The 144,179-nt window shown below is 33.9% G+C and overlaps 11 protein-coding genes, 1 non-coding gene and 2 pseudogenes across 16 annotated transcripts; 4 read left to right on the plus strand and 10 right to left on the minus strand.

Annotated features, from left to right (window-relative positions):
• Window positions 1-9,277: 9,277 nt before the first annotated feature.
• LOC124828720 (pectinesterase inhibitor 7 pseudogene) lies at window positions 9,278-10,394 on the plus strand (annotated as a pseudogene).
• A 19,780-nt stretch (window positions 10,395-30,174) lies between these two features.
• Window positions 30,175-37,611, plus strand: LOC124822591 (tRNA synthetase class II (D, K and N) family protein). 2 transcript variants are annotated; one of them, XM_088103026.1, is made up of 16 exons: window positions 30,175-30,889; window positions 31,097-31,240; window positions 31,521-31,630; window positions 32,037-32,148; window positions 32,283-32,354; window positions 33,497-33,588; window positions 33,806-33,926; window positions 35,312-35,434; window positions 35,623-35,818; window positions 35,911-36,098; window positions 36,192-36,263; window positions 36,580-36,678; window positions 36,795-36,875; window positions 36,988-37,045; window positions 37,130-37,298; window positions 37,373-37,611. In XM_088103026.1, exons 1-15 carry the CDS (start codon window positions 30,521-30,523, stop codon window positions 37,294-37,296), a joined length of 2,004 nt encoding a protein of 667 aa, XP_087959152.1. In that variant the 5' UTR covers window positions 30,175-30,520; the 3' UTR covers window positions 37,297-37,298; window positions 37,373-37,611. The 2 variants fall into 2 exon arrangements, with proteins under 2 accessions (XP_087959152.1, XP_087959153.1); XM_088103027.1 differs by having other exon boundaries at window positions 30,758-30,889; window positions 31,084-31,240.
• A 6,509-nt stretch (window positions 37,612-44,120) lies between these two features.
• Window positions 44,121-48,124, plus strand: LOC124848014 (pectinesterase-like). Its single transcript, XM_047325616.2, has 3 exons — window positions 44,121-45,062; window positions 45,767-46,240; window positions 47,375-48,124. Exons 1-3 carry the CDS (start codon window positions 44,183-44,185, stop codon window positions 47,587-47,589), a joined length of 1,569 nt encoding a protein of 522 aa, XP_047181572.1. The 5' UTR covers window positions 44,121-44,182; the 3' UTR covers window positions 47,590-48,124.
• An 8,185-nt stretch (window positions 48,125-56,309) lies between these two features.
• Window positions 56,310-57,402, minus strand: LOC148205340 (uncharacterized). The gene is made up of 2 exons (XM_088110428.1): window positions 57,026-57,402; window positions 56,310-56,616 (listed from the first exon to the last, which is right to left on the minus strand). Exons 1-2 carry the CDS (start codon window positions 57,381-57,383, stop codon window positions 56,447-56,449), a joined length of 528 nt encoding a protein of 175 aa, XP_087966554.1. The 5' UTR covers window positions 57,384-57,402; the 3' UTR covers window positions 56,310-56,446.
• Window positions 57,403-61,829: 4,427 nt separating this feature from the next.
• Window positions 61,830-68,513, minus strand: LOC124845985 (phosphoglucomutase, cytoplasmic). 2 transcript variants are annotated; one of them, XM_047323189.2, is made up of 19 exons: window positions 68,461-68,513; window positions 68,230-68,320; window positions 67,725-67,806; window positions 67,464-67,519; window positions 66,779-66,892; window positions 66,538-66,600; window positions 65,731-65,850; window positions 65,504-65,604; window positions 65,096-65,155; window positions 64,900-64,999; window positions 64,644-64,801; window positions 64,468-64,563; window positions 64,085-64,148; window positions 63,911-63,992; window positions 63,641-63,813; window positions 63,482-63,558; window positions 62,564-62,696; window positions 62,219-62,335; window positions 61,830-62,142 (listed from the first exon to the last, which is right to left on the minus strand). In XM_047323189.2, exons 2-19 carry the CDS (start codon window positions 68,308-68,310, stop codon window positions 62,071-62,073), a joined length of 1,749 nt encoding a protein of 582 aa, XP_047179145.1. In that variant the 5' UTR covers window positions 68,311-68,320; window positions 68,461-68,513; the 3' UTR covers window positions 61,830-62,070. The 2 variants fall into 2 exon arrangements, with proteins under 2 accessions (XP_047179145.1, XP_047179143.1); XM_047323187.2 differs by lacking the exon at window positions 68,461-68,513 and having other exon boundaries at window positions 68,230-68,448.
• Window positions 68,514-71,783: 3,270 nt separating this feature from the next.
• Window positions 71,784-75,713, minus strand: LOC124845984 (LEAF RUST 10 DISEASE-RESISTANCE LOCUS RECEPTOR-LIKE PROTEIN KINASE-like 2.1). Its single transcript, XM_047323183.2, has 3 exons — window positions 74,669-75,713; window positions 73,311-73,346; window positions 71,784-73,206 (listed from the first exon to the last, which is right to left on the minus strand). The coding sequence occupies exons 1-3, from the start codon at window positions 75,489-75,491 to the stop codon at window positions 72,056-72,058; spliced, it is 2,010 nt and encodes a 669-aa protein (XP_047179139.2). The 5' UTR covers window positions 75,492-75,713; the 3' UTR covers window positions 71,784-72,055.
• Window positions 75,714-78,285: 2,572 nt separating this feature from the next.
• LOC148205341 (small nucleolar RNA R71) lies at window positions 78,286-78,392 on the minus strand. Its single transcript, XR_015783971.1, has one exon. It is a non-coding gene; the product is annotated as a small nucleolar RNA R71 (small nucleolar RNA).
• Window positions 78,393-84,603: 6,211 nt separating this feature from the next.
• Window positions 84,604-86,152, minus strand: LOC148205342 (uncharacterized; annotated as a pseudogene).
• Window positions 86,153-87,233: 1,081 nt separating this feature from the next.
• LOC148205343 (protein XAP5 CIRCADIAN TIMEKEEPER-like) lies at window positions 87,234-88,018 on the minus strand. 2 transcript variants are annotated; one of them, XR_015785157.1, is made up of 4 exons: window positions 87,796-88,018; window positions 87,641-87,706; window positions 87,493-87,555; window positions 87,234-87,423 (listed from the first exon to the last, which is right to left on the minus strand). XR_015785157.1 is itself a non-coding variant. In XM_088110433.1 (3 exons), the coding sequence occupies exons 1-3, from the start codon at window positions 87,964-87,966 to the stop codon at window positions 87,550-87,552; spliced, it is 243 nt and encodes an 80-aa protein (XP_087966559.1). In that variant the 5' UTR covers window positions 87,967-88,017; the 3' UTR covers window positions 87,234-87,549. The 2 variants fall into 2 exon arrangements, 1 of the variants encoding a protein (XP_087966559.1); XM_088110433.1 differs by having other exon boundaries at window positions 87,234-87,555; window positions 87,796-88,017.
• A 6,056-nt stretch (window positions 88,019-94,074) lies between these two features.
• Window positions 94,075-102,886, plus strand: LOC148205344 (two-component response regulator ARR14-like). Its single transcript, XM_088104359.1, has 5 exons — window positions 94,075-94,259; window positions 102,114-102,253; window positions 102,340-102,495; window positions 102,561-102,746; window positions 102,783-102,886. Exons 2-5 carry the CDS (start codon window positions 102,130-102,132, stop codon window positions 102,884-102,886), a joined length of 570 nt encoding a protein of 189 aa, XP_087960485.1. The 5' UTR covers window positions 94,075-94,259; window positions 102,114-102,129.
• Window positions 102,887-118,499: 15,613 nt separating this feature from the next.
• Window positions 118,500-121,366, minus strand: LOC124826260 (LEAF RUST 10 DISEASE-RESISTANCE LOCUS RECEPTOR-LIKE PROTEIN KINASE-like 2.1). Of its 2 annotated transcripts, none has more exons than XM_088103028.1 (3): window positions 120,385-121,366; window positions 120,195-120,230; window positions 118,500-119,693 (listed from the first exon to the last, which is right to left on the minus strand). In XM_088103028.1, the coding sequence occupies exons 1-3, from the start codon at window positions 121,121-121,123 to the stop codon at window positions 118,579-118,581; spliced, it is 1,890 nt and encodes a 629-aa protein (XP_087959154.1). In that variant the 5' UTR covers window positions 121,124-121,366; the 3' UTR covers window positions 118,500-118,578. The 2 variants fall into 2 exon arrangements, with proteins under 2 accessions (XP_087959154.1, XP_047155002.2); XM_047299046.2 differs by having other exon boundaries at window positions 120,195-120,233.
• Window positions 121,367-125,191: 3,825 nt separating this feature from the next.
• On the minus strand, window positions 125,192-128,946 carry LOC124826259 (protein SAR DEFICIENT 1-like). The gene is made up of 7 exons (XM_047299045.2): window positions 128,708-128,946; window positions 128,547-128,622; window positions 127,847-128,405; window positions 126,378-126,538; window positions 126,002-126,196; window positions 125,815-125,896; window positions 125,192-125,725 (listed from the first exon to the last, which is right to left on the minus strand). The coding sequence occupies exons 1-7, from the start codon at window positions 128,794-128,796 to the stop codon at window positions 125,514-125,516; spliced, it is 1,374 nt and encodes a 457-aa protein (XP_047155001.1). The 5' UTR covers window positions 128,797-128,946; the 3' UTR covers window positions 125,192-125,513.
• Window positions 128,947-132,621: 3,675 nt separating this feature from the next.
• LOC124826257 (glycosyltransferase BC10-like) lies at window positions 132,622-135,658 on the minus strand. The gene is made up of 2 exons (XM_047299041.2): window positions 135,024-135,658; window positions 132,622-133,479 (listed from the first exon to the last, which is right to left on the minus strand). Exons 1-2 carry the CDS (start codon window positions 135,534-135,536, stop codon window positions 132,838-132,840), a joined length of 1,155 nt encoding a protein of 384 aa, XP_047154997.1. The 5' UTR covers window positions 135,537-135,658; the 3' UTR covers window positions 132,622-132,837.
• Window positions 135,659-138,992: 3,334 nt separating this feature from the next.
• Window positions 138,993-142,194, minus strand: DELTA-ADR (delta-adaptin). Its single transcript, XM_047299044.2, has one exon. The coding sequence runs from the start codon at window positions 142,136-142,138 to the stop codon at window positions 139,211-139,213; it is 2,928 nt and encodes a 975-aa protein (XP_047155000.2). The 5' UTR covers window positions 142,139-142,194; the 3' UTR covers window positions 138,993-139,210.
• Window positions 142,195-144,179: the final 1,985 nt, after the last annotated feature.

A 144,179-nucleotide genomic window follows, 5' to 3' on the forward strand; every position in this document is an offset into this window, starting at 1 on the left:
TAAACGAGAAAGCATCCTTGGATTCCAGTGCCTTGTCCAGTGCGCCTTCGCCACGTGGAGAGAGGAGAGTGGTTTATTTTCGGAGCCCGATGCAAACGGGTCTTGACTGAACGAAAACGGGCCTTGACTGGAGCAGGTCGGGTCGGGTGAGAGTTTGGAACGGGGAATAATGCGGACATGTGATGAGCACCGCGAATTGGTGGGGAACACGTGGAGTAGGGGGGGTAGGGGTTGGGGAAAGGAGAGTGTGGGACCCACCGGAAAGTGTGGGTGCATTGTAAGAGAGTACTCCATATGTGTATGATGTAGGCGCAGCTTATGATGGGAGTGGGAGAATGATTGTGAAGCGTCAGATGGTTTGACTGTGTGTGTGTGTGTCTGGGGAAGAGAGAAGACTGGGAGGACATGTGAATTAGTGAATTTATGTCGTCTGGTTGGGTTAACCTTTAATATATTCATACGAAAACAGTTTTCATAGCTCGATATTATCTGTCAGGTTGGAAGTTTTGATAGTTGTTCCTCTCGCGAGTTTAGGTTTTAGTATAAATAAATTATTAACTGTAGAAATTGCCGTCTAAGAATTATGTTATCTAATTAAATTACACAATTTTGTATGTGATTCTTGTTAAGGAACAATCAACATAGGCAAAAGTTTCGGAAACATTTGGTGTCACACTCTCGTATATTCTGTCGTGCGTGAATGACAGAGATAATGGAGAAAGAATGAAATGTGATATCGTGATGCGGATGAGGTGGAGGAATTTGTGCCTCTGTTTTTGGGTTTTGACTTGGAGGTCACACAGGAATTGGGATTTTAGAGTGAAGTAGAAGGTGGAATGTCTGGATGAAGATAAAAACTGAAGGTGAATGGAGAGGATGAATCTATTAATGGAAGATTTGTGGAGAATGGAGATGAAAAAGAAAAATAGTAAGAATCTATTATTTAAAAACGTAATTATTTTTGTTTTATTAATTTTTTATTTATCATTTATTTTTAGAAATAAAGTTTATTCTGCAGAAAGTAAAATGTAGGGTGTGCACGAAGTATATAAAATTAGTTCAATAAATAAACGAAGGAAGAGCAAGAGCATAAAATAAAACACAGCACATAGTCAGCCAACTTCTCTCTATTTATTTTTATTTTTTTGCCTGAAATTGATTAAGATAATTTACAGGGCGAAAACCTTTGAATATCTTGTAGATGTTCGTCTCAATTGACGTAATTTTAAAAAAATATCTTGTAATTGTTTTTAAACCTAAGGATTACTCAATGTTTTTTAACATTCAGACCCAAAAATCTTTTGACAAAGAAATACTTTCCGCCTTCAATTGAGCTTCGAAAATATGATTTCTCTATTTTTCTAATGGAGTCCCTCAATTTTTTTTTATTCTTTATTTTTGAAAATTCCAAAATCATTTCACTTTAATACGACTTGAGTTGTTTGGGTCTGCTCGCATAACATTTTCTTGGTGAGTTTATGGACCGGTCCATGTCCTGTATAAATTTTTAATAATTATTAATATTAAATTAAATTAGTATCAATAATAATTTTTATAAGTCTATTTCTTAAAATTAATAACATTTGTAATTTTATAATTTATAAGTAGAAAGTCTATTAAAAATATAAATGACTTTGAAGTAGACTTAAATAAAGAAAAAAAATGAAGAAATTACTTTTAAATTTACTCAACACGAATGAATGAACTATTTTTGGATTGATTTGATAACAAACGTAAATGAATAAGTTGCTTAGAAAAAACATATATGACATATTATGCTAGTGTTAATAGATTTTAGAAATTTAAATAACACGGACTACATAGACCAAATATAAACTAGTCTATTATTAATGAGCGAGTTACAAGTTATGCGAAACGAACCTAAAAGGACCAACCAATTAAAATATTCAGCTTGCTCTCTGTACTTTTTTCCATGTCTTCCCTACAACTTTGTAATTCCTTAAGTAATATGGACTATATAGATCAAATATGAACTAATCTATCATTAATACACGAGTTATAAATTATGTGAAATAAACCTAAATGGATAACCAATTAAAATATGTAGTGTGCTTTCCATACTTTTTTGCATGTCTTTCCTATTCATTATTTATAGATACGAACAAATTTTGGATTAGCTTTTTTATAATATTTGAGTGGAGGGATAAAGTTAAATTAGGTAGATTTAATATAGACTAGTCTATGTATTTATAAAGGTATAAGACAAAAGTTAAATTTTAATAACTAATGTGTTTAAATCCCGTATGAGCTAACCAAACAAACATCGCCAACAAACTTAATTAATGAGTTATTACTTTATTAGTTTTATTGGTTAAGATTTCACATAACTAGATTCTAAAATAAAATACAAAAGTTAAAAGAAAAAAAAATCGACCACTGCTAAAATGAACGATGTAAACATTATATATTAAGATTCCTACTATTTTAGATCGTTTAGTTAAGAAATTAATAACAAAACATACATTCAAAAAGAAAAAGAAAACTAAAGATAAGAATAAAAGTTTATTACTTACAACAATTTTTAGAAATAATTTGAATTGTTGTTTGATTCAAAAAGACCTGTAAAAGAGTCCTTGATTGCAATGCAACTAGTTCTGACGGCAATATTTTCCTTTATATAGATCTTGCCATCAAAAGTTGGTATATACTAAAAGCGTTGGAACTCTTATATGGTGATCATAGTTCACACGCCAAACTTGAGTATTAGAATTAAGAAAAATCAGTTTTATATACACTTTCTTAAGAGAAAAAATGGGTGAAAGCCATTCCAGACTATGTGTATAGGGTGTTGACATTATAAGTTCTATTCATCTCATAATTCGACAGATGTTTCTGTTGAATGGGACCGGAGAGAACTCCTGCTACCTCCATCTCAAAATACTCCTCCTTCACCGATCGGTCCTTCACCTCTAGCCTTCTGTGTGTTCGGTATCAGTGTAAATGGAGTGAACTGCAAGAAAACATTCTGAACGCTCAAGTCAGAATTGGTCTTTGCAAGTCTATCTATATCTAAAAACAGAGAGTTTACCTTCTCCTTCGATTGTTATTTATATGATTTCAGAGAATATTACCCATTAATTTACCTCTTAATGGCTTTCAATGCTAATCTTAAATACTCGACAACGACTGTTACCTCATTGATTACACATTCATGAGCATTCAACCGCTGTCTCCAGCAAATAGTTTTAGAGGCTTGCCCGATCAGTCATATTAGACTTTAAGAAATCCGATCGAATATATTTGAACACGCTCGATCGGTTACTCCGCATCGCCCTCGGTAGTAACAACATAAATTAATTATAGATAATGAGCAATGTAGAATGTTATGAGAAAAATATGTCAAAAGGCTTATTTAGAATACATCTTAAGCAGAGTTCAAGATAAGATTGTGGTGATGTATCAAAGCTCATTGGGGAAAAAAGCTGTGGTGAAACATGACCAATTTCAAGATTTAGTAATAACTTTCCTGAGCTAATGATGGAAGCTCATGTGAAATCATACCAAGTCTGGAAAGTACAAATCTCTGCTACAAAATCATAATCTAGCTTTTTCAGTTACACAGTATTTTTCCGCATTATTTTATCTATTTCATAATAGTTCCATAGTATTTAATGCAACTTTGAAATACGCTATAACAGGAACCATGACATAAAAAGTTTATATATAATCATTCCTCTTCACAATTCATATGTGCATATTTGCGGATATGTATTGAAAGAATGAATATTTAAAATTATTAAAATTCATTTTTTATTAAATTTAATATAACATAAAGATGTAAACTGATTATATCATTTTTAATCACTGATAGTATTAATTTTTTATTATTTTAAAAATTAAAAATAATGAATTTAACGATAGGATTAGAAGGTTTAGACTATTCCAACCTCTCATTAGATTCCCAATAAGACACAATGAGAAAATTAAATAGAAAATCTCTGAACATGAGAAAAAAGTACTGTGTTTAAGTTTAACTCTGCAGCACACAACATGCCGTAATTGTTCAAACTAGAACTCAGAATGAAAGTTAATGGTGGTGTACATGACAATGACAATCGCAAGATAATTAAAGAAAGAAATATATTAACCAATTAATCAACGCAAAGCTAAATGTTGAATACGATCGAGTTCCTGAAACTGTGTTGCAATTATTGACATAATACAACATGGATAAAAACTATAGCAAAATATTTTTTTTTTAAGATGTTATGGCTATCATATTTTTCTTTATTTGGTTAAACTAGGCTCTTATAGGAACTATTTTCATCTTTATATTTTTTTTAATACAATCAGGATGATTTAATGCTCATTTTATTTACTATTCACAACATAATATGAATGCCCTACTCTCTCACAGTGAATTGAAGCTATAATTTTTGTTTTCTATTAAGCGATCAATCATCATTTATTCTGATAAGTTTGTACCAGTTAGCCCTGTGTTTATTTTCTGACAAATAATCTGCAAAGCATTGACTCAGCATAGTTTTCCATAAATGAGCTTATGGTTTTTATATTGAGAAAAATTTGCGGGCCTAATGCAGCTATGAGCAATTCCTTGGGCATACTATGCAGTTTGTTATGAGCTTCAAGACTAACTTGCAAAAATTTAGAAAAAGAATGTTTTTTTGTATATATGATGCTTTTTAGACACAAAAGTGTAATAAACAAGTCCATTTTCTTCTTTTTGTGTTTATATATCATATCCTTTACAATAGCTCGTCACTAAACTGATGTTTTTGATTTTTGAAACTGTCACAAAGCACATCTAACAGGGCTTGTGAAACAGTTCAATTACGCAAGAGTCTTATTTAAAAGCAAAAATGAGGAGAATGAATGGATATTGACTAAGCTAATTAGTGTTTTAAACAGGTATTACTCCAATCACATATTTAATCAAACACACTGTTAATGTTGTTCTTTTGTCGCATACAAACATAAGGTTCAGACAGCCTGATCCTGTTTGCTATCAAGGATATGTACCATGTTTAACTTCTATCATTTGGAAGCGGTTTAATCCCAACGTAACTTCTGCATGAGATGTGTGAAAGTGTCTATATTATAGGATTGAAATCCTAATTTTACAAAGAAAAAGGTTAAACATACATTCCTTATTAGGTCTCGAGAGACTATAACAAAACATGTTACATGATAGCATGAATTGTTCTAAATTAATGATGATGTCTATTTAGCATATATGGTACCGTTGGTGGGATTTCCTCATTTTCCTCAAATGCATCATTAATTCAATTCTCTGTTTTCCTAGTGGTTATCATAGCAGTGTCTCATTCTAAGATATTTTTTGTAATAGGAAAGTTTTGATGCTGGTTTTTGATGTCTTTTCACGATATATATCTTATTTTCTAACGGAAAGCAAAGAAAAAAACAACAGTATTTGTCTCGTTTGTGATGTGATTTTTATAGATATCACATCTTGTACACATAAGGCTGCGCTTATCTGCTGCATATTTTTGCTACCTCAAATCTGGTTTGATTGCTGAACACATATAAGAGCACACACATATATAGTTCGAATTTACATCAGATAAATTTAATTATATATGTTCCACTTGGTTTAAGAAAATGGATGATGCTACTAAGTATAATAATGTATATATGGATGTATGGCCGTTATAGCTCCATGACAGGTTCCCATACCTGCAGATGTTTATGGTAGTTGTTTGTCTCAACAGAAGTAACTTTGTCTTCCATGTTTCTCGTTTTTGTGTTGGTCCAATGAAAATAAATAACGGAATTGAAGCTAGACCCCACAAGAATTCACAGTCACAGAACAGAGCCAAAGATAATAAAGAGTGAAACTTTGTAGTTATCCTTGATTCACGGAGTCTTATTATTGGGCATGGTTGTGGGTATGACAAGGATGTTATGTTGGTGTGCAGATGTGGATAAATCATCCGAAAGCTTTAGATATCCACACAAAAAGGTTTCTCACCTTGTCTCCCCCTTTACAGTTCCCGACCAAAGGTATTCAGTTACCATCTTATCTCAATCACCTATTACTCGATTCCTTTCTATCTACCTACAACGTTTGTGTTATGTTATGTATATCTCTTTTTCTTCGTTACGTAGCATTTGTCGACAATGACAACAAGAATTAACCCCGTAAGTCTGAAAAGTTTGTTTGTTACAAAATATATATCTTTCATTATTCCAAAGTTATTTAAGATATTTTATAATTTGTTTTCTTTATTGGATAATGTCATATTACATCCATTTGCTTTAGGTCTTGTTCACTTGAATAGATTTAAGGAAGAGTAATTGAAGGGATTTGAGAGGATTTGAAGATAAATTTTGTTGTTGTTTATTTGAGTGAATTTGGAAATAAATAAGAGTGGATTCAAAGTAATTTTTTTAATCTGTCACGTCAATCAAATCTTACACTAATTCTTACAAACTTTACTTCCAAATTCATTCTCACTTACCTCCAAATTCACTCAATAACAATAAAAAAATCATCTTCAAATCCTCTCAAATCCCCTCAATTATTCTCTTCCAAATCCATTCAAGTGAATTAGACCTTAATGATTTTCTTTTAAATAAGACAAATTTTAAACAGAACACTCTATATATAGTTCCTACACCAAATATCTTAAGTGATTATATTATACTCAAGATGAATAACATATTAGACCATTATTTCAAATTAACAATTTATCTAATAGCAGAGATGAAAAAATTAGTTCCGTATCATACAGTATAATTAGAATAAAATAATATAAAATATAAAATATTACTCGTGCAACTTTCTTTATTGGATGAAGAAATATTTTCTATCATCGAAAACTGTGACCCTAATTCTCCCAATAAGTACATCAATGGAAGAACAACTCCTTTATTCAAGTTGTTGGCATTTACTTTTATCTAATCGTAGGTCTTTACAATGAATAGTATTGTTGAAAATTCTCTTATTCTCAAGAATAAATAAGTTATCAATTATATAAAACTTAAATAACATGTTCCAATAAATGTACAACCTAGTATCTAGTGGTAAAAGTTTTCCCGCGTACTACTAGTATCTTTACTTTACTTTTACTTTGTGGATGAAAAGAAGAGTCAGTTATGCCGTTGAGCCCGTTATTTGGTAAGTTCTTTGTCAAATGGATTCTTCTAGAGACAACAGTTTCAAATCAAAATTATGAGGTTGTTTTTTCCTGGTCCTCACTGTTTATTATTTGACCCTTAGAAAGTCAGAGTTGAAAATAATGCTAAAAACGTTATGAGAGCTAAGGAACTCCACAATGTTGTTTCTTGTAGCTTTTTTAAAACGTTATCATGTTGAATTAATCTGTCCTTCAACTGTACTTAAGTTTGGAGCAAATAGTTGCTTGAATGGTGGTGGGTATAATAATTACATATAGTTTATAATTTCTCACTTTTTCTTTTTTATGTTCCTTTTCTACTCTCCCCAGACAGGCTTTTTTTTAAAAGATGAGAATGGTTAAAAATACAATTGGTTTAGGTTTAGTGCAGTCCCTTGGATTGTGGGGAAGGTTAAATCCCACAAGAACAATGATTGTCTCTGTCCTTGAATGGTGTGTGTGGAAGCGAAGGGTATGAACAAAAGTTGCACGCATGAGACATAGTGGCCACAATGTGAGGGACATTCATACCAATAGCACCCCCAATTTCCTAACTAACAACCCAAACTTTCAACCGACCTAAACAAAAAGTGCAAGCCCAAGTCTTCGCTGCTTTATTAGGTTGTAGCCAATTAACACTATTCTAGTGGATGCCATCGCACAATAATCCACGCCTGTATAATTCTTTTTTTTAATCAATTTAATTAGTTTCCAAGCGTAAAATATCCTAATTAACACAATTCTTCTTTTTTTAATCAATTTAAGACTTAAATATCCTACTTAACCTAGACTTTAGAAGAACTAAGAAAAGAAAAAACATAATAAAAATAACGATAATAAAAAAATGAATAAGATATTTGAAGAAATAACTCTCAGTTCCATAATCCAAAACAATGTGGTAGATAATAACAGCATTAAACGAAATATATTTGATTAAGAATGAATTTTTATCTTAAAAATTGAAATTGATGTTTTGAGAAATTGATAAGAAGAATGCATGTGTAGTAATATAAAATGATAAAAGCTGTAGATTTGGTCACGGACTGAAAATGACGGTTGATTTGTAAGATTCTGCTGCACTAGCCGCAAAACTTGAGTGGCCAGTGCGCATGATATGGTAGTGCCAGGGTTGAGAAACCAAATTTGGCGTCATCTTCTTCGCTCTTCTCAACTTAAAGTTTTCCATTTAGTGCATATTTTTATTAGCTAAAGTAATTTATAATCCAAGTTAAGAAGCATGGTCATTTAATATACTTATTTATTTGATTTTATTAAATGATGAATGGTTTTCGTGGCTTCCTTCCACTGAGTATCACCTAAAACATTATTTAATTAGATCATGTAAGAAGTGTCCCCACGCCAACCAATGCCCATCTTCCTCTCCTATTATTATTACTCACACATGCCTTCCATTATTTTGCCTCTTCCCTCTTCTCACTCGATCATCAAATTTAACAACAAAATTTTAGTTCCACCTTTTATCTTATCTATTTCTCTTTTTCTAATAATCCGAACCCTTTCGAAATAATTAATGTTATAGAAACATTCGGCCCTTGTCGCGTAAATTTAGATATCCTTGAAAGCCGGAAAAAACTCCCTAACAGAACTACTTTTCGACGAAATCTCTTTTCACAAGAAACAAACAGAAAACAATAATTATAAGTCAAATGATTTCAACTTTGTTTCTTAATCAATGATTTTTCGGTAATTCGTACCCAAGAAAATTCATTTGAGTAACTTGTTTTTTCCTCATACTTTCCCAAGCATCGCAACTTACAGTGACTACAAAAGTGGTAAAAATTCCTGTGACGTCCCATTCTGATTGCCATCCACATCCTGGAAAATTACATCAGTTTTATCAAAGAGATAGAAGCTATGTATTATAGGTTCTTAGTGAATAACGTAAAAGCAAACGTGCTGTAAGTCATTCCTGGCTCAAATGCTACTTTTCTTTTTCATTCAATTAACATTTCGATGCATCCAAATTAAACGGAAAAAATAAGGTAACGTAAACAATAAAGCAATTTCTTAATAAAAATAAAATAAAAATCCAAACTTTGGAGACAGAAATAGAGTGGATGGCAATATTGTTATTTGAGTTGAAAGGATGAAGCTGGAAGTAATTTCACGCTAAACTGGTGCCTACAAAAGCCCCTCTTCATTTCTCTCTCACTCACGGACACACGATACTCGCACAAAGCAACAAACAAACCCATAACAGAAACAGAACCAAACTATAACAATGAGAACCCAACACCTTCGCCTTCACCACCTCCTCCTCCTCAGTCTCTTCCTCTTCGCAGCCGCATTCTGTCCTGCGCCCACCGCCGCAGACGACGATTCGGCCCCTGCGCCTGACGACGGCGACACCGAGTTCATCCGTTCCAGCTGCAACTCCACTCTATACCCTGACGTGTGCTTCACTTCCCTCTCCCGCTACGCCAATGCGGTGCAGCAGAACCCCGGCCAGCTGGCGCGCGTGGCCATCGGCGTCAGTCTCTCCAAGGCCCACCGCGTCGCGTCCTACATCTCCAACATAACGCGTGAAGCCGACTATGGCACGAGTGGCACGCGCGCCGCGATGGCGCTGCACGACTGCTTCTCGAACCTGGGCGACGCCGTGGACGAAATCCGCGGGTCTCTGAAGCAGATGCGGCAGATTGGCGCGGCCGGCGAGGGCTCCGGATCCTTCCTCTTCGAGATGAGCAACGTGCAAACGTGGATGAGCGCCGCACTCACCGACGAGGAGACCTGTACGGACGGATTCCAGGACGTACCGGAATGTCCCGTGAAAGCGGATGTATGCAATCGCGTCACCAACGTCAAGAAGTTCACCAGCAACGCTTTGGCCCTCGTCAACTCCTACGCCAGCAAGGGTTCGCCCTGAACTATTCCCACGTGTCACATCACTCACCGTCTGATTTTAATCCTTTCCAAATTCCATAAAAAAAAAGTTAATCAAACCATAGGTTGTGTTAATTAATTTTAAGTTAAATTTTACGTTACAAAAAAAAGAAAAAGAAAAAGATAAAAGTGTTGTGTGCGTGGGACGCGTGAGTCCTCCTTGTATGTAAATTTTGGTAATCTTGTAGTATCTGCTGTCACGCAAGAAAGTGGAGAAACGCATCACTTCACGTGATAGAATGGAGAGTGTAGATATATATTTGAAAAAAATATATATATGAAGTAAATGTAGTGTGTGGAACTGTGAGTTATGACACTTTAGTTTGTCGTGGTTATGGGTTGATGCTTTAAGGAAGTATAAATTTGTAGCTTTGTGCTGTGTGCTGTGTGCATTATTTGTGTTTTTTCTTCTAGTTAAAAGAACAGTTGTAAATTTCAGGATGAGCCATTAAATTCCCTCTGCTTTCTCCTTTTTGGAAAGGAAAATAAAATAGTGGTCATTGTTTATTCTGAATTTCATTTAGATTCTTTGATTTGATTGCAATAACGGTTGGTAGTAAAAGTAGTCGAGATTGGCGGGAGGGAGTAGCAAAAGAGCATGGAATACCACAATGAAAATGGATAAAACATTGATAGTGTACAACATTTTAAAAATTGAAATTTGAACGTGAATTTAATTTATGTGTACTGTTCACTAGTTTAAAATGTGGCACAGCACATGTTTGTTTATATGCCAAAGTAATGGAGTTATTTAGTTTGGTCCGCACGAAATTTGATGGAATGATGTAATGCTTGTGCTAGTGGTAGAAACTTGTCCAATTTTGAGGGGTTAAAAATAGTTTTTGGGCCGTGTGAAAGGAAGAAGGGTTCTAATTCAATCTTTAGAGACAGCAGACATCACGGGACGATCAAATCATCACATGTATGGGTCTAATTCAAAGAAAAAACATTGTCTGCTATCTGTGTTTTCACTTTGGATAAAAAAAAATTATTTCATTGCTTTTGTTCCTTCTCATGATTAAAGGAAGAAAACAAAAATCCTTTTACATTCTTTTTTCAGAAAGCAACATTTAACAAAATCAGCAACCTCTGTATTTCTTTGAAGTAAACAATCAAATCCTCAGTTTAAAACGGATAATGATGATTTGAAAACATTTTTTTAATAACATTTTAAAATAACTTACGTTATTGATCCAAAACTATTTTACAATTAATAATAATAATCATAAATATAGACCAATCATAAAATAACACCTAAATAATAGTAAAATATTGTCAAAAGAATGTTCTCAAATATCATTATCAATTAAAATTTCTCCTCCTTTGTTTCCATTTCCTTTTCTTTTCGTTTTTTTATATTATTTAATTTGAAGGAAATAGGAAAGGACATTTCGATAAAAAAAAACACACTTTTTTTAAAAGTAAACATATTTTAAATTTTCTTTCTGAAATAATATTATGCATATAGTATGACAACGGGTCGGCATCGTGTCTATTTTTTTTTCATTGTCTGTTTCATTGTTATTTAAATATTAAAAAAATTACTATCAGATTTTTTTCATATGTACGATATTAATGGATATCTATAAATATTTTTTATAGTTTATTCTGTTTGAATTTTAAATAAAAGTACTTAAAACATAAATTTAACAAAAAAACAATTTTTAAGTACAATTTAAACCAAATAATTCAATAAAATATTAACGCAAATAATTTTTTACTTTTTAAAAAATAAATTTAAATATTTTTTAATCTCTAAACTTATATGAATATTTTGTATTTTTTAGATTTTTACAAATATCATTTTTAATCTCTTTTCTGAAAAGGCACAATGGTTTGCTACAAAATAATACATAAACAAACATACTTATTTGTTTTTCTTCCACTTTCTTTTCCAAAACAAAAGCGATCTTAAAATATTTATAAAATTTGGATGAGGTTTGCCCAAAGTTGACTGTTTGCAACCACACAAATGTTCATCTTCGTCATCATCGTGGAATATGGGAATATATACATTTTTCTTCAATCATATTATGGAATAAAACGATTCACTACGAAAAATTAAATAACCTGATCCTCAGGGTCCACACCAATCTTTATCAGTCCGTTTCCATTGCTTTTCATAGGCCACACGATTCATGTTCTTCACTATGTTCCCATGCTCCAATATTTCTCTTTTCCTCTCCTCATCATTTTTAATCTCACGCAACTTACAACTTTTTATTATATCAAACAAGAAAGTATAATCGTAGATATTCTTATAATATAAAAAAATTAAAATTAAACAAGAGTGTATAATTATGAAATTAATATATTCCAAGATAAAAGCACAGTGCATGAAGATGCATGATTATGAATGAGACCAGCCGCCATTAGTCGTACGTTCTAACTATTTGTTTGATGAGAAAGTCTTATCAATCCATATAAATAGATAACCCAATTGAATCTCACTGTACCTTCTATCACGTAAAGAGATACGTGCAAACAACAAGTTATTTTAGATAATAATTATAATTATAATTTTTCATCGACAAAGATTTGTAAACTCAAACTGGGCATTGAAGTCATTTAGATTCTTACTCTTCGTTTCTGATTCATCGTCTACCACAAAAAGAATGCAATGCTATCAATGACTCGTGTAACCTACGTAATTGCTTTCTTCTACAAAGTATTATTCTGGAAAGATCTACCAATACCAAATAGAAACTGTTCACCCTGCTTTGTTGTCGTTTCAGACCACAAGAAAATGTTGTGACATTCTTAAAATTTCCATTTACTGTCTGCATTGTTCAATCTGTGTACTGTTTAACGTTGCCACTCTAATTTGTAATGATTTTAAAACTGTTTTACACTGTTGTTTTATTGAAACAACTTCTGCTTAATTAATCTCACTTTATTTATCACAGATAAGTTTCTCTTCTATGATTTTGTACTATTTGAAAATTCAGACGTGTTTGTAGAATTATTGAGCAAGATATTTTGTTCTCCTCATGATAATAATACAATGGCATGAAACACAATTTAGAGAGTAATAATTAAAAGTTACTGCCTTTAATGATAGATATTATTATTGTATATATAGCTCAAAGTAGTTTATAGAATATATGCAAAGGGCCCCCGATTTTATTTATGGAAAAGCAATTGTCCTTTTTCTTTTTATACAAATTGGTTGATTTAATTAGCTTTTGTTAATTACATAATACAATAAAGATAAAGATAGAGATGCTGTCTGATCCTTTCTCTTTCATAGATAATTTTTTATAGTTCAGCTTTAGTTTGGGGGAGGCTGATTCTGGGGATGCATTTTTATATATGTATTGATGGGAGTGATTATTGTGTTAGGTTTAGATACAGAATTATATGCATGCGTATAACATTGATTTTTGGCTCTATGCATTGCCCTTTTGTATCTGTTATTATTACGATCGCAACTCCTAGGAAACACCTATCTCATTTCAAACAAATACATATGAAAGCGTGCACAGTGTTTATTATTATTCTCTGAATAAACATGACACAAATAATTGTGTTAGCTCCAAAGCTTTAATCAATGTTTTGTCTTTTGGTAGCTGCACTTGAATAAACGTGTGACCAGCTTTTAGAACTAACTTTTTTTTGCTAAAATCTTTAAATCTCCTCTTCAAAAACCTTACCTTACTTTAACTTAATAATAGTTAGACTGCTACTTAAACTATTAATTTTGATATCAATTATCAGATGTTTCAATATACATATATAAATATCTGTAATAACAAGATATTGTTCACTTTACGTTAAACTATACTAGCATTTTAAAACGTTATATTATTAATCGAAATATTTTATATGTAAATTTATATTCATTTCTTATTTTATTCTAAGATTTTGTATCCTAATAAATTTTTGATAAATAATATTAAATTTGAAAGTTTTAGTTGGATAATTATTTTTCAGTATACATTATTTCATAAAACTGTATTTGTTTATTGTCTAAAAACAAACTAATACTCGATAGGTTCAATAATAAGTGAGGAGTGAAACTGACCAATCTTCGCAATATAACTAGTTTTAGGCTATGCTACCATACCTGTCGGTTTTCAAGAATTCGCTTCCAATAATAATGGCACGTTGATAATAAACCTTCATTTATGGCACCTCGTCATTATTGGAGTTTAGGTTTAATAAATTTTATATGAGAAAAGGTAGTCAAACTTGACAATTTATGTAAATTCATGGAAGTATATAAACTCGAAAACAAATTTCGTAAGACTTTACTTTTTATAAAAAATAAAATAAAATATTTATAAATAATACAACAATTTGTTGTTATATAATGTTATAAATAAATTTTTATATTTTATTATTAAATATTATTATTATTATTATATTTTATGATCAAATGTAAAATGATAAATTTTTCATTTTTATCGATTAAAATATTTGTTTTAATCAATCAAACACATCACATCATTTAATATCTTTCATTTAAAATCTTTACATTTTTCCAGGATTATTCCTTAATCTAAACAACTCTACTTTTATCTCTCTTTACTCTCAAATTCACTCAAATCTAATCCATCAAATTTATCTTAAAAAACAAACACATTAAAAAAGAAAACATGAAAAAGATAAATGACAAAAACAAAACTACGTTGCAACCGTGATAGATATTCAACAAATATTTTGAGGATGTCAAAATCTATATTCAATTTTTTTTGGGTGTCAAATATAAACAATATATTAAAATTAAAAAATATAGCTTAAATTATATATATATGTACTACAGAATACCTAATCCTCCAACTGTCGACCAATAACCCGACGACAATTAAACCAATGCAGGACATTCTCATGCCCGTAATGACATCCGACCACTTAGTGTGGTCGACCACTAGACAACCGACTATAATAACATACGACCATGTGGCGTTGTCGTCCAGTTGAGGCTCGACAATCGACACGTCGTCCGCCCAGATCGACACGCATGATGATCGACATACAATATGCGACATCGTGATCTAGCGGTTACAAATAAACAGTTACGCATATTGGCTAACAAGCGCCGTGAATCATGGAAGTACTTGACTCAATATCTAGCAGTTATACCTTATAGATAGCCAACTCCAGTAACCACCCGAGATTTCAGGTAAACGGTTTATTTTACTCCTTTAAATATACACAGCATACCAGAAAAAAGGTACGTTTTTCCCCTAAGAAGATAGATATTCTCATTTTTCAGACAACACCCTTGTTGACTTGAGCGTCGGAGTACTTTTGCAGGTACCCAGCCCACCTTGTTCAAAGGAGACAGAAAAAAGGTAACACAGTGAAAGCAGCACAGAGAAACAGCGCAGAGCAAGTTTGTTAGGTTCGTATCTCGTTCTCCACATCCCTACCGAAACATTTTGGCGCCCACCGTGGGGCCGAGATTACTATCCCAACAACGACCACCGGAGCTATGGAAAATTCAGATACGCATGATTTGATTAGGCAACTGCAAGCGCAAGTTGAGGCACAGGCACAAACCATGCAGGAGATTCAGCGCAAGCATGCAGAGGAAATGGCGGCATTGAGGGCGCAGATCCCAACACCAGAGTTATCTGCTTCAAACAGGCAGGAGGATAACGAAGCGAGCCATCATGGGGGACCCTCCGAACGTGTTGCTGGAGGAAGGAGGGGGCCTACTCCTGCGCGCCTCACCAACCTGCTTCCATTCACGGAAGCCATCATGCAAGCGAATATGCCGGACAAGCCTCCCCCAACTCTGGAACGCTATAGTGGATCTGAAGATCCTGATGACCATCTACGCAATTTTATCGATACCATGGCATTCTACACAGACAGCGATCCGGTTATATGCAGAGCTTTCTCTTTATCCCTTAAGGGTGAAGCTTTGGAATGGTTCCATAAACTTCCCCGCAATTCCGTAGATTGCTTCGCAACCATAGAATCCTTATTCCGAAAACAGTACGCAGCCAATCAAAAGCCGGCAATGACTGCTACGGAGCTCGTCCATACCAGGCAGGAGAAGGATGAGACTTTGAAAGCTTTTATGCAGCGATATATAGAAACGGCCAGGCGAGTGCCGGATATTACTCCCACTTTCATCATCAGCAATCTGTCATCCTGCTTGAGGCCGGGGGAGTTCTCGGAACAGTTATATGCTGATCCCCCATCATCCATGGAAGAATTGCAATCCACTGTGGCCAAATTCATTCGCATTGAAGACCACCGTAATGCCAATGCCAGAAAGAAGCACCACCAAGATATCCCCAACCAGGAAACTAAAAAAACGAAGCGACCCCCCAACGACTACAGACCGGACCGAGCACCTCGGAAGGAGTCGGGGTGGATATCTAAATATGATCACTACACGACCCTCAACGCCCCCAGGGCGAGGGTACTGGAAGAGGCCTTACACACCGAACTTCTCACAGCGCGGCGAAAGACCACCCCAAAGAACGCCGATAGGAGCAAATCTTGTCGGTTCCACATGAACCAGGGTCACGACACGGAAGAGTGCAATACGGTAAAAGACGAGTTAGAACGGCTCGTCCGTGCGGGTTATCTCCAGAGTTACATCAAGGAGAGAGTTACCGCAAGAGCAACAACTCCTCGTCGAAGGGATCCTCCCAGGCGAAGTCCCCGGCGATCTCCCCCTAGAGACGATCGACACCGCAGGCGATCACGCAGTCCGCCTCGACGCATAGAGAGGGAACGCTCAGTCCGGGGCCGCATCGACACTATATCTGGTGGTTTCGCTGGAGGAGGCGTGTCGTCTTCAGCGAGGAAACGACATTTGAGACAGCTGAAATCGGTCCATATGGTCGAACGACAGGCTCGGTCGATCCCGGACATCACGTTCACGAATGCTGACTTCCACGCTCCAGACCCTGATCATGATGATCCTATGGTCATCACGGCTAACATAGCTCGGTATGATGTCAGCAAGGTCCTCGTTGATCAAGGAAGCTCGGTCAACATTTTATATTGGTCCACTTTTCAGAAAATGGACCTATCCGAGGATCTCATCGCCCCATTTAATGAGCAGATTGTCGGATTCTCAGGAGAGCGAGTAGACACCAGGGGATACCTTGATTTGCGAACTCGACTCGGAACCAGTCGGGAGGCACCTGAACTTCGAGTTCGATTCTTGCTGGTCGAGGCGAACGCATCATACAACGCCTTGCTAGGGCGTCCCTGTCTGAACGCATTTGGAGCAATTGTGTCTACTCCCCACCTCGCCATGAAGTTCCCAACAAATCATGGTACTATTTGTACGGTGAGGGCCGACCAACGAACGGCCCGACAGTGTTATGTGGCGGGGTTAAAGGTCACCCCTTTTATTCCAACAAAGAGAACAAAAGTAGTCGACGCAGCAGTAGTCGACCTAGACCCCCGAACCAATGTGGACGAGCGCCTTCATCCGCAAGGCGAAGTCAAGCTCCTATCCCTGACGAGTGACACGTCTAAAACCACCAGCATCGGCAAGGATCTCACCTCAAACGAGGAGCAGGCCCTAAGTCAGATACTGCGAAACAATGCAGACTTATTTGCATGGACAGCCGCCGACATGCCAGGAATTCACCCAGGAGTTATGTCCCACAAATTGTCCATCTTCAGGGAGGCGCGACCAGTAGCCCAGAAGAAGCGTAGGTTCGGAGAAGAAAAGCGTCAAGCCATTCAAGTTGAGATCGACAAGCTGATAAATGCCCGATTCATCAGAGAGTTAACATATACCACATGGTTGTCGAATGTGGTTATGGTCAAGAAGTCAAACGGTCAGTGGCGGATGTGTGTCGATTTCACTGATCTCAACAAGGCATGCCCCAAAGACTCATACCCCTTGCCCAGCATCGACCGCCTTGTAGATGGAGCTTCTGGTCATGTCATTTTCAGTTTTCTGGACGCTTACTCGGGGTACAACCAGATCCCAATGTACCACCCCGATCAAAGCAAGACAGCCTTTATCACTGAACGCGCCAATTACTGCTATGAAGTAATGCCGTTTGGATTAAAAAATGCCGGAGCCACTTATCAACGCCTCATGGATAAGGTCTTCCATCATCAGATAGGGCGTTGCATGGATGTGTATGTGGACGACATGGTAATTCGCAGCAATTCTATAGACCAGCACCTGCAAGATTTGAAGGAGGTCTTCGGGCAACTCAGACGATACAGCATGCGCCTCAACCCTTCCAAATGTACTTTCGGCGTCCCAGCCGGAAAATTCTTAGGATTCTTGCTCACACGTCGAGGCATTGAAGCCAACCCCGACAAATGCAGGGCGGTACTCGACATGACAGCTCCGAAGACCCTAAGAGAGGTACAGCGTCTTGTGGGTCGCCTAACCGCCCTGTCACGGTTTATTCCAAAGCTGGCCGAACACATCAAACCCATCCTGAAGAATTTGAAGAAGGGTTCCACTCAACATTGGGACGAGGATTGTGAGACTGCATTCAACACTGTCAAGCGCATCCTCACTAGTCCTCCAATTATGGCTCGACCAGACGAGGGATTCGACTTACAGCTATATATCTCAGCTTCCCAGCATGCTGTCAGTGCTGCCCTGATACAAGAAGCACCCTCCTTCAAGTTGATCTACTTCATCAGCCGTACACTGCAGGGGGCGGAGGAACGATATTCTCGAATCGAGAAGCTCGCCTTGGCCCTTCTCAACGCCTCTCGACGACTTCGCCCGTACCTCCAGAGCCATCAGGTGGTAGTCCGTACGGATCATCCCATAGCCAAGATCCTCCGCAAGCCAGATTTGGCAGGGAGAATGGTTGCCTGGTCCGTGGAACTATCCGAATTCGGACTCCGTTACGAGCCACGCGGATCCATCAAGGGTCAGCATCTGGCAGATTTCGCAGCTGACCTCACATCTACACCGGCCGACTCCCCTACCACATGGCTACTCAGTGTCGATGGTTCCTCCGACAAGAGGGGAGGTGGAGCCGGGATCGTTCTAGAAGGCCCCGACGGTGTGGTCGTAGAGCAAGCCATCATATTTAAATTCCCTGCCAGCAACAACCAAGCCGAATACGAAGCCTTGGTTGCAGGCTTATCTTTAGCCCGAGAATTCTCAGTCGATCATTTAGAGTGTCGGATGGACTCAAAGTTAGTAGTCAGCCACGTCAACGGCACCTATCAAGTCAAGGATAACCAACTGCTGCGATACTTCCACAAGGTTCAAACCTTACTACAGGGCTTCGTCACAGTTAATATCATCCATGTACCCAGGGAACAAAACGCAATGGCTGATCTATTGTCTAAGTTAACTCATTCTAAGGAGCGAACACAGCTATCATCTGTTATTAGAATGACCCTCGACCATCCTGGGGTGGAAACTTTAGCCACCGATGTGTCGGCGCCCGTAACCGACTGGCGACAGAAAGTCAAAGATCTTATGGAGCAGCAGGACAAAGGAGGTAGCATTACGGCAGCCGACTCCAAGAGAATCGCGCGTTTTGTATGTATAGGCGACGACCTATACCGTCGTGGTTTTAGCTATCCTCTATTGAAGTGTATATCCGCGGAAGAGGCAGACTATGTGATACGTGAACTACACACCGGGATATGTGGATTTCACTCTGGCAAGCGGACCTTGAGAGGCCGTGTTCTCCGTGCTGGATATTACTGGCCCACTCTCGACCACGACTGTGAGACATTCGTCAAGAAATGCATCTCCTGTCAAGCACATGGCCATGATATCCGTGCACCTCCCGAAGACTTGCACAATATTGTCTCTCCTTGGCCATTCGCCCAGTGGGGTCTCGACATAGTGGGACCACTGCCAGTCGCCAAAGCACAAAACAAATTTCTCCTCGTGGCGGTCGACTACTTCACAAAATGGATCGAGGCGGAGCCATTATCCATCATCAGTGCACAACGAGTGCAGAAATTCATTTGGCGCCTGATCTGTCGGTTCGGTCTCCCTAAAAAGATCATTACCGACAACGGTCGCCAATTTATTGAACGCAAGTTAGAGGATTTTCTCAGCAGTTTGGGCATTAAGCATGTCACGTCATCAGTCGAACACCCTCAAACAAACGGCCAAGCCGAGGCCGCGAATAAAGCCATCCTGACAGAATTAAAGAAGCGACTCGGCGAAGCCAAGAGTTTATGGGTAGAGGAGCTGCCAGAGGTCCTGTGGGCATACAGATGCACACCCCACGGATCTACAGGTGACACGCCATTCAACTTAACATACGGCACCGATGCCATGCTCCCGGTCGAGATAGGCGAACCCTCATTAAGACGACAAATCACTGATATGTCACTTAATGAAGAGCAATTACGGACAAACCTCGACGTACTTCCTGAACGTCGAGAGGTTGCCACCATCCGCGCAGAGGCCCAGAAACGCATACTATCTCGACGATACAACACAAAAGTCAAGCCCAGAGCCTTCAAAAGCGGCGATCTGGTATGGCGAAAGCGGGGAGAGGCTCGGAAAAATCGAGCCCATGGCAAGCTTGCAGCTAACTGGGAAGGACCCTTTCGGGTCACAGAAGACATGTCGAACGGTGCATATCGCCTCCAACAGCTTGATGGACACCCAGTTCCCAATACCTGGAACGCCACTCATCTTAAATATTATTTTAGCTAATATCCGTTTATTGTTCATTTCTTTTCACAACTCTATCAAGTTCAGTTATCAAATAAAGATTACATTCCATCATGCTTATTGTCTTAATTCATTTATCAATGTTATGATGTCGAGTCCCAAGGCTGTCGTACAGGACACTTCCACCTACAAAGGATTTAAGAGCAGACCCATTAATCGATGTTCGCCCTTGAACATCCAACACATGTGGAACACACTCCCATTAATCGATGTTCGCTCTTGAACATCCAACACATGTGGAACACACTCCCATTAATCGATGTTCGCCCTTGAACATCCAACACATGTGGAACACACTCCCATTAATCGATGTTCGCCCTTGAACATCCAACACACGTGGAATACGCTCCCATTACTCGATGTTCGCCCTTGAACATTCAACACATGTGGAATACACTCCCATTAATCGATGTTCGCCCTTGAACATCCCACACACGTGGAATACACTCCCATTAGTCGATGTTCATCCTTGAACATCCAATATCTGGTAGAGGTTCACCCTCGAACACCCAGTATTTTCTTCACTCAACCATCGTTCTCAACTGTCACACGACATGCTATCAACACACTCGACACTCACACTTAGCCATCACTACCGCAAATACATTGCAGAATCAGCTAAGTTAAAAAGCAAACCGCAAAGTCACCAAACATACAAGTCGAGCATTCATAAAATTATCAAAGTTTAAACATTCATAGTCGTCAATCAAATACTCAAGTATTTATACGCAGATCATTACTACTTCCTACTCTATTACAATTGGGGGTGCGTCGCCTTCAACAGCTTCAGCAGTCTCTTTGGCAGGCTCGTCAGCTTCCTTTGCTCCCTCAGGCTCATTGTCGGCGACCTCCTCTTCATTCTCTTCCCCCTCCAGGACAGCGTCATCCGGAATTTCCTTCAAGGGCTTCAGATGACCTTCATGCACATCCTTCCGGACGTCAAATTCAGCTCCTTTGGTTGATACCTGAAGCAAGTGCTCGACTTGTCTCAAGGCCTTCCTGAAACCTCTCTTATGTTCGTCCATGATTGCATCCTTCAACTCCTCGATCAACTCATTTTTGTCAAAGATCTCTACCTTTAGTGCGTTTCTCTCTCGGGCCACTAACAACATTGAGTTCTTTGCTTGATCCAAATCCCGGCCCATCTGATCACGTTCTTGTTGAAGGGCCACGCCAGCTTCTCGAGCCTTATTCAACAATATCTCGCCCTCCTTCAGCAGTTGTTCAGTATGCTTCTGCTTGGCCTCACAGCCTGCATGGATCTCGGCGAGCTCTTTCAGCTGGGCGCGCACCTTCTCTAACTCGGACCGCATCTGACCCCTATCCGAGGCATACGCTAGATGCCAAGCCAACGCTTGTGCTCGTGTGTTCATCTCTAGTAAGCCTTCAGCAATCTGTTGTTCGCTCATGTTTTCGATCACCTTCTTCTCTGAAACATCCAAGTTGAGGTCTACCCTATGACCAGGCATGAAGGCACGATCCCATATACCCTGCGGCAGGGGGCGTTCAGTTTCTTCAACCACCTCCTTACTTTTCTTTGCTGCCTCGCGGTTGATGTCGCCTGTCTTGGATTTCCTTTTGCGCACGAGAGGCACCTCAGCTATTGTCGTCTCCGCAGCCGCTGCCACCACGACAGGAGGTGGACCAGATGGTGGCACCGGAGGACATTGTTGCCCAGCGGATGACCCTGGACGATTGCCTTCATCCCTCTCATCGTCGATGGTCTGAAACCAACTGCGACCACTTCCTTTCCTCCCCATTATCTCTGCAAAACACCAAAACCCATCCAGCATGGTCAGCAACAACATAACAAGTTACAAAAATGATAAGCAAGGACACATACCAAACACCCTCGCCCCTGCGTCGTCGAACTCGAGGCAATTAATAAGCTGACGAGAAGAAAGGGGGCGTGGCAACGCAGTCAACACACTCAACGCCTCTAATTCTTCAACCGTCATCTTATCCTCCGACCAAGAGGTGAACCTCAGCGGGTCCTGCGTCCAGTACAGGGGAAATCTAGGGTTCCCCTCATCATCGAAAAAATACTGTCGACCGACAGCGGTAATCGACACCTTAAAAAATTTTTCTTTGAAATTCCTATAGGATTGCAAATATAGCTCTAACAGCGCGTTACCCGGCTCCGAAATCAATGACACCCATCCCTTTGTGGCTACTGGTCGACATCTAAAGAAATGCAGAAACAAACCTACAGTGGGCCTAATAGCTAGTGCCCGACACACTATGGCGAAAGCCTGCACATACGCCCAACTATTGGGGTGCAACTGACTCGGTGCAACGTTTAGGGTACGCAGCACATCCATTTGGAAGCTGGTAAAAGGCAGCCTCACATACAAGTCGTAGAATAACACAGAATAAAAATAAAAGAATTCCTCAGAAGCATTCTCCCTCCCATGGCACACTCTCTCATCATCCCGGCAAGCTATCAATTTTATACAAGTTTGATACCCTAGGGTTCGCAACACGCAGCTATTTTCAATCCAGTCTGCTAACACAACCCTACTCCTAAACTGGCTTCTAAGTTCTTTCACCTCACGCGCCGCCCAGGCGTACTCATCTCCACTAATCGGAGATATTATACGCCCCCCCGGTCCTTCACCACACACATTTCCATATGTAAAAGCCTCCTCCCCAAAAGGCAATGTGGTAATTTCGCGACATTCCGCCGTAGATGACGGCCCCGGCGTCTCGCCCCCAGTGTTCTGCCCCTTTCCTTCCATAGTCAACACTAAACAAACTAAGATGAAGGAGATTTTAGGGTTACCTGATAACGTCTCGTAACAGGGTAAGCAGTGAAGATAGAAGAGAAACAATCTCGCTCAGGATGCACACTGTCAAACTCTGTTCCTCCGCAAAAGTGAATAACCTCCTTCTGAATCGTGCTGAAGAAGCCAAACCGTTTAATCGTCAGGCGCCGTCCGATCCTTTCTAATCTAGCGGCTATTACGACGCGTCCCCTCACTTCCCTACAGGAGCGGGAAAACCCAAAATTCGTAACGCCCCGTACAGCTGTCATACACTTCACACATTACTTAAAAGTCCTTCATAACTCTGTCATCACCCATTTACTCGGACTTGGGGGGCTTGTACTACAGAATACCTAATCCTCCAACTGTCGACCAATAACCCGACGACAATTAAACCAATGCAGGACATTCTCATGCCCGTAATGACATCCGACCACTTAGTGTGGTCGACCACTAGACAACCGACTATAATAACATACGACCATGTGGCGTTGTCGTCCAGTTGAGGCTCGACAATCGACACGTCGTCCGCCCAGATCGACACGCATGATGATCGACATACAATATGCGACATCGTGATCTAGCGGTTACAAATAAACAGTTACGCATATTGGCTAACAAGCGCCGTGAATCATGGAAGTACTTGACTCAATATCTAGCAGTTATACCTTATAGATAGCCAACTCCAGTAACCACCCGAGATTTCAGGTAAACGGTTTATTTTACTCCTTTAAATATACACAGCATACCAGAAAAAAGGTACGTTTTTCCCCTAAGAAGATAGATATTCTCATTTTTCAGACAACACCCTTGTTGACTTGAGCGTCGGAGTACTTTTGCAGGTACCCAGCCCACCTTGTTCAAAGGAGACAGAAAAAAGGTAACACAGTGAAAGCAGCACAGAGAAACAGCGCAGAGCAAGTTTGTTAGGTTCGTATCTCGTTCTCCACATCCCTACCGAAACAATATATAAATAAGTAAGGGGACCAAGCGCTCTCTTTGACTCCATTATAATCTACCATTGGTTACCACTACAATTAAACGACGAGCAACAAGAGTAATAATGCATATACTAAGAACAACCATTGACCAGTGACAACGAATCAATCTGATTTTTCGTATATTCCAAGAAAACGATAATCTATGGTATTTTTGGGTTTAAAACATAGTCCTTTTGGACTCACCAACTTGATTGTTGATGGAGAACTTAACCAAATTCACACACACACACACATATATATATATATATATATATATATATATATATATATATATATATATATATATATATATATATATATATATATATAGTTCGTGGCAAGTCCATCAAATTTGTTTTCAAATCAACTTGAAAAAAGTGGCGTGTGAAAAAGCAAACTCGAAAAAAATTACAATTTGAATCTCGATATTAACAACCATAATATATATATATATATATATATATATATATATATATATATATATATATATATATATATATATATATCAGTATATATTCATACTTAATATATTAACTCACCAATTAATGGTTATTACGCTTTAATTCAAACTACTCGTGATTATTCTAGATTGATCCCAATCAAAGCAATCAACATCAAATTCATAGAGATGCAAATAACATTAACCAAATTCACATGAAAAACCCATTTAAACAAAATATAGAAATCACAAGTTGTTGGATTTTAAAAATCTTCCTTAAACAAAACAAAGGAACAACACTTAAAGCAAGGACAAGAATGATGATGTCTTACTTCGAAGGGAGGCATTGGCTATCTTAAGATTGTCATGATAGCATGAATGACATTACGTAGTCCAAGTTTGAGCAACAATATTTTCGACAAACATTACATTTCCTAAAGCATAATATTCTTAACTTATTTTTCATCTTCATTGTTTGCAGTTATTTGTGTTTTGATGGTTGCAAAAGTTGAAGTCATTTGTAATTTATAAATAAACTTTATTTTAATATATTATGAAAATTTCTTTTATAAAAATCTTGAAAACGTTATCTAGGTCTGAAGTAATTAATAATTCATATGTGGTAATTGTAGTACCTTAACTATACTAGTCCATTTTAGGTCAGAATATCGGAACTAATAAATGCCTACTTTGCTCTTATCTCTTAGTCTTAATTGTCTTGTTTTGTATGTTATAAAATCTTGTATTCACTATAAAATTGAGGTAAAATTATCACTTATGAATACCATTTTAAGATTATTAACTTACAGTCCTTTAAAAAAATACAAGAACCCTAATGTGTTTATTTTAACATTTTTTTAAAATTAATTTAAAGACATAAAACTTGTATTATCATTGTAGAATACTATCAATTAAATCACTAAATTGAATCAATTTTACTATATATATAACAAAAATTCAAAATGTAATAACGGTGTATGCTTTAATTTATTAATGAGTATTAATACATTCATTTTAGTCATAGCCATTTAACTCTGCCCTATTCGTATGAATTTTATCATCGTATGTCGCCTTGTTATTGTATAACTAATTTGGGGATTTTGTAAACAAGAACATTTTAACATCCCATGCAACTTCTTACTAATTGTTATAAGTGATAAATAGAAAATATATTTATATTTTTAAATATTATATAGATTATTTTTCACTTTACCCTTTTTTTATAAATAAATAAGAAAATAAACAAGAGCATGTTGTGTACAAATATAGCATTGCTAAGTGAATAACTTTGCTATATGATTTAGGAACGCGAATACCAAATGATTAAAGGAGATATACACTTTTAAAAATAAATGTGTGTACCAAAGTTCAATTACTATCTTCTATAATAAATTATATTTTACTATTTTTTATTATTTAATATAACAATTATTTTAATATTTTTTTCATTCTAATTTAATAATGACTTAATAAATCCTTTCGTCTAAGGATTTGTAGCAATTGCTTAATGGTTTTTCTTCAAAATTTTAGATTTAATGAGATCCCAATTATAGCATAATGATATGGACACTTTTTCTCTTAGATAAATAAAAAAGTATCACTTTGTCAAGTCATTATCTTTTAACAACATTAACGTTAATTAATCTAACGAAATGTACCACATAAACTCATTTCAATCAATATTTGGATCACATGGAGTAAATTATTTTTTAACAATTATTACATATACTTATACTAAAAAAGATCTTAAAAATAAATAAAATATTTATAATTTTAATTATTATTGGTCATAAGATTATTACAAGAGGATTAATAATTCACATATATAATAATTTACATTTAAGAATATATGTGATAATATTAATTTATTAATTCACATATATAAATAATATATGTATGAGTGGGATTATTGAATTGACTGAAATAAAATTTCGTAGTAGGTAATATTACTTAATAATGTCAATGGAAAATTTTCAAGCGGAAAATTTTCTTTGACTTGATATTATAACGTAACAAGTTAGTTGTTAATTGTATTTTAATTTCAACAGGTACTAGTTGAATGAATATTTTATCCGATTAATATAATTAAGTACTTATGAGATTAGTGGTTATTCTTGAAGTGATTCATTAGTTTTAGGTGATGGGTTAAGTTCCCTATTAATATTAAAATCCTAGTGAAAATAAATTGAATGAAGCAAAAATAATGTTTTTGTAGTCCATTCTTGATAAGTTAACTTAATGTTTGACAATTTTACCTTATTAGAGTTAATTTATAGTTGAAAAAAAATGGACAAAAATCTTTATATTGGTTTTTCTAATGGTTATTTTAAAGTAAAATAAAATTACTCTATACTATGTAGACGTTGAAAAGTACTGTTAAATATCTAACTTAATTAATATATTAATTTGATTGATATCTTACCAAATTAGTTTCAAACTCACATATACAAACGCATGTTATAATATTTGTTAAAGAATTTAATGTGGTCAAATAAATTATTGTTGTTTTCAAATGGGCTCTGTCACATTATTTACTAGCTTTATCTATATTCGTGATTTTTTATATGTTAAGAATATAAAATAACAAATATTTATATATATTTAAAAATAAATTATTCTGTGACTTTTTATTTAATTAGTAGAAAGTAAGAAATACCGTTATAAATTTAGAAATAGAGCATGATTACGAGTATTCGTTAGCCACATAAAATAACAAATGTTATTATATGTTTAGGAAAGAAATTTTATTGTGCTTTTTTAGTTTTAATTAAATTTAGTTTTCTTTAAAACATTACATAAATAACTCGAGGGTTATATTTTGAATATACACGTATATCACTCATTTTTTTCTTTCATACCGTGCTAGTATCAAAATATTTCAGTAAATCTTTACATTTGTTCTATCCACCAAAGAAGTTGATAACAAATATTATTTTTGTGTTCAAATTTTATATTATCGCATATGACTTTTGGGGTCAAAAAGACAGAGCGAAGGTAAAATCTGATAAAAAAAATTCTTAAATTTACGTACTAAGGATCTTATCTATCATTAAGAGGCTCTTTCGCTGTATAAAATAAAAGATAAGTTGAGACTTTTGGTAGTTTAAATAAAAATGTGCAATAATTGTAAAGTAAACTTCAATCAAAATTCAACTTCAGTTTATAAATGAAATCTTTACCGATTTATATATTTTAAATTCACGAACGAGGATGAGATTTTTAATATACTCCTTGTACATTAAAAAAGTGCATAAAATTAAACATTAAACGATAATATGATAATAGTTTAATAATGAATAAAATAATGTTTTTTAAATAACAAATCTTATTAAAATAAAATTTAATGGAAGCAGAAAGGAGAGTGAGAGGGTTAAGAAAATTGTTTGGCATATTTCATTTGTGGGATTTGGAATTAACGTGAGATAAAAAGACTAGAAGCAAATCTGCTGCCAAAATGGGAATGAGACAAAAAAATCACAAACATCCCACGTACCTATTTAACCACAAAAAACATACATAAAAACAAAGGTTCACGAGACCAACTCACTGTTACTATAATTTATTCAAACAATTTTTATTTATATGTCTCCATGCGCAAAGATAGTAGCCACATTCTGGTACCTGCTGCTTGCTTCACGGATGTTCACAACAGTCCTAATCACTCTCCCCAATCATCCCTTATGTTCCTTTTCTTAATCATTACACTTTGATTTCATCATTCATCACTTCAGTATTTATTGCATAAGCTTTTTTTTAATGTCAGTAAATATTGAATATATACAACCATATTGTAAATAAATTTTACAGCTAGTTGCTTTGTGGAAGAGAATATGTGTAAAAAAAAATTAAATATGTTTTTTTCTTAAAGTGAAAATTAAAATTAGTTTTTTTTTTAAATTTTTATCTAATTTAGTTTTCCAATTTTTAAAATAGTGAATTTAATTCTTTTAATCAAAATTTTTTAAAATCTATTTGACATTTTAAATACATTTTTCAATTAATATTAAAAAAAATGTGTCAATGTCAATAACTCAAATGTTATCATAAAATACATTTAAAACAATAAAAAGCTTTATAAAATTTGACTAAAAGATTAAATCATACATTTCTAAAATTGAGAAAATTAGACTAAAATTTTAATAAATTAATTTTAATTTTCACTTAAAATTATGGAAGTGAAAAGATATTTAAAAAAAATCAAAGACCTAAGTTACACCTCAAATTTCTTCTGAGTTTTGAGAATGACTATATTTCTGGTGGAAATCAGTTCAATGACGTGTGTTCAAATAATTCACACTGATAAAGAAATTTTGTTTATGATCTGCATTTAAAATTTTTCAGTTTTTAATAAACTCCTACTTATAACAAGTATTTCTATTCATTATATTTCTTACCGTTTCAAAACCTAGAAAAAAAAAAACTATTGTTTTCGAATCGTGTGAGTAAGTAATTCTATTGAATACGTGACATATTTTTCTTTTGCAATGTTTACGTTAGAAATCATATCATGTTGTATTATTTGGAAATATAAATTTTTGTATATTAAATTTGTATAGAAATTAAATATTTTATACACTATTCTGTTTTTTTATATTTCGAACGAAATAATTAATATTAATAATTTAAATTGAGAAAACGGAAGCAGTGCCACATTGTTGTATAATTATAATGTTTGTATTATTTGCGGCGCACGTTTCTCATCTGTACAAGATTTGCAGCCCTAATCCAAACACAATATGATTATTTCAAGCAACAAATGATGGAAGATGTCCGCAATATTTTATTTTAGGGTTCACAATACCTCATGATATATATTTTTTTTCGTTTTAGTAATTAGTTAGTGGTTATTATTTTGATATAATTTCATTTAATTAAATTAAATCACTATTTATCATTTGGACTATCACACGTAGCTTGCTGAGGTCATATTCCACTTACATATTCAACATATATAAAGAGGATGAAAGTAAGACCAAAATAGTAAATATGGTTTTATAATTATTTACGAAGGTAATTATAAAATTAAAACCAGACTGCAAAAAAATATTTCTCTTGCATTCTCGAAGGTAGGCTCAAACACATTCCTTATCCTAAACAACTCCAAAATACCTATTAGGCCCGTCCTATTAGGGCCCTTGTCTATATATTAAGGGAAATTGCTTCCTGCACCCCACTTGTTGTAGTTTACTTTTTTAACCAGTCTCAGAGGGTATACATCGAAAATATTGGGTATAGATAGAAACTATGGGGTGCAGAAAGAAATGGAAATATTGAACCATCACGACACGAGCCCTTTTTTTCACATGGGAGCCCAATCTATATATTGAAATTGGGTCATTTAGGTGAAAGAATCTCTCATCTGTTATCTCCCTCTCCTGGCAGTTTGCTTTGCTCTATTATGTTCTACCGTACTTAATCTTTCTTTTTCCTCATCTTCTGGTAATGGACACACGACAGTTATTCTTTTTCCTCCATTCACAGTCTCCACCCATTATGTTCTGCGGGAGTAGCTATTCCTCTTAGCTCAAATTTGAGTGTTTTTCTTTTTTTGAATTCTCAATTTTTTATTTTTGTTTTCCAATCTGTTTCCTCTAAAAGTCTGAATCTTTTGTTTGAATTCTGAACTTTCAACGGGTTCTCAAGGAAAATTCGTTACTGGGTGTCCGTTATCTAATTTTTATTTCATAATCACAAAATCAACAACCATGTCCCTGTTCCTTAAAGCTCTGCCTTTGATGACCTCCCGCACCAGACCATCTTTAGTTTTTCTATGCAGAGTTTCCAACACAGTTCTATTGCCACTTTCCAGAACCAGAACAGTGTTTTCCGTTTCTGCCTCCACAACCCCTTCAACACAGCCGCTTCCTTCTGCTTCTGAAATACTCACTTCCAATGCTAAGCCACCTTTGGCCCTCACTGAATCCCTTGAGTGGATCAACAGGACTGCATTATGTGGTGAATTGTCTTCAAATGATGTGGGAAAAAGGGTCCAGCTTTGTGGTTGGGTTGCCCTTCACAGAGTCCATGGTGGCCTCACATTTCTTAATCTCAGAGACCACAGTGGAATTGTTCAGGTACTTGCCTGTTTTCGAATAGTTGGTTTTCTTCATCTTTTTTTCCTTGGAGTTTTATTGGCACCGGCATGTTTACTCAGCCTCATTCATTTCAAAAAAGTTTTTGTATTACCTATGCTTCTTTTGTACTTTTCTGTTATGCATTTACTACTTTACTGTTGTTTGTAACTGTACTTGGTGTTTATTCTAAATAGGCTTGAATTTCAGGTAACAACCCTTCCAGATGAATTTCCAGATGCGCATTCTGCTATCAATGACCTGAGGCTTGAGTACGTGGTTGCCATTGACGGTGTTGTCAGGTCTAGGCCAAGCGAGTCAATCAACAAGAAGATGAAAACAGGTTCCATCGAGGTACATATTATTAATAAGGGTAAATTTCATTTTGGTATTGAATTGGCAACAATTTGTTTCCTAAAGATTTTATTTTATATATGAAAGCTCTTTACTTATTAACTTATTTATTTTCTCCAACACTTCTCCATGTTCCTTGCTTGTTATTCTGTGAATAAATGCTTTGTACAGAAGTGATTGGTTTCTGAACTCTGAAGATCTGTTTTTTTTCTTTTTTGTTTGGAATGTTCTATTTATTTATATCAACCACTTTTGATTTATATATATGTGTGTGTATCAGGTTGCTGCTCGTAGAGTTCAAGTGCTAAACTCTGTAAATTCAAAGTTACCATTCTTGGTTACTACGGCAGATGATGCAAAAGATTCTCTTAAAGAAGAAATCCGTTTGAGGTAACTAGCTGTCAAGTTACATGATACTCACAATTGCTTATTTGTATTTATTTATGTTGGTCGGTTTCTTATAGAGTTTGGTAATGATTAGAATCTTATTATTTTAACTCGTCAATCTGATGGAAAATAACTTTTATTCTTTAATTTTCTCGAGTCACATTGTTGGTGCATTTACTTTTATGGGGTTTAGGTCTTCAAGGAATTCTCCTGTTAGTTTTATGGTCTAAATTTGCACGCTTGAAAGTCATTTATTTAGTTATCAAATATTTGATTTATCTTTAGCTTTTGTACAACGAAATGAAAGAATTTTTTGGTGGAACCATCCAACTTTTTTTCATTATACCTATTCATCACTGTTTCTTGTATGTCTATATGGGAGATCTATTGCTTATAAATCTTTTTACAGATACCGGTGTCTTGACCTGAGGCGGCAACAAATGAATTTCAACATATTGCTGCGACATAAAGTAGTTAAACTCATTCGAAGATATTTAGAAGATGTTCATGGTTTTGTGGAGGTACTATCCTATGAGTTCATCACTTAAGTTATTTTCTCTCTTCATTTTGTAATTGTATTTCTCGCCCCTGCTGTTCTTTGTGGTTTGGTGTTTGATATCCTGTGTTGATCTTGCCTTTTTTGGTCATAAGATAGATTGAAACTCCAATACTGTCTAGATCCACTCCAGAAGGTGCCCGGGATTATTTAGTTCCATCAAGAATCCAGGTATGTATCTTTTCAACTCATGCATGATATTATTAGTTTATCTTTTTGTTGCTCGAGATTATGATCATAAAATTTTTCCATGTAATATTTTAAATCAGTTGGGTTTCTCCTGGTCAGCAATAAGGGTGTACAGTTTGGACAATCTAGTGTTAGATTTCTCTAAAAATATTGGCAGTCTAGTGTTGGGAAGTCCCAGCTCATCTGGTTCAAGTTTTGGAGTGCGGCATATATACATATTGCACAACTTCACTCAATGCCAATTGGTTTTAAGTTGAAATCTAACATGGTATTAGAGCCTATAGCTCAGAGTAAGTGCCTGGTTTGGCAGTGCTGGGCAACTTGACTTTAATGGCAATTGGTTTAAAGCTGAAATCTAACACCAGTTTGGAACTTAAGTATTGGTCCTGTCCTGTCAGTAGAGCGAGACAATCTCAATTTAGCTTCTGTCAGACCAAGTCCACCCCCCTGCGACTTCTATCCTAGTAATCTAGACAGAGCCGGTTCACCTCTCCTCTCATCCTCATGGAGCAATGCTCTGGTGGCATCACTTGACAGTGATACCATGACTGCGAGTCACTTTCCTGTTTGCCAAGACATGACGCATTATAGTAATGTGCAGATGTGCTCTTGCAGTCTTTCTGACTATGCTCTGTGTTGTTTGCTCTCTGAATGCAAACAGGAAAACACTCAGTTCAAAGCATTCCTTGCCCTTCATAGTTTCTGATGTTGTTTTATTAATTTTTTTTAAAATGTCATATATCAGTTCGAAGCATTCCTTGCCCTTCATAGTTTCTGATGTTGTTTTATTAATTTTTTTTAAAATGTCATATATCTATCGTCATGTCCTTGCAATTAAGTTTTTATGTTATGGTAATGAAAAACATGATTGAAAGTTCTCAAACAATAGCTGTGTTGGCTATTTGTCTGTATTGTGCTATTGAATAATTTTATTCTACTGGAGTAACATCTTTGAGCATTGCAAAGAGTATTTGTCTTGTGCTACTGAATAATTTTATTCTACTGGAGTAACATCTTTGAGCATTGTAAAGAGTAATTTGAAAATCAATATAAGCCTTTTTTATGTATTTTTTGTGAGCCACTTGATATAGTTTTGTTGATTCACGATCACATGAATTATGAAGCCAGGAACATTCTATGCCTTGCCACAAAGTCCTCAGCTATTTAAGCAAATGCTAATGGTAGCTGGTTTTGATAAATATTATCAGGTTGCAAGGTAATATTTTTTTCTTATGTTTGGCTTCCTTTATGAGAATATGTTATTATCCCACATGTAGTGCTTCTTCACTATAAAAATAAGCATTTCTTGAAGTGACTATATAAACTAAGAAGACACAATGTTTATTTCTGTAAGCCATACCAGATGTAAAATTGAAGCAACTATCATGCATGTGACTTTTCTGTTTGGATCAAATGAAATTTATGTTTTGCAGATGTTTTCGTGATGAAGATTTAAGAGCTGACAGACAACCTGAGTTCACACAGCTAGATATGGAAATGGCCTTTACTCCTTACGAGGATATGTTGAAACTTAATGAAGAACTCATTAGAAAGGTTAGGCTATACTATTTGTAATGAGACCTCTGTAACAACGGCTTATAAAATATTTTGAAACTTGGGACTTATCGTTATTTGAGGTGGAAATTTCGAGCAGAGTAATAAGGTATATAAATAGAAGGGAATCCGTTACTGAAGACAAATTTAAGTGGAAAAACATCACATTTTTCGTTGATCTAAAAATTTCATTAAATAGCTTGTCTAGCAAAATGATACCTTGTTCTTCAGTATATTTCTAAACTTCAACAGGAACATTATCAATGGCAACTACTTTGTCATTATCCATCTTATTAAGAGCTTCTTTTATTTCTCCAACTAAAATTCTGCTTTAGTAAGCCGATTTTTTAAAGGCAAATTCTGTCGCAGTGGTTAAGTTGTGCCTCGATGATCAGTTGGTCATGGGTTTGAATCCAAGAACAACCTCTTTGATTATGTAATGGTAAGGCTGTGTTAAATGACCCTTTCTTATACATTTGTATGGCAAGGAACCTTCTTGTCCTTGGGTACATTAGTTTTTTAAGCTAAACTTTTTGGATAAAGATATTTTATGTATGTGGTTTTACATAAAGATGGCTAAATTTTGGATTATATTACTAATTGATGAGTAATTGAGGATGGTTTCGTGGAAGAGTGTGCCAATTGGCAGATTGTTTGGGGAGAAAATGTGTTTTCTGTTTTAAAGTTATTCATCTCCAATATTAGAATATATACTTAGTACTTATGTACTATTTGATTTAGAAGAAAACAAGAAAGAAAAAGATGAGAAAACGAAAAGCTCATTTTAGCTTATTAGGTTTATCATAGAAAAGTGAAAGAAAAAGAAAATCTTAGGGTGAGTCCCGCCTCCTAAATTTTCTAATTAAACCAGCATCTTCTAGTTCACAGTGAGGTGCTGGATGGTGACCCAAATGAACTTTAAGTGGTGGAGTGTGAGTCACATAAGCTCAAGTCTTTGATTGACATTCATAATTTATTATTTTACTAACCTCATAGTAACACTTTTTGTTGGTGTACCCGATGCGATCAGAAGTCCTTTACATCCAAAATTTGGTTATATCAGTTGATATATTTATTTTTTGCTAGTTTGGAATGATGATGGATTTTTAAATTTAGCAATTGATTAATTTTTTTAACCTGCAGTAGTAAAGTTGCTGGAAAGTAGCACTGATGTCATTTGTCAAATTATAGTTTTCATCATTCCCTTATTTCTCTTTAGAACAAACAACAAAAATGACAATTCCCATTTTCTTTCTCCACTTTTTCTTGCAAGCCAAACAACCTGATGAATTTTAGTATTTTCTCTTTTCTTGATTTTCTTTGTTTCCATTTTCTCTCATTTGCTAATCAATGTGCTAAGTGTAAATAGGGCACATTTGTTGCAGGTTTTCTTTGAAATTAAGGGGGTTGAGTTACCAAATCCTTTTCCTAGGCTTACATATGCTGAAGCAATGAGTAGATATGGTTCAGACCGGCCAGATACCAGATTTGATCTTGAGTTAAAAGATGTAATGATCTATCTTTCACCTTCTCCATTGCACTTTGTAGTGTCTTGTGAGCGGTAGTTGTTTGTCGACAATCTGTATTCTCTTTGATTTGATAATTGTTATATCTTTCTGTTGTCCTGTATTGCAGTAGATACCTATATTTGCTTCTTAAGGATTCTTGGTGTAATATGATTTTTCCGGACCTGCAGGTATCTGACATTTTCTCAGGTTCCTCGTTCAAGGTTTTCTCTGATTCCTTAGAAAGTGGGGGAGTTATCAAAGTGTTTTGTGTACCTTCTGGTACAAAAAAGTACTCAAATTCAGCTCTTAAGAAGGGTGACATTTACAGTGAAGCACTCAAATCTGGTGCAAAGGGTTTACCCTTTCTTAAGGTCTTGGATGATGGTAAAAGATAATTTTGCTATTAATAATTTATTTTTGTTTTTTAGAGATATTTATTATATTTCATTTTCTGTGGTGTTAACCTTTGATTTTAGGGAACCTGGAGGGAATTTCTGCTTTAGTATCAAGTATGGACCCTACAACTAGAGAGAATTTATTAAGGCGATGCTCTGCAGGACCAAGTGACCTCATTCTATTTGCAGTGGGTCATCATGCCTCCGTAAATAAAACTTTAGACCGTCTCAGAGTTTATGTGGCCCATGACCTAGGTTTGATTGACCATGTAAGTTAGTGTTTTTTTAGAGAAAAAAAGGTGCTCTTTCTCAGCTATTTCTTTCTCTTAACATTATTTTGTTATTTTTGTTTGAGTTTCTAGGACAGGCATTCAATTTTGTGGATAACTGATTTTCCAATGTTTGAGTGGAATGATCCAGAGCAGAGACTCGAGGTCTGTTCTTTAAATAGCAACTGCCAGTGTATTCTTCAACATTATTAATGTCTATTTCTGAAATTGTGTGATTTTTCTTTCTCAATATAATCTTTGCCGATCCTCTCTCTTTGAAATTATGTCAATGTGTGAATTAGCAATTTTCTTCTCATCAACAAAGAACTGAATAATTGAATAATAATTCAACAGGAGGGCCTGTACTTTGTGCTTGATATTTTGATATTGGGGAAAATATGCTATGTCCAAGTAAAGTGTCTGGGGGTACATAACATCATGTCTGTTTTTTGTTATTATTCTTAAATATGGTTTAATGCAGGCTCTTCATCATCCTTTTACTGCACCAAATCCTGAAGACATGAATGACCTTGCATCTGCTCGTGCTTTGGCTTATGACATGGTTTACAATGGGGTGGAGGTATTTGAGATTCATTTCTGTACTTTCCTCCCTCTATAAGCTGTGACAGTGATGATTTGACCACTGAAATCTGTGTTAGTAACAGTATTATTAGTTTGTGCCTATTTTTTTGTCAGATTGGTGGGGGAAGTCTGAGAATTTATAAACGTGACATACAACAAAAGGTTTTGGAAATTGTTGGCATCTCAATGGAGCAGGTTGGATAACTATGACTTTGTTATCTTCATTTATTTTGTATATTATTTCTCTGATAATTTGGCAGCAGTATGTACACGTACCACCATATAACTGGCATGTGATTTGTTTCAGGCTGAAGCAAAGTTTGGATATCTTCTGGAAGCACTTGACATGGGAGCTCCACCACATGGTATGGTGATTCTGAAAACAGTTTATAGAATGAGTTAGTTAGTTAGTTAGTTAGTTAGTTAATTCATTAATAATTGTTGTATAGGTGGCATAGCTTATGGTTTGGACAGATTGGTTATGCTGTTGGCTGGTGCTAATTCCATCAGAGATGTCATTGCTTTTCCAAAAACAACCACTGCACAGTGTGCCCTAACCAGATCACCTTCTGAGGTCGATCCTCAGCAGCTCAAAGATCTCTCAATTAAAACATAGTGTATATATATATATATATATATATATATATATATATATATATATATATATATATATATATATATATATATATATATATATATATACATTCAACTTTTCTTTTATTTCACTGCACATCCATTTTTGTACTGCTGTAAGGAATAAATTATGTATATCATGGAAGACCAGATTTAGTTAAATTCCTTCTGTTAGCCACCAACATACTGTGGGGGATTCAGCACCACATAATCCTAAAACCCCACAAAACCTTGTATGAAAAGGGCAAATTTTGTAACAAATGCTCAATGCTTAATCTAATGATTGATGTTCCTGTCAGAGTGAGTGGCTAGTCTTTTTTTTTTTTATTATTATTGAATTTTCCATGTGATGGACTAGTTTCTTTAGTTGATTTTTCTTCCATGTTTAGTATTTTCCAAGGTCGATAATAATGCACTAAAAAAAATTGTTTGTATTAATCAATTTTACAATGTTTATTGAAGAATGTTTTCTCACTTGAATTATTGTTCCAATGTTTATCCATATACATATAGAAGTTTAAAGAATTTGATAAAAAAACATTAGGTTGAAAATTTGATAAAAAAACATTAGGTTGAATTTTTGGGTCAAGTACATATGTCACCAAAAACAAAACAAGAGCTACATGTCACCAAAAAAACACAAGTACAACACTGAATCTAATATAAAAAGTACTACATAGATTTTATTTGATATTATTAATAAAAAAATCTATTTTCTTTTTAAATAACACAATAAAACAAACTTAAGAGGCACTACATTATTTTTTTTTTTGTCGAAGCAATAGAGGGAGGTTTGTGCATTTTCACATGAATTTCAGAATAAGAGATGTTTATCTTACATTTAATTTCATTTTGGAATACATTGACATACAAACTTAATAATTTATCCAACGACAGCAATAATCATAATTAATGAATTAGTTAGCATGAATTATGATTTATTATTAGATGGATGACGAACCGTTCAATATATTTTATAATTTATTTATTACATAAAATATTGTATTTGGATGCAACTTGCGAGAAGGTACACATATTAATTTTATTTTACAAAAAAAAATGTTTTGGAAAGAAAATATATCATATTTTAAATTAATGAGTTGGATATCTATCTATAAAGAGAGGTTAATGAATGAGTTAGATGATCTTTCGTGAAAGAGTCATAGAGTCATTGGGTTATTCATTTTCTAATATATATTATTTATAAATCATAAATGGACCATTGAGTTATTTTTGGTTTATTTATTATAAATTTAGAATTGTATTAAAATGAAGGGACATGATTGGTCAATCAAGATGCTTGCTTGGGCCCTCCTATTACCAAACACAAACTCTAATCCTTTTGCATGTCATTTTACAAAACTACTTTTCTTCAAATAAAAGATTATCCATTTTGTCCGGGCTTTGAGGCCCAACAAAAATTTCATTACTTGTTATATATTCTTTTTCTGATTATTTAACTACTTATTGGATTGCACTGCTGAGTGGATTGCCATTCATTCTCTTATGGACTAAATGCAATAAATAAAAAATTAAAAAAAATACTGGTTGAATAAATACCAAATAAAAAATATAAACTATTTGTTCATTATTTAGTTAAATAAAAATGGCTTAAATAAATTATTAAAAAATATTTATATTAATTAGATTTTTTTTTTCAATTTTTATTAAATACTTTTTTTCTTAATGTAAAATTATTTAGTATTTTATATTATAAGATGTTTATTTTACAACACGACACATTTTCCTTTAAAAAGGTGTAGTCCTTCTTATTTTCATTTCAAATATTTGTGTTTATGATCTCTATTTTTATTTTTTTTTGGGGAAAAAAGTTTAAAGCTCATTAAAATTTAATGAAGGAAATTTGAAGCTTTACACTCTGTATTTCTTTAGAAAAAAAAGAACATGTAAGTGAAAAAAAATGATAAAATAGAGATTGGTGGATAAAAACAAATAAAACAGTGAAAAATATTTTTTCATATTATGTGATTTGAAAGAAAGATATATTATTTATTTTTAATTTATATAAGGTAATATTAATTTATTGAGAAACTCATTATTGGTTTTTTCCTATAATTATTTTTTTCTCAATAAATATTTATGGAGAAGTTCTACCATCTCTACAAGAATGAGGTGCCACAGAATTAATTATACATCTCATTATTTGTGCTTTTGAGTGATATTTTTTTCTTTCACAGATCCTCGTAAAATTTGGTTATATGTGTTTGAAAGAATGAAAAAGGAATGTATATAGTTGGATTTTGTATCTTCACTTATTCCAGTTCTATCATTACCATTAATTCTAAGAGGCAGACAACAACAGAAACGTGTCATTTTCATCCGAAATAAGGTCCACATAATGGCAACAATTTTCAATGTATCCATCTTCTCCACATAGTACTTAGTAATTATTAAGATCTAGTTAATGGATTTGCAACTTTCTTGCTGGTCTGGCACCACCATCATGGCAAAGACCCCAAATTTTCATTCATACCATAAAACTGCTACTAAAGCTAAAAGAGAATCATTCGCTTCATAAAAGAATACACAAGTTATGCCAAAACTATATGATATTTGATAATTTACAATATAAAGTCAATGCAGAGGCTTTGTTACCAAGCAATGATCTGCTTCACCACCAATTCATTTGGACCCTCTTTTCCTACTTTTCTTCTTAAATAATTAAACAATTGTTGTTTAGTGTAAACTTTGCTTACTTATGATATAACGGCAATTATTTGATTTGATGGGTTGCATTAGAATAAGTTTATGAAAATAATGTGACATGTATGCATAATTGAATGGCTGAGAGTGCTAAGAAATTCGTTTTCCACTTTATAAAAGTACATGCAGTGTCTGTCAGTGGAAGACTTACTTATCACTTTTAGTTCAGATAAGCTTAATCCTAAGCTGAGTCCAGCAGAATAACATGTTGAAGGATGCAGAAGAACACGACCAACGAATTCTAATACATAGATGAATTGCAAAGTGTTGCGTACGCTGTTGTTTTGGAACACATGTTAATATGGTTCAAATCTGATAGATGCCAGAATTTTTTTATTACATGTAAGAGCCTTTAATAACTTAGCTTCAAAAGTCAAAAGTCTAAGATATTTATCTGTTGCTGATAAAAAACAGAAGTGCAAGATAAATATCTGAATTAAATGCTTTCACTGTGCTTTAGTTCTTCTGGACATCTTTTCATACTTACCATCACACAAATATCCTTCAAATCACTGTAAATATATATTAGAGGAACTAAAAACCTAACAAAAAAAGCTTTATATATAACACGCTTCAATAGCTACTAAATTTCAGTACTTCAATGATTTCCACATACAAAACTATCACTAAGCAAATATAAAGCTATGAGCATGCTTGTTTAAATTATTTACAAATATACCCGATTTTTTTTCATAAATTAAAATTAATTAATGCTTAATTAGTAAATTGATTTTAAGGGAGATGTTTTTTTTTCTCATAATTTAAAAAAAAAATTAGAGTTACAAATTAATCCATCAACCGAAAGAGTTTAGGAAGTATAAACATTTAATGTTTTTTCGAATTTGAGAAGTCCACACCTTCTCCTCTAATCCCTTATAACAGTAAGCCAATATTTTTAAAGCAGAATTTGTTCATTTAATTGGTGAAGGTGACGGTTTAAGGTGGATAATCTAACTATGGTTAAACCTTGATCTCACAACTATAGTTTAGACATATATATGGTTATATTCGTGAAATAAATATGGAAATAAATGAAAAAGAATAAATAAAATGTAACTATAAAATAAAAAAAAACTAATATTTAAATTTTCTGGGGACAAAAACTATGATACTAATAATACTTTTTATTTAAAAAAAATCTTAAAATAGAGTATTTATTACTTTCTACGCAATGGATGTCTCGTGATTATTATTATTATGTGGTGGATATATATCGTTCAAAAAATTCACATGCACAGCATTACATATAACTATAACTAATTAGAGTATTACATTAAATATAACACATTAAAAGAATTAAGAAAAAGCCATATTTGTAAACGAAACATCTATTTCACCTAATCTTTAACTTTGATTTAAAGAAAATAGTTTTGATAAAATTTGTGGCCAATGTTAATCCAAAATTGGTTGACGACCATGTCTTCCTATGGATCACTACTTTTCATTTTTGCATGCCTTGGTGGTTGGAGTAGTCTTTGTCCTAATGAAAGAGATTATGAAAAGGACTATATATCATTACTTGGAGCTAATTACGTATTAAAGAACGACGTAGAAGCAAAACAAGGAGAAATTATCCAAACCGAATACGAAGAAACTGAGGCCACTAAGTTGACACGTGTACAATGCATTGTAAGTTTTTTAAAGAAAGTTTGATAAGAAGGTGTTGGGGGCCACGTGGTGCGACAAAAGTGTACAGTACGTATACACGAAAAATGTAGACGACTCACCAACAACCCTATCAATCTGCAATTTCCCTGTTGGGCTATGGGGGAGAGAGAACACTGTTTGACGGTCACCTAATTAATTACTCTGCTTTAGATAAGAATGAACAACCATAATAAACAAAACCCTAAAACCTAACCTTCACGTGTAATTTCATGTCTTAGGAAACTGCTTTCTTGTGTTCTGTTGTGTTACCATAGGACTGAAACTAATTAATGAAACCACCTTCTCTCTTCTTCCCCTCTCTGCTTCTTTGAGTGATAGATTAAATGGTTAATCTTAACTCTGGTCCGATTCATTGATCAAATTCATCAAACATGGACTTAAGTTAGATTTAAAATATATCTTTTAACATGGTATTAGAACTATGATTAAAGTTTATTCTAACAATATTTATTGTTTGTTGCACATGTTGTTTCATCTGTTATCGAGTCGTTATCGGATCATCTATTAGTGTCTAGTCTCACGTTCGAAATGATGTTTACCTCGATGTGAAGAGAGTGTGTTGAAAATCTCACATCAACTAGAGATAAAACCAATTTATAATATATGAGTGGATATAAAACTCATTTTACAAACTGTTTTCTTGAAGTTAAGTTAAACTTAATTAATTACTATATCATTAATTTCTAATTGTAAACTTTGAAATAACTTTGTAAACGATTTTTACAAACAACTAAAACATAAATTTCAAGACAACTTTCATATTCGACATACCAGAACTTACGCTATTGACCTCTACGGTAGACTCGAAAAACCCAAAACAGAAATGTAAAAGCATTTCTTTCCTGTCTTTTTCGTTAATCTTATTCGTTTGTTTATTTACGAAAATAATTCATAATGATGAAAAGTCACCTAATATTATTGGAAGATGATGTGACAAAATGGAGGGGAAGAAACACGAATATTATTAAGACTGTATTGCCTTGTGTTTTACATATACGAACGATTTTATTAAATTTTAATTTAACATGTATCCCTCTAGCTCTGGCCCCTTCTAGTTTGTGCAAAGTCTACAGAAACACCTAACATGATTTCAAGTACGCTGAATAAGTTATGATTACATTCCCACGTCTGATTGGTTGACAAACGGTAAATCATTGGTTTAAAGAAAAAAATGTTCTCCTTTACTGGTGGAGAAAAGAAAGAGTGATAAGAAACAGCATATAATATAAAAAAAATACAAGAAAAATAAAAATAAAATGAGATGGGAGATAAAGTAGATGTGTGACAATAATTGAACAGAAAGCAATTGTTGTGATGAAGATATTTGGAAACAAACTTATTCGAAAAAGTTTCACTGTAATTTTTATAAAAGTAAATTAAAGGTAATGAACAGAAGAGTTATAAATTTACTTTATAGTTTTAACCAAATAAGTTTAATTATTTCAGCCTAATTGATTTCATGATAAGGTGAACTTAAATGATAAACTCTATACAGACATCTTTCAAATAACACTTACTATTACATATAGATGGTATTATCTCAGGTATCACACGTTTACTTTGTACTTACTGTAACTTGTATATGCGAAAAATTTGATTGACAAACAAATTACAGAGCCCTGATATCATCTTATGAACCATTTCTTTTCAAAAAGATACATAACAAAAAATTATAGATTGCATGCTAACCTGTGCCTGAAATTCAAAGAAACGTGACTCAAGATTAACTTTAAGGAACTACACTGAATTTAGTGGAAATAGTGTGATACCCCTGAGTTTGGTATTCATAAAGCTTGATGAAAAAGTCATAATAACAAGATTCCAATAACTTAAATGTGAAAGAAGTTTCATCAATATGCAATAGAGGATGCGTGGATATAATTACAGAGCCAAAACGAGTGGGATCCAATGGGGAAAGTGAAAGCTAAATGCTGCTATAGCTATTGTAGTTAGGCGACTAAACTCATGCTTTGAAATAGAAAAAGCATAACAGTGCATGGACCATTATCTAATTGTTATATTGCGTCTGTCACTTCCACTTTATGAAATCTACGTGGCCAAAAAGTTTTAAAAGTCCGAAAAAGTGAATTTACGTGGCAGAAAAATTGCATCACGCGTTAAGTTGATTAAACTAGTGGCTTATCTTGGTCGCTTCAACTAATGTTATAGCACAGGTTGCTTTCCCTTAATTTAATTTGACTAATTTGTAACGTAAAAACACTATCACGTAAACATCATGCATGCCCCCCAAATTACATGTCCATGCACTTTTCAAATGGAAAACCCTAATGTGGGTTCCTCATGCGCTTTTATACCCACATATATGTATACCAGCATGGCCTACCATTGCCAAGTTCGAGGCTATATATACCACCTTTCCCTTGCACTTTTCATTCACAAACATTTCTAAGAAAATCCTCTCTTTCCTAGAAAAAGCTCACCAATTCAAAAGCCATTTTGATCATTGCATTTTCCATATGGAAAAGCTCATTTTCAACTGTTTCATTGGATGCTGTCTTCTTTATTCTCTCTTGCCTGTGCATGGCAAACCATTGTCATGCAATGAAACACCCTACCCCCATGTGTGCAAACATTACGTTGTCACTACCAACACACTATCAACCCTAGATGCTCCGTCCTCTTCCTTCCACGACGTGGCCCTTAAGGTCACCGTGGATCAAGCCATGGAGCTTTATAAACTTGTCTCAAACATGGACCTAAATAATTTCAAGGATGAACGAGCCAAATCGGCTTGGGAAGATTGTTTGGAGCTCTACGAGGACACACTTTATCAACTCAAACGCTCAGCGAACTCGAACAATCTAAATGACAGGTTGACTTGGCAAAGTGCATCCATTGCCAATCACCAAACATGCCAAAACGGTTTCACCGAACTCAACGTTCCCTCTCACCTAAACTACTTCCCCAACATGTTAAGCAATTTCTCCAAACTGCTTAGCAATTCCTTGTCCCTTAGCAAGGCAATGACTTTGACATCATTGTCATCGACTAAACAAAATGGTGGGCGAAAGCTGCTTTCAGACGGCTTCCCCTCTTGGATCTCTCATTCAGACAGAAGGCTTCTTCAGGAAACAACATCAAAAGCTGATGTTGTGGTGGCACAGGATGGCAGTGGGAACTATAAAACCATCTCAGAGGGTGTGGCTGCAGCTTCTAAGCTCAGTGGGAAAGGGCGTGTTGTGGTGCACGTCAAAGCTGGTGTTTACAAAGAGAATATTGATATCTCCAGAACTGTGAAAAACTTGATGATCATCGGAGATGGCATGGGTGCTACTATTGTTACTGGTAGTAGAAACGCGCAAGATGGTTCCACTACTTTTCGTTCTGCTACTTTTGGTAAGTTCATCCTCGACTCTTGTATTCATATAAACCATGCATTCACATATATATGTTCGTGTGTTTGTATATATATATATATTAGAAAAACCTCGTGTATTTTATGAACCATGCATGTGTCTAGTATATATATACAAACCTAAATGAAAATTTTCCATACAACCTAACTCAAAAATTAAAAAATATGGCATTTGAATGACTAAAAGGTACCTATTCAGGATCATTGTTTAGTTTTTCTCTATTTTGATCAGAGCATGTAAAATATAATAATACTGATAAAAAAATGTAAAAATAATAATTTAAATTTCTTTTCACTCTTATAAAAATTAAACCCTATTTCACCCGGGCCAGTCCAGACAGGGACATGAGTAGTACTAATTTCTGTACAACTTAGTGTTACGGACTATCATAATCAAAACTTCCTGTCATTTTACTATGAAGAAATTTAAAGAAAAAACAATCTAAACTTTTCATTTTCCAAACAGTGAAAGTAACCTACACGCCGGAATCAACCATAATAAACTCTGATATTATTATTATTTCAAAAGTGACACAAACAAAAATATTTTCACTTTACACTCGGTGAGAATATCTCTCCATGATAAAGACAAACGAAAATAAAAAGCTTTTTTATTTTATTTTGCATCTATAACTTTTATGCGTACTCACTAGTAAAAGGTTAAAACCGTTGATCATTATTGCAGCGGTTTCCGGAGACGGCTTCATTGCTCGGGACATCACCTTCGAAAACACCGCCGGACCGCAAAAGCACCAAGCGGTGGCTCTCCGTTCCGGATCCGACCACTCGGTGTTTTATCGGTGCAGCTTTAAGGGGTACCAAGACACCTTATACGTGTACGCCAACCGCCAATTCTACCGTGACTGTGACGTATACGGAACCGTAGACTTCATTTTCGGGGACGCCGTGTCGGTGCTTCAAAACTGCAACATCTACGTGAGGAGGCCGATGGGCAACCAGCAGAACACGGTTACAGCACAAGGAAGAACCGACCCTAACGAGAACACAGGCATCATCATCCATAATTGTCAAATCACTGCAGCTGGAGACCTGAAAGCGGTGCAGGGCTCTTTCAGAACCTATCTGGGTCGCCCCTGGCAAAAGTACTCAAGGACTGTGATCATGAAGAGTGCCCTTGATGGCTTGATTAACCCCGCAGGTTCGCCATTTTTCTTCATACTCTATAACTGCATCAATATTCTATAATACATAAGGGTTTTATCTCAAGTAAAAATGAAGTTACAAAACTCTATTACAATCGGTTGGAACAATTTCCTTATCTTTTTAAAGATGGTTACTCCAATCATTTAAGCTAGAGTTATTTAGATTTATTTTTACTTCAATATAAGATAGAAAAATCTAAACAATAATAGAGAGCGACATGAGATAAGGGTTACTCGTTGGGGTAAGACCCACATCCCGTGTCCTTTGTTACTTTCTTTTGCTCAAATTAGATTAGACAGTGAAGTTAGAAACTTTCATATTCTGACGATAGACCGTACGAAGAGAGAGAAAGACTAGGGTTAAAGTGGGACTCTTTATCTTTCTTCATCATGCAAGTACAATTGCTAGAAGGAAAAAAAAAACTAATGGACACTGATAATTATGTTTTGACTCCTGCTATCACTTGATAATTAGTAAGAGAGAGTCTTCTTATGGTAAAAGTGTATGACAATAAGTTTTAAGTGAAAAGGAAGTTCTATAAGTATTTTTGATTAAAAAATTGGAGTTATAAAATGATTTTAGATGTACACAGCAAGTAAGAGAACGTTTATATAAAAATAATTTAGGTATGATACAATAGAATAAAAGAGAGAAAAATAACAAGAATTAATAAAAATATATAACTATTCACACTCTTCTTAGCAAGATGGGGATGTTCGAAAGGATAATAACTCTCTACAGGAGTCTGCGTGCCCTTTGGTGGTGTATGGGGACAGAAAGAAAAAGAGAAAGAAATAATTGAAAGATAAGAAAAACTAAACTTACCCTAAAAATAATTTTTATCATATTTAAGAGGTATAATTATTATTTATTTGACAACTTACACATTTTAGACCTGTTTAATTATAAAAATCAATTTTAAGATTTTAAAATAATTTTTAATATTTAAATAAAAAATATTTTAAAATAAAAATAATAAAAATTTTAATATTTTTTTGTAATTAAAATAAAAAAAAAAGATTTCTGAAACTAATATCTAAAAATAGAGAAAAAATAACACGAGTAACTGTTAACTGGAGTATTTATTTACGTACTTACGGTTGGAGGGAAACTGGTGTTGTTTCTACAGGTTGGTCTGAGTGGAGCGGAAACTTTGCACTGAGCACTCTATATTACGGTGAACATGCGAACACAGGAGCAGGTGCCGGCACCGGAGGGAGGGTGAATTGGGGAGGGTTTCGTGTGCTCTCCAGCGCTGAGGCTGTGAAGTTCACCGTCGGAGAATTCTTGGCCGGTGGCTCGTGGATTCCTGGGAGTGGCGTGCCCTTTGACGCAGGTTTATGAAAAAGGAAAACTGAAACGATGTGTTTTGTTGTGTTGTCTTGTGTTGTGCTGTGTTGTGTGGTCAGTGTGGTGGGTGGAGTGGGGAGGACTTGGGTGGTGCTGTTTCCAAATTGGGACATAACAACTTCCTTAAAGAAAGGAAAACTAAATTGTCATGTAGGTTCTGTGTTGGGCTCTTCCTTGTACAGAGGGTACACAAAATGCTGTACTTCAGGTTGTGGGCTTCGTCTTCCCTTGCCTTAAGGACACTCTGTTCCTTTTGTCGACAGAACTTCAAGGAAGCATCGATCCATCCATGATGATACTTGATAGATAGATAGATACGAATATTCAATATTCTGTACTTCTTTTTTCTGACGTGAAGATAATCCTGTATATATATATATGTATATATTATATATGTGAATAATTGTAGTGGAATGTCACCCATGTGTGTTCATTTGCATAAGTGTATAAAAGTTTCTGATTCAAGTTTTTCTATCTTGTACTATATCTTCATAAATATTGAACATCATTCTTCTTCAGGTCCTCTATATATTTTTATGTCTTTATTTCACCCGATTATATCATTATTTTTTTGCAAAAAAAGTATATATAGGAAACATACAAAAATGATTTTTCTATCTTAAAATATCTGTTTCTCTTTTCACTAAACACCCTTTTAGTCTCTAAGTTTATTAAAATGGATTAAGAAGTCATTCTAAATGTATACTTTTCAAAACAAAAGTCATTTGTGCCAAATAACACCATTGATAATTATAATCCCTGCTATAGGACCCACAAACCAGTGGCGAGAAATTTGGGGCATGAAATTTAAAATTAGAAGAAAAAAATATCTAAACCGACATGGAGAAAAAGATAAAGACCCTGCCATTAAACCTTTCTTATCTCTGCTAATCTTAAATCGTATAGACGTACATGATAACAAGGAAAAGTAAACTATAAAAGGAAATACAGCTATACATACATACATACATGAAGCTCATAGCCGCAAATTATAATTGAATTTATATTACGTTAAACGGTTGTAATTAATGTTTCATTATCCTGACCAGCTGTGTATTCAGATAACTAAATACGTTCACTGTTCATTATCCTTGTCTTCTCTTATTTTCTGTTAAGTTATTTAATCATCTGAACTAAAAGAAAGGGTGTTTGTACGTGTGTGATAAAATGCACACTGCATGAAATTAAACAACCGTTTATAATAGTATAAGCACATCGCAAAGAAGATTAGTGATACGTAATTGTAGTATAAGTTGTCGTTTTCTAGTTAAGATGATAATTAATTGATTAAGGAAACTAAGTCACATGGAAAGTTAAACAATGTTAGGTTGTGGTCCTCTGTTGATGTTAACCTTCTAAGTATGGATTGTGATAGCTATCAAATAGAATTACAGAAAAACCAAACGGTTTTGCTCTGAAAATACAAGTCATGATATGTCTGGTCTTCTTCTTCTGTATTTTTTCCTGTTTAGCCGCCAGCAACAAGTTGTAATTAGCATATTCTTCTGTGAAAAATTAATACGATTATCGTGGAAAAGCAAAAGAAAATGAAGTATGATAAGATGTTTAAGACTTAAAAGGCTTGTGTATATAACTGGTCCACCCATCATTTCTAATAGCTGTCTTTTGGTGGCTTTATCTTTAATAAACTACGATTTAAAATTTCAAATATTATGTTGAACAAAACCAGGGAAATGATTGGAGGAAAAAAAAACAGATTAAAAACTTAACTTAAAAATAAAACTATAAGTAAGCGTCGACTTTGTTGTATTAATTTGTGTACTGTCTTTTTCATATATAGTTACCGTCAATTTTGTAACACTTGTATGCGACAAAATATATAAAATGTAAAATAAACTAAAAAAATCACAAATTAAACTATTTGTTATTCTGATTTTTCAAAACAAAAACCGAAGTGTATAAATTAATTTGAACTATTTTACGTTTCATTTACATAAATAGTTATGATAAAAATTACTTACTACTATATAATTAGTGTTTGTTTGTGCAACGTGTAAATTATTTTCAGATTTTCTTTAGGGTCCTGATCGAAAAAGCGTACATGGTGCAACATAATTAACACTGTCATTTTCTTATATTTCCATTTAACAACCATAAGTAGTATTATTTTATTTTATAATTTTATTTATATTTATTTTGTTAGTAAAGGGCAAAATCATAAACAATCCCCAGAAAAAAAATCCAGATAAATCAAGATTGAAATTTTTTAGTGTGAGACAAATTATAACTAATAGCATCTCAATTAATATTAATCTGAGTCTCATTTATTTATTGTTTACTGTATTAAAGAAAAGGTTATAAGGTTGAAGAGTAGTGGGGCTCATAGCTCACAAAGGGCCCAGGCCCAGCCCAGGACCATGCATTAAATCAAAACTATATGGATGTTTTTTACACGAATGAACGTTTTGGTAAGTCAAATCGGAACCTGTGGTGATGATCACAACATGAAAGGTAACGATGGATAATGATAACCTTGTCCATAGATAGATGATAGATAATTTATTAAAAAAATACTTTCTACAGTGCATTTTTCCATAAACTTTAGAATGTCCTGATAGAAAACTCTTGAAGAAAGCAGTGACCTTTTATATGGGTGGAGTTATAAAGTCAACATATATTAACAATTGTAATTATAAAATAGAACTTATTAATATTATTATAATCTCTTAATTTTATAATTTATTAGGATTAGACGTCCATCACTGCCTATAAGGGCCTAAGTGATTAAGAGATTTCAATCTCATTAATTCATTTAATTAAAAGATTGGTATGATTAACAAGAGTGTGAGAAGTAGATATACTAGAAATCTCTTCAAACAATAGTGTGTGAAACAAAGTTGGGTAGTAGGACCAGATTGTCTCTACCAACCGATCAGAGGTTTGAAAAACAACATTTATATGTCATTAGTCACACTGTCAACTTAATAGCATAAATTGCAATCCTTCCACTAAGCTTAACATCATAAATTCACTCGTTGCCCCAACCATACTTCATTTTTACCAATATTTTATATAATCTCAACCTAAAAGTAAAAACACATTTTTGTTTTTCAAAGACAACGTTATTTCTGGCAAAAAAGAAAAAAACAAACTATGAGAAATGGATGTTTTGTTCTGCTATTATTATTATTGATATAAACACGTTCGATAGCGAATACCAGTAAGTGAAAGGTATCAATTTTCGAAACCTGTTCCTCGAATAAAGGAATCTTGTCACTATAATTATAAATATATCTATGGAATGAAAATATTGAAAATTCAACTCCTCTTTCTAAAGCGTAATAAAAAGATGATGATGATATTGAACAAATGGATGATTCTTTCTTTCATTCCTCCATTTTTTCTTTCAGATGGATGGTTTCAAGCTTTTCATATTATAATTATTTTTACCCATTTACTTGAAAACGTTGTACTCATATATTTACAGTTTCTCTTTTTGCCAAACTTTTTTTATATTTATCTTCAGTAGTCGGCAGGAGTTAAATTAAGCGTTATTTTAGAAATTATTAAGAGAACACTGAGGAAAATTGTGTGGTCATATCTCTATTATTAGATTGTGCCTGCCTATATCTTATCTTAGAACTCAAATAATTTTAGGGAAGATAGAATATGTTTATTTGATTACACTATCATTTAACATAACATATAAAATATTTTTGTTGTTTTTTTCATAATACATCCTTTTAGAAATTATCTTTATCATATTTTGTTATAGATTCATAAATATAATTCTTGTAGACTAATAATTAATAGAATGTAAAGAAATATTTTGAAATCAATTAACCTTGTACGTATTTTTTCTTGTTATTACGTACAATTAATTGACTACATGTTACGGTACATAGTTTGATTCTTAAAATATAATATTTTTATTTTAAAATTTTTTAAAAACCAACAGAAAATTATTTTTTTAATATATTGTTTCATTGTTTTTTTAGACATATTATTTTATTCGTTAATATCAAGTCTCACACATTAAATATATCTTAAAATGAGGAAGGTAATCTTATATAATCTCACTTTATAAACTAGTCTTGTAAAATTAAAAACTAGTTTTGTAAAATTAAATCAAACTTAAAATCCTTTAACTCAAATAAATTCAATCTATATGTGTTAAATTTAGATTAGAAATGGATTAATATCCCAGTAGCCAACGCAATCTAAATCAAATATTATTCATCATCAAATCATATTTTAGTAATTTCTATCTAATCTTTGTCCCCTCACTTTTGAATGGTTAAATAAATAAAAAAATGTTATACAACAAATATATACTAATTGCAGTTTCAAACGGTAGTCGCAAAAATATTTGTTATTAACATTTAATTATCATTGTAGTATACTTGGTGGTTATATATGTATCATTCTTACCTTTACTTTTTGGTGAAATCGATGACATGCATTGTTGATTATAATGTTTTTCATCAGTTGTCATATATATCATCATAATTTGATATCGTTCTGCTTACCAATATCTTACGTACTATATACTTGTAACTTTAATGTTTCTAATATCTTTTCTCAATTCTTCAAACTCCTGTCTTTATATACACTGATGGAGAAGATAAAATCATAATAACTAGGTTGAGGATTTTCGTATACAAAATGACCAGTCAAGGATAATTTAAAATTAATGTTGTAGATATTAAGATACAACCAAAGTTTTACATAAAATTTTTCGATAAGAACTTAACTCAGAATGAACAATATCTAATATAGAGATTTATATGTGTTATCTCTCCTTAGAACAGATAGCAAATTAATCATCACTGTAATTTGTCAACTTAATAATCCGCCATAGCAATTTGAAACTGTTATGGTTTTTACGTTCGATTTGGGTGAAAATAGTGTTGCATCAAAGCTGTGAAGAGCCAGCTCTTGGTTGGCATATCCAAGTGAATCATTCTTGAATTATAACTGGTGAAAAGATATGCGTGCATATAAAGATAAAAATGTTTAAGGTTATTTAATGTAAGAAAACCTTGTTGGGAAGCATAGAAACATTACTAATGAATGTTGTTTGTCCTACATCATCAACTCATATATTAGTCTTTGTACAATACAGCTCTATCAAATAATTGTTGTAATACTGTATGATTGGAAATGAATGTAGTTATTAATCATTTCTTCTCACGATTTTCACCTAGAAAATTGAAATCCTATTACAGCTACACTTACATGACAATAAGTCAAGAACTGTTATGAGAAAAGAAAGGATAGGAATTGTATTTCTTATACCATAAGAAGAGAGTACAATTTTTCATATATATAATTGTTTGAAACAATATATAAACGGAATATAAATATAAAAATAGAATATAAATATATGAAGATAAATGCACAGATATGAACGGAAAATAAATTAAATCCAATATCCCTCCTCAAGCTGCAGCATATATATCCTTAATGCTCAGCTTGGACAACAAAGATTGAAATTGTGCTGGATGCAAAGCTTTAGTATGAATGTCTGCAAGTTGTGCTGAAGTAGGAATGGACAGGAGCTTAATTACACCAGCTTGAACTTTATCTCTTATGAGATGACAATCAATTTCAATATGCTTTGTTCTTTCATGCATGGCTGGATTTTGTGCAATTTGTATAGCAGATTGATTGTCACAAAACAGAGAAACTGGTTGTGGTAGAGGTTGTTTCAAATCATGGAGCAAATACAGAAGCCATTGAATTTCACATGTTGTGGAAGCTAAAGCTCTATATTCTGCTTCGGTTGATGATCTAGATATAGTACCTTGCTTCTTGGATTTCCAGCTAATTAATGATGCACCATAGAACACATTAAAACCAGTCATAGACCTTCTAGTGTCAGGGCAAGCAGCCCAATCAGAATCACTAAAAGCCTTGAGAGCATGTTCTGTGTTGGAGGGAAAGAATAATCCTTGTCCTGGATTGTTCTTGATATATCTCAGGATTCTTATTGCTGCTGCATAGTGATCTTCCAAAGGATTGGAAAGAAATTGACTGAGAGTACTAACAGCGAAACATAAATCTGGTCTTGTGTTGGTTAGATATAGTAACCTGCCAAGAAGTCTTCTATAGGCCTGCACATCTGAATAGGGTTTCCCTTCTGTCTTGGAAAATTTTGTGTCTGGCTGTATAGGAGTAGAAACAGGTTGACACCCCAACAATCCTGCATCTTCTAGTAACTCTAGAGCATACTTCCTTTGTGACAAATTAATGCCCTGTTGAGATCTTGCAATTTCTAAGCCCAGAAAATACTTGAGTTGGCCTAAGTCTTTAATCTTGAACTTTGCATTCAATAGAGCCTTCACAGTTTGGATTTCCTGGATGTCATCACCTGCCAAAACTATATCATCTACATAAACAGGTAAGATGGTAATATGAGCATAATCACTTTTGACAAAAAGTGAATAATCTGATTTTGATTGTGTGTAGCCTAAAGAAAGTAAAGTAGTTGTCAACTTGTAATTCCATTGTCTAGAGGCTTGTTTGAGTCCATATAAAGACTTCAACAACTTGCAAACTTGTCCTGGTTTTTCAGATTTATAACCAAGAGGAAGAGACATGTATACTTCTTCATCTAGATCCCCATGTAAAAAGGCATTAGTTACATCTAGTTTATGTAAATACCAATGTTTGGAAGCTGCTAAAGCTAGAACCAATCTTACTGTTGTGAGTTTGACAACAGGTGAAAAAGTCTCAAAGTAATCTAAACCTTGTTGTTGTGTGTAGCCTTTGGCTACAAGCCTTGCCTTGTATCGTTCAATACTCCCATCAGCATGCCTCTTTATTTTGTATACCCATTTACATCCGATAAGTTGCTTTCCATTAGGTAGATCAGTCAAAACCCAAGTTTTGGTATTTTCTAAAGCTGCAATTTCTTGATCCATGGCATTTCTCCAACAATCATGTTTGATGGCTTGGTTATAGGTTTTAGGTTCACTAACTTGGGAAAGATTAAGGACATATGATTTGTGAAGAGATGATAATGCATCATATGATAGATATGAAGAGATAGGATATAAGGTACCTGTGGATGACTGAGTGGCGGAAGAAGTAGATGACATGTTGCAATGATAGTCCTGCAGATAAGATGGTGTATGTTTTGGCCTAATTGATTTCCTTTGTGGAGTAGCAGTGACAGGTTCAACAGAAACAGGCTGAGAAGAGAAAATAACAGGGTCGGAAACAATAGAAGGAGGAGATGTAAGTGGTAAAGAGGGTTGATCAGTAACTTCTGAGAAAAGAGGTGATGAAGGTGAAATAATTTTGGTGACAAAATCCAAGGAATTTTGTGTATTAATAGATGAGTGCTTGTCACTAGTAAGAAAAGGAAATATATTTTCATAAAATACTACATTCCTTGATAGAAAAATTTCCCTAGAATTGAAATCTAACAAAAGGTAGCCTTTCACTACTGTTTTAAAACCCAGTAAAACACATTTTCTTGCACGAGGTTGAAATTTTGTTCTATGAGTTTGAAGAGTTGAAGCATAGCAAAGTGAGCCAAAAACTCGTAAGTAAGTAATGTCAGGTTTAACATTGTGTAACAGTTGAGATGGAGAAAAATATGTCAAAACTTTGGAAGGTAAAATATTAATGAGTTGCACAGCATAACGAACAGCAAAAGACCAGAAAATTATGGGCAAATGGGATTGAAACATTAAAGATCTAGCAACATTGAGAATGTGTTGATGTTTTCTCTCAACGACTCCATTTTGTTGAGGTGTTTCAACACATGATAATTGATGTTGTATCCCTTTTTGTCTATAAAAATTTGTCATTGCAAACTCATTACCATTATCTGATCTAACAGCTTTTACATCAATGCCAAATTGTGTTTTTATATAAGAAACAAAGCCAATAAGTTGTGATCTTGTATCTGATTTACTTGTCATTAATTTAATCCATGTGTATCTAGACATATCATCCACTATAGTTAAGAAATATTTGAAACCATCAACAGAAGAAGTACTATAGGGCCCCCAAATATCAACATGAATTAAATCAAAAGGAGCTTTTGAAACAGTAGTACTTAATTGAAAAGGTAATTTTCTTTGCTTAGAATAATGACAAGCATCACAATGCGTGTATTTTGTATTGGGTAAAGTGGCATACATGTTGCGTAATTTGGTATAACAAGAAAAAGAAGGATGCCCTAGTCTATAGTGCCAAATATCTATAGAGTTATGTCTTATTGTAGAACAAGCAATAGAATTCTCAGAAGTAATAGCAGCTGGTGAACCAAGGGGTGTGGGTGCAGGAACTATCATGACATACAAGCCATCTCTTTCTTCAGCTTTGCCAATCATCTGCAGGGTTGACTTGTCCTGTATTTCACAGGAAAATTCAGAAATGTTAAGTTTACAAGATAGAGATTTAGTTAACTTTGTGACCGAAATAAGATTGACAGAAAAATTAGGAATAAACAAGACATTATGTAAAGTAAGGTGTGGGCTAAGTGAAACAGTGCCAGAAAAATGAGCAAATGAAGAGTTCTTGTTGGGTAGTGATACTGTAATTGGTGAGATTCTATGATAAGAAATAAAATGAGACAAAGAATTAGATATATGATCAGTAGCACCTGTGTCTAGAATCCATTTGGAATAGATATTACCTTGAGGCTGGGAAGAAGTGGAAGCATTATGAGAGCTCACTAGATTAGTAGAATGTGGGATTGTGGGATTAGATTGAGGAAGAAGTGCCAATAAACCATGAATTTGCTCTTGAGAAAGTCCCAAAATTGCGGAATGTGACTGTGCCGGAGAATTATTATAAGAAGGAACTACTGTAGAAGAATCTGTTGTAACATTGTGGACTCTTTTGGATTTGAGATCAGGTGGTAATCCATGTATTAGAAAGCAAGTATCAATGGTGTGGTTTGTCCTGCCACAGTGAGTGCATTGTCGGGGTGCACCAAACCTTCCCCCTGAGGAACGAGCCTGAGAACCTTGATAACGAGCCTGAGAACCTTGATATGAAGATCTTCCCCGACCATAATCATTGGCAGGAGAGGGTTTACCTCTGCCATTGAAGGTAGAAAAAGAAGGTTTAGATTGAAAAACTTGTGACGCCATGACTGGAGGTTGAGAAAGAATTCCTGATTGTAATTGTCGCTCATGTTGAATTATCATCGAAAAAATTTTGGGTAAAGAAGGCAAGGGATCCATGAGAAGGATCTGAGAGCGAACAACAGAGTAATTATCATTCAAGCCTCTAAGAAAACAAAGAACACAATCATTTTCACGATATTCCTTCATTGTCTTAGAAACAACACAACAAGAAGCAGAAGATTGGCATTCAAGAATAGGGCGAAAATTGCAAAGTTCATCCCAGAGAATCTTCATTTTAGTGTAATATGCAGTAACACTTAGATCAGACTGATGCATTGAATAAAGATCTTGATGCAATTGTGAAATTCGAACAGAATCACCTTGGGAGAAACGATCTTTGATATCCTTCCATGCCGTAGCAGCAGAGTCAATCCAAATAATACTTGTAGCAATCTCATGAGAAACAGAATGATTGATCCAAGATAAAACTAGATTATTGCAACGCTTCCATGCTTGAACCATTGGATCTGTACCAGCTGGACAAGGAATGGAACCATCAACAAAGCCAAATTTATTCTTCATTTGTAGTGCCATAGACATCGAGCGAGCCCATCCATGATAATTGTGACCTTCAAGAATCGGGGAAACAAGCACCAATGAAGGATTCTCATTAGGATGAATGTAATAGTCATGTGTTGTATCTTGCAACGATGCGAGAGTAACAGAGGGAGTAGCCATAAAAGGAGAAGAAAAAGGCAGAAAAGCCAAGAACGAAAGGTAGAAAATGAAGATCTGGACAGGAAAAGAATTGGTGGCGGAAGAACGTGATAAAAAATTAATTTTCTTCTGATACCATGTTATGAGAAAAGAAAGGATAGGAATTGTATTTCTTATACCATAAGAAGAGAGTACAATTTTTCATATATATAATTGTTTGAAACAATATATAAACGGAATATAAATATAAAAATAGAATATAAATATATGAAGATAAATGCACAGATATGAACGGAAAATAAATTAAATCCAATACGAACCATTATTTAAAACACGAATAAATCACAATTTTTTTATTAGTTATATAAAATTTTATTTACTTTTAACCCAATGTGTATGAAAAAACTATGCTTTTTTATTTTAAGCAAAACAAGTTAAAAAATGTAGATAACTATAATTAAGTTATTAAAACGTGGATAACTTAAACTATGTTTTATAAAATTGTGATTAGTTTAGATAATGTATTTAAAAATATAAGATAAATATTTAAAAAATATGAGTAATTTAATTTTTAATATTTCGTATTACTATCACATGATACAATAATATTAATTTGTTATGGAGTATATTAATTATATACAATGACAGAGACAAAATAAACCAAGTCATAATTAAATTATTATACTTAATTTACTATAATTTTAAATAAAAAATGTTACATCCTAATTATCAATTATAATTCTTGACTTAGCTATAAACATTGCATCTATGAATTAATATCAAAGTTAAGTTTCCAGGTTCAATGCATATCTTGTAATGATCACTTAGAAAAACATTTTCTCAACAAATAAATTAAAGTGCTGTTTAAACAGATAAGATTGTATGTTTACTTGATGCTAATTAAATATCCCGATGTAATCAATCAACTCCACTGTCTAAAACAAGGTCATTTCCATATCAATAATGCATACCAAACTTTGAAATTTTAAGCTGAAGAATTTTACTTTTATTTTTAAAAGAGAAATCGAAAGAAGAATACAATAAGATAAGAGGTTGAGTTGCAAAACTCATTCATCTAAGAATTCAAAGAAAACCACTAAGGATTTGTCCCTTTAGCTGGCCAGGAAATTATTATGAGAATATATATATAATTAAACCATGTCGCTTAAATGTTCTTTAATTGTAAAAGAATATCTACTCATCATCAAGATTTGACGAGAAGATATTAAGAAAATGGTTAAAATTGTGTCAGTTTCATTGGCTTCATTAAACAGAGACGACAAGTAGTACTAATTTTGTACAACTTAATGTTACGGACAATAATAATCAGAAATCCTTGTCATTTTCGTATGAAGCACTGTAAGGATAAAATAATCTAATAAACTTCATACTTTCAAACAACATTAATAAAAACGAAAGCATATTTAAAAAATCACACAGAATTAGTTATAGCTGTAGACAAATTGAATGTGACGAATTCATTTAGAATACAACATTTAGATTCACTGACAAAGCTTTTTCTACAATAATTAAAAATAACTTCTAAATTAACTAATATATTTGATGAGAAGAAAAATTCTAATTCTGCAGAGAAAAATATATTAGTTCAAACTATAAGAGTCTAATTATGATAGATTAAAGAAAATTAATACTAAATCTCTTAAAATAAGAATTTCTTGAAAATTATAATAAATTTCAAAGACTTTTATGAATTTTGAACCAGTTTAATATGATGAAAAAATTAGTTATTGAGGTTTAAGTTTTTACTTCTGTTATATTGGTTTACCTATTTATGTATTTTTCTTAATTTTTTCATGATAGATATTTTTTTCTATGTATACAATATATTTTTATCATGCGTTTTCTTCATGTTTTCCTGTTGATTTTTTTTAATAAAATTTCATATAATTATATGTATCATAAACTTGTGGAAAGTTGGTATGCAAGGTTAAGTTTGGATTGAAAAGAGCAGTCTGAGCAGCTTTATGAAAATAATTGAAAGAAAGTACCCAAAAAGTCAAAACTGAAACCTATTTGTGTGTTGTGTTGGGCAGCTTCTTTGTTTCCAAAAGTCATGACGACTTTGAAATGAAGAACACAAAATAATGAAGTTTGTGTTGGATTTTTCCTTATTCATAGGCTACACTGATAAAATCTTGTACTTTGCCTGTTTCTTCTCGTGTTCCTTATCTTGCACTCTAACTAGTACTTCGAATAGGAGATCATATAAACGGTGTTTGGATTTAAATTAAAATATTCAAACTAATTATTGGACATTATGTCAAACTTTGTCTTTTAAATTCAATTAAAACTAAAGTTCATCACTTTATAGTTAATTAGCCTAAAAAGTATACCTTATAAATTCATTAATAATAAATGCGGTAACTAATAAATGTAATTAATATACCTTATAAATTACATTGTTTATACTATTATTCATAATTTTTACTTAGATAAATCTCAGACATGTAACTTAATAACTTTTTAATCTTAAATTATTATAGTTAATTTTGAATTATTATGAATATTAAATAGTTTGTATAGTGTCGTTCTAGTCGAATAGATAAAAATCAAGTACATATCAATTTACCAAACCAACGCATATTATTCGGTTAACAAGAGTAATTGTGGCTAAGAACCTTTTACATGCTTAACATATTATATTGTTAAAGACTTACCAACAGTTTCATAATGTCAGTAAGTGCTAGTCTTTTTTATCTTAATATTCTTATCTTATTTATAAAAATAAAAATTATATTTAGCTGATTATGTAACCCTATAAAGCATAATTTACAATACATATGAAAAGCTTATTCAGATTTATAGTACTGAAACACATATAAAAGAAATACATCGCCTGTTGTTTAAAAAAAAAATTATTTACATATATTTGAATTAAACTTGGAAAGTTGGCCTTATCACACACACATTGTGTGGTCATATCAACATATGGGATTTGTGTGGTCATATCAACATATGGGATTGAACCAGCATCTTGTTAATCAAATAATTTAAGTAGCTAATCTTATTAATTTCCATATATTAATTGTCGTCATACATTTCACCATTCACATTCTGCCTTCTAAATAATAAATCAAATAATTTAAATCAGTGACCCTAATTTTTTTTTTGTTTGTAAAAGTATTGTTATCATACTTGAGTTTATGTTTGAAAAGTTTTTGGAAGTTAAAACATTACATCAATACAGTGTAATTATGTACTCTGTTAAGGAGTGTAGGTTTGAAAGCAGTTCATTTATCAAAAAGCACATTAAGAATTTTCAAGAAGTTAAACAATTTATTTCCTTAAAACAAATCAAATATATATGTATTACTTTTATATCAGTAATTAACATCTCAAATAAGGAACACAAACCATTCTATGTTAATGATAAAGTAAGTTCAACCAATTTGTTATTGAGATAAGACACTAAAATGCAGATTTAACAATTAAAACTTAATCATTAAGCATCTGACCTTAGTGGCGATGAATGCTAAGAAGTTAAGTTCTATACTTAAGTTCGTCTTTCTTGGCCCAGTGAAGAATGTGAGGGGTAACACTTCTATGACAACAAATAGGTAAACCTCATCTCAAAACAAGGCTGAGCAAGTATTCAAGTGGCTTTGATGATGTTTTATTAATTACTTTGATTTCTAATCCTAATGAGTATCTCTTATTTGTATATCTTTTATAACTATTCGTACAATTTAAAGATACTAATATTTAAAATACCAGTCATTTATTTATAATAAACATGGGATAATTTTTTCTGTTTTTGAATCTTTTAAAAAACATTTTTAATGTAAAATTCAAAGATAATCGCTTTGGGAATTCAAAGTTAGGGGAAATTATAGATGTGGTAACAATGAGATTTTTGTGTGGCGAACGTGTTGCTAGCAAACCTTACTGAAAGAAATTATACTAAAAACCATGTGGAAAAGACAAGTATCATTTGTACTATTATTAACAGTAGGTTCAGAAATGACATTTTAATATTTTTTTCTAAATCAAACTTTAATAAATTATTTATAGGAAAAAAACAAAAAGTGTAAATGTGTACATATATAAAGCCAGTAAACAAGTAAAGTAAAAATCTCATACAACTTTGGAACAATTTTCTGATTAATTTTTATAATGTTAAGTATTTTTTTACGAAGAAATAAAGAAAAGAAATCTCTGGCGTTTGCCCATAAGGTTAATTGTTCAGTATGCCTACCTTTTTTTTCATTTCTTTTTTCAGTATGCCAGCTGCGATTAAGATTCATTTGGCCACCAAAAAACTCTGGCGCCATTCTTTCATTCTACGGAATTTTTTTGGCAACACTTTTTCACCAGAAATAATCTAAAACGGCCCATGAACCCGTACAAGACATTTGAAACGAAACAGCTAACCGTTGTTTGTTCTGCCAGTATCCATCTATCTTCTTCCAAAGTTTACGAGAGAAATCAAATATCACGGCAGCAACCTAAAGAAGAAGGGAGTGCCCCCTAGAGGAACAATTATATTAAAAGACTATAATTATAGCACTCAGCAGTTGCAAATTATTCAGCACATCAAAATTTAGATAAAGTAATTCAAACTCCACTCAAGTGCCCACAGCAAAGGCTGCAAACAACCAAAGGTACAGGTCGGCTATCCGTAACACCGGATAGAAACTGGACAACAAAATGACATTCTCAGATCTAACCACGCTCCACTTGTATGCGTTCATGTAATCACAGTTGGTGCAGATCGACCAGTGAATTCCTCCATTTTTGAAAGTTTCAATGCAACTTCCACCTGTAATTGGGAAATTCAAGTCAGTCAAGACTAGAGTTAAAAGCATCTTCAATATGAAACATTTTAAGCATCTTACAAGAGGAGCAAGCGCCTCATTTGAAAGTCTCCCTATTTTTGATGGATCCTTTTCATATTGCTCAATGTATAGTCGAATAGTTGCACCTTCTGATCCAGTTCCAGAGAGACGGAAAATCTAGGGTAGCGTATTGAACATAAGAAAACAAGGTAGTTTAGTAGACCCCATGAAAAATGAAGAGAAAATGGAAAATGAAATATATCTTAAGGGAAAAAAAATCCCACATCAACTTCAAGTTCCTAACAATGGAAAAAGATGAATATGGAACATGCGTTTTCAATTACGAATTTCCTCCCACTTCCATCAAGTTAGTCGCAACAAATATTTCTTAAGCAGTAAACTCACCAATCGCGATCCATCCTCAAATAAATATCGAATTCCCTGATGTGATGAGATGGAACCATCCACAGGATCTTTGTACTCAAATTCATCAGCGTGGGAAACCTTCGAAACATCTGACCTTACCCCGTTAATAATCCTAAAAAAAAGGGAATAAATTCATTAGATTTACCATGATGCGCCATATTCAACCCCTTAACCGAGTAACCTTATTCCTAGGTCAAATACCGATTAAATAAACAGGTAACTGTAACATATTCATCAGTTCAAGTCCAATTGCTTATTTCTAAATTATTCTAAACAATCAGGAAATTCTATTGTGATGAGCAACAGATCAATAATTAGCACCGGAGGTGAACTAAAGCGGATCTACGAATAGGTAACTACAACATATCTATAATCAACAGGAGAAGTGAACTGAAGCGGGAAGACAAAAGGAAGTGGACCGATGTATACTTTTTCATGACTTGGTCAATATCTTACATGATAAACGTTTGGATTGTATTACCTAGGTTTTTTGAATAATGGTAGAATTTTGTGCTTTTGCTTTAGGTCAATGACTCCTAGAGAAGTCCACCAGAATGTCGCCAGTTTTTGGTTCTTTGGAGATGCACTAGTTATTTGAGGTTTTTTGTTGATGGATTGTGTACGATACTCAGGTCAGCAAGTATAGGACAGTTCTCACCCAAAGAATATCTTTATAAGAAGTATCAAAAAGATAGGGAAGAACAGTAAAATAACTATGGGGCTGCCATTATGCAGAAGTACAACGTACAGATCAGTTTCTTGATATCAATTTAAATAATTTCATTCAATGATCAAATTGATTGCCAAAAGCTTTTACTGCATGATAAGGGGGAAATATACTGTAAGGAAACTCAACTAAAATAATCTTGGTGTAATAAATTACTAATATTAACATACTCGTTGACTTCTGAAAGTGAGGACTGCAGCTTGACCAGATAAGCCATCAATTCCTTAGCTGCACCTGCATCCACGTTCTTTAACGAAAAAAGTTGAGGTCATTAACAGATTTTCAAAACGGGTTATAACAAAATAGAACAAAATGTGATAGTATCATACTTCGTAGTCATATCGAGTATAATAATGGCGCCCATAAGTAGCCCAATGTTGGCGAACTATGTCTTCAACAGTGACAAGCTTGTCTTCAAGTTTATCTTTATTTTTATATGCAAGTATAGATAGCCAGGCCAGAACTGCCCAGATTCCATCTTTCTCACGAATATGGTCAGAACCTAACCACAAACATAAGGAATAATCACAAGATAAAATTAGGTTTTAAAAAAGTTTAAAGTTGTAGTTTGCTCCTCTTAATGCATGGCAAAAACGTACCAGTCCCAAAACTTTCTTCACCACAGACTGAACATAATCCAGCATCCATTAAATTACCAAAGAACTTCCAACCTGTGGGGACCTGGTTTTGAATAATAAATAAATTAAATAATTGTGTGCCCAAAAGCCACTGCCAAATGTTTTCATAAGTAAAGGCATCGAAGAGCAGAGTACCTCAAAAAATTTCAAATTCAGATGTTTGGCTACAACATCCAGGGCAGCAGAGGTTGGCATGCTCCTACAAAATATTTACGGTTTAAAATTGGTAGACATTAAGCTCTAGATTAACAGCAGATCAACAACTTCTGTTTAATTCGATGTAAATTCTTGCTGTTTCATATTTCAACTAGAAACAAATTCAATCACACCTTTTGCAGCAGCTAACTAGATAGTTACAAGACAGAACAATTACTAAACGTGTGCAAGTATAAGGTTGTCATAATAACTACATAAAATGGCTCAAGTGCACATTAGCACATGTGCTTCTGTATGCGCAAACACAGACTACTGACGAAATTGAGAGAGAAGAGCTTCAAACATATGAAAATGATGAAAACCTGGCAACACCCTTTAAACCAGTAGAGAAGTATGGTATAGCATCAACAGCATTTGCAGCAATAATGGCCACGGAATCTGAAGGAGTGACAAAAAACCTAACAAACAAGGGATACAAAAATATTACACTAAAAGGAAAGAAAAGATTCAAATTCATCATAAATAAGGGTAACACTACCTTTTACCAAGTATCATGTTGCGATCTGCATCACCATCAGCAGCAGCACCAAACTCTGGGGGCTCATCTTGTGGTTCTGATTTGCCCAATCCCAATCGAGCAACCAACTCTTTCGCATAAGTCAAATTGGGGTCTGGGTGTCCTCCTCCAAAGTCTTCCTATATCCAATAAGTCATCCACAAATCAAAGACAAATCACCACCAGCACTCAGAATATTGAAAGCCATACGAAGAAATAATCAACAAGAGAATAAGACCTTAGGTGTACAGTTCAGTAAAGAGCTTTCTTGTGCTCCAAGTTCATCCACAAAAATACTCTTTGCATATGCTCCAGCAACCCCATGAAGTGCATCATAACTTCAATGAAGGTAAAGAAATTTACTATAAAGTTTGGAATTAAAAAAACTAAGAAAAGTTCTATATCAAAGTTTAAACATCATCCCCAAAATATACCAGAAAGTGAACTTAGGAGAGGACAGCAGTTTCTTGATAGATTCAAAATCAAAAATTGACCTGCAAAATTTCAAGCATGGAGAAAGAAAGGATTGAATCAGCAGAAGCAAGTACAAATATAGAACACTTAATGATCTTATTAAAATAAGAAAATAAAAGAATTGCTTGTTGTAAGAACAACTGCCTCATGTGATACCAAACTGGATACTCAAAAAGGAAAAGGCAGGAAAGTCTATTAAAAGAAACTCATACAGCTTGACAAATTTAAACATTTTCTTCTTTCAATGTTCTCCAGTTTCGCAGCTCAATTGGCAGTTGTCATCACGATATGACATGACAAAAGAAATCCAACTGCATAAAAATTAGTTGTAGTCACGCAGAGTGTACAATGAAGTTGTAAAATCTTACTTCATCAATTTTATATAATCACTCGCTGAATCAAAAACCTCAACGTCAAATGGTCCTTCAGGGCCTGTAAAGTTTGTAACACCTGTTGTGGTGATATCCACCTGGGTAGACAATCAGGGAATGGGAAATATGGGTTAGATTGATACAAAAAAGTACAGTCTTGATTAAGAACAAGGTGATATAAATAAAGAAAAGGGGAAGATTTGTAGCCAGGTCTTGAGCAGTACATCTGGAAGATCTGCAGCAATCAGGTACTCCTTAATTGTTGTAGTGAATTCATATATCTTGTTAGTAATTCCCTCTGGTGCAGGTCCACCGTTTTCCATATTATATTTAATACCAAAATCCTACAACATTGAAAAAAATGACAGTTACAATCATTTAGAGTTAATTTTACAACCAATTAGATATCAGTATAATACTACCCAAGAAACTCACATCCACTCCTACAGTTATCTATGAAAATATTCACCTTGTTAACTTAATTATGTCTCGTTGATATCTAAGAAAAACAATAATTTTATAACCACAAGATTATTTTGGGGAAGGGACACTCTGGAATATGTTCATGGTCACATAAACGCAATATGTTAAGGTTCACATAGATCAAGCTTGTCACTGAAATCTTCCCTGCATTTTAAAAATAATATTGTGTAATTAAATGTTTCCCTGATATTTCTTGCTCTTTGGTTTTTGACTACTTGCTACCTTTTTATCTTCTGTAAAGAAAAAATAGGTATTATCACTTATCGTTGGGTCATACAAGATAAAAAAAAATGAATAGGGCACAATTTTTTTTCATGTCATTTGTAACTCCGTGAAACACAGATTATATTGATCTAAGCAATGTAAGTCAACCGCAAACAACTCAACTGGCCAAGCTATAGGCTAATTGTCAGAAAACCTAGTCCAGATTTCAGAAATAGAACGTGAGAGAGATCCACCCATTAAATTACTATACTGGATATAATCATACACATTAATATAGTTTAACTCGTCTAGAAATAATTAAAGTAATTCACAGCAATTCTCACCTCATCAGGACCACCGGGATTGTGACTTGCTGTCAGTATAAATGCACCTGTTGCCTTGGATCCCTGTACAGATAACAATTTTTTTAATCACTATTTTTGCTTTAATTCAGCAGAGAAATATATTACCTGATGTTCTTCCACTATAAAAATCATGCACCATATTCGAAGAAATAAAAAGCATTCTAAGCATGATAATGAGATAGCAAATAATGAGAACCAAACTGTAGAAAACATTACTCACATCAGCTCCAACTCTTTCACGTATGACAGCAGACACAGCAGGAGTTGAAAGCAATCCATTTTGACCAACCCAAACACGTCTTACACCATTTGCTGCTGACATTTTAGTTATAATCTGCAGGTTCATTAAGATCATTAACGATGTGCAGAATAATATGACACTTAAAGAAAAACAAGTTATTGAGCATGAAAAGAATATCCACTGCGTGTCCTCCCACATAAGAAAGTGTAAGTGAAGCGATATTTAACCAATGGTATACTGAGTTAAAGAAACAAAATAAGTCTTTTCCAGAGTATAAAACATTCAAGCTGGAAAATAAAATTTTGGTTTCTACTCCTTGTTATCATAAGATCCGAACCTGTACATTTTCATTTGTTAAATTAAAAAATATAGTATATTTCAAGGAAAAAATCATAAATTATATCTAAAAGAACAAAAGTGGTGAAGTCGGATTAGTCCAAATGTCTGCCTATGTTAGATGTAGAACAAATAAAATTAAACCTAAAGAAAAAGAAAAAAGCTCAATTTCAAATTCACCGCATCGGAAAAAATAGTAAGGCAACAAAGCAATGCAAATGAGAAATTTACCATTTTGCCAGCACTTATAAAGTAATTGATAAACCAAATACTTCAGACACCACGAAGACTACACTAGAAGCAACAAAAATGGGCAGTGGAAAAGTACCTGAATGGCATCCTTTGAAAAATAACGACCATCACCAGATACAACTAGTGTTGCACCTACAAGAATGGAAGACACAGTTCTCACAATCTTACAGTATAATGAAACCAGAAAAGGAAAACATTTTCTGAAAAGATATGATGAATCCCTATCTTCTTTTGTCATGAGAAAAAAGGTTATATTCATTTCTGGCGCAGTACAGCTGATTATAAAATTTCACTACCGTGAGTTTGACGCAAAGTAAGAAAATCGAAGGATTCCTACCTCGGACTTTTTCCTCGGTTAATGCATTGAACGTTGCCTGAACAAAGTTATGGAGGTAATGAGGTTGAACAAATACTTTCACCTGAAAAGATCCATCCGGCAAGAAACCAATACTATTAATAGAAGGAATAACGAGCAACGAAGAAGAAAGCACCGATGTGAAACAGATCTTACAACAGAAAAAATAATTCAAACTACATTGCAATTCCAAACAACTAAACAATTAAACTGATCCTAAACCGCGTATAACGAATTCGTTCTGATCCAATCGCGATTCATCTCAAACACAACGCATAAACATCACATGCAGCTCAATCAAAACAACATGATCCGAAGGAGATCGGAATCAGAATATCTCATTTCAAGACAAGATCCAGCACTGCAACTCTGAGAAAAACAAAACAAGAAAGAATCTACGGAGCGCGGAGAAATCAAAGGATGAAGTGATTTGGGAATGAATGAAATGGCGAGTGAGAATTGAGAAGAAGAAGAGAAGAAATGCAACCTTCTTGCGGAGACCAGAGGTTCCAGGCTTCTGGCCATCGAAGGGAGTAGTGTCTACGCGCGAAACGTTGAAGAGCACCATGGACGGTTACCTGAAGAAAGGAAAAGGAAATCCAGAAGGTTGAGACCAAAGAGAAAGTGCGTTGGTGAGAGAAAATCTGTTAGTGAGAGAAAGATGCGACGTGTATTTATAGGTGGAAGGAAGAGGGTGGAAGAGGAAGGAGAAGAGGACCTTAATGAGTGGAGTTTGCAGTAGATGAACGCTTATTTAGATGACATTTGTGCGACGAGGAATTTTATGGGAGTCTCTTCACTCTTTTTTTCATTTTCTAACCATCAATAATTACTTTAGACTTAAATAAGACTTACTGCAATATATTTTCATTTTTTTTTATTTTATAAACTTAATAAATCCTTTTTTTAAATAAATTTTAAAACCTTTTATTAAAATTATATTTATTTATATTTTTACATATCAAATTATATTTAATTTATATTTAAATATTTAAAATTCTACCATTGTTATAATATTTAATAACTTTGTTGTATGTGGCATTATTACTACACGATGATATAAAAAAGTTATACTGACGATATATTTTAGTTAAAAAATAAAAACTATTTTAAATTGTAATTAATGTTTTTTTATACTAATCAATACTTGTCATAAATATACTAAATAACCAATATTACCAGATATTATCATGTTTTCAAATTTTAACGAGTGCTTAGCTACATAGACGTTGATTTAGAAAAACACGTCATGCATGATTAAACATAATTAGTTTAATGACCTTCGATAATGAAGCTATTTATTTATTTCTTAGAAACCTCATTTTGTCTTTTTGAAAAAAGAGAATGAATTGTTTGATGATGGTATGTGATGAAAAACATAATCAAATCGTAAATTTTAATTTATTAAGATTTCAATTACCTCTTACTACCTCAAACTCTTTTATAATTTACAATTTAATAGGTTCGCTAAATTATATTAATTATATTAGAGTATATGTTTTTAACATCCTTTAAATAATACACCGTCAATACTAATTAATTATAAAATATTTATCATAGCATTTATGTACTTTTTAATTTTACTTCGTCGTTTTAAATTTTCCCATTTTATTCTTATTCTTTTCAAATAATATAATGTAACTTTTTTTATTAGATTGATTTTGACAATATTATTACATTAATATGTGTCGTGTCGTCCTATAAATTAGCACACGTAAACTGTAAATGATAAATTATTATTTGAGATATAAAATTATTATTCTTATCATGTCTAACTATCCTTGCAATGTCATTACCATTCTCAACCTAAAATATTAGATAGGCTCTTTGTGATGGTTTTGGTATTGGGACCATGGATTTAATTGCAGGTACTAACATTTATTTTGAATTGCTTTGGTAATATTCCAACTTCAAAATGGTTTATTCCGTTTTATGGTACGTGTGAACCACATGCGTGTTAATTGCTCTTCCCAGTTCACGATGCTCCCTTTTATAATTTTAATCACCAGAACGGACATAGGCAAATGAAAGTAACACAGCTATGAGTTTGGTCTACCCAATCATTTGTTGCTCTTTCTTTTAAATAAAATTTCAACACAGCAAAATAAAATAAAAATCATCAAGAACAGTGGCAAAGATGATAATAAAATTTAAATGAGAAACTTAGCGAAGAACCTTTACGCAACTTTTAGGTTCCATTAGTTATGCAATCCCCGTATATAGTTGGAAACCTGTCATTTCCTTACACGAGCGTACCAGAATGGGTGCCTTTTCCTTCTCACATCAACATCATTATACATCGAATCCGAAATTAGGTTAGATTAACAAAATCTTATATAATTTTAATATATATAAAAACCACTCTATTTTTTCTAAATTATAACAAATATTTTTTACAATAAGAAACAGCTACCTAATTCAATTTTAATCAAACGTAGTGTTCTTTTAAGAAAATAATAAAAATGTTATTTAACCGAATATTGTATAACATTTTATCCATGAATAGCAAATAAGTAACTACTATAGCGAGATAAATTCGTGTTTTTTTATTTTTTTTATTTTTATGGGACACGTTTAAATTATATTTATTTATTTATTAACACCAACATCACTCAATTTGATTTTATTTCTATAAGTTTGATTAGATTATTTATTTAAGTCTAAATCTAAATCCACGAAGACTTCTAATATATCAAACAATATCAGATCAATTCAACATTTTAATATAGTTATATCATAAAGTAAAAATATATTTACGTATTTTTCACAATCTGACACAACCAACTGTTCGCAAAATGTGATCTTTCCCTCTGAAAACAATTTAACTATATAAAAAAAATAATACTTCTATATTTCATTAAAATAAAATACCTACTTGCTTGACAATTATATTATAGAAATATAAATTAATGATTAATAAAACTATTATCTATTTATATACTTAAATTAATAGTTATTATACATTTATTTATGATAGATGAGTAACGAGACATGAATTGAACTTACAAGATTACCTTCTATCTAAAATTTGAATACAATGGACTTATGATTTTTTGTTGTTGTTGAACTTAACTTTCTTATTTCTCTTAGGCTAAGTCTTATATTTCTAATAGTTTGGAAAATGCATGCTTTTATTCCCTTTTGATGCATTTGTAAATTTAGGTTGATGAACCGAGCGAGAGTTGTGTTACTCTTAGCACTTCAAGCACTGAAAAAAAATTATATATATATATATGGAGAAAAACTTATAGAAAGTTAGTCAAATTAAACACAGACTTAATGCATTTCAACTAGATGCTTATGAAGTGCAAAATAACTAAAATCCTGGAAGATAAACATAATGACGTTTCGTTACAAATTCATATCTTAGCTTCTTTAATATTATCAATATTTGGCAAAGAGAAATATTAGATAAAATAAAAATATCTTAAAAGTAACAAATATTTTATATTTTTTAATATATAAATTAAAAGATTATAATAATTAAGATTTTTCTTAATAAAAATAATTAAACAAATTTGTGGCAGAAAAAGTTGTATAATATACAGTATATATGTCAACATATGCATATTGATGTAAATGTCATGACTAATCATCTAAAGCCTAAAGAAGAATGATAAGTTATTATTAGAAGTTAATCTAAATAGGTAAGTAATAAAGTTAAAACAAAATTGAATTGTAATTAGGTCATCTTTACCAAAAGTTTATTGGAAAAACTATAGACAAATAAAAAGTATAGTTGTTGAAATTTTTGCGACACATTAATTACGTATTTATTGTACGTATTTATTGTTTCTGCTATGTGAACCAAACTGACTTTAGTAGGAGAGAAACCTTTGACAGCATCTACGATAATGTCCAAAAACAAAAATTGGATTTGAAGATGATTAGTGGAAGACCACCCATTGAAGAAAATTTGAAATGGTGCAAAAATAGGTGCTTAAGACAATGAGTAAAAAATCACTTGTTGAAGAGAATACTCGATCCGTCTAAGAGAAGACTAGACCACTTGCATCCGAAACATATAATATTCTCCAATGATGATAGAAAAGTTTGTAAATACATAACAACCGAACTAATAAATTAATGTTTACAACACAATTCTCCAAATATGAAAGGCCACAAACTGTTTCATTTGTTGCAGTTATTTCACACATGCATGCGTGATGCCCATCACCCGTACCGCCTCCAAATAATAGAAAAAAGGACACTTAAATAACTATTGCATGAAAATGAAAGACAGATCAAACCTTAAGCTTTGATCATCAATACCGAATGTTCGGTTTGAAAAAATTCTGACAGAAGAGACGCAACTATGAGCTGCATGAGAGACTATCAAATGATTCGGATATTGCAGTGGAAAAACCTGTTGATCTTGGAGGAGAAGAGAGGAAAGGTTTTGGTGGCATTTCCAAGGAATCTGCACTACCTAACAACATGTCAATCACTCTACTTATGGTAGGTCTGTGAGAAGGAATTGTCTGAATGCACCACAAAGCCACCATAGTCATTCTCTTTGCTATCTCATTCTCCTCACCAGACAATATCCCATCAAGTCCCAAATCATTGCCCTGCTCAAGCTTCTTGTAAATAACCAAATGTGGGAAATACAGTTCGCTTGAGCGACTAGCTTCAACGTTGATGTTCTTCTGTCCTCCAACCATTTCTAGTAGCATCATTCCATAGCTGTAAACATCAGACTTGTGTGAAACACCTCCAAAACTTTTATTGAACACCTCAGGAGCCACATACCCTACTGTTCCTCTAGCATTTGACATTGATATAATGCTTTCATCTATTGTGCTCAGCTTAGCAAGTCCAAAATCTGATATCTTTGGGCGATAAGTTTCGTCCAAAAGGATGTTATGTGGCTTGATGTCAAAATGCAGAATCCGAGTGTTGCATCCTTTATGCAAATACTCAAGTCCTCGAGCTATGCCTATTGCAATCTGGTTCAATCTGTCCCAACCCAATGGTGGAGTACTGGTTTTATTTTTTTCTGCTGCTTTCTTGTGAATGTACTTCTCAAGTGAACCATTGGACATAAACTCATACACGAGGGCTTTTCTGCTTCCATCTAGGCAGAATCCAAGGAGAGAGACAATGTTAACATGAGATGTTTTGCTTATGCTTGCAACCTCATTGATAAACTCTTCGCCATTCTCCTTTGATTCGTTCAGTATCTTCACTGCCACCGAACAACCGTTGAGTAACTTTCCTTTGTACACAGATCCATAACCACCTTCCCCCAGCTTAATTTTGAAGGAGTCGGTCATTTTCTTAACATCAGAGAAACTGTATCTCTTTATACCCATAGAACCTTGGCTTTCAAGGAAGGCTTCTATAACTCGATCATTCTTTTTTATCTTGCCCAATTGTATCAATATAAATTTCCAAATTCTAGCTTTGTTGCGGCATATGATGACAGCGATTAGAGGTAGTGCAAATCCAGTACCAACGAAACCTGTTAGCAGAGTTTATGATCGATTAAGATTGTCTTATTACATGATATATGTCCAGAAAACAAATGCATATAATATGAGAAGTGTTTGTGAAAAAAAAAAGCACCTAAAACCAGCTTCAACACTCTGCTATTCCTGCTACCTGCACGAAAAAACATACGTCACTGTAATGATTGAGATCTTAATGGACAAAAGTGTCACATGTGAATTCAAACTCCAATTATAACAGTGAGTATCATGTTTAAAAATGGCAAATCCTACCAATCCTAATAAGTTAAAGTGAGTGTTACAATTTTCAAACTTAACCCCGTGATTGATTCTTGAACTCCAACAAGTATCTACCTAAACCACACCAACACGTGGCCTACCATTACTCTGGAAGGCAGTGGAAACTGAAAAGTCAACCATTGCGGAAAACGAGCTGAAAGTGTTGCGTGTCTATTAGTCATGCCACGCTGGTGTACTTTTGTGACCTGTTTTTTCATCAATATGTAGCTTATTATTGTTATTATTTTATTATACAGTAAATTAGTAATACGCAGATGCTGCACAAAGTATATTTGTTTAAACCAAAATGGGGTTCCGGTTAGCTGGAACGTCTCATCTGCAGCATCCAGGTCAAACTATGATGCTAAAACAAACAAAAAAACTTGACTCTGTTTGCTATAATTCTAAGCATTTTCACTACCAAAACTAATAATTATTGCCACGTACATTCCCTATATTTTAACCATGTTTCTGTCACATGACGCACATTCCCAATTAATATATTCCCCTCACTTTACCTATTATAGTCCACCCTAGTGGGAGAGGCTAGACCTGAAGGCTTTCGAACGTGCTTTGTCCTCATTTGTACACTTTTCGAGAAAACTTTTCAGAATGTCATTCATTTCTAAATTACTCCAGGCTAAGCACACTTAACCATTAAGTTCTTATGAGTTAGGCTACCGAAAAGTTAATGCATTTTGTGATATGAGTAGCCAAATCAATCCCTTTAAGTTATCCTTCAACTGTATAGTCTCATACCTATAAAGTCTCTAGATCTCTCTCGTTCTAGTGTATGTTCGATTCATCCATGTGTCCCTTCCACTGGAAGTCTGCGAGGAGCCGCTCCTTATCTGTGCCCCTTGCACTTCATGCCTCGACGATCACTCCCCGCCGACGATCACTCCCCGCCGTTAGTGCACGGTGTCACAATTATTAGAGGTTTTCCTTTTAAATACAATTTGTTAAGTTTTTCATTAACTACGTTTTACACTTAGATTATCACAAAGGTAGGAAGAGATGAAACGTAATCTCCATCATTATGTATCTTCTTCACCTTTATACATATAGGATGAGTTAAGCTTGTGTGTGCATGAGACCAAAATGGTAGGATGTAGGATACTAAATAATAGAAACATTTTTGGTGTATTAGAGGTATTCAATTCAGAAAACGAAGAGATAAGAGAAAAGAGAACATACTTTCGTGAGTAGAGCAAACTGAACCCCGAGTTCCACCCGAGCAATAACAAGAAAACTGATCGGAATCATTCTCATTCGTTCCACATGCTCCTCCGGAATCCCTGCACGCTGTGCACTGAGAACTCCACTCTGCATCAAACTTCACATCAAACCCTTGATCCAACGCTTTCTTCAGCGGCTCAATCCCGTTCCCAGAATCCCAAACAACACCCTCTGAAACTTGCACCAGAACGCTAACCCCGCAGTTCTGAAGGCCCGGGAACTGCCTCAGCTGAGTTCCATTGACCACATAGAAAGCGTGTTTATCAGTATCATTCTGACACGTAAAGGAGTTTCCCCCGACAGAATCCTGAGAGGGGCAATCGTAGAATACAGTGACATTCTGGACGGTGGGGAGGAAAGAAAAGGGACTGGAACTGAGAGAAGTGTTGGTGAAGTTGGAAGAGCAGCGATCATAGACAAGGTCTGTTCGCACCATTCTCATGGTGGAAGCCGTTTGGTTGATGTGTAGTACATGGAAGTTCATGGAACCAACTTGAAGCGAAGCGTTTCGGTTATCCATGCAGGTGAGGTTGAAGCCATTGCGGCCACAAAACTGGGGTCGGCTCCCTCCCCAGAAAGGATAGGATAGGTTTGTGAGAGTTCCACAGCTGAAAGATTGGCTGCAAATGGAGTAGGTGTTGTTTTGTTGAGAGTAGGATTGTGGCAAAGCTGCTAAGAAGAAAGCAAGGGCGAGTATGGATGCAAGGAAGGAGGAAGGGGTGGTCATAGTTGGATGGCTGGATGAAAAGGCCCGAGTGATCTTAATGGTGAAGCCTGGCATGCTTTCGTTGAAAACTTGGAGATAGAACAGAAAAGTGGGTAGTTTCTTTGCTCTTTACGGAAAGAAAATTAAGGGAAAAGAACAAGATTTATCAAGTGGTGTATGGTTGTGTTTTGATTGGAGTATTATATACCATTTTCTGAAACGAGGATGGATAAAATAATTTGAGTGGAAAACAGAAGTTTCATTTGACTAACTAGAATAACAGAGGAACAGAACTTCTTTCGTGGAACTTTTTGCCCTTTCACACGGGGTAGCTTTTGGTGCAGTGGCAATATACCCGAGTGCATCACATGCCTCGGAGAAGAGTCTTAAGATTTTTCCATATCAGTCTTTTTCATTCACTTTTTTTATTTGCACAGACCCTTATTATATTACCACGTACCTATAAAATGTGCAAACGCTCTGAGCAGTATGCGGATATTTATATACAAGGAAAATGACTGGCACCTTATTTGAGGTTACTGACATTTGACACTGGCTGACTTGTCAAAGATATTATCTTTTATAACGTAATGAATGTAAAAGAAAAATGATACTTCAGACGTATATTTTCTATATTTATTTCATACTCTTTTATTTTTATTTTTAAATTTATAATTTTTTAATGATTATTTTATTTTTATAACGTGCCTTAAATGAATGTAAAGGAATATTAGTAACATTTATTCTATGTAAAAAAATTGTCTTTCCCTTGTTTTTAGTTTCAAATTGGCACATGATGTATTTACTTCCCCCTTTGCTGCAAGAGTGTGCTGGAATTGATTGTCATTTAATTGATAGCATGGTTTATAATTGTGTTTGCTTCCCCTTTGGTTTATAGTTATATTTATAATTGTGTTAATTATTAGCATGGTTTATTTTAGGGAAGTAGGTCGATTTTGATGTAGGAGTGGATATATGCGAGTAAAATGGCTTAAAACATGTATACTGATAAGTGTAAAAAAGAGTTGTTTTTACACTTATAAATGATTTCAATTTTCTAATTATTCATGTTATTACTCAGTGAAATGTTGTAATAGGACCTAGATTGTTTTTGTAAATTATTGTACAGGAAAGGATGTATAATTGGGAGTTTGTCAGTCAATTCTCGCATAGCGCAAGCCAAAACTCGCACTGTCAAGAAACAGAAATTCGCATAGCGTACCATTACTTGTGCGCTGTGCGAATAACATCAGTTAAGAGGCAGTAGTTACACGAAATTCGCATAGCGCACACACACCTGTGCGCTGAGCGAATTAATGACGTTATGTGGTTTTAAAAGACGTGACAGAAAGGCACAAAGCATCTTCTGACACACGAAAATAGCCAGAAAAATACTGGAGAATTCAGGAGACGATCAGGAGACCTTTCAAGACATCAAGACTTCACTTTCTGCAAGGAATTGCTGTAAAGAGTACGTTTGAGATGTCTAGGATAGGCTAAATTTTCTGTTCATTGAAATTGGTTGTATGACGAAACATTAATGTAAATTTCTGTGCAATATATTTCTGTTCATGTTCTTTTCTTGACTTGCTTTTGATTATACGGAAGTATTATTCTTTATAAAAGTTCTTTTGTACTGGGAAGTATTTTTAGAACCAGAAACGTAAGAAAAGAAACTAAAAGTAATTACGCTAGGAATAGTTATGTGCTTCTGGTCATTCTTAACATCTGAACTTAATACAAAATTATCTGATGAATTAATTAAGGAATTAATAATTCAATAGATAATTTTAGAACTTGTTTTAAGGAATTAAATCAAGATACTCTCATGTGAATGCTTGAACAGAGAATATATGTTGTTCAGGAGCTTACTGTAATGTTAGTCAAAGACCAATTCGAGTGATCTTTTATCGCATTTTTAAATCTTATTTTTTTACGTTGTTAATTTCATGTTTAAATCCAAATTGAAATCACAATTATCATCAGTAATTGATCTTGATAAATAATTTTAATTGATTAACGTAACTCAAATTCCCTTGGGAGAACGATACATTTTTACTTATCCACTGTATTACTTGTAACGATTTGGTATACTTGCCAAAAAGTTATCAAGTTTTTGGCGCCGTTGCTGGGGAATTTGATTGTTATTGTTATTTCAGTCATTCATTGTTTATCAATTTCAATTCTGTTCCATTATCTGTAAATCCATTATTTTTAATTTTTGTATATCTGTATATATACATTGTGTTTTGTTTCTGTTGTTATTTCTTTGGGTTGATATCTTGAGATTTTTGTTCTCTGAATGAGTAGGAGAACAAAATCTGAAAATTTATTGTTTGATTATGAGATTGAGAGAACAGCCCGTAGGAATAACAGTAGACGTAGGAGAGAAAATAGAAAAAAAGAAGCTAGAGAAGCTAGCTTGTCTTCTATCTTCAACACTTTTTCTTCATTTGATCAAAAGGATAAGGATATGGAGGGAAATAATGAGGACGAACGAGTTAGGCGTACGTTGGAAGATTATGCTTCTGTGTCTGTACCTTCATCTTTCAACAGTATAGCCCGACCTGTGGTAAATGTTGCTCATATGGAAATGAAACCTGCACTGATTCACGTTGTTCAAAGTAATCAGTTTACAGGAATGTCACACGAAAATCCCTATGATCATCTGACAACTTTTACTGAGATTTGTAACACTGTAAAAATTTTACATGTGTCAGATGAAGCAATTAGATTGAGTTTATTTCCCTTTTCTTTGGCTGGAAATGCAAAGCTTTGGCTAAATTCTTTTCCTGAAGGGAGTCTGACTGCTTGGGATGACGTAGTGGCAAAATTTTTGACTAAATATTTCCCCCAATCCAAGATCAATAAAGGCAAACAGGAAATATCCTCCTTTCAACAAGAGCATGAAGAGTCGTTGAGTCAAACATGGGAGAGGTTCAAGGGGTTGCTGAGAAAAACTCCAATTCATGGATTTGACATTCCCACTCAATTAAACCTTTTCTTAGGAGGTTTAAAATCTCACACAAAGCTTATGCTAGATGCCTCTGCTGGAGGTAACATTAGGTGGAAGACACCTGATGAGGCACAAGAAATAATTGAAAATATGGCATCTAGTGATAACGATGTCCAAAGTGAGAGAGTGCAAATGCAAAAGAAAGGAATGTTTGAATTGCAATCCCAAGATGCCTTGTTAGCCCAAAATAAAATCATGACTCAACAACTTGAGTCTTTAATGAAAAAGTTGTCACAATTACCCAAGGAACTCCAAACTGTATCACAGGCACAACATCATCAAACTGTGCAAGGTTGTGAATTGTGTGGTGGAGAGCACCAAAATGGACAGTGTGCTATTCAGTCCAATGCTAAGGAAGAGGTAAATTATATGGGAAATCAAGGCCGTTCGGGCAACTATGGAAATTATAATCAAGGATGGAGACCTCATCCTAGCATGGGTCAGGCTAGTTCTAGTAGACCACCACAACAACAGTTTCAACAACAACCTAATCTTTCTGATAGGACATCCAAACTAGAAGAAACTCTTCAACAATTCATACAAATGTCCATATCAAATCAAAAGAGCACAGACGCCTCTATTAGAAATTTGGAGACACAAATGGGTCAACTTGCAAAGAAGCTTGAGGAGACATCTGAAAAGAAATTTGTGGCTAATAATGAAGTTCACCCCAGGGAGGAATGTAATGTCATAATAACCAAAAGTGTAAAAGAAGTGGGGTTTGAAGATAAGGAGAAGCCGACAAATAAAGAGATTCAAGCACACAAAGAGGATGATCAAAAGAAGGTGATTAAAGAAGAAAGTAGAAACAGGAAGGAAGATGGAAGACAAAAAGAGAAAGTATTGGTGAAGCAACTTCCTTATCCTAAAAATACTTCACAGAAGGATAAGGAAAGACAAATGGATCGGTTCAAGAAGATATTTAATCAACTTGAGATTACTTTGCTCTTGACTGAAGCACTGCAACAAATTCCTGCTTATGCAAAATATGTGAAGCAATTCCTCAGTAAAAAGAAGAAGTATTTAGATGAGGAAACAATTGAAGTGCAGGGAAATTGCAGTGCAATTATGCAGAAATCTCTACCTCCAAAAGTCAAAGATCCAGGGAGTTTCACTATCCCCTGCACCATTGGAAATCATGATATAGGGAAGGCTCTTGTTGACTTAGGGGCTAGCATCAATTTGATGCCCCTATCTATGCTCAAAAAGATTGGTGACCTTGAAGTTAAGTCAACAAGAATGATCTTGCAAATGGCAGATAGGTCCATTAAGCATCCTTACGGTGTAGTGGAAGATGTGGTGATTAAAGTTGATAAACTAAAATTTCCTGTTGATTTTGTAGTAATGGAAATGGAGGAAGGAGTAGATATACCTCTCATTCTTGGAAGACCTTTCATGAAGACATCTAAGGTTGTCATTCATGTTGATGATGAAACTGTGAAATTAAAAGACCAAGATGAGGAGGTGATATTTAATGTCTTTGAAGATGTGAAGCAAAATCAAGAGGAAAAGACTAGTTCCAAAGTAAAAGATGAAGTTTTAGCAATTACTAGTCTTCCAAGGCAAGTTGCCAAGTTGGCCAAGAAGAATCTTAATTGTTTCAATCCAAAAGTGAAGGAAAGAGATGAAGATAAGGAGAAGCAAAGAGTTCACCAACAAATTGAAGTGAAAAGTGATGAACTCAAACCTGGAAAACCTGTGAATCTTAAGAACAGGTTATGGGTCATCAAGGACATAAAGGCAAATGGAGTACTCGAAATTGAGGCTCCATATTCAAGAAGAATTAAGTTGGTGACAAGTAAGTTACTCAGAAAATGTTGGTGTCATGAAAGGAAAAAACACACTAACATCAAGAATCCAACTTAACCATGAATTGTCTGGGTCAAGCTAGTGACGTTAAAGAAGCGCTTGCTAGGAGGCACCCTAACACATGTTTGTATATATGTGTTTGTTGATTGTGTTTCTGTAATTATTGAGATTGATTGTGGAGAGGAAGTATTGATGAAGGTTGAATATTGATTTCTGACGCTCTAGTCGCACAACGCACAACTGAGGTGCGCTAAGCGACTAGATGATTTTATGAAGCAGTGATTTATTCGCACAGCGAATTTTAGGCGCTATGCGAGAGAGAAAAAGAAATTGTTTTGAGATTGTAGTTCGCATATTGCATTACATGCGCTTTGCGATTAAAAAAATTGAATTTTCTCTATGCAAAAGGATTCGCATAGCGCATTGGATAAGCAAGGCGAATAAAATCACTAGAGCAATTTAGGAGAAAGTGAGCATTAATTCGCATATCGCACACTTTGCGCTATGCTACCAAAAGTTTGAGGGAGAGCTCTGTTAAAATATTCGCAAGGCTAAATTTTGCGCAGAGCGAATTTGATGTGAGAGGGAATTTTTATTTTAATTCGCATAGCGCATAGTTGAAGTGCGCTTTGCGAATGTATGTTCAAAAAAAAAATATTTAAGTCGCACAGCTGCTGTAACACCCAAATATTTTAAAGGGTATTACTGATAGTAGAGACTAAATTAATTTGATATCTCATATAAACAATCAAACTTTATTTCAATTACTCCAAAGTACAATACCAAACTTACAAACTTTAAACAATATAGTCTTCACCATTTAAATTTCAACTTATAAGTTTTACACAACATAATCTTCCCAATACAAATTTATTCTTTTTTACAAATTTATTCTTTTTACAAAAATCCCTGAAAGTTTTTCCCTGCATCTCTCTCATCTCTAAGCTTTTTCAACCGCATCTGCAACATTATCTAATCACATATAACATGAGTTATATGATCATAGTACAAACAAATAAGGGTAAGCCAACCATATCATAAAATTGTTAAACTTGTAATAAAAATATTATAATCATGTATTTCTGCAATTGATAAAATATCATTATTCCGATGTCATTAATTCATCATTATCAAAATCATCTTTCTCATTTCCATAAATCTTACAAGTGTACCATGCTTACTCATGAAGCCTTATGGTCAGACCGCTCTCTGCCTGCTTTCTTAAGCCTCACTTATATACTATGTCTTACTTTCTGAAGCCTTATGGTCAGACCCCTCTCTGCCTGCTTCTATAAAACTTACGAATCATATGTTTATGTCAAAGCCTTATGGTCAGACCACTTTCTGCCTGCTTTCATAAACCTCAGGTGTTACTTTGCTCATACCAAACTCTCATGGTATAACTCGAACATACTACTCCCGGTAGTAAACATCATTTCATAAGTAATGATTTCTCATATCCACTCCAACATTTCATAAAACCAACAATTCATACCCTCTTATCTACCTAACTCAATCATGTTCATTCTTTAATCATGAATTCATAATAACCCGTTTTGGTATCAATAAATTAAACATATTGCCAGATATCATGCTTCATATTATAAACTCATTTTGCCCATAACGAGTATAACTCAACATATTTTCACCAAACAAAGATCATGGATCAACCAAAATATATCAACATATCTTAGGAACTACATATTAAAGTCTGGGCTCAATGTAATGATAAATAAAATATATATGAAATTTTTACCATGATAATATTATGCATCTATAATCAACTTGTTTTATTTTATTTTCATCCTAGTAGAGATTTTTCTTTACCCCAATTGGTCACCGGAGAGGACCCAGATGTCTGAACGCATCAAACTCACCTTCGACGCCAGCACATATGACTAGTCACAACTGACTGGACCAGGCCAAGGCTGCTCTATGATCAGGGATGTGCCAACTCAGGTTTTTAAGGTTCCTCTATCCTACCAACAAAGAAAGGCCCTCAATAATTAACAATTGATTTATTTAAATTATCTACCCTGTTCTCTTATGCTATAAATCTGAAATGCCTAATTTTAATATTTTCACTTCCTCTCACAGCAACCTCAAACAGTATCTGTACATCTATTTAATACCCATATACAAGCTATTACAGAACCCTTACTCCAGACCTTCCAACAAGATCAATTTCAGCCAACAAACTCATTCAAAACAGATTGAATTCATCACATCACAACATGTACAATTTCACAGTTTCAGTTATAACACCCAATATAATAAAAGTCATAAAACAGTTTCACAAGAGCACACTAGTTCAACATTCATATGCATATATTTTTATAAAATAAATTCATACAAAAATAATTAGCTCCCCTTACCATCAAAATAATATTAATATAAAATTTCAGGGGAAACAAGAAGTTGAATCTGGCAGAGCCGGTTAGACAACTTCTCATCCTTCTAGAAAGATGCAATAAGAAAATAGATAAAACAATAAAATTTCTGGGGAAACAAGAAGTTCAATCTGGCAGAGTCAGTTAGACAACTTCTCATCCTTCCAAAAATACAATATAAATAAGAAATAAAAGGTGAGGGGAAACAATAAGTTGAATCTGGCATAGCCGATTAGACAACTTCTCGTCCTTCCAAAAATACAATATAAAGATATAAGAAACAACAAAAGCTTTGGGAAAACAAGAAGTTGAATCTGGCAGAGCCGGTTAGACAACTTCTAATCCATCCAAAAATACAAAAATAAACAACTAATAATATACAAATGACATAACATAATCAACATCACATTTTACAATTATCACACTTGGATCTAAACACAAAAGCATGTTCTCATTCAAATTTCAAGATCATACAGAAACAAAATACTTCATATTCAAAATTTAAAATCAGACAAAAGCAAAATATTGCATATTCAAGACTCCAGATAATACGAAACGAAATACTCAAGGTTAGCTACCCTTACCTCTTAATCTCCTCGTTCTCTGAAATACTCTTAATATCCCCTTTGCAATTAGAAATTCTTCCAACTCTCTTCTCTCAAAAAAAATTTAAGTGTTTTTGGTGTAAATTTTCAGCCTCCCCCCTTGGCTATATATAGCAAAAAAATTTACTATTCATTTTTACTATTCATTTTAACTATTCATTTTTTTATTCATTTTACTATTACAAAAATAATTTTTTATTTACAATTTGGTGAATTCTGATCTCTTATGACTCAAGGCAACGTGGAATACTTATCCTTTCCAATATATATATATATATATATATATATATATATATATATACTATTCACAATTTACTATTCACTTTTTACTTTTTTTTTCTAGTATCTGAAATACAAATATTTTCAAGGATCTTACAACTAACCTGTTGGAGAGCAAACGCATGAACAACCACCGCCACGAACAGCCACCGCCACGAATGACGCACAACCAACGCACCAAGAAGGAAGAAGAAACGACGGAAATGGAGAATGGTGTTAGAGAGAAAGTGAAAGCGAGCTGTCGTGAGTGAAAGAGTGAAAGTGGGTGGAATTTAAAAAATAATTGGGTCGAAAAAGAAAAAACTGATAAAGAAATAAAAAAAAACATGAAACGAAAAAAAAATAAACCTATTTTCCGACCCTATTTTGAAAGTGTTCAATGTTTCTTCTATTCTAATTTGACTTAAATATTAATTTGGATTTTGTTTTTTTTAAGTGGATTTTGATTTTTGTTAATTTTGTTTAATTTAGTATTAACATGGTTCAAAATAGATGATGAAATGTGAGTAGGATGTCTATTTAAATGGTATTAGTAAAAAAGATTAAAATAAATTACATGGGTTAAATATGTTTTTAGTCCCTCAACTATCAAGCGATTTTGTTTTTCGTACCTATTTCAAACTTTGTACGTTTTGATCCCTCTCCTTAAGAAAATCATAATTTTTGGTCCTCAAAAACTAACGCCGTTAAATTTAATCTGACGTGACTAACGGTGTGCCACGTTCTGTCATGGTAAAAATTGAAAATCTATAAAAATAGTCTGAGCTGGCTAACGACCCTCCTCCCTCTCTCGACCTCCACCCCCGACACCACCACCTCTGCCTCGATCTTTCACCTCAGCCCCGCCGCTCTCCACCGCCCTTCGGCGACCTCCGCTGCCCTCCGTTTTTTCTATCAATTTTGCCAAATGAAAGTGTCTTTATTTCATGGTATTAATTGGGATGTAATAAAGAAAATTGAAGAAGAAGATAAAAACAAGGTGGTGAGAAAGAGACGTTACTGCCTCAGTTTTTAAGGTGATCTTTATCACACCTGAGGGAGAAAATCTGGAAAAAAGGGAAATTTATTGCCAGGGGGTTAAGGGAAATTTACTCCGCTCCACCTCTCTGTAGTTCATCAGCATCGGTCATGGGCATCATCGGGTGTACGGGAACCAGGTCAGAATTTGGCACGGCATGATACATGTGTTGTTTCAAACCGTCGAGAACCACTGAGGCGGAAGGATTGTAAGGTTGCAGTGGAGTCATCTGCCAACGCCTGCACCATATACTTGACCCGAACCCGGAATCAAATGATGGTAGTCGATGGGAACCTGAGATGGCACCACTGCATGGTATGGTTGTTGAACGTAGGAGTAAGGTGTCTACTGCATATTAACCGACACAGTTCCCGGTTGAACCGGACCGGGAACATAGAAAACAGGAACTGGGTTTACTGTATGACCAGAATATGCAGATTCTTGGGGGTAGTGGACTACAGGGTTACCCGGGTAGAGGTTTAGGTTGAGGTTGGGTTGCGGTTCCGTTTCAGGTTCCATTTGATTTTCCTTGGAGTCCGAATCAGCAACAGAGTTTGAAAGTTTAGTCTTTGCTGGGGGAAGGTTCAGAAGAGAAGGAACGCAGGGCGCTGATGAGGTGAAACAATACGGTGAGGAAACAACCGGGGCGGGAGAACCCGAATCCGAAACGGAAACGTTGTCTTGGAGAACGGGTCGGTCCTTGGGTCGTGGGTCGCGTTGGTGTGTGTCGTCGGAGTTGTCTAATCCGAAGAGGTAATCGGGTACTTTCGAGACCATGGAAAAGGCTTCAGAGCGGCCACGCTCGAGACCCGAAACGCCACCGTTTAGTGCGTCGAGGAACCAGTTCTCGCGTTTGGCTGAGCCGTTCAATAGCGAGCTGATGCTACTGGTTCGAGAGTCTTCCCCTTCGGGGAAGAGGAAGAGCCGAAGCCGCGCCGATCGCGGGTTCTGATTCTGTGTCACGCGGTCAATGGCGTTGTGATATGCGTGGATGGGTTTCTTCTTTGGAGCGCGATTTAGGGTTGAGTTTAGTCATGGTTGGCGACGATGGCTTGCGTGAGAGGTTGGTGGTGGCGGGCTTGCGTGAGGACGAAGTTGAAGGGGAAGGTGGTGGTGGAAGAGGAAAGAAGGAGAAGAGGGTGGTGAATAGTGGCACACCGTGAACGTGGCACAAGATTATTGTGAAAGCTGGTATCATGTGTGGCATACCGTTAGCCACGTCAGCGTCAGATTAAATTTAACGGCGTTAGTTTTTTAGGACCAAAAGTTATGATTTCCTTAAGAAGAGGGATCAAAACGTACAAAGTTTGAAATAGGGACGAAAAACAAAATCGCTTGATAGTTGAGGGACTAAAAACATATTTAGCCCAAATTAAATTAACAAGAATTAATACTTTCTAAAAAATTAACCAGATTAAAAAACTAAGACTTTATGAAAATACTTAACTAAAAAAATCAAATTAGTATATAAGACTTTCGCTTTCTGGTACAAAATTTATTTTAGGAGGATGGATAAAGCCTCTTTTAATATCTGTTCATGATTTATAATATCTTCCATTTGACATCTAAAAGAGAAGACTTTCGATATCAAAAAAATATTTTTCCCTTACTTTATACATACTCGTGAGCCGTCACCAAGATCAACTATCAATTAATTTTGATATCATTGTGAAGTTTTATTTTGCAAACAAACATATATTAAAAATCAAAACACTACTTTCAATTTAAAATATTAAAATAATGAATTTTTGAACTTATGCTTTTATATATATATATATATATATATATATATATATATATATATATATATATATATATATATATATATAAGATATTTTACTCATTTTTATATGATTTAAGATTTTAACTCACCTTAAATTCCTAATAATACAATAATGTTTTTATCCTTATTTTCATCAATGAGGAATTATTTTTATATGGACATCAATTTTCTATTTTTTGTTTTATAGAATCAAACGATCAGGTTGAATTATTCACACCTAAAGGTCAACCTTGTTTCTTAAAGTGATCTTAGTTATAATATTAAGTTTTACATATATAGTTTATGTATCAAATTACCTATCTAAGTAAGTAAGTTTTCAAACAAATATCATATTAATTTAAGTCATTCTAAAACTTAATATAACGTGTACAATTTGATTAGATATACTTTCATGCCACTAGGTAGGAAGAAGGAAATAATTACATTGAATACGATGTTAGAAAAAAAAATAAAACAAAAAATTAGATAATTATCTTATAGTGGTAAATTATCTATAACTCAGCTATTATATCACACACCTTATAAAAGTGTATCGAAGTCAATTTATTTATTAGTACGATATTTTAAAATTCAAAAACATTGATAACATTATCAATTTTTTACCGCAAACAGTTTCAATTCAAACGATAGCATATTATCTCTTGAATTTTAAATTTTTCACGACTTGAAAAAGAATTTTGGACTTAAAAAAATGTTGATTTTTTGAACGCCACGTGTTGAATTGAAATGCAAAATTGAGACGTCACCCTACCTTCATAAAAAGTAAGATTGATTCACTTATCTTGAAACATGTTGGATAAGATGCATTATAGACTAAATTTTATTATTTATATTTGTCTATTTGACCATTTAGATCTTGAAACATGTTGATAAAATTCATGTTGAAACATGTTGGATAAAATTCATGTTGAAACATGTTGGATAAAATGCATACCCTAACTATTTTATTTTGAGTAATATGTGTCTATTTGACCATTTAGATCAATACCTGATTACATTTCTTGAATAGAAATTTATGTTTCATATTCACTATTTATTTTTTTACGCTTTTTACGCTTGCCCTTGATCTTCCTCTTTTTACGCTTTTCTAATTGAAGCTCCTCCTCCCTGTTTGAAGATTGTGAATACGTAATTATAAACAAAGAAAAAAGGGGAAAAAATGGGGAGAAGACGAACTCTTGCTGCTGCTTCTGAAGTTTCTCCTTCTCTTCTTCCTCTATTTTTCTCTGAATATTAACTCTTTACAATTAACAAATAAAAGAACAAACATAACATCAGTCACACCCCAGTATGCCATGAAAAAGTAAAGAAAACGATCGCATACCTTCTCCACATACTGCTCTCTGGTGAGCAAACCCACGGTTTCTTTTTTGAAGGCGGTCTCTAGAATCTGAAATTCAAGAAAAGTTAAAATGATTGTCAGATTAAAAAAGCGCAACCCTAGACGAAGAAAGGACAGAAATTGGAAGAACATGGTACCTCGGAAGCGCTGGAACCGAATTGGAGGAGACCGAGTTGGCCCTTGGCGGAGGCAGACTTGGTTTTGAGTTCTTGGATTTTGCGACGCTCCGCTTCTCTCTGCTTCTCCAACCGTCGAATCCTCACCGCGTCTTGGGCGGTGCCCACGTCCCCGTCACCCATACCCGACATCCTCTTCTTGGCTCCTCAACTCAGACTCGTATTCAAAGACCAAGACAATAAATGTTTTTTTAATTTTTTCTTTTCCTTAATAAAGAATTTCAATTTTGATTTAAAATTTGGGTTAAATATGTTTTTGATCCCTTAACTTTTAGTGAAATTTGGAATTAGTCCCTCTTCAAAACTTTGGCCTAATTTAGTCCCCAAACTTTAAAAATGTGTGAATTTAGTCTTTTTAACTAAATTTTGTTAGGTTTATTTGATGTTTCAAGTGCGTTTCATGATAGCATTTGAGTTGTTTATACCATTTGACACATTTTTGCTTCAATGTTAACGGAGAAATGCGTTTGAAACATCAAATAAAGTTAACAAAATTTGGTTAAAAGGACTAAATTCACACATTTCTAAAGTTTGGGGACTAAATTAGTCCAAAGTTTTGAAGAGGGACTAATTCCAATTTTCACTAAAAGTTAAGGGATCAAAAACATATTTAACCCTTAAAATTTAATAATAATTTAATTTAATTTAAAATTTCATTATTATTTAAAATATATTTATATCTTAGTAATTATTAAAATATAATTTTTATTTTAATAATTATTTATCTATATCCAAATCCATATAAACAATTTTTTTTATTTTGTTTTCTATTTTATATTTAATATTTAATATTTAATATTTAATATTTATTTTATTTTATTTAATATAATTTAATATATTTAAGTATATTAAATTAATTTTATATTATTATTTTTTAAATTTGTTTTTTAATTTTTATTATTTCTATTTTGATTTTAATTATTTTTAATTTTATTTATAATATAATTATTATAATAATAAAATTTATATTTTAATAATTACTAAGATACAAACCTATATTAAATAGTATTCAAATTTTAAATTAAATTAGATTATTGTTAAATTTTAAATCTAAAAATGAATTTTAAAAACATTTATAAATTCTGTTAAAAAATATAAAATAATTTCAATAAAAAAATAATTTAAAAAAATATTTATTAAGATTAAAAATAGAATTATTCAAAAAAAATTAAAGGGGTAGGTGAGATGTTATCACCATTCTCAACGTCCTCACCACTATTATCAACATTCTCCACGTTCTCACCTTCAGCAACTAACAGAAAGAAACGAGTCTTACAACGATGGTTTGGGTTAAATTTTTCATAACAATATAGCAAAGCGCTTTTTCACGATGAACAGTGATCTCAGCTTGAGATAAGTGTTTATAGCAGGTATTGGCAGGAGCTAGCACAAAAGGAACTGGTGTGCGGGCTGTCACGGAGGTTGAAGAAGGCATTATAGAGGATGATGAGGAAGAAACTGTGGTAGGGGTTCCAATTCTGTTGTATTTAGATGAGTAATGATTATATAAGACACCTAAATATTTAAAAAAAATACAAAAATTTATCTTTTTATGATTATTTTACCTTTGTGTTCTATTTCAAATGAATGTGATGTTGAATCATATTAATTTAAGAATTGGTTCATGAAATTTAAAGTATAATTTTAATATAAAGATTCTAATGTGATAGATTATTAGAATACAAGGTATTAAAGTTATATGATTATTTTAGAGTTGTTAAAATTAATCTCTCTTTTCTCACTTCAATAAAGGGTATTTTGGTATTTTATTAAAGTTGGTTAAATATCATAAAAGAGGAAAAATGTTTTACTACCGTTGACACGTTAAGTTTGTGAAAAGTGAAAGAAAAAAGTAATGTTCTCAGAAAGAACAAGAAACTGTGACTTTGGCAGAGAAAAACATCCTCGACAATTTCTATATCATCATCAAGGAAGAATCAAAAAGGAATAAGAGAAGGGAGAACAATTGAAAGGAAGGAACTATAAAATGGATTCAGATAAGTTTTCTTATACTATGTATGTGAGAATAGTGTGAATTATGAAATTCAAGATCCTATATGTTTTTATTCAATTGAAAATTAAAGAAATTCCTTACATGTAAAAGTGTGTCATATATCATTAGTCATAATATTATAAAACTTTGAATATCTAGCCCATTGCATCTGTGCCCTCAAAACTTGGTATGTCGATCTTCATATACGGACTTTGGGGTGGATGCCTATTTACTCCTTGGACTTGCAGAAATTTACCGCAAAACGGAATAACTGAGGCAGTTGATAATATTAGCTATTGGGCTTACTGTCTTGCGGCCCAGCCCGTTGTTTTTCCCCTTTATTTTTTCTCTCTTCCGGTTTAACTGTAACACACGTTTCATTTTTACAATAATACACTTTTATGTTCTAGACATCCATCTCTTTCTTTCTCTATGCAATTTTTCTTTTCACTGTGCATAGGGTTGGATTACATGTTCTCCTCCTTAAGGTATGACTTATGTGCTTCCTTCATCAATTGCAAATATCTTAAATGATCTTTACTCTGCATATTTCTTCTATTATCTTGATATGGTATCAGAGCTCTTCTTTTGAAGAGCTCTGCTGCGTAACTTTGTTTCTTCTTTCCCCTTTCTTGTCGTTCTTTCTTTCTTTTTGGTTCTTGCTTGAGTCATGGCAGAAGAGAGTTTCCTCCACAATTATTTGTACCTTCATCCCGGTGAGAACCCAGTCACGACTCTTATTTTACCGGTTCTTGATTACACAAATTATTATTCTTGGAGTCGCTCAATGTTAACTGTCCTTAGCGCTAAAAACAAAATCGAATTCGTTCTTGGCAATGTTCGGTCCCCTGACAAAGATAAGCCAGAGCATGCTGCTTGGAATCGTGAAAATAATCATGGATCGTCCACTCTGTTTCCATGTCCATTAGACAAAGCGTCATATGGATGAACAACGCCTCAGAGATCTGGAACGATCTAAAGAACAAATTTTCTCAAAGAAGTCTTTCTCGCCACTAATGGAAAAATAGCATACTATGACAGACATATTATGATGGATGAAAATTATCCATCATAATAGATTGATCGGTGGCATAATTATAATAAAAGTTAAATATATTATGACGTATTTTTGTACTAACAGTCATAATATAAAACGTGGTGTTATGTAGTAAGATATTTTATCTTAAATATTATATTTATCACATAAAATATCTAAGATATTTATAAAGCCACTAACCACATTTTTAGGTAAGGTGGTTATTTCTTATTTTGCTTATAAATACAGTAACAGGGCCAAGGTCCAGGTACGTTCTCTTTATGTTCTAGAGGCCCTAAATAATATTTCAGAGCAGTAATCACTCTCTTGAGAGCTGAGGCTCCATAACTCACATCTGACTTGAGCGTCGGAGTATCTTTGCAGGTACCTCCCCCTCCTTTGGCGAGTACGAACAACAACAATTGGAGAAGAGCAAGCGTCCTAGACAGCCAGGAGCAACAAAGACACATCGGAAAATATGTTTATAAATATCTTAGATATTTTATGTGATAAATATAATATTTAAGATAAAATATCTTACTACATAACACGTGGTGACAAATTTTTAAATAAATTTAAAACATATTATTTAATAGTTATAAACATCTGTCATAATATTTATTAAGATTAAAAATAGAATTATTCAAAAAAAATTAAAGGGGTAGGTGAGATGTTATCACCATTCTCGACGTCCTCACCACTATTACCAACATTCTCCAGGTTCTCACCTTCAGCAACTAACAGAAAGAAACGAGTCTTACAACGATGGTTTGGGTTAAATTTTTCATAACAATATAGCAAAGCGCTTTTTCACGATGAACAGTGATCTCAGCTTGAGATAAGTGTTTATAGCAGGTATTGGCAGGAGCTAGCACAAAAGGAACTGATGTGCGGGCTGTCACGGAGGTTGAAGAAGGCATTATAGAGGATGATGAGGAAGAAACTGTGGTAGGGGTTCCAATTCTTCTGTATTTAGATGAGTAATGATTATATAAGACACCTAAATATTTAAAAAAAAATACAAAAATTTATCTTTTTATGATTAATTTTACCTGTGTTCTATTTCAAATGAATGTGATGTTGAATCATATTAATTTAAGAATTAGTTCATGAAATTTAAAGTATAATTTTAATATAAAGATTCTAATGTGATGATTATTAGAATATAAGGTATTAAAGTTATATAATTATTTTAGAGCTGTTAAAATTAATCTCTCTTTTCTCACTTCAATAAAGGGTATTTTGGTATTTTATTAAAGTTGGTTAAATATCATAAAAGAGGAAAAATGTTTTACTACCGTTGACATGTTAAGTTTGTGAAAAGTGAAAGAAAAAAGTAATGTTCTCAGAAAGAACAAGAAACTGTGACTTTGGCAGAGAAAAACATCCTCCACAATTTCTATATCATCATCAAGGAAGAATCAAAGAGGAGTAAGAGAAGGGAGAACAATTGAAAGGAAGGAACTATAAAATGGATTCAGGTAAGTTTTCTTATATTATGTATGTGAGAATAGTGAGAATTATGAAATTCAAAATCCTATATGTTTTTATTCAATTGAAAATTAAAGAAATTCCTTACATGTAAAAGTGTGTCATGATATCATTAGTCATAATATTATAAAATTTTGAATATCTAGTTACATGTAAAAGTGTGTCATGATATCATTAGTCATAATATTATAAAATTTTGAATATCTAGCCCATTGCATCTGTGCCCTCAAAACTTAGTATGTCGATCTTCATATACGGACTTTAGGGTGGATGCCTATTTACTCCTTGGACTTGCAGAAATTTACCGCAAAACGGAATAATTGAGGCAGTTGATAATATTAGCTATTGGGCTTACTGTCTTGCGGCCCAGCCCGTTGTTTTTCCCCTTTATTTCTTCTCTCTTCCTGTTTAACTGTAACACACGTTTCATTTTTACAATAATACACTTATATGTTCTAGACATCCATCTCTTTCTTTCTCTATGCAATTTTTCTTTTCACTGTGCATAGGGTTGGATTACATGTTCTCCTCCTTAAGGTATGACTTATGTGCTTCCTTCATCAATTGCAAATATCTTAAATGATCTTTACTTTGCATATCTCTTCTATTATCTTGATATGGTATCAGAGTTCTTCTTGAAGAACTCTGCTGCGTAACTTTGTTTCTTCTTTCCCCTTTCTTGTCGTTCTTTCTTTCTTTCTGGTTCTTGCTTGAGTCATGGCAGAAGAGAGTTTCCTCCACAATTATTTGTACCTTCATCCCGGTGAGAACCCAGTCACGACTCTTATTTTACCGGTTCTTGATTACACAAATTGTTATTCTTGGAGTCGCTCAATGTTAACTGCCCTTAGCGTTAAAAACAAAATCGAATTTGTTCTTGGCAATGTTCGGTCCCCCGACAAAGATAAGCCAGAGCATGCCGTCTGGAATCGTGAAAATAATATGGTCATCTCATGGATCGTCCACTCTGTTTCCATGTCCATTAGACAAAGCGTCATATGGATGAACAACGCCTCAGAGATCTGGAATGATCTAAAGAACAAATTTTCTCAAAGAAGTCTTTCTCGCCACTAGTGGAAAAATAGCATACTATGACATACATATTATGATGGATTGAAATTATCCATCATAATAGGTTGATCGGTGACACAATTGTAATAAAAGTTAGATATATTATAACGTATTTTTATACTAACAATCATAATGTAAAACGTGCTGGCAAACTTTTCAATAAATTTAAAACATATTATTTAATAGTTATAAACATATGTCATAATATAAAAAGCCAAACTTGTAAATAAGTTCAAAATTTATTATTACAAAATGATGAACACCTGTCATAAAGTTAAAATTTTCTTAATGTATTATGATGATATCTCCCTCATTTTCCATTTCCCTTAGTCCCGCTGTCTCACTATTGCCTCTAATTTTTCTTCATTCTCGCACTCTTCTTCCAGTAGAGCATTTTCTTCTTGAGAGCTCACCATCAACCGTAAGCTTTGTTTCTCTTCACAGATTCATCATCTTATTTCATATTTCTTCATTGTCTCAGCCTATTCAACGACAAATTTCCTCTTCCACCGATTATTTTCATCTTCTTCTAGGGTTTCGTCATCCTTTCACCATTTTTTTCAAGTTTCACCGATTAAATCCTCTTTTGGTCCGTTTAAAAGCTTTTCCTTCGATTGAAAACTCATTTCCACCGTTCAATCTCGTTTTCGAACCGATTAATCGGTTCATTTTGAGTTTCTCCTCGTTTTCGAACAGATTAGGTTTTGGTAGAATCTCTCTCGATCTCTAATTCCTCATTATTCTGCTGCGTTTCATTCTCGGAGAAGCTTCAAGGACCTTTAAATCAGCTCGCGTCGCGCGTTCAGTCTTCTTCCTTGGAGCCTCTTCCATAAGGTGGTATTCAAAGCTCTGGTTTTTTCACGTGCTTCAAAAGCTAAGAATCTCTCTCCTTTGTGTCGTGTTTTCATTTGATTCATTATTGTGTTGACACTGTTTTGCGTCTCTGTTTTGTTGTTTTTCTCTGATTCATGTAATGTTGAAGTTTTATTGGCTTGTTTTGTCTTAATTCTGAGTATTATATGTTAATTATGCTCATAAACTATTTGTTTAAATGTCTAAGAGAGCTAATTTGAGATTGTTCATTCTTGATAACTTATTACTCTTGTTAGGATATTTATCCTATTTTATCATCATTATAGTGTGTCAAGGGTTACCCTATTTATCATGATTATATTGTGTCTAGGATTACCCTATTTATCATGATTATAGTGTGTCTAGGGTTACCCTATTTATCATGTATTTGTGTATCAATTTATTCTTATAAATAGAAGATTGTGAGAGGGATCAATTAAGCCCTCAAGAATTATTTCTTTTCAATCTTAAGTTGGTATCAGAGCGGGTCGATCCCGCTCTGGTTTCTGTCTCGTAATATATATCTGTCCGGCGCCATAGTTCTTCGTCGCCCGCCGCTGCCCGCCGCTGCCCGCCGCCAGCCACCGTCAACCGCCGGTCACCGTCGCCGCCGCCGGCCACCGTCTGGCCACCGTCAACCGCCGGTCACCGTCGCCGCCGGCCACCGTCTGGCCACCGTCGCCGCCGGCCACCGTCGTCCGTCGCCGGCCGCCGTTCACCGCCCGCCGTTGCCGGCCACCGTCGTCCATCACTGTCACAGTTTCCTTCGTCTAAACCCTTAGGGTTTTTTTTGTTCCTCGCTAGTACTATTTGTCTTCTTCAGAGATGGCGTCTGGCAGTACTCTTTCCTTCTCTGGAAGTCCATCAATTACCTCCGAGAAGCTAAATGGAAAAAATTATCTATCATGGTCTGCTGCTGTTGAAATGTGGTTCCTTGGCCAAGGGCATTATGACCACCTTGAGCGAGATGGAAGCCATGTGCCTACTGAAAAAGCTGATCAGTGGAAACAAGCAGATTTCCAGTTGTGTACCCTGTTATGGCAATCAGTGGAACCCAAACTTCTTGTATCTTTGAGGGCTTTCAAAACTTGTCACTCCTTTTGGAAGAAAGCCCAAAGCATTTATGCCAACGATATTCAACGTCTCTATGACACTACGAACAAGCTTGCATCTCTTAAAATGGCAGACCATGATATGGTGTCCTTCATGGCTGAAGCCCAATCTGCTGTCGAAGAACTTAGGATGTTTTTGGAAGTAGATCCATTAGAGGATATCAAAAAGAAACTAGACAAATTTTACATGGTGTTGATCCTTCGTGCCCTACATCCCGATTTTGATCATCTCAGAGATCAACTTCTAACTAGTCATGAGGTTCCCTCTATGGAAACATTGACCACTCGCCTTCTGCGTGTCCCGGTATCTCAAACTCAAGAAGCGCATGAACTAGTGGAACCATCTGTCATGGTTGCCACACGAGGAAGAGGAGGACGTGGCACTAGAGGAGGAGGACGAGGAGGTCGGGGACGTACTCAATGCACATATTGTAAAAGGATGGGTCATACTCAAGAGAATTGCTACTCCTTACATGGTTTCCCTTCCAAAACCGCCAATATTTCGAAGACTGAAACTTCCACTTCGAAAACTGAAACCTCCACTTCTATGTTTTCTGAGGATGAATATCAAGAGTATTTAAGGTTAAAGTCTAACAGCTTGGCACAACCATCTCAATCTCCCAATACATCAACAGCCTGCGTTTCTCAATCTATGGAATGTCAAAATTCATGGGTAATTGACTCAGGTGCTTCTGATCACATTTCTGGTAATACCTCTTTGTTCTCATCTATTTCCTTTCGAGAAAAACCTCATTTCATAACCCTTGCAAATGGATCTAAAACTTCTTCCAAAGGAGTCGGTCATGTTTCTTTGTCTCCCTCCCTCAATCTCAACTCAGTCCTTTTTGTCCCTAATTGTCCTTTTAATTTAATTTCCTTAAGCCAGTTGACTAAAATGTTAAATTGTTCAATAACCTTTGATCATAAATCTTTTGTTATACAGGAGCGTGGTTCGGGGAGACAGATTGGAGAAGGATATGAAGCTGGCGGATTATACCATTTTGGATCTCGTCCAAGGGTGTCTTGTGTTGCTGCTCCTAATCCTAAAGTGCTACATGATCGACTTGGCCATCCTCATTTGTCCAAATTAAAAAAGATGTGTCCTGAACTTAGTGGTCTCCAAACTTTAGAATGTGAGTCATGTCAATTAGGAAAACATGTTAGATCTTCCTTTCCTAAAAGGTCTCAATCAATATGTAATTCTAGTTTTTCCATCATCCATTCTGATATATGGGGACCTAGTCGTATCTCCTCCTTTGGTTTTAGATATTTTGTTACCTTTATTGATGAATATTCAAGATGTACTTGGGTTTATCTTATGAAAAATCGTTCTGAATTGTTAGTTATCTTTACATCCTTTTTAAATGAAATCAAGAATCAATTTGGTCAAGTAATCAAAATATTAAGAACTGATAATGCAAAAGAGTATTTCTCATCCTCCTTTTCTGCCATCTTGAGTTCCCATGGTATCTTACATCAGTCTACTTGTCCTCATACACCACAACAAAATGGTATAGCAGAACGAAAAAATAGACACTTGGTTGAAACTGCTCGTACCCTTTTGCTTGGTGCCCATATTCCTGTCCATCACTGGGGGGATGCCATCTTAACTTCATGTTATCTTATTAATAGGATGCCCTCCTCCTCTCTTGATAATAAAGTCCCTTTCTCCATTTTGTTTCCTAATGATCCTCTCTTTCATACATCTCCCCGAGTGTTTGGCTGTGTATGTTTTGTTCATGACATGTCTCCAGGTCTAGACAAACTCTCCGCTCGCGCTCTCAAATGTGTCTTCTTAGGCTATTCTCGACTTCAAAAAGGATATCGGTGTTACTCTCCTGAAACTAAGAAGTATTACATGTCTGCCAATGTCACATTCTTTGAACAGACTCCTTACTTCTCTCCATCTGTTCAGGATGTTTCTATCCTCCAGCAAGTCCTTCCTATTCCAATGGCTGAGTCAAATAGCTCCACTGTCTCTGTCATTCCAAGTCTTGATCACAATCCTTCTACACCTGTTTCTCCACATACTGAGATCATCCCACACAGGGCCTCAATGGATAGTCCACCTCCCCAAGACAATGGTGAATCTCCTACTTCAGATTCTTCTCCCTCGTCACCTCCTCCCACGCCTCCTGGTGCAAATGATTCAGCATGGCCTATTGCCCTCAGAAAAGGTACTCGTTCCACTCGGAACCCTCATCCCATTTATAATTTTCTAAGCTATCATCGATTGTCGCCCTCCTATTTTTCTCTTTTATCCTCAGTGTCCTCTGTTGTTATACCCAAGAATGTGAAAGAAGCACTTGATCATCCTGGATGGCGACAAGCTATGATTGCAGAAATGCAGGCTCTTGACCACAGTAATACTTGGGAGCTGGTGCCCCTTCCCCCAGGAAAAAAGGCGGTTGGTTGTCGATGGGTGTATGCAGTTAAAGTTGGCCCTGATGGTGAAATTGATCGGCTCAAAGCTCGGCTTGTTGCCAAAGGTTACACTCAGGTTTATGGTCTTGATTATTGTGACACTTTCTCTCCTGTAGCCAAGATGACTACTATTCGTCTCTTCTTTGCCATGGCAGCCATTCGTCACTGGCCACTTCATCAATTGGATATCAAGAATGCCTTCCTACATGGTGATCTTGAGGAAGAAGTTTATATGGAGCAACCTCCTGGGTTTGTTGCTCAGGGGGAGTCTGGTATGGTATGCAAATTGCATCGATCTCTATATGGCCTTAAGCAATCCCCACGTGCTTGGTTTGGAAAGTTTAGCTCCATTGTTCAAAAATTTGGGCTAAAACGCAGTGAAGCAGACCATTCAGTTTTTTATTGTCATTCTTCTCTCGGGAAATGTGTTTACTTAATAGTATATGTTGATGATATTGTCATTACAGGAAATGATGCTGTTGGAATATCTCAACTAAAAGAGTACTTGTGTAGACATTTTCAAACCAAGGATCTTGGAAGTCTCAAATACTTTTTAGGCATTGAAGTAGCGCAATCAAAAGATGGAGTTGTAATCTCCCAAAGGAAGTATGCTCTTGATATATTACAAGAAACAGGCATGATTGATTGTAGACCGGTAGACAGTCCCATGGACCCAAACCAGAAATTAAGGACAGAAGAAGGTGAATTATTCTCCGATCCAGAGAGGTATAGGAGGCTGGTTGGCAAACTGATTTATCTCACTATTACAAGGCCAGATCTATCCTTTGCAGTTGGAGTGGTTAGTCAGTTCATGCAAGCTCCATGTGTTGACCATTGGAATGCTCTCATTCGCATTCTAAGGTATGTAAAGAAGGCTCCCGGGCAAGGATTGTTATATGAAGATAAAGGAAGCATTCATGTCTTTGGGTATTGTGATGCAGATTGGGCAGGTTCACCTATTGATAGACGGTCTACAACAGGATATTGTGTTTTTCTGGGAGGAAACATTATTTCATGGAAAAGTAAGAAACAGAATGTAGTAGCTCGATCAACCGCGGAAGCCGAGTATAGGGCAATGGCATCATTAACATGTGAACTTATATGGGTGAAACAATTCCTTCAAGAGCTTAAATTTTGTGACATCCATACTATGAAGATGTATTGCGACAATCAAGCTGCTCTCCACATTGCATCAAATCCAGTGTTTCACGAGAGGACTAAACATATAGAAATTGATTGTCATTTTGTTCGTGAAAAGTTGTTGACCAAAGAAATATGTACTGAGTTTATTGGGTCAAACGATCAACTCGCAGATGTATTGACTAAGTCATTAAGGGGTCCTCGGATTGAGTTTATTTGTTCCAAGCTTGGTACATACAATTTGTATGCTCCAGCTTGAGGGGGAGTGTTAGGATATTTATCCTATTTTATCATCATTATAGTGTGTCAAGGGTTACCCTATTTATCATGATTATATTGTGTCTAGGATTACCCTATTTATCATGATTATAGTGTGTCTAGGGTTACCCTATTTATCATGTATTTGTGTATCAATTTATTCTTATAAATAGAAGATTGTGAGAGGGATCAATTAAGCCCTCAAGAATTATTTCTTTTCAATCTTAAGTACTCTCATATTGATAATCAGTGGAATATATAGCTTTGGTTCTTTTTTTTCTCACTTGCATTGTCTAGAACATCAGTTTTTGTTCAATGTTAGGTTCTTGCATTAAAGTATTTGCATTCCCTACATGGTTGAAAACAGACTGGGGAAAGCTTGGTCTTGGTGCAAAGATGGTATTGATTGAGGAGAAATAGGTTCAGGGATTGAGAAAATGTTTAACATCATTGAGATTAGAACTAAAAGATGGGATTGGTAGTTTTCAATGTTTGGTTCTTTGGTAACCATTGGTGCAATGCTTGGTGCTATGACCAGTGGTCGGATTACAGATTTTATTGGCCGGAAAAGCGTATGTGAAATCTAAATGCCTAAAAAACAGAATCTATGTTTCGAACCATGTATTAATTATGCATGTAACATGTTATGTTGGTTAATACTTTTTTGAATGAATTATATATATATATATATATATACACTACGAAAGGACTTGTGTTTCTGCATTGCCATTCAAATATAAACTGTTATGTGTGATGATTTCTTGACTCTAATAATATTGTTTAAAATTCATATGAAAGATGAGTTCTATTCACAATATCAGGCACATAATGCATAATAAAATGTTAATGAGGATTTCAACAGGTTTTTACAATACATTAAAATTTGATGAGAAAATGAGAAAGAAACACTGGAATGGTAAAATCTACAAAATAATAATCATGGGAAGTGGTAAAAGATGGCACTGAAACTTAAATACGAAAAGAATGACACATTTTACATTGAATTGAGTCAAACATAATGAAACTACGTTTGAAACTTGTTATCTTTGTGATGTTATTGACATTGATTGAAACACCTACAGAGTCTATAAATTAGATGGTTTATTATAAAAGCTTTAAATAAACAAAGACCAACATGATTCATAACCTCTGATTGAGACTCTCACAGAATAATTGAGACAAATTCTTGATGCCTTTATTATTCTCTGTATACCAGCGGCTACATTAGGGTTTGCTAGAGCCAGAAACCCTCTTCATATTTGCTCTGATGATTGATTTACTTTTTCCTTCTTGCACAACGAATATCTCAAATTACACGTAACACTCCAATCACTTAAGAACAACAACAAAAAAAAACAATAGTGGCTTTTGAATCTTCTTTTGGTCTTTTGATTGATTTTCGTGGGGAAAGAAAGTTTGGTATGTGGGATAAAGATGTGGAGTATATATAAATGATGATGGAGTGGGTGTGTTAGAGTAATAGAGTGAGTAGTTGGTTAAACTTTGTAACTCAACCTGCTTTAGGAATTTTACCAAAATTGAAAATACTTTTAAGTTTGCCAAACTAATAATAAGTAGATTAGTAGTGAGTTCTAAAACTAACTTTTTCATTTTAAATTTAATGGGCTTAATGAGAAATTAAGGGAAAGTGTTCTGACCATGGACAAACCTTTGGTGGATCTTTCTAAGTTTCATTTGTCATCTATCTTTATAGACCCCTCTTTTTAAGCCTACTTAAAGTTTCCTTTGCTAAGCACGCAGCTGCTTCTTGTGGATCCTTAGTGTCTTATGAGATTCACAGCCTCTTTTTCGCCACCTTCAAAACATATATTGAAATTCATGATCCACTGTTTTCTAATGACCAAGTATTAGAAGTTACTTAATATTCTTGGACTTACCTCCCATGGCTTGCTAGGATGAAAAATTCAGTATCACAAGCTTTTCTCCATTAATCACAAATCAGTTCTGCAAAAACAATTTTGCAATTTTGCAGATGTTATGTTGTATATCATCATAACAGCATACATCATAAATGATACAAAATCAATTGATATATATATATACACACAAACATTTAGAACGCTCACTGCTAGAGAACAATAAATATTCTTATAAGGCATAAGACGAAGGTTCTAGGATGCCAATAATTTGTCATGTACATTGGGTCATTAACTATGTATCCACTGTGTCAATGCCACAAAAGAAAGAAAGAAAAGATTGTAAGGACATTGTCAGGATCAAAATTTAAATGCATGCATATATATAATACTATGTCATTGGTTCGTTTTTAATATGATTTTTAAAATTCCTAAACTAACTAAAAATTGAGAGGTCCCCTTATTTTATCCAAATTTGAATATTTTCTCTGTTTTTTTTGTTATGAAGACAGTGGTTCGTTTCTTTAATTTATACAATGAAGCGTTAAAAGATCCTTCTACTTAGTATATTTTTTTATGGAGATTTTAGTAATTGTTTCTGATATCTTTTTAAGTTAATGTTAAGTTAGAGGTGGATATTGGATGTAGACTAGTTAAACTATACCTTTAAAATTTTGGACCTTTTATTGTATTTTTCAGAGATTACAATTTAATATAAAATGTATAAGTTTTAATAAATATTTTATTACTAATTTTTAATATTTAATTTTGTAAATTTTATTATTTTAATTTTAAAACCATTCTTATTTTATATTTTTATCCAATTAGTTGAGAATTTGTTAATGTGTGGTGATGTGATCTCTGAGATGCTTTTATTGTGTAAATGAAATATGCATTTTAACATGAATCCAACAAAGCTTGTATTATTAATTAAAATATTATTATATATATTGTTGTTTGGATTTTGTTATACCATGCCATATGTATTTATTTCTTTCCCTTGCTTTCTCCATTCCTGATATAAGGTGATAGTGGAGAGTGATGGCCGAAAGTTCTTCAATTGACCCGCCTGAATTTCCATCAAATTTTAATGTCCTTGCCATTGATACTGACCTCAAAGTTCTTGAATTCATCGAGAAATCATGCAACAAGAATTCTCATCAAGGTTAGAGATATACAATATTTTATTCGTTATCATTCTTTTAAGAGAAATATTTGTGTTTTTTTCTTATGCTTTTGAGCTGTGTGCAGTTAAGATATGCTCTAAATCTACAAGTGCGGTCGATCTTTTGCTGAAAAAAGAAATAGACTTTCATTTGATTATCATGGAACTCCATATGCCATTGATTGATGGCTATGAATTTCTGGAAATTCTCGATGATGAAGCAATTGATGTTCCTTTCATCAGTAAGTAACTAATCTTTTACCTTTTTACTTAAGTTTTCAACTTTTGACTGTTTAACCATCTGCAGTGATGTCTGAGGACCGTACTCCTCTTTCCCAAGAGAAGGCTTTTAGACTTGGAGCTTGCGATTATTGGATTAAACCCTTCTTCTTTGAGTATGAGTCTTTGTTCGAGAATAAGAATTTGTGGTCACCTATGATTCGACATCATTTCTACTTCAGGCGCATAGGGATAAATATTGATAGCTTGAAAGGTGATGAAAAAGGTGATGAAAAAGGTGATGAAAAAGGTGATGAAAAAGGTGATGAAAAAGGAGAGACAGGTTATAATTCTGATGGAGAAGCGGAAGCCGATGATGATGTTGGAAAAGCTGACAAAAATAGTATTTCCTGAGGCGTGTAGTGTCACTGTCCTTAAGGACTTATCCGCGGTGTGTTGCGCAAGTCCCCCAGGATACAACAGGAACTTCTCAGAATGTCTGAGGATCTCAGAACTAGCAAGGAACTCTAAACAGAGTATAAGGATAACCCAGAATATTTTTAGAAGAGAGAAAAAGCTAAAGAATGAAATTCAGAAAAGAGAAGAATGAGAAGATTGAATTTGGTGTGTCTTGGAATGGAGGAAGAACTCCCTATTTATAGAGCTGGAAAGAATCAATTAATTAAAAGAAATTAAAATGAAATTAAAACATTTAAATGTTAACGTTGCACCAATTAAGTTTTTGAACGTTGCTATTAAAAAAATTTCCGTTGGCAATTATGAAAGAATCTTAACGTTGCCAAAGTTTTCATATTTTGCAATATAATAATATATTATAACAATCCCCCACATATTGCAAAATAGAGTTGAAAGAAATAGTCTTTGACTCAAATAGTTCAAACACTAACAGAAAACAAGAAACTTTTATTCTGGGTCTCATAGGATGTAATGCATCAGAACTGGTATAGCAAGCTATATGAACCAGTCTTAGATTTATAAACTTAACACACAATGTAGTTGGTATAGCAAGCTATATGAACCAAAGACATTTAACGCGTGTTAGAGGTTTATCAATCACAATACACCCCCACAATCCTTGCTGTTATCGCTGTGTTGCGCTTACTAGGCCATGCGCTTGCCCGGTATTCATGAGTGCTCTAGAGATCATGCCAAGATCTCATGCAAGCGGCCCCACTTGACACTCATATAGGTGATTTCATCAAGTGTATGCTGCAAATCATACACCACCCATAAGGGATATGAAAATCATTAAAACTTTGTTTAAGACAAAATTCTATCACCGTATAGAATTTTAATGACAAAGTTTAACCTCTCAATAATGCAGTCTCTAGCACTTTCACACACACCATAGGAATGGACATGATTGATTAAAATCAATTTAGTGCTATCAGAACTAACAAGTGACTTGTTTTTACCCATATGAACCTTATTCATGGGATCTCCAATCACAAAGGTTGGGTTACCATCACTTGTTTGTTTGCAAGCGGCTTAAGTCCCATTCCCCTCGATGTTTCTAATATCATTTGTCTTCCCATGGGTTTTGTCAGAGGATCTGCTAGATTCCGTTCTGACTTCACATAATCAATGGAAATAGTTCCACTCTTTAGCAGCTGCTTCACCAAATCGTGTCTCAATTGAATATGTCTATTCTTTCCATTGTAATTTTTGTTTTTAGCTATAGCTATTGCCGATTGGCAATCACAGTGTATTGACACAGATGGGGTTGGTTTCATTCCTAGTGGAATGTTTGCTAAGAAGTTTTTCAACCACTCAGCCTCACTACCAGCCATCTCAAGAGCGACAAACTCAGATTCCATTGTTGATCTTGCAATAATTGTTTGTCTGGCTGATCTCCATGTAATCGTACCACCCCCAAGTGTGAATACATAACCACTAGTGGATTTTGTCTCATCTGAATCAGAGATCCAGTTAGCATCAGTGTACCCTTCTAGTACAGCGGGAAATCCACTATATTCAATGGCATAATCCATTGAACCTCTTAAGTATCTCATAAGCCTAGCAAGTGCATCCCAATGTTCCTGATTTGGACATTGAGTGTACCTACTTAGTCTACCTACTGCATAAGCAATATCAGGTCTAGAAAAGCTCATCAAGTGCAGTAAGCTCCCAATTATCTGGGCATACTGAGGCTGAGATAATGATTCTCCTCTATTTTTCATTAATTTAGAGTTAGCATCATAAGGAGTACTTACTGGTTTTAAGTCATAAAATCCAAACTTCTTAAGAAGTTTCTCAATGTATTGTTCTTGAGATAGTAATATACTATCTCCCTTCCTTATGATTCTAATACCTAAAATCACATTGGCTTCACCCATGTCTTTCATTTCAAATTTTGATCCTAGAAACAATTTAGTTCTAGTGACAATCTCATCGCATGTACCAAAGATTAACATGTCATCCACATATAAACATATAATGACACAATCACCATTTTCAAACTTAGAGTACACACATTTATCAGCATCATTAGGTGAAAATCCATCACAAAACAACACATCATCAAGTTTTTCATGCCATTGTTTTGGTGCTTGTTTCAACCCATATAAGGATTTTAAGAGTTTGCATACTTTATCCTCTTGACCAGGTACAACACACCCTTCAGGTTGAGTCATATAAATTTCCTCCTCTAAATCACCATTCAAAAAGGCTGTTTTAACATCCATCTGATGTATCACTAGTTTATGGATAGCAGCTAAGGCTAACAACACTCGAATAGAGGAAATCCTAGTCACTGGAGCAAAAGTATCAAAGTAATCTATGTTGGGTTTTTGAGTAAAACCTTTTGCTACTAATCTTGCCTTATATTTTTCTATGGATCCATCAGGGTGATACTTTTTCTTAAAGATCCACTTACAACCAATGGGTTTTGCTCCTTTAGGCAAATCTACTAAAGTCCAAGTATTGTTTTTCTGAATTGATTCAATTTCAGTCCTAATGGCCTTATCCCAATGTTTTGCATCAGGAGCACTAGTAGCTTCTATAAAGCTTATTGGATCATTATCAACAAGATAAGTATAAAAGTCGTCTCCAAAGGAAGTTTCCTTTCTCTGCCTTTTGCTTCTTCTCAACTCCTCATTTATGGTATTACTATTATCATTATCATCAACAGGTTGAGACATCTCACTAACCTTTAAGGGAAACACGTGTTCAAAAAATTCAGCATTTTTCGTTTCCATTATAGAATTTCTCTCAAGTATGTTACTTTTAACAACTAGAAACCTATAGGCAGCACTATGTTCAGCATAACCTAAGAACATACAATCAGAGGTTTTAGATCCTATTTTCCTTTTCTTAGGATCAGGTAACATCACCTTAGCTAAGCACCCCCACACCCTTAAATATTTAAGGTTAGGCTGGTAACCTTTCCACAACTCATAAGGAGTTTTACCAGTTTTCTTATGGGGTATTCTATTTTGTAAAAAACATGCAGTAAGCAAGGCTTCTCCCCAAAGGTTATCAGGTGCACCAGAACTAATAAGCATAGCATTCATCATTTCCTTAAGGGTTCTATTTTTCCTCTCAGCTACTCCATTAGACTCAGGTGAATATGGTGGGGTCACTTCATGGATAAGTCCTTAAGATTGTTGGAAAAGCTGACAAAAATAGTATTTCCTGAGGCGTGTAGTGTCACTGTCCTTAAGGACTTATCCGCGGTGTGTTGCGCAAGTCCCCCAGGATACAACAGGAACTTCTCAGAATGTCTGAGGATCTCAGAACTAGCAAGGAACTCTAAACAGAGTATAAGGATAACCCAGAATATTTTTAGAAGAGAGAAAAAGCTAAAGAATGAAATTCAGAAAAGAGAAGAATGAGAAGATTGAATTTGGTGTGTCTTGGAATGGAGGAAGAACTCCCTATTTATAGAGCTGGAAAGAATCAATTAATTAAAAGAAATTAAAATGAAATTAAAACATTTAAATGTTAACGTTGCACCAATTAAGTTTTTGAACGTTGCTATTAAAAAAATTTCCGTTGGCAATTATGAAAGAATCTTAACGTTGCCAAAGTTTTCATATTTTGCAATATAATAATATATTATAACAGATGATACTCCCCATAAGAAAGAATAGCCTAGTAGATTGCAAAAAATATGCTTAAGAAGTCAAAAAGCTGCCGCAGCTGAATAAAAAGACTGAATAGAGAGACTGAATAAAGAGACTAAGAATATAAAATTACTATTACTATTAAAATAGTTCCTTTCTTTCATTAATACATTGTTATTCTTAGTGCGAATAGTTTCTTTAATTTTCTATCGTACATGTTTTAATGAAAATTTAAATCAATAATTCAAATTATTATATTGAAAGTATATATATATATATATATTTTTTTTTTTTGAGAGAGGTAAAGGTGAAGGTGAGAGGTGGGGTGAGGTAGTAGGAAGAATGTTTAATATTTTTTTGATTACTCACTAATTGTTTTCATTTTGCCCATAAATATAACCAATAGGAACAATGTTTAATATTTTTTTGGTTACTCACTAATTGTTTTCATTTTACCCATAGATATAACCTTTCTTTTTAAAATGAATTGAGAAATCGTGCTTCTATCCAAACTCAATAAAATAGTGTAATTAAAATAGAAAGATAAAAGAAAAACAAAATTATTACATAAATTTGTTTATATTAATTATATTACATAATTATTAAACTCATATTCTACCTCTAAACTAACAAAAAAAATGAGATAATAAAATCTAAGTCGTGTAACAAATTTTAGCTCAACGAATAGTATGGAGTATAATAGCTAAAGGAATAATATAAAATGAAATTAATATTTCAAACCAATTTTAATAGCTCAACGAATAGTATGGAGTATAATATACAAACTATCCAATTTTCGAATAAATTTGTGTGTTAAAACTACACCTAAATACTTTTCTTATAACTTTTAAACATAAATAAATTTCACGACAATAAAATAAAATTTAATCATATAATTATACCAAAACAACGTAAGAGTGAAACTATATGGGATAATAATCAAGCAAGTATATAATGCAGGACATTAATTAAATTTTAAAACAATAAATAACCAAAATAAAAACACATAAAAAAATAAAAACTAACAAAACCAAAAGTCATAAAAATATAAATTAAAAAACACATAAAAATAATTAAATTTATTGAAATTCATGATCCACTGTTTTCTAATGACCAAGTATTAGAAGTTACTTAATAATCTTGGACTTACCTCCCATGACTTGCTAGGATGAAAAATTTAGTATCACAAGCTTTTCTCCATTTATCACAAATCAGTTTTGCAAAAACAATTTTGCTTTTATATATATATATATATATATATATATATATATATATATATATATATAAACATTTAGAACGCTCACTTGTAGAGAACAAATAATCAGCCAAATATTCTTATAAGGCATAAGACGAAGGTTCTAGGATGCCAATAATTTGTCACGTTGTCAACACCCAATTTCGTCCGGATGGACTAATTGTTTTGTTTTATTTTCATCATAAGTGTAAAATAAAAAAAATAAAATATAATAAAATAATAATAATAAAAAAAAGAAAGCGTTCGTCCTCTGCAGTGCGTTCCTATTCTCTATATCTTTATACCGTTCATCCTCTAAATTATGCGACCGTTACCCTCTACCATGGTGACCGTTCGTCGTGCACAACTGTTCGGCTTCTCTACATTGAACTACCGTTCATTTTTGATCAATTTCACAGCCCGTTCGCTTCTCTTCTCCAAATTTTGTTTGACGATCGGTTCCTTCCCCTGCATGCGAACGTTCGTTCCTTATTGAATAATATCACAGACGTTCGGCTTTTCGTCCATCCTTGACCACATTTCAGCACTCGGCCGTTCGGCCTCACATGTCTTTGGCCATTACGCCACTACCGCTCGGCCATGCAGGGTCTCACGTGTTAACACATTCAACCGTTCAACCATTCGATCTCAATGACGATCGTCGTTCATGCTCAACCGTTCGGTCATTCGGTTTCATTGACGTTCGGCTATTCTCATCCACGACCGTTCAACCATCCATACATTTAGGACGTTCGGCCTTTCATAGTTTCAACCGTTCGGTTATCCACAAGCTTTCCAACTGTTCGGCCGCTCGTCCTAAATCTTTCGGCCATTTGGTCTCATGGACGTTCGGTAATTTTCAGCCTCCAGCGTTCGTTCGTTCAGCCTTGTAGTGTTACCGTTCGTTCTTTAATTTTGTCAAACCGATACCTGTTGCTCTAAGGTAGGGAGCGTTCGGTCTTGGTGTACTAGTGATGACTAGTGTTTAGTTTTGAGCGTTCGTCCTAGTATCGCATGATCTCTAGCCGTTCAGCAAATAACGTTCGGTAGTGTTCTTGTTCAGCAAATAACGTTCGGTCTTGATGTGTTGAACGTTCGGTCTTGATGTTGTTATTCTCATTTGAACGCTCGGTCTCCTGTCTCTCTTCAGCGTTCGTACGATGCTTATTTTTGTCCAGCGTTCGGTTTTTGGGCGTTCGACCCGTTTTGGTTTGTTCATCAAATGGCGTTCGGTAAATAGTTTTGGTTTAATTTAATATATTAAATTAAATAATTTTAAATTTTAAATAAAAAAATTAAAAAATTTATTAAACGGTCGTTAATATTAAAATCCATTAAAAATGTTAAGAAATTTTGATAAGCAGAATTTTATTAAGAAAGAGAAAAAATTAAAAAAAAAATTGTTAACATTAATCATGGAATTTTTTTGAAAAATTGAAGTTGCATTATGAAATCTTGGAAATGCATATGGAAACGTTCCTGCAATGTTAACTTGCAATTTATGGGCCACTTCTTGACCCCTTTGAAGATAGGCCTAGCATACAAAACCTCCATGAAGTAGGGAGGATGACTCCCTACACCACCACACATTCCTCTTTGTATCATTATATTTTTTTTTAAATTTCAAAATTATCCTTTATATTTTAAAATATCCTACACCTCCTCCTTTTCTCTTGAACGGATGTCGACATCCGTTGAAGAAAAAATTCTTAAACGGATGTCCCACATCCATTTAGTTTTTTTTTTAAGTTTTTAGTTTTTTTAAATTTTTAAATTAATATAAATATTATTTAATTTTTTTTAAATTATTACTTAATTATTTATAAATTAATTTTATTTTATTTAATAAAATAATTATTATAATTTAATTTATGTATTATTATTTTAAATAATAATTAAAATCCGTGAAGTTTTTTTCTTTTTAGAGTTTTTAGTTTTTTATTTTATTATATTTTATATTAATATATAAATATTATTTAATTTTTTTTTAAATATTATTTAATTAATTATAAATTAATTTTATTTTATTTAATTAAATAATAATTATTAATTTAATTTATGTATTATTATTTAAATAATAAAATAGTTTTTAAAAATTTATTAAAATTGATGTGGGCAACGTCCATGAAGTTTTTTCTTTTTAAATTTTAAATTTTAAATTTATTATATTTTAAATTAATATATAAATATTATTTAATTAATTTAAAATTATTACTTAATTATTTATGAATTAATTTTATTTTATTTAAAAAAATAATTATTATTAATTTAATTTATATACTATTATTTAAATAATAATCAAAATAGTTTTAAAAATTTTATTAAAACGGATGTGACGGACGGATGACCATCGACTGTCCCCACACATCACCACCACGCTTTCCAGTGTACTTTGTACTCACTCGCACACTTTCTAGAAGGTCACCCATCCCTAAAATGCTCCAGGCCAAGCACGCTTAACCATGAAATTCTTATGGGTCAGACTACCGAAAAGAAATGCATTTTGATGATATGAGTAGTCAAATCAATTCCTTTAACCTATCTTTCAACTGTATAGTCCCATACCTTCACCACCACCTTTTCTCCCTCCACCTCCCCAATTTATTTGATTATGCACCTCGGGTTTTAGTTGCCATAAAATTATATGCATTTACTTTTTGTTTGATTGTTTGTAGTGTACAATGAAAAATTAATGTATTTTCATGTGCCTCCTACTCCATCTGGGACTCTCTCACGTGGTCTTCATCAGAGATTATAATTAAATTACAGTACATTACCATGTTCAATTTTTTTTCTTCTCTTGTTCTGAATGCCCTATAAAGTCAAATTGCATTGTACTTTTCTAAATTTAAGTAATTTATTGTTGCATTTAAAAAGTTGTTCTGCTAATCTTTATATAATCTGCTTTCCTAAACGTAAAATGAAGTATTAATGTTATCCGTTTGGCCAAACTGACATGAAACAAGCCACCTGCGATGGAGATGAAACAAGCCGCAACGAAACCAAATCTACGCTCCTCAACAAAATCAGATCCACGCTCCTCTTTTACGCTCCTCCACAACCAGGAATCAACACCAATGGAAGTAATGAACGGAAAAGAAAGAGAAGGAAAGAATGAGCGAAAAAGAGAGAGAAGGAAGAACAAAAACTCAAAACGGAAATGGAAAGAGAAAAGAGAATCCATGAGAGATATGGTGGTGGGGTGCAATTTGCGTGAGTGATTAAGTGAGGTAAAATTAAGGTTTTAAAATGTATTAAAAAATTCTAAATGGTAAAAGTAAATAAATTTTAACAGAAGGATAATTTTGGAAATAAAATAAATTGGGGAAGTGGAACGAGAAAGGGGTGATGGTGTAGGGAACAACCCCCTACTTCTCATGCCCTATGGGCCTCCTAACCCAGCCCATAACCAAAAAGAAAAAAAGAAAAGATGATAAGAAAAATAAAAAATAAATGAAACGAAAATAAAAATAAACCTATTTTTCGACCCTATTTTCAAAGTGTTCAATGTTTCTTAATTTTAATTTGACTTAAATATTAATTTGGCTTCTTTTTTTGAAGTGGATTTTGATTTTTGTTAATTTTGTTTAATTTAGTATTAACATGGTTCAAAATAGATGATGAAATGTGAGTAGGATGTCTATTTCAATCGTATTAGTAAAAGGGATTAAAATAAATTAAATTAACAAGAATTAGGACTTGATTGAAAAGAAAAAAAACTGAAGATTGCATTGAAAATACATAACTAAAAAAATCAAATTAGTATATAAGCCTTTTGCTTTCTAGTATAAAATTTACTTTAGGAGGATGGATAAAGCCTCTTTTCAATTTATTGATTTATAATGTCTTCTATTTGATATCTAAAACAGAAGACTTTCGATTTCAAATTACTTTAAATGTTAAGATTTTTTCCTTCCTTTATACATACTCGTGAGAGGTCACCAAAATCAATTATCATTTAATTTTGATATCATTGTGAAGGTTTTATTTTGCAAACAAACATATATTAAAAATCAAAACACTACTTTCAATTTAAAATATTAAGATAATGAAATTTTGAACTTATATATATATATATATATATATATATATATATATATATATATATATATATATATATATATATATATATATATATATATATATATATATATATATATATATATATATATATATATATATATTAATTAGATATTTTGCTTATATGAGTTAAGATTTTAACTCACCTTAAATTTCTAATAATATTATAATGTTTTTATCCTTTTTTTTATCAAGGAGGAATTATTTGTATAAGGACATCAATTTTCTATTTTTTGATTTATAGGATTAAACGATCAGGTTGAATTATTCATACCTAAAGGTCAATCTTGTTTCTTAAGCGATCTTAGTTATAATATTAAGTTTTATATATATAGTTTATGTATCAAATTACCTATCTAAGTTTTCAAACAAATATTATATTAATTTGAGTCATTCTAAAACTTAATATAACGTGTACAATTTGATTAGATATCCTTTAATTGCTAATAGAGCCACTGAGAAGAAGGAAATAATTACATTGAATACGATGTTAAAAAAATAAAAATAAAACACAAAATTGGATAATTATCTTAATCGTGGTAAATTATCTATAATTCAGTTATTATATCACACACACCTCATAAAAGTTGCCAATTTTGGACTATCAGGGAGATGTCTTCCACCACAGGATCCAGCAAGGAAGTTTTGAGGAAGAACTGCTTCATCCTCCAGATTTGATCGAGCAGGGAAATGTCTTCCTCAACTGGATCTAAGAAGTGATTGTTGATGAGCGGGTTCAGCCGGTGCCTATTGTCCTTGAAGTTTTTGTGCATGCGAACACCTTTGTTTTCCACTGTGGGTGTTTGTTGATCAAATTCATGTGTACCTCCTACAACATGGTTAGTGCAACGTGGCTCCAAGGAAATGACATGCAAAGGTATAACACTCAATCCCAATGTAACAGGCCGAACCTCAAATATACTCTCAGAACATGAATCACTTTCAAATTTAGAAACAATATCAACAACGGACTCAGATTCATGTTCAGTGCATGGAGAATAAACATTCGGATGTGATAGCCAAGAGTGGTTCTCATCATGCAGAGAGGGAGAATTAAGAACAGACTCATCAACAATATAATCATCAACATACCTATCAAAAGCATAATCATGAATGGCACAATCATCAACAGAATAATCAATTTGAGGTATGTTTACCTCCACTTCCCTTAAGATTGGAAGAGTGGTGAAAGATGAAAATGGTCTACCTGACTCAAAATTACTGCTTATACCTACCTTGTCCTCAAAATCTTTATCAGGATCCTCATGTGCAAGAGTGGGGACATAGGAGGGTGGGAAAGTAGGTGGTGCAGTAGTAAGCTCATGAATCTCCTCCCCATCTCCTATGTTGATGGCACTAACATCATCTGGAAGCTGAACAGTCTGAAATGACAATTCCTTAAAATGTTGAGATTGTTCCTGACCAAGCTGAATGGATGCTCTGGTATCTTTCATGAACTCAATGTTCTGCATGACCATCTGCCTCAGTAACTCCTCCAATGTAGGCTCAGAAGCATAAGGCTGAGGAGCTATTTGGACAGGAGCATCATATTACTGACTCTGGTATTGCTGGACAGGTGGAGGCATACAAACATTTTGAGATGGTGCTTCCTGATATTGCTGTGGAGCATCATACCATCCCATATTAGGACCATTCCATCCAGGATTGTTCTTGTAACCATACTGAGCAGGGACAAATTTCTCCAAAAACAGATGCTCAAGATTTTCCCAACTGGCTTTGGATCCTGGAGGAAGACAATACAAGCAATCCCTTGCTCCTTCTTGTAATGAATGTGGGAATGCCCTTAAGAACATGTGATCAACCGAGACATGTGGAGGCTTCATAGAAGAGCAAATGATGTGGAATTCCTCCAAATGTCTATGTGGGCATTCACCTGCAAAACCATGAAACTTAGGCAGCAAATGTATCAGTCCAGATGTGAGAACGCAATGAACATCATCCTCATTAAGTGAAACTGGCTCCCAAAGAGCACTCTTAAGAATGGGAGGATGTGTCATATTGTTCTCAACATAGAATTCAGCATGAGAACCATAATCAGAGTAATATGCAGAAGGAGAATCATATATTAAGCTCGTAATGACATTTATTACGAGCTTATTCGCACAGCGAACAGATGTGACGCGCTATGCGAATTTACTCGTTCAGTTCCATTTTTTTAAATCTTACTCCATTCCCTACTCATTTTCCCACTCTTCATTTTACCCTAGCCACCATTCTTCCTTCCTCTTCGCACAGCGAACGCACTTTCCTTTTTTGCCAAATTCTCCACTTTCTCTCCATTGCCACATTTCACATTCTTGACTCTGCTTCTGCTTTGCTTCTGCTTTGCTTCAAGTGCATCTTCACTCTCTGCTCTTGGTCACTCTCCACAGGTTTCACTCCTACTCCATTTGCTTCTTTGATTCTTAGTGTTCATGGGACTATAATAGGATTTCTTGTCTATTTGGCTTGATCTGTTTGAACCAAATCGTGCATATAAATTTTCAAGCCAAAACTGTTGTTGATATATGATAAACATACATTTGCACTGTCAATTGATCTCTGTTGGATGTCCTCTGCAATGTCTCTCGCTAGGCGACACATTCGCATAGCGAATTATAGGTTTGGTTTTCTGATATGAAATTCGCTTTGCGAGAAATTCGCACAGCGAATTACATGTTTGCTTTCTGATAAGAAATTCGCACAGCGACTCTTGTCGCATAGCGAATGGTTCCTGAGCGAAGACACCTATTTCTCATTTTCGCACAGCGTCTTGTGTCGCATAGCGAATTGATCTTGACAGCAGGCACTGAAAGTGCAAATTCGCATAGCGCACGCTGGCGCATAGCGAATTTTATCTGCCAGCATTTGTGTTTTGAGTCATTCACTTGCTCTGACCCATCTTCCACAATTGTTTGCCCTGTCTATTATTTCTTGCAGATGGCACCTCCCAAGAGCACACAAGAAAAGAAGAGGAAGACCACCCGAGGGTCTTCTTCTAGATCCCAACCTGCAGAAGCCCAAGAGGAGAACCTTGTCCTGAACTATGATCAGGACCATTTTATTTCAGAGGCCAATTCTGATAGGTTCCATCAGAATATTATGAGCAGGGCGTTATTACCTGAGAGGAGGATTGAATTGAAACCTGGAGAATATGACCATATCCAAGAAGAACTGGAGAAGCGGAAATGGAATTTTGTATTGGCTAATCTCCCTGATGAGATTGATGAAGTATTGGTTAAGGAATTTTATGCAAATGCCTAGAACCTGACCACTCTCAGCCTCACTCCAGAGTTTCCAAAGTGCGAGGCAAGCTAGTACGTTATGACCGCAGATCATTGAACAGAATTCTGAATACACTGATGTTTCAGCCGTGCCCTCTAGGCGTTTTCATGTCCAGCTATCCTGACCATGACCTTATTGCTTCCAATTTATGCCTCCCAGGATATGGCTATCAGCTTGGAACTAGTGGGACACCAGTGCGAATATTAAGGAAACATTTGAATTCACTGGCCACTATCTAGAGTCTCTTCACGTTCACCAACATTTGTCCCAATTCTCATACTTCTGACATCAATCTGGAAAGATCGTATATGGTATATGGTATTATGACCGGGATTGATATGGATGTGGGAGCTTATATCTCTCAAGAGATGGCATTAATTGCTGATAATGAGACATGTAAGCTTGGATTTCCTGCTCTAGTAACAGCCTTGTGCAAGGCAAGTGGAGTCGCTGGAGTTTCTGATATCACTTTGAAACTTCAACCCCCTCTCAACAAGAAATTCTTTGATAGGAATTGCACCAATAGGGGAGAGTTTTCTGCTATGAATGCCCCTCCTCCCGTTCCCCCTCTACGCAGGAATGTTAGAGCTGCCAGACCACCCGTAGCACCTTCTGTTCCTTCACCTGATCTTTTCACTCGCTACATGCAGTAAAGTCTGACGCGACAGGACGACATCCGAGATTGGTGTGCTAGTATGCGACAGGGTCAGATGTCCTTACATGATAGCATGTATAACCTGTCCCTGGGCATCCCTGATTTTCCTCCAGATTCACTGATGACTGGAGCTCAGTTTGCCGAGCAGATTCCATGGCCTAAGGGCAGGCCTGAGTCCAGGTGGGGGAGTGCTTATCCAGGAGCACCAGAGCCAGAGTTAAATGAGCAGGAGGACATGATGGCAGGCGATGGTGATGAGGAGGAAGAGGAACCAGATCCCAGATGGACACATCAGAGTTATCATTCACAGGAGAGCCAGTGGAGATCAAGATCTGATGGGTCGTGGTAGAGCGACTCCTGTTGTTATGTTGATTGTCATTTTGTAATTCAGTTCAGTTGTTCGTATGTGGAACCTTGTTTAGTTGATTTATATTTGTGGTTGTAAAGACAATTGTGTTTTGATTTAATGATTTGGCATTGTCTGATTAAGTTATGTGATTCTTGAGGATGATGACATGTATGTTTGTGGTGCCTGTGCTTCACAAAATTTTTATCTGTGTGTATGAATATGACCAGATCTGTGAGTGTTGAGATCATATATATTGATTGAGAGATATTGAGTTGTCTAGATACGGAATTGGCTTTTGCATGATTTTGATTCTACGTACATATACACACTTTTTTGTGAGTGATGCACCATGTCATACTTGTTGAAATCTTTGGGAATACATGTAATTTTTTTTTCTGATGTGCCAAGTCATTCTATCAAAATGTCACATGTCTTTTGTGTTGTGTTGTTCAGTTTCTTTCTGTGATTTCCTGAAGGCATGAAATAGTTCAAGTTTGGGGAGTTGATAAGTGTGAAAAAGAGTTGTTTTTACACTTACAAATGATCTCAATCTTCTAATTATTCATGTTATTACTCAGTGAAATGTTGTAATAGGACGTAGATTGTTTTTGTAAATTATTATACAGGAAAGGATGTATAATTAGGAGTTTGTCAGCCAATTCTCGCATAGCTCAAGCCAAAACTCGCACTCCCAGGAAACGGAAATTCGCATATCGCACCATTACTTGTGCGCTGTGCGAATAACATCAGTTGAGAGGCAGCAGTTACACGAAATTCGCATAGCGCACACACACCTGTGCGTTGAGCGAATTAATGACGTTATGTGGTTTTAAAAGACGTGACAGAAAGGCACAAAGCATCTTCTGACACACGAAAATAGCCAGAAAAATACTGGAGAATTCAGGAGACGATCAGGAGACCTTTCAAGACATCAAGACTTCACTTTCTGCAAGGAATTGCTGTAAAGAGTACGTTTGAGATGTCTAGGATAGGCTAAATTTTCTGTTCATTGAAATTGGTTGTATGACGAAACATTAATGTAAATTTTCTGTGCAATATATGTTTATGTTCATGTTCTTTTCTTGACTTGCTTTTGATTATACGGAAATATTATTCTTTATAAAAGTTCTTTTGTACTGGGAAGTATTTTTAGAACCAGAAACGTAAGAAAAGAAACTAAAAGTAATTACGCTAGGAATAGTTATGTGCTTCTGGTCATTCTTAACATCTGAACTTAATACAAAATTATCTGATGAATTAATTAAGGAATTAATAATTCAATAGATAATTTTAGAACTTGTTTTAAGGAATTAAATCAAGATACTCTCATGTGAATGCTTGAACAGAGAATATATGTTGTTCAGGAGCTTACTGCAATGTTAGTCAAAGACCAATTCCAGTGATCTTTTATCGCATTTTTAAATCTTATTTTTTTACGTTGTTAATTTCATGTTTAAATCCAAATTGAAATCACAATTATCATCAGTAATTGATCTTGATAAATAATTTTAATTGATTAACGTAACTCAAATTCCCTTAGGAGAACGATACATTTTTATTTATCCACTGTATTACTTGTAACGATTTGGTATACTTGTCAAAAAGTTATCATATACATGTAAATGTCATAAAATAGTGAAGTTTTCTTTTTCGTTTGAGTTTGCAATTCTTGATCAAAGGTGGTAGTTTCATATACAGTCGATAAGGTGCATGATTAGTTTGCAGTATGAGTATTTGTTTGTCAAATAGAAATGACCTGGTTCGGAAGTATTACAATGTCCTATTTTTTGTTTTGGATGTTGTGACAGTGATTTTCATATGTGTGTGGGTATAACATGTTTAACTGGATTATAGTGTTTTTTATATTTGACAAGAGAATCAAGTGGAAACAAATTATATGCATTCCTAAAGAAGGTTAAATTGTTCTTTGCTCATGCTGCAGACAAATGGGATGCTGAGTTATATGCTAAAGTCAATGATGATGTTTATAAATATTGGTCAGTTTTCCTTTGACTGAATGAGGTGATTATTGTTAACAATGTAATTTACCTAATATTTATCTTAGAAAGTAAATTTAGGTGTAGCACAATCCTATAAAACAAACTTACAAAATGAGTATATTATAATTTGGTCTTATTTATCGCACTAACAGTTTCATTTCATGTGTAATATGTATATGTTCTTTTCATATCTTAATTGAACTCCTCTGTTAAATCCTCCCATGCATTAGACTTGCTTCAACTTAACTATCATTAACTAATCTTATAATTAACTCAATTAGCAAGTCCACAGGTAAATTAACTCTTCAAGCTTCTTTATCTCGATTATTTACACAATCATTAACAGTATTGGAAAGTTGCTTTTCGAAATGGAAACTTCATTATACAATAGTTCTTGGAAGTTCTGAAAATGTGAGAATCAATCGCTGCTACTAGTGGTGCAAATATCCACTTCAGTTTTCATAGGACTAAATATGAATGGCTCGGGTGGAATTTGCAATTGATCCGTGCTTCCTTCTAACATTTCAACCACCCGACTCATAGCAGGCCTGTCAGAAGGGATTGTCTGTATGCACCACAATCCCACAATAATCATTTTCTTACAAATTTCATTTTCCTCTGGGGTCATACCTTCATGCCATGCTAAATTTTTTCCCACCTCAACGTGCTTGTATATCCAATGGGGAAAATATGTCTCACTTGAATGACTTGCTTCAATGCTGATATTTTGCCTTCCTCCAACCATTTCCAAAATCATCATTCCGTAACTATAAACATCAGATTTATACGAAACCCCTCCAAAGCTTCTGTTCCACACCTCTGGAGCTATGTACCCAACTGTCCCTCTAGCACCATACATAGATATGATACTTTGTGTGTTTGAGCAGAGCTTGGCCATCCCAAAATCAGAGATTTTAGGACAGAAATTTTTGTCCAAAAGAATGTTGCTTGGTTTTATGTCAAAATGCAATATCCGAGTGTTGCAGCCTCTGTGCAAGTACTCCAATCCTTTGGCTATTCCTTCGGCAATGTGGTGTAGCCTTTGCCAACTCAAAGGTGGATCAGTTTCCAAATTCTTGTTGGGAATATACTTTTCAAGTGATCCATTTTGCATAAAATCGTATATAATAGCCTTCTTCTTGCCTTCAAGACAAAAACCAAGGAGATTAACGATGTTTACATGGGATGTTCTGCTGATGCTTATAACCTCGTTGATAAATTCTTCCCCGTTTCCCTTGGAAGCATTCAGTAGCTTCACAGCCACGGGAGCTTTGTTGCATAGATTTCCCTTATATACCTGACCATAACCACCTTGTCCCAGTTTGGACTCAAAATAATTGGTCATTTTCTTGATATCTGAATATGAGTACCTTTTTATGGGAAGTGGTCCATTATTTCTGATGAAGGCCTCAATGTCTCGATCAATCTTTCTCGCCTGCCGAATGTCTGACAAAATTGGTGACAATTTTCTTCCAAAAATGTAAATTACGACGCATGTCAGCAGTGCACCAATTCCTCCAGCTATAATAAAACCTGCAAGCAAAAATAGAAAAGTAATTCAGCTCTTCTAGTCCTTGAAATGAAGGTTCCGAAATTTCGATACATTCACAATGGAACACTATCATGTGAGAAACGTTAATTATCGAGAATATCATGGTTTAGTTTAACTTCTAAATTCGGTGACAAAATGATGACAAACCACATAAATCATTTCCTTTTCAATATAAACCAGAACTAGTAACAACAGATTAGTCATCTTTTCACAACGCAGGTTGTCTTGGTTTGGTACTTTGTTTTTTATATTAACATCATTCGGAAAATCCAAGGCTTTGGGAGTTACTTGTTTGATAAGATTATGTTGCTAAGCGTAGGAGAAAGTTAGCATGAGCAAATTTGTGATTCTGGTGTTACTTTTTAATGTTTCTGCTATCGAAAATTCTATCAAAGAGGTTGTAAAAACAGTTTATAAAGTGAGTACACTTTTCTGCGAAACAAGAAAATGACAAGAAATATAATTAAAGACATAAATTATACCTATAATTAATCTTGACAAACCAGAACTGCTTCCCCCTGCTATCAAAACAGAACATGCTCAATTAAATAATACAACTCATACGCAACCATATTAGTAAAACTCAATTGCTTAATATGTGGAAATGGTCGGAACCATGATAGTGCCAAGTATTCTTATTTAGATGATTCCACCATTTGGCAACAAGCATACCGTAACACGAAGTGTCTTTTGTACTTCCATCCTTGCAGAAACACAGCACCTTCTTCTCGGGGTTACTGTAGCCGCAGACTCCACCACTAGCCTCGCACTGAACGCAATACGAAGCAGTGTGCCATTCAAGAACAAACCCTTTATCCATGGCACTCGAAAACTGGCTTATCAAGTCACCGTCACTTGTAATCGCATCCTTCATCACTGTGACCACAATCTTTTCCTCACAGTTCCCGGACCAGTCAAAACCTGTGGTCTCGTTCCCCGACACAAACACAAAAGACTGGTTTGTCCCAGAACGGAGACACTGGATTGAAGGCACACCAGAAGGGTAGTTAGTGCAGTTGTAGTAAAAGCTAAGGTTTAAGTTCAAGGGGGAGTGAGTGAGCGGTAGGTTGCCTAAGGGAACAGCGTGACGTGCCTTTGGACAGGTTTCGTTGAAAGTGTCAGGATCCAGCAGCTTAAGGCTATGGTTCTCATAGTCTATATTTTGTACCGTATAGTATAATCCTATGTGAGAAAAAACTGTGACGCCTCCACTACAGAGAAGGCCAAGTTCATGGTAACCGCAGAGTTGGTCAGTAAGGGAAAGCCAAAAGGGGTAGCTGATGTTAGGACCAGATGTGCAGCGTTGAGTAAGGCAAGTTGGTGAGAATGATGTGTTGTGGATGGCAGAGGTATTGGTGAAGAAGAGAAACAAGGTAGAAACAAAGCAAACAAATGCAATTTTGATGAACATCAGGACCAATACAGCATAACCTATTCAGTATTGGGAAGAAGAGGGTCTGTTTCAACATATACGTGAAGATTAATCAGACTTCCAATGTCCAGAGCATGAAGGAAATTTCTGGGGAGATAGCAAAGTTGAATTTTCGTTACCCAAACACATCATAACTCAGTTCTGGTCAATAAGAGAAACAGATCATAGTAGCGAAGGAGAATCTGTTTCCCGTTTCTCACCTTCTACTTTTCACATTCATACATTCAATGAAATGAAAATGTTTCGTAACGTGCAACTTAATTTTCATATCATTTCTCTATTTCTTTTAATTCATATAAAAATTAATTTAACATAAAAAAATCACACACAATCTTCATTTCATCGATACCTATACATATAATATTAAATATTAATAAATAATCTAATAATAATGATATGATAATTTTATCAAACAACAAATCGGTTAATATAATGTTAAATAAGTTTTAAATCTAATTCAATTTTATAATATATAAAATGTAATTTTCATCCATTTATATATTTATACATATTTATATATTTATAAATATGTTTTATTTTTAGTTAATATAAATATATCTGAAAAACAAAATTTCAAATAACATTTTTATGAACGTGTTGACGAGAATATCATATTCACTTGTAACAATTTCTTTCTTCTTTAGGAGATATTGTAGTTTTATTTACAGAAATAAAAGATGTTTCAATACAACCCAAAAAGTCTTAGATTTTTTTGAGTGAGAACTATAGGTCGTTTCCAAAAGTTGAAATGTTTGTTAGAGTTTTAAATACGTATATTAGGCTTTGTTGACAAATTACATCAATGGAGAGAAAATAAGTAGATGTTGTTTAGGGTCCTACATGAGTAGGTGAGAAGGAAGAAAATATGAACAATTATAAGTTCTTATGTTTTTCGTTGAGATTATACTTGCATTATTGAGCTCCAAATATGTAGGAATTGTTTTTTATTTGTAATATTATTATTAATTTTTTGTTTTGCTTGTTCACTAAATCTAAACGTGTTTAAAACGAATAAGATAGTCCATTCATTTAAAATGAAAGAAAACTTGATTCAATTGGATAAATTCACTAGTTCTTTTATATTCTATACCCATTCTTTTAATTTTGGAAATATATTCTAAAATATAAAAGTTAAACATTTTTATAGGACACAGCAAGTTGAACCCTTTATTGGGTGAGCAAGAAAAAAATAAATGGCTCACAAAACATAATAAACAAAGACTGGGTCCAAAATTAGATCCAAAATAAAAAACGATTTCCATATCTTTCTTTGTATTCCCCCTTTCCTCGTTTATTTTTGGGTTAAATATGTTTTTACTCCCTAAACTATTGGTCGTTTCTGGTTTTCGTCCCTGTTTCAAAGTAAGGTACAATTTGGTCCTCATTCTTTTCGAAACGTTCGTTTTAGTCCTCGAAAACTAAACACTGTTTAAAAATTTGGTCCTCATTTAGCAACAAATGAGGACTAAAACCAAAATTCTGAGGACTAAAACGAACGTTTCGAAAAGAATGAGGATCAAATTGTACCTTACTTTGAAAGAGGGACGAAAACCAGAAACGGCCAATAGTTTAGGGACTAAAAACATATTTAACCCTTTATTTTTCTGTACAATGACATTTATAGATTAAGAAAAGTCCAATTTTTTTTTAAATACTCACAAAATTTATTTAACTGGAGAAGTAAATTATACAAAAATGGTAAAATATTGAAGTTTCCCGAGTGAGATAGTACAATCTTTACTTCAACTAGAGTGTGAAACTAAGCTTACTTAATGTAGTTAATGTTATATGGATGGACTCTTTATTAGTTGAACTAAAAATAATTTAGTTAAACTCAATTCACTTTTTTTTAATCAAACATTTTGTAACTTGTCGTGATCCACCATATATTAATTATTTAAATGAATGGATTCCTTTAAATATGTTTTATTTAATAAATTCATTTTAAATATTTATTTTATTACAAAGTAGATTTGACTAAACTCGTTTATATAGTAATACAATTAAACTATTCACCTATTAGTATTATTATAAAAATGATAATTGAAAATTAAAGTATCAAATTATATAATTTGAATTATAATCTTTAGTAATGACTAATTGTAATACAAATATGATGAAAATGATAAAGGATTGTTGTTACTGGATTACGGGACAACAATCTTCAACACAGTTCAAACTCATTTAAACTATGACTAAGTGAGTCGGTTTCAATTTGACATTCATTTAAAAAAAATGAATTTTTTTCAACCTAATTTATCTCAAACTCAAAGTGATCTAGATTGTCTCTCGAACTTAAACTAATTTTGGTATCTCAAATTTTGATTCACATTACAAGGGTCAAAAGACCCACATTTGAAAATAGTTCAAAAAGGTAAAAATGCCCACAAAAACCATATGGATAAGGATAAACCCATGAACTATTTAAAAAAATCTTATTTAAAAGTGAAAATGAAAAAAAAAACAAATATTTACTTAAAAAATTGTGTACATATAAAAAATATTTACTTAATTAGACATGAGTCAAGTTATGCCAAATTAGGACCATGTTCTAATTGAGAGGAGCCTTTATTTACATGGTCTAAGGTTTGACTATGTTCAAGTCAGGCCAAGGTGGATTACGTTTTGGTCAAGCCAAAAAAAATTGAGTCAAACTCAAGTAGAGTTTGGCTACACCAAAGTCGTGTTAAGTCAGATTGAGTCCAATTGCAACAAAGTCAGATCAAGCTAAGACAAACTCGACTTGTGTCAAGATAAGTATTGAGTTGGGCTAAGTCTAGGTTTGGCCAAGTTAAGCACATGTAAATATTGTTAGGTGGAACATAACTTAAATTAGGTTGAGCTAAGAGCATGTTAAGGTTGTCAAGTTGGACTCAAGCTCGATCAAATTTCAAGTCAAGTCGAGTTGATTTAGATACGAATTAGGCCAAGTTGTGTCTGGTCCAAGTCATGTCAAGTTGGTTCGAGCCCTTATCATGCAAATTCAGTTAGACCCACATTAGGACAAGTAGAATCAGGTCATGTCAAGTCAGGATGAGATAGGTTTAACTTTAAGTCTGACCTATGTTTGAAAATCTTGGGTTGGGTCCATGTTAGGTTGGGTTAAGCTTAGTCTAAATTGGGTTAGATTGACCTAGTCAAGATAAGGGTTAGACCAAACTTAGGAAATGTCTAGTTAAATTAGGTTCAAGTCATGTAAGGTCAAGATGGATCAAATCGAGCCTAAGTTAGAACTGGTCCAAGTTAGAAAAGGTATACTTGAGTTAAGTTCAAATCATGTAAAATTAAATTGGATTAAGTCAAGTTTAAATCAAAAGAAGCCTAGATAAGTTCAGTTGGACCTCAACCTTGTAATTAAAAAATAAATAATAAAAATTAGTTAAAGATCAATTTATAATTAATATAAATATATAGAAAAAAAATTATAATTTAGAATATTATAAGGACCTGTATAATTTTATAAAATATTTAAGAGTTAATTGAAGTTTAAAAAGTAACTAAACTTATTTTGATTCTAACTTTAATTTGTTTTATGTGTGAATTTTGAGAGTTGTAACTTTTTCAACCACTCATTTAACGAACTAATAAAAGAAAAATATTTTAGAAGTTTCTTTTGCTCAACTATAGATTAAATTTACATACTTGCAAGAAAATGTATTTAAATTTGTGTTATAGTGTATTAGCAAAAGAAGAAAATAAATCATTCTAGATTTTATATTTTTGACTTTTCTTACAAGTGGCAAAACATAATGGATAAAACTGATTTTGGAGAGAAATATATCAGAAAAAAAGAAAGTGAGACAAAGGAAGGTGACAAAAAGGAAATCACAGACATGCTTATTACCTAATACTCTGAGCTTGCAAAGTAAAAGACTATTTGTTTATTATATTTAAAGTATATATAAACTAAAATTAATCAGTGACTAACTAACATGTAACACAATAATAGTTGGTTTTAGGTCAAAATGAAAGTGATCTGCTGATGGGTGAAGTCGCATCAGCTATTTATTCATCCAAATCAGCTACCAAATGTTTAGAAAGACTTAATTTGGAACCAAAGGATCGGATAATTTCTAACCATTCATAAAACGTACATTTTTTTTTTCTGATTGCTGAAAAGATGGTAAAACATAGCAACACAGGCACATCGAACGCAGGTTGCATTTTTTGCAGTGTGAGGCCTCATCTTTGATCTTATCCTTGAAATGGACCTGACAATTCACTGCAGCTAACAAAAAACAGAGAAAAAGAAAGTGAAGCCAATATAAGCCAAGAGAGGCTGAACACTTGTCTCTAAGTCACTAAACCTAATTTGATTCTTCAACTGTTAACTCTTATTTACAGCTGAAAGTCAAGCACTAAAACTTTCCTAGTTCCACCTTGTGGCACCATCACTGTCAGATTGTGAATCTGAGAAGCTGTAAGGTAAAGCTGGAAGAGCGTTATTCACAAATGATGTTGTGCCAAATGTTGCATTCACACCCCACTCGCTGCCACCAATCTGTGCATTATGTGTTGATGCATAGTACTCGTTCTGATCATATGCTTGAAGATTGTTTGGAATTTGCTCCATGGTCTCACCTACATAAATTAATGTCACTGAATTTCAGGGACTGTAGAAAAATTCACATATTATACAACACATCGATTAAACAGAACATATTTTATACCTTGTGTTAACAGAGCCTCATCAATTTCCTCCAAGTCATTCCATCTAGTATATGCTTCTCTCACCAGTTTTTCCATATAGCCCTGCATATGTGCAACCGATTGAAATGAATAATAGGATCAAATGAAAAAAGACCTAGAAAAGTTAGGGAAGAAGGTATTAAGTTTTTTGTTTGAAGTTACTCTTACCTTTGTGAAGTTGCTTAACTCGCTTCCCGGAAAACTTTGGCCATTAATGTCAGCTTTAACCAATTGGCAAATGGAATTGAGAAAGATGGTAAAATTTTGCCCACGGAAGACATAGTATTTCTTCCCCTTCTCACATGTCTTTGCATGCTTGATTGTCACATCCCACATTCTCTCTGACATCCCAGCGCCCAAAATCTGCTTCCAATAAATGCAAATTATTATTTACCACATCACAGACAAAATCACAAACACTTAAAATACGACAAAAGAACTTGTCGGTTTTTATAACCCTTTCTTCTTCTTTAATTTTTTTATCCTGTTTTTCCGTTTTCGTGCTTTTTAATTACTCAAGGAATTGAGGAATGAAAATATGTACCCTTCTGAGCTTCTGGGCATCAACAACAGACAACTTGAGAAAGTCTTGAACACTGTTTATTCCCTCCTTGGACAGCTTTTTGTGGAAAGCTCCGTCTTTTCCGATCTTCTCTAGGCGCCACACTTCGTCATTCAGCATAGGTGGGTGATGTTTCTTGTACACTTCAAATCAATCAAAAAAATACACATTCAGTATGGGACAACAACAGAATTATCATCACACGAATAATAAACCTAAGTTCTGTACCAAATTTCATATGTCACAATCGAAAATAAATAAATAAATCAATTCATCACAATTCTTTTAAAGGTCCACTTGATACGTGTTTTTTGACTGTGGTATTGAAACCAGTGACCTGAGACTGTCAGATTGGAAAAACCGGAGTAGAAGTTGGTATGAATGATGTGTCGATGTATTATTTGTTTGTTACAATGGTGGGACCATGGTTGATGTCTAAGCAAAACCCTCACTATTACTTGTATGTTTGACCATCAATCACTTTCTAGACATCACAAATAAAGAAAGATGAAAACAAAAAAAAAGTAAAAAAATAAAATTAAAAGGATCAGTATTGCAGTATTGCTTGCTGTAAAGGGTGAAAATGAAATGTCCTGTATTGTAGGAGCTGTGGCCAATGTACTTTTCTATTGCTGAAAAGTACGATGTGGATACTAATTAATAAATTCCAAGTCACAATCTCTAAACAATTTTAATAAATGATCATCGCTTTACCTTCACTCCAAGGTTTTAAATTCTAATGCAGTTTTTGACTATTTCAATCTTACGCACGTTTGAACAATTCTTTTCACAGAAAATCCATAACCTCTAAAAACTTATGCTTAAACAAGTGAGAAATTTTTACTGTTTTTGTTTAATTATATAAGGTGAAAACTATCATCATAGTTACTATCTTTTTTATTTATCCTCACCAACCATTTCTTTTTGTCTTACTCTTCTTCCAGATTCTCATAACAGGTTGTTTGGATGATGAGATTGAAACAGCAATTGGACCAATTGATAATATTATATTAAGTGTATATATTCTGCAATGATTTACTGACGCAACTATATTACACTAAATAGGTTGACTGAAGATACTTTTTCTTAGCAGACAACCTTTGAAATAACTAGTTGTACCATATCCACAGAAGAAATTATATATTATAAGACTGAGTTTGTGCAGAATGTTAAAAGACATGCGAGATGAAAAAAAGGAGGAAAAAAAATTCATGGTAAGATTGATACAAGAGAAAATGAAACAAAATAATACTATAATTATATATTATAAGTTATCAAGCGTTTGATCAAGAAAATATATATAGCAGTTAACAAACATATTCTAAAACTATTAAAACTGTCATGCTTGCAGATAAGTAAAAAAAACAAGATAAAACAAATGGCATGCGTGAATAAATACAAACTATTTAGTATTGAAAAAATTAAAAGTAAGGAAAAGAGAAAATACTGACATTCACCACGGTGATCCCTGACAATAAATGGTTCGGTCATGCCTTCACGAATTCTAACAGTTTGATTAGTCCCAGGAACAACTCGAACAGCAACTCTGAACTTTCTGCTTCTTATCCAACTGGAATTATCAGTGAATTCAATGTCTTCAATTGGTGCAATTCCATCTCTCATGGTCAGATTCAATTCTCCAGTGAGCAGCGGCCTCTTTCCCGTTCTCTCCTTCACTATGCGGTTGTTGAGTTCCTCACTCGTCCACGACTCGTTGTTATCACCGGTGGAAGGAAAATCTCCATCGAGCACCACGATTTCTAGCTTGATGGGGTGGGGGAGACTCGTGCGAACCGTCTGATCACCGCTTTTATCGACAAGAACAACAAGGAGGGGGTTCCCATCTGTATCTACTATTCTGCTTCCTGTGAATATAGTTGGCATCAGCTTCTTCTCGAACATGAGTTCGTAGCTCGTTGGTTGCTCCAATGCTTGGATCCTCAACGAAGGGGACCTGGTTATCGAACGCGGCACACAATGCCCCATCACTCGCTCCATCTCTTCGTTCACCTGGCAAAAATTAATGGAAGCCTGTTATATATCACATGAAACTAACGAAGAAAAACTTTCTAATCAGAGAATTCCATGGTTGCAATATGGTATATGTTTGACTTTTTATGCCATAGGGTATATATATTGATGATCACTTACCACTCTCCTAAGCAAGGGTTCCAAGCCTGAGAAAAGGTTCTGCAAGTTCTTGACCATGACGACTTCTCCTATTACCCTGTGAAGAAGATTGGTTTAGTCGAAGGTAGCAATGATATAGTAAGAAGTTTTGCAACACAGAAAGTTGGTTAGACGGAACATACGAAGAAAAAGAACGTCTTGAAGTAGGTCTCCTCCGTTTATCACCATTGGCATCTTGATCAGAATCATCCAAAAACCGTTTGGCGGCCATTGTTTTTTGTTTTTTTCTTGTGTTTGAAGAGATCTTGGGGGGCCAATGAGAGGTTGGTGTAACTGAGGTTGTTCCAGAATCGAAGGTTGGTTACAATGAGGAGAAGGAGATTTGCATTTTATACGAGAAAAATGAAAGTGTGTGAAGTGAGGAATTGGGGAAGTTGAATTTATATTAGTACACAGAAAAGGAAAAAAGAGCGAAAGAAGGTTCTTGGAATGTCGGAGGAAGCATCGAAGTAATTAGGATGTTATAACCGAGAAAGCGTATCATATGATGTAAAGACTTAGACGTCAACAGCTCCAAAGTCAACCGTCCAAATCCTTATTGTATATGCTTCTCTCTTCCGCGGCAAGAAATACATACCAAACCCGAACCCGACGTAGGACCCAGAAACCATCAATTCAACGTCCATTTCCTTCAACAATTCTTGCTTTTCCTTTCAAACATTTTTTTCACAAAAAGCTTTCAACCAATTATATCAATAAATATCTGTGATAGTTTCAACAGACAGACAAATAAAATTTGGCCATTCCTGTAATTCTTCTATCAACACGCACAACTGTCTTTTGTAATTTCAGAAAAAAAAAAATCAGTGTTCTTTAATGAAAATTTAAGTAGGGTTTTAATTTTACCATGCTCGGAGTCTGAAGTATGAGTATACTATATATTTAAACACATGTATATATCTATATCTATATTATTTATATTAACTATATTATTATATAAAAGGATTCTTTTTTTCAGAGTTCAATTTTTTTTATTCTTTTTTCAAGTGACTTTTTTAAATTAAAAAACATAAAAATTATCTATGATCAAATTATAAAAAAATTATATTTATTTTTATAATTATAATTTTATTAATTTTTGTTATAATGATGTTTCAAAAATTACACTTAAATGATTTCTTGATAAATCAAAATATAAAAATTTTACACTGATGATACACACATTATTATTTGTATTAATAACTGATTTAGAGTAATTAGTGACAATGGAAAGAATTTTACATTCACTATTAGTTTCATCATGAAATAGTATTATGTTTCTTATGTTTGTCTTATATATCTAGGTGATTTTAACAATCGTGATTTGACTTAATTCTATTTTTATTCCATCATATATTACAATCATACGACTTTACATATTAAATAGATCTCAATTGTGAAACACTCAGTTAGGTTCCCATTATTTCAAATGATTTATGTGAACAGTAAATACAGAATCTTATTCATTTTAATTATAGATATATATTAGATGAAAAATCTTATACTTACAATATCTGAAAACTCAGTTACACATATGAAACCTAGAAGATTAATACGGACAGTGAAAATACAATATTAATGATTTGTACCTGAATAGGCTCGTAAACAATATTAAATCGAATGATTTGTACCTGAATAGGCTCGTAAACAATATTAAATCGAAAGCTTTTGAGACCGGAAGAGTGGAAATGGTGTTTGAGTGATGATAGGAGAAAGGAATGGTTAATATTTCTTAGAGAGAAGATGAAGAAATCTAGAGAGAAGGAGAAAATTTCAGAAGATTGAAGATGGATGGTGTATGCAGAGAAGTGACACGAAAATTTGAAAGTTTCAGTTTTACTCCTACCGTCAAAACTGTTCATCCAATCTGTATCACACACCTGTCTTTCACTTTCTGATCTTCAGACACTCCGATCGTTTATACTTGATATCCACTTGAATGGAATTTTTAGTGAGTTTTAAATGGGTTCTTACAAAACCTAGAAAATTAATACGAATAGTGAAAATACAATATTAAATTTTATGATTTGCACCTGAATAGGTTCGTAAACTATTTTATAACGATAGTGTATAGAAACGGAAATCTAAGGTATATTATATATGATTGTGTAATGAGTAATGTAGTAAATTTGATGTAACATATAGGATTCTACTCGTAAGATTTTGTCGTGGTGTAACAGTTTAGTCAAATTACGCGCTTCTCGGAAGGATCGAAGCCTTCGTGAGGGCTCTCCGTCGTGTTCACCCAAACGGCCAAGCTGACTTGTAGTAACTTGCGTATAGCACCAAATGATGTTTTTCTTTTCAATATCTTAAACATTGTTTTCAAAGTCCATGTGTTAGAATAGAACTACAAATTGAAGGTGACTCGCTTTGTTTGTCAGCCACCAAATCATTAATACCGCTATTTAATTGAACAAATTATGTAATAAGTGAAAAAACTTAAACACTTTAAAACAGTTTATTCCAGTTATTATATATGTTTCGATTTCAAATCAATCTAATATGTTAGAGTCAATTATGTATTGTCTATTTTAAAATCTTATCCATTACAATTTTATTATTGAAAAACATCTTAAAATATAAAAGAATTATATAAACTCTTTCCTAAAGAACATGAAATTATTAAACTACGGTAAAAACATTTTATATTTTGTGTTTTTTTATAATATCTTGAATTTGGATTCTTTATTAATTTTTTTTCTATACTGTTCGTCTTATGTGTCTTTAAAATACATTGATAAATATCATTTTTGATGTTTTAAAATATATTAAAAATATTATTAATACTAAGCACTCTGTTTTTGTTTTTTATCAAACAGTGTCTTGAGAAATTTCACGTGTAAACTTTGGTAGATGCTAACAAACATATCACTAACACAAGTATTTATGTATGAATTGTTTGTACTCGGTTAAGAAGTAGGGCCCACCTGGTCGAATTATAACATATATTGAACAGGAAAAGGAAAAGAGCACGAGCAGTGTCGCAAATGGAACAAAAAGGGAAAAAGGAAGTGGCATTGTCGTTAGTCCAATTATGATGTTGCACTTCCACATCAACAATTTCACCAATGCGAAGTTTATAAGCTCCTTCCTAATTCCATCACTTTTTCTTCACCTTCTCATCCCCAAACAAATGTCAGCTTCTCATGTTAGTTTTCGCTAAACATTAACATCCACACTTTTAATTCAATTCCTAAAACAGACTATCACCCTTACACGCATAATACTACTCGGAATACGTTTTGACCATTCAAAAACAATTTTTATATTGATTTATTCTTGCTCAACTTAATTTACGACTAAATTCACATAAGTATATTAAGTTAAAAATAAGATTAATTTATAATATATGATTAAATATTAATTTTATTTTATAACGAGTTTAAATTAGATTTAAAATTTACTTTTTAATATTTTAAAAATTTATTTAATTGGAGATGAATGAGTTTTTACACCAGTATTTAACCATTCTGTCATTTCTTATATAATTTTCTTTTAGTTAAGAAAAAATTATTAACTGATACTACAAAATAATTTTACATTGTCGTATGAGAAATTTCCTATTATTTAATAATAATGATAAAATAATATTTGAAAATATAATGTCAATTATTTTGAATTCTATTTACTTTAGTTCTTTGTATCCGTACTTCTTAAAACTAGGGTGAAAAATCAACATTTTCCTTGTTTTACACAAAGGAAACTGACGTGAAAGTATGGCGAGGTTTCTCCGTAATGCTACGTTACAACGCAGTACTTTGCAAATACTTTTCTATGTTCTTGTTTGGTCCACAAGACACGAACAATTATTTAAGTCACTGTCATTGATCCAACTTTTTCTCATAAATCATACAACATTTTTGCACATCTTTTCCAAGAGAATATCATACGGTGACGACTGTTCATTACTTTTCATCCAAACTTAGATAACAAATAATTCATTCATATATATAAAAATCAGCATATTTATATAAAATGTAAACAACCAAAAAACAGGATGAAATTAAACTTATTTTAGAACAGATATTTCACTTGGAAAGTTATAAACTAATGCCCAAAAAACTACAATATTTATGTGTATAAACTGAATTTAAACTCTGATCTGTATATATTTATGTTTATAAATACACCCATTTTCATGAGAAACATGCTATGAAACGAACTGTTTATAGTATACAATGGATTCTTTTGTTTAAATACTTCAATAACAGTACTGAAATTAATCTCTGAGGAGCAAAAACGATTGAACAAGAGCATGAGAAAAGAGAAATCAGTTGAAGTGCATTATCTTTGGAGCAAACCTGAGCAATCTATCTAAAGCCTGTGGCATGAACTTTCTTGCAAAGAGGTAGCAAATATTGGTGGTGTTTCCATTGTAATGACAGGTTTTTCCATGCCTTAGTCTCTTGAGAAATTCAATGGTGACATTCCTTCTCATAAACCTTGCTGGATGGGGTCCTCCCTGAGACCAATCAACCCATGTCAAAGTTCTGTCAGAGTTCCTCTGCGAAAACTTGATGCTGACAAGAGTTGGCAAGTAGTGTTCATCACCATAACATCCATTCCTGCAATGTTTGTTGAACAGGGGGAAGTATAGTTGGTCAGACACAATTTCAGTTGCGAGAGCACGGTCTATTTGGAACCATTGGGACCCTTTTCTCCACTGAGAAAGCCTAAGCAGTGGCTTCATTCTGGGACTGTACCTGCCTCTCCCCACTGGACCTGGGAGATCATAGGATTCTACGAAGGTCTTGGTCGAGTTGATGAGGTAGTTATAGACGGTTGAGAAGTTGAACAGAGGAATGCATGATTCTGAGAGAAGAACAAAACGTTGGTTGGAGAAGTCGAGCAGAGCATTGGCTAGCAGACGCCTCTCTGCCCCTACAATGTTGAAATCACCCCATCTTACCTCCTGCATCATTAATTCATGCTACTTCAAATTTTACGAAAACATTTTATAAAAATAAAATATAGTTTAAGAAAAAAAAAAAGAAAATTGAAGATCTTGTGAAATAAATGTAAAAAATTTAATGTGTTGTTCAATCCTAAACTCTATGTGTCTAACTAAATTGCTTGGACTCTGCTAAAAATTAGTCAACCTTAAAAATTAAATTGTAAATTGTCAACTTGTTTAAAACTAAGTTAAGAAATAATCACTAAAAGACTCTGCTTTAACTGTGTAAATGGGTCGATGAGCTTGAGCTTGTGTCCAATAATATAATGTTTTTTCTTCCTGCACCTCATTATTACTAATTGTACCCTCACAAGAATATGAAAAGACTAAAATATTCTTTTGTATGAGCTGCAAAAGGAGTCGAATCAAAGAAAAGTATTCACTTTTAGTTGAACTTCGGAAGCAACCAACAAGAACAAAACTTCAAACTCCTATTTATCTCATTTTGTCATTAAATACATATTCTTATATTCTTTTCCATTTTATTCTTTAAAGTTAAAAATTATTAAAAGTTTAGAGGGAATAATTCCAGTCATAAAAAAATGGGAATTCCTAAAAAAAAAGAAGTATTTGACCAATTGACCAATAACTGCACTGGGAATACGGAAAAAAAATCTCTGGTTCCGAAGCGATGACTTGAAAATTAAACGTGCATAAGCATAGTCTTAGCTGGTATCTCTGGTGCTGACCATGAATGACTTCTAAAATAAGTTATTGCATAAAACTCGTAATAATGCATTAGTCTCTAATTGGAGGAAATTTCAAATACTAAGACTGTTCAGGTCATGCAGACAGGCGTTGCCCGAAATAGTTTTAGGTCCAACAAAATTTAATATTTTTTATATATCATACAATAATAATAATAATAATTGCAAGTTGATTCTTATTAAGAACTTCACTTCAGAAGTAGTTATCTGCCAATAATATACATCAATTATGTCTAGTGAAGACAATAACCCTGTATTTTAATTTTTTTTATGATATAAATATTAAAATATTAATTTTGTTGGTAAGTACTGGGAGAAGAAACTGTAGTTGGAAACAAAGTAAAAATCACATCAAATATTTGAAGACTTCAAAACAGAGAAACAAACACATGCTAGTGAGCACATCGTTAAATAAGGAGTTTATTGAGGCGCATCTCATGTTTGACATAAAATGAAAAACTGTTTCTTTGCTCTGTCTCATTAAAGCCGTGGAATACCAAAAGGTTACTGTCATTGGAAAATACAGAGTAAATCCAAAAACAGGGGAAATAATCTTAGTTTCGTGACAGTGTATTATAATTTTTTCCCTCTCAAAATTACCATAGCCAATTGTTTCACATTACTTAATAATATCACAATTTAATTCATGTTTAAAAAAAACTTTCTGGGAATTTGCTTGTGACATGAAAAACTGGAATTTTGGATATCCCAAAATGAAAAGAAAAGACAGAACAGAACAGAGTTAATTGAAAAGTTGTTGATTTCATTGACTGGGAAGAATTAGGACACACTGACCTTGCTTGGGATTCTGCGGCCATGAAAGACAGAAGTTTGAGGCAGTGTTTGATGGAAAGAAGGATGAGAATGGACATAGATGGAATAGAAGCCTTCATTTCCTTTGAAGAATCTCTCCCAGAGTGGGCCCAAAAAGACTGGCCCTTTTGTCAGAAACATAAATGCGACCTTTGGGACGTGTTTGTAGGGCAGTTCCTTAATCCTAGGAACCATGGAAGCTCTCCACAGCAACTCTTCCTCTGTCATGTCATGCATAGGCTTCTCGTTTGGAGTGAAGATGGTGACTTTTGAAGCATTGTGCAAAGTTGAGATTGAAGCAGGCAGAGATTGAAGGGATTGAAAGTTTGGAGAAAAGCTTTTGAGAGAGAAAGTGATGATGGTGATTCCGATGAGCAAACCACAGGCAAATGCAAGAACATGAGAGAAGAATTTGAATAAGTGTGATTGAGCACTGAAGAAATTGACAGCAGCAAGAGACCGTTCTTGCTGCTTAGCCTTCATGATGGTGTTCATTAGAAACAGCAAAATAAGATTTCTACAAGAAACTTAAATTCATCACAGAGTCGTCTCTGTTCTCAATTTGACCTCAGCTGGTCAATATTCCTTTACAAAATCATCAACCATTTTCTTTCACGATTTTTTTTTATTTATTTTACCATATTAATTAAATAATATTTTTTTATTGTCAACTGAAAGAGATTACAACTGAAGTAAACTGAATTCATCAATAAAACAAAATATGATTAATGCAAAAGAGAATGGATTAATTAAAAAATTAATAATTTTTTAAATAACCTCAAAAAGAATTAAAGAAAAATATTTTAACAATATACTCTTTAACGTCTTTTCTTTTTATATTATATTATATTATATATATATATATATATATATATATATATATATATATTAAATATATAAAACATGTTTTAAAAAAGGAAAAGGAGGTACAAACATGTTCAGTTAGACATTATAACAGAGAAATAGTTAGAAAAATAACGTAAACAAATAGTTTTTAATTACACAATTAATCAAGTGATATTATAAAGAAATTTTCTAAGAAACATAATTTTTTTTTTCATTTTAAGAATATACAACTATATTAATAATAAATTTTGTTTTCATGACTTGAATATTTAAACTGATAACAAAATACATATTTTTTTTATTCAAGCTAATTGATAAGGCATTAAGTAATCTTGAAAAAAGATTTTAATTTTTACATAAAATAAAAATATCAGTAGTGTCCTCAACACTATAGTCATTGCTAATAAAGTATTATCTCAAAATCTAAATCAAAACCATATTGTATATTATTTAAATTTAACATCAACAGTGTTATATATTTATTAATACCTATTTTTGCAAAAGTTGAAGACTGATTAAGTTAGAAATATATTACATGTTGTCTCGATATAGAAATACATTTATAGATTAAAAATAGCTATTATTGTGTGTATCCAACTTCGTCCTTTTTCACATAATGATATGTTTGGTTTTATCTGTTAAGGCCCTCATTAAGAGTGATTCCTTCTTATGTTCTTATGTCTGTAATATTTATTACACTGCTATCCTACTAAAGACAGCCGCTCAACAAAAATAATTATATAATTAATTAATTTTTGTAGGATTTGTATTGTGCAACCCATAGGGTAAGCACCCACCAACATTTTTCAGCATTTACTTAAAATAATTGCAATTGGAACAACAAGTATACATTTATCATAAAAGATTATCAAATAAATTAGATATAAGTACACCTCCATTTAAAATTAGATATTAGTTTATAACCAATAATAATAATTAATTAAAATCTTGATATTTAATGTGAGAGATTAATTTAGACTTTAATTCTTAAGTTAATAATAAATTAATAATAACTTTTTATTTGTAATAAAAACTATTTTAGATTATTAATTTTTAGATTATAAGATAACAATTATTTTGATTTTTAAAATTGATTATTATTTAATGATTTTCTTGCGCTCTAACTTGTAATAAAAAAAATTAAGTATTAGAAATATTAAATAATAAATAATCATAATGATATTGAAATCAATAATAGAAATACAAAGTAACAATGAAATAAGTTTTTAAGTTTTAAATATAAATTCTGTATACTTATTAATAACATTATTATACACATTTTAGCTTATGTGCATTTTATTTAATATTATTGTATTAAATTAATATATTATAATTTATTAAAGTAAAAATACAAATTAATTTAATTTATTGATATGAATGTTATTATGATATATTTATTATTTTTTATGCATTAATATTTAATAATAGTATTACACATTAACCAATGTATTAGTTTTTAATTTGTTTTCATTAGTTTATTAGAATTTAATATTTAATATTGTTAGTACATAATAAATAAATAAATTTAAATTAAATTAGGCATAGTATAAATAATTCATTAACTAGTAGTAACTGTCGTGTAATAAAATATAGATAGTTTTACATATGAAATTAGTAATTAGGGATACTAGGGTTAAGCATAAACTCCAAGAGTGGCCTAAATCTGAGAACTTGGAATAACAAAATTATGTGAGTTTGAACATGTATTCAAATTCAAGCAGCTGAAAAAAATAGCTGAATGTTTTCATGCACCTATGCTTACAAAGTACTTTTAGCATATCATTAGTTAGTTATTTTATATTATTCAATCTTAGGCAGATGAGTCTAATTCCACATTAGATAAAAATGACACAGTGGGTCAGGTTTAAGTTAAGAAGAACATATTATGCTTGTTTAAAAGGAAAGAAGAAAGCAGTAGTAATTTCCAGGTAGTGGCGAATGGATTTTACAGCCTGGACTTAACAGCTTGTCAATTCTATCCAAAAATTGGCATATCTACATTCTATCCAAAAATTGGCATATCTACGTAGAAATCACATCCACGATTTTTTCAGTTCAAGATTAGGATGTTGTTTTCTTGAAGGTATTGCGAACTGCAAGAACTGAGCAAAATAGCCAGAGGTTTATTACTCAAAACATTAACGCAGAAGATACCAGGTTTCCTAGGTCGGGTCATTCATTGTAGTCTTTCCTTTGAGAAATTAACCAGGATAATTTGCGCTTAAATTATAAAACAAAACTGGATAATAACAATGGAAAAGGGAGTATCAGACATACCTGTTAAATGGAAATGAACTTGAGCCCCGTACAATAATAACATACGATTACATGAAAGCTAAATAACATGAAAGAAAGCAACTGTGAGAATTGCTTCATCCATATTTTATAGACAGTCCTCATCCATAATTTTCCAACTAAATCCACTATCTTTCTCATTTCTCCTCTTCTCTTTTTGTATTCAAAGAAGCTTTAGTTTCCACGTAAGATTTCTGTACTTGTTTTATGTGCAAAATATGAGTAGGGTCCTAGCATATCATAAATAACCAAAAAAAGGATAAACAATCAAACTACAATCACAGCGGAAAATAATTAAAATATCAAGATGATCTCCTATAATAGAAATCAATAAAATCGTAGGATTCCATGATTAAAACCTACATAAGTAGTTTGCAAAACCATGAGATTCAGAAGATAAGGAAAACCAAATCCACAGGAGAAAATGAGAAGCAGGCAGTTCAAATTAGGGAAGCAACAAACGAAAGCAAGGGCATTCGAATTTCTCTGTTTTTGGTGGAATTTTGAACACTTGAGAAGTTCCTTTTCTTTTGGATTGCTAAATGCCCAGAGTGCTTTTAATAGAAAGGATTTTAAATCCTCTTCAAGTTAACATTTCTCCCTTAAAATACCTTATCCAAACACAGCATGAACGTTTCTAAACTAGCATTTTGAACTTAATATTACAAAATAGTAAATTGAAGCACTTGTCCACCAGTTTTCAAGCAGTTTATGCTGAGAGAAGAATTTCCACAAGCTATGTTATAATTTTGTGGCAAAAGATTCAACAATAATTACTTCATGTATCTAGAAATGGGCTGCCAAACAACATCCAACTTGAATATTTACTTCTTGAACATGCTCATTCTGTGACTTGTATGGCAAAAAACATGATGACAAGGAATATAGTATTAAGAAATCATAACAAATGACCAAAAAATAAGTAAAATCTACAGAACTAACTCAAGAACTCTGCACAAAGAATACAATATGTAAACAGCCTCAGTCAATAAAGACAGGTGATGAGAAATCAAACCAATCCTTAAATCCTACAAAAGAAAATCAGGAATGACTGGAGTTTGGGAAGCCACACTTAAGGGTGACTTCGCTCTGTGATGAGTTTTTCTCCTACCACGGCGGTGGCCACTCTTTTTCTTTCCCTCCTGATCACGCTCTTCACCCTCAACAATCTTTTCTTTTCCTCTGTGTTTTCTCTCTTTACTATGACCATGATTTTTGCTACTAGAATTTGCTCTTTCAGGATCAGGCTTTTCTGAATCAACTGCATTTTCCTTCATTTCAGATCGACCATTCGAGCTTAGTTTCTTTTTCTCTTTCTGCTTCCTTGATGACTTATTAGAAGGGTAACTTTGAGACACACTTGGTCCACTTTCACTTCCTAGAAGAACATCTTGTATGGCACCAGAAAGAGAATCGTCCCTAGGCTCTGGCCTTTTGACTGAAATTGGTGCCAGATCTCCATCATCCAATTTCACTACTACCGGCCTGGGCTTTGTTTGGTTTGTCCTTTTCTTCATAAGAAGTGATTGTTCTGTCAGCTTGACTAGTTCGGCAGCTTCATCATTTATATTACTGTTTGACTTCGGATCATTTGCACGAGGATACTCATCTGGAACAATCTCACTCTTCTCCGAAGGAAGATAATATAACCCATGCCTCTTACGATGTTCAATCAAGGATGTGGATTCATTCAAAGGCCCTAACTCTTCATTTTGCAGAAGATTAGATGAAGAACCATCAGAAATAGTGATACCGTGAGGGGCCCCCGTGGCAAACGAACTTGATGAAGATAGTTCAGTATCACCACATATTGCTTGTAATTCATCAAGATTTTCTTTAAGAACTAGTCCTTCCGGCACAGCAACTCTGCCCTGTGCACTTACTGAGACTGGACCAAGTTCTGTAGTAAAAGTATCACGCATCAAATTGATAATAGTTGAAACTCGAGTATCTTTCTTTTCTACGGTGTCCACACTCTGGACTGAATTATCAATTATTTCTTCTTTAATCAACTGAACAAGGGAAAGTATGTTTTGTGCTCTCTCCAGCACTTCAACATCCTGGTTTGTTATTAGCGGGCCAAAAATTAATTCAATTCTATTCAATAAGCTTACAATAGATTCGTACAAGAAATTCTTCCCTGCCACTAGAGTAGATGTAAATGTTTTACCATGAGTAGCAACTCTATCTATACCATTTTCAACAGAGAGATCTTCAGAAGAGTCAGCTATATTCCTTGGGTTAAAACCAACATCCTGTTCATAATTTGAACCTCCACAAGTTGCCAATTTCGTAGCCTCAGTGTCATTTTTTGCACTAAACAACTCTGATTGTTCCCCTTCCAAATTACCAGAATATAAAGATCCAGAACCATCATTTTGCAAAAGGTAGCAGTCGAGACAAAAGATTAAAATTTTAAGAACAGAGTTAATATAAACTGCTCTAATGGATGATGGCAAGAGACTGGTACGAGGCTGTAGGAGTGCATCCATGAGTTCAAAGGGATTGCTTGCAAACTCAACATACTCTCCAGCAACCCAAGCAGCAGCACACAATATCCTATGCAAGTGCACATTACCCAGTAATGCCGGGTCAATCAACAGATCACGCCCCACCCGAACGAGCTCCATTCTAGCATCCTTAACTCTCATGCCAATGTCAACAAGCTGAGTTTCAATCTCTTCCCCCTTTTGGCAATTAGGAATCGTGGCCATTTCTCCAAGAAGAGACACGTACCAATCAAAGTCAACAACAATCTCATACAAATTTCTAGAACATGTCCTTAAAATGGAATCCAATATCTCGTTGCAAAATCCAGGGTCAGATTTCAACGCATAATTAAGCAACACCCTGGAGATATCTGCAACATGGCTCTCAGATACCATGGCCATCAACAATCGCAGAGACTCAATCTTGATATTCAAATCATCATCACTCAACGACTTTACCACCGCTTCCTTATTCTCCAAGACCGCCCACAAGTGCTTGGGTACAGCAACCGAAAGTGCTTGTAGCCCAAGATACCTAAGATTGGGATCCTGATCAACCACCAACTCCCTAACCTTCTCAACCGCGAGCTTAACAGCTGACTCATAATCACTCAAGCTAGTGAGCACAGTCCTAACACACTCAAACACCAAGGACTTGGCCCCAGACCTCCTCATGTGATCACAAACCGGCTCAACAATCCTTTTCCCTAATCTATGCTCCAAGGGAGCCAACTTAGCAAAAACCTTGAGCACCTTGATCAAAACCCAATTGTTCTTAGAATCAACCAAAATCCTATAAAACTCCGGCGCCAAGGGAAGATATGACCTAGGATCCTTGGCAGCCAGCTCGCAGAAAACTCCAATCACGGCGGTCACAACCAGAGGATCGGAACTCTCGAGATTCTCAACCAAGCGCTTGAAGCAAACCCTAACAGCGTCGGGGTACTTATCGAAAACCCTCAAAACCACGGCGATAGCCTTCTTCCTGACGAAAACCTTAGTGGTGGAGAGCAATTTGAAAACCTCGGGCGTCAAATCGCGCGCGAGGTCGAGAGTGGCAATTCGCGACAACAAATTGAGAGCGAGGCTTACCTCGAATTCGTTGGTGGAGGAGAGGTCCTTGCGGAGCTGGTTGGTGATGAGTAGGAGCACCGGCGTGTCGTCGTTAAAGGATTGGGAAGCGGCGTGGTAACCGATCCTCTTGTGCGCGAACTTGGAGGAGGACATGACCTCGACGACGTGAAAGGACGCCCAGGACATGTCGACGCCGTGCACGGCAGAGAGGTAAGAGAGCTTCTGGAGCGCAGTGGATTTGGTTTGCTGGTCGGTAGATTTGATCTCCCGGCGGATCTCCTCCGTGGCCTTGGAGATGAAGGTAGTTTCAGCGATGAGTTGGAGGCGCATGGATTTGATCATATCCTCCAGCGAGCGTTGGAAGAGGTTCTCCATGATCGAAGAACCCGCCATTGGGGATTCCACTGTTACTGCGTCCAACAGAATCAATAATTCTATTCAACCGAGTACAAACCGATCTTGCTGCCGGAGGAAGGAGAGGACTCCGAATGGGCTCAAATCTTGGGCCTAAAGCTAAACCATAGAGGCCCATATCAAAATCTGCCGAGACCTAGAAACTCGGCTTATAACACTTTTATAAAGGTTTTTTCTTCATGCACTCTCATTATTACTAATTGCACTCACTTACTAACAAAAATTAAAAACTAAAATACCTGCTCTTTGCACCCCCTGTATATTTCTTTTACGAGGGGGTTGCAGAAAGAAATATATGGAAGTGCTGGAAGAAATGGTCGAAACTGAAAGGTTATAAGATCTTACGTAAACACAGTTGTTTTGTTCTTTTTAATTCCTTTATTGATGTAAAGTGGAATAATGAAGTAACTTATTGAAGAAATGATTCGACCTCGTTAGGTTTGGCTGATAAGATATGTAAGCACTTGTGTTTGTTTTTTCTCACTTTCTAACTTTTTTTCACCAATCAAATGTCCATATGTTAAAGCAGCCCACGCTGCAATGGATATTTCAGTCCTCCGAACTTGATAACACCTACTTTACTTTGTGAAACAAAAAGGGTGTGTGTGGCCTCACTTTAGCTCACACAAGTGAGGTTAAATCACATACTAGCTATAGTATCCATCACTCATAAAACAAAACACCTTTTCATGTATTTTGGCCATTCAATAAATAATATTAATTTATGATAGATACACTTTCTCTAAAGTTAGCTTTCCTTTCATGTTATTCAATTCCATGATTCTAAACTTTTTATTGAAATTTTTTTATAAAATATAGTAAGTCTCAACTAAAAATAAGATTAATTTATAATATAAATAGTTATAAATTTTTTTATTATAGTTATGAATTAAAGACTATGGTAATAAAATTTAGAGTTAAATATATATTTTTATTTTCTAACTTTAAATGAAAATTAAAATTAGTTTTTATTTAAAATTTTGGATTAATTTAGTCTTTTATTTTTAAAAATATATAAATTTAGTCGTTATAACCATATTGTTAAATTTATTTAAAATTTTAAATGCATTTTTTAACAAACATCGAAAAAAAATGTGTTTAATAATATATATATATATAACTCAATGTTATTATGAAATGTTAAATAAACTTATGAAAATTTAGTTAAACGAAAATTTCAAAAATAAACTAATTCTAATTTTTCACTTAAAAACCAAAAACATATTTTATTCTAAAATTAATTGTTTGTTAGGTCTATTATTTTATTTTATCAGTTCGTTGTCAAAATATCCGTAAAATTTAGTTTCAAAGTAAATTATTATTTCATCACAAAAATGACTGCAAACTTTAACAATTTTAATAATTAGAGAGAACAAAATTACTATAACGACAAAATTCATGCCCCTAGTTGATATTAATTATAAAACTATAAGTTTAAATTGAAACAACATAATCATTACCATTCCACTTGTGAACTCCAAAACATACACCTTATTTTGGATATTCCTAGAATAACATCTGAACAACTCATCGATTTGATCTCATTCTGATCTAATTCAGTCTTCAAAACTCAATAAGATCGACCCTCGGTTTTCATTCTTCAGATCATAATTGTCTGCAAGAATTTTTGTGATTGCATAACAATTTCCTATCTGCTTTATTCAGTGGAGCCTTCAGGTTCTGGTTCAGGCCATAGAATTTGAATATTTTAAAGCACGAACTTATTATATGAGAGAAATGCAGGCTGGGAATTTCATTAGATTCAATATTTGTTGTTGAGTGGAGTGACCATTTGATATTAAAACAAAAGGGCATATATAGATACTGAGATGGTGGTAGAAAGTTTAGAATGAAAATGACATGAAGAATGTGTGCATTATTATTACTATTTTATGTTAGTATATACTGGTAAAGTTACAGAGTTAGGGATTGATTATTGAAGGAATGGATAAGGAATCTCCAACTAAAGTGGGATTAAAACTAAAAGAGTGGAAACTAACCATAGTGGATTCATTTGAGT

Source organism: Vigna umbellata, chromosome 1 (assembly GCF_029865625.1).
Source record: "Vigna umbellata cultivar VRB3 chromosome 1, Vumbellata_1.0, whole genome shotgun sequence".
In the NCBI taxonomy this organism is placed as follows: domain Eukaryota; kingdom Viridiplantae; phylum Streptophyta; class Magnoliopsida; order Fabales; family Fabaceae; genus Vigna; species Vigna umbellata.

Excerpts from the sequence above, each read along its gene's own strand:
- LOC124845984 (XM_047323183.2), bottom strand. The coding sequence starts at position 75,491 with ATGCCAGGCTTCACCATTAAGATCACTCGGGCCTTTTCATCCAGCCAT. Across the intron at positions 73,347-74,668 it reads AGTTTGCTCTACTCACGAAA|GTAGCAGGAATAGCAGAGTG; the intron begins GTATGTTCTCTT and ends TTTTTCGTGCAG. Across the intron at positions 73,207-73,310 it reads AGTGTTGAAGCTGGTTTTAG|GTTTCGTTGGTACTGGATTT; the intron begins GTGCTTTTTTTT and ends CTCTGCTAACAG.
- LOC124848014 (XM_047325616.2), top strand. The coding sequence starts at position 44,183 with ATGGAAAAGCTCATTTTCAACTGTTTCATTGGATGCTGTCTTCTTTAT. Across the intron at positions 45,063-45,766 it reads TTTTCGTTCTGCTACTTTTG|CGGTTTCCGGAGACGGCTTC; the intron begins GTAAGTTCATCC and ends TCATTATTGCAG. Across the intron at positions 46,241-47,374 it reads TGGCTTGATTAACCCCGCAG|GTTGGTCTGAGTGGAGCGGA; the intron begins GTTCGCCATTTT and ends TTGTTTCTACAG.
- LOC124826257 (XM_047299041.2), bottom strand. The coding sequence starts at position 135,536 with ATGAACACCATCATGAAGGCTAAGCAGCAAGAACGGTCTCTTGCTGCT. Across the intron at positions 133,480-135,023 it reads GCCGCAGAATCCCAAGCAAG|GAGGTAAGATGGGGTGATTT; the intron begins GTCAGTGTGTCC and ends TTAATGATGCAG.
- LOC148205343 (XM_088110433.1), bottom strand. The coding sequence starts at position 87,966 with ATGTCGGGTATGGGTGACGGGGACGTGGGCACCGCCCAAGACGCGGTG. Across the intron at positions 87,707-87,795 it reads TCGGTTCCAGCGCTTCCGAG|ATTCTAGAGACCGCCTTCAA; the intron begins GTACCATGTTCT and ends CTTGAATTTCAG.
- DELTA-ADR (XM_047299044.2), bottom strand. The coding sequence starts at position 142,138 with ATGGCGGGTTCTTCGATCATGGAGAACCTCTTCCAACGCTCGCTGGAG.
- LOC124822591 (XM_088103026.1), top strand. The coding sequence starts at position 30,521 with ATGTCCCTGTTCCTTAAAGCTCTGCCTTTGATGACCTCCCGCACCAGA. Across the intron at positions 36,264-36,579 it reads ATCCAGAGCAGAGACTCGAG|GCTCTTCATCATCCTTTTAC; the intron begins GTCTGTTCTTTA and ends GGTTTAATGCAG. Across the intron at positions 36,876-36,987 it reads TTGGCATCTCAATGGAGCAG|GCTGAAGCAAAGTTTGGATA; the intron begins GTTGGATAACTA and ends GATTTGTTTCAG.
- LOC124826259 (XM_047299045.2), bottom strand. The coding sequence starts at position 128,796 with ATGGCCGCCAAACGGTTTTTGGATGATTCTGATCAAGATGCCAATGGT. Across the intron at positions 128,406-128,546 it reads AACCCTTGCTTAGGAGAGTG|GTGAACGAAGAGATGGAGCG; the intron begins GTAAGTGATCAT and ends AATTTTTGCCAG. Across the intron at positions 126,539-127,846 it reads CAGGGATCACCGTGGTGAAT|TGTACAAGAAACATCACCCA; the intron begins GTCAGTATTTTC and ends ATTGATTTGAAG.
- LOC124826260 (XM_047299046.2), bottom strand. The coding sequence starts at position 121,123 with ATGTTCATCAAAATTGCATTTGTTTGCTTTGTTTCTACCTTGTTTCTC. Across the intron at positions 120,234-120,384 it reads AAAAGACACTTCGTGTTACG|CAGGGGGAAGCAGTTCTGGT; the intron begins GTATGCTTGTTG and ends CTGTTTTGATAG. Across the intron at positions 119,694-120,194 it reads TTTGTCAAGATTAATTATAG|GTTTTATTATAGCTGGAGGA; the intron begins GTATAATTTATG and ends TTTTGCTTGCAG.
- LOC124845985 (XM_047323189.2), bottom strand. The coding sequence starts at position 68,310 with ATGGTGCTCTTCAACGTTTCGCGCGTAGACACTACTCCCTTCGATGGC. Across the intron at positions 64,149-64,467 it reads GGTTTAAAGGGTGTTGCCAG|GAGCATGCCAACCTCTGCTG; the intron begins GTTTTCATCATT and ends AATATTTTGTAG. Across the intron at positions 63,559-63,640 it reads ATACTCGATATGACTACGAA|AACGTGGATGCAGGTGCAGC; the intron begins GTATGATACTAT and ends TTTTCGTTAAAG.
- LOC148205340 (XM_088110428.1), bottom strand. The coding sequence starts at position 57,383 with ATGGCTACTCCCTCTGTTACTCTCGCATCGTTGCAAGATACAACACAT. Across the intron at positions 56,617-57,025 it reads CAAAGATCGTTTCTCCCAAG|AGGTAAACCCTCTCCTGCCA; the intron begins GTGATTCTGTTC and ends CTTCAATGGCAG.
- LOC148205344 (XM_088104359.1), top strand. The coding sequence starts at position 102,130 with ATGGCCGAAAGTTCTTCAATTGACCCGCCTGAATTTCCATCAAATTTT. Across the intron at positions 102,254-102,339 it reads CAACAAGAATTCTCATCAAG|TTAAGATATGCTCTAAATCT; the intron begins GTTAGAGATATA and ends AGCTGTGTGCAG. Across the intron at positions 102,496-102,560 it reads AATTGATGTTCCTTTCATCA|TGATGTCTGAGGACCGTACT; the intron begins GTAAGTAACTAA and ends AACCATCTGCAG.